Here is a 129,998-nt window from a genome sequence, read left to right on the forward strand (position 1 = left end):
AGTTATTTCCGGGTTCTTTTCGGAATGTGAAGTTACCTCTTAAGGATACCATTCGCTAATGAAATTTCTATACAAAGTTTGTTATTGACTTGGCAGAATGGCTGAGAGCCGCGCCTACTCAACTTGAATAATTACCTGTTAGAATGTTGCTAGGTACGGTCGAGGCTGTCGCGTGTGAAATGCAGTGAAGTGTACTGTTGTGGAGGAAATATCTGGCTCGCAAGAGCTGTAGGGCACAATACCGTAAGCTGTGATGACTGCTGGCTGCGTGCTATCTTGATTGACCTTCGCCAATGAAGCTCTCCCTACACCTTGATGAGGTCAAGGACTCCTATTCACCCCTATTCTAACTATAGGCGTGGTACACCGGTCAGATAACCAGTCCTCCTTGATGCCACTCAAAAATTCGCTCGCAGGCGTTTAACTATAACTCTGTCCGTTCACACCATACAATAAGTGTGGTGGGCAGCACTGTCAATACCACTTAATCACAAGGACTCAGTATATAGTCGCACTCCGATTCGCTCTCAACAGAGGTGCTCTCCCAGTGAAGTACTGATGAGAGACTTGTTCCTGACTCTTTCAGTACACGTACAAGCGCACATGCTCTCGTTACATATCCTTGCTCCGAGAGCGACAACGGAATGGCTCCTCTCCATACCAGACGTGAAGGGGTATATCTTTTGGTCTCTTCCATTACTCCTTCAGCTCAAGGCGCCAGGAATATCGTCTGCCAATCAGCATTGCTCTTCTAAAACGGGAGAATGACGTTTCGTTTAAGGTGACCAATCCGGAAATCTGTAGCATCGGCGTTTGGCGTTTCCTGTCTCCCTGTGAAAAGCTCTGAAACTGCAAGCTATGTTTGTAAAGAATGTGTAGGCTGGGCGTTCCCACACAGTGTAGCGGAATTTGCTTTTAAGTGGAACACAGGGTCGTTCTCCCTTTCACTTGGGCAAGTGCTGTCTGCTCTACGGGCGGTCGCCGGCCGACATAGATAGGTTGACTCGTCCTGTGAAGGGACCGGCCTCCTGGCATGCGGTTTGCCTCTTTTGTGACCGTCGTGTCTTGAATGTGTGTGTGTGTACGCCAGCCTCGAGTATTGCAACCTCGGTGCGCACTTGGGATTTACTTGTTATTTACATATCGTTTACATGAATTCATACAACATTGACTTTATCTTATCGAGTTTTGGTTCGCATGAAGCGTCTTGATGTGCGGAATATGATTGTGAGGGAGGAATATGTAAGCAATGAAGGTCAGGATACCATGATGTCTTACAAGTGTAGCACGGTTGTGGCTTTGAGACACGGCCAATAATCCTACTGGAAGGTATCTTCGGTGGGGAAGATTGATGAAGGGGTGCAGGTGGTTCGCAGCTGTGGGCGTGTCTTCTGTTGCTACCACAGGTCCCATGTGGGCGCAGCTGAATGTCTCCCACAGCGTAACACTGCTCCCACCTACTTGCTTCCTTGGCGCGGTGCACATATCGAAACGCCGGTCGCGATGATGACGCCATTTGGGGAGACGACCGTCGACCTGGTGATCCATTCGACGAGACGACACGTTTCCATTGATACACGGTCCAATTTCGACGATCCGGTGTCCACTATTATAGTGCTTTAAGATGTCGTTGTGCCAACAGGTGATCACGTAAAAGTCGGCTGCTGGGTAGCCCCATTTTCGACAGCGTACAAGAACGGTGTGCTCCGAATCACTTGTGCATGCACCAGCATTGTGCTCTGTCGGCAGAGATGCCACACGTCACCAGCTGTCCTGCTTTACAGAGCAGGCAAGCCTTCAAACTGCACGTTCTTTGAAAAGTGGACCTCCAACCACTTTTCGCCTACTGGTAATTTCACTGTCGTTCTAGCACTTTCTGTAGATTCTCACTACACCAGCGCGCCAACATTCGATTCGCTAAGCCGTTTTAGAGATACCCTTTCACAGGTTCTGAGTGATGATAATATCCCCTTTGTCAAAGTCGCTTATGTCAGTAGATTTCCGCATTTGCGGCCTGTGCCGTCGCTAGAATGATTTCCCATACTTCTTTGATCCATTTATATACCTTCCTTACCGCTAAACGATCCCGCAACGGCACCCGACGACATCCAACGTGACAGCGGGCTCCGGCCGTAATATTTTGGCTTATAAATGTATAAGTTCCATGGTAGCATTGTAACAGAAACTCTTTTTGGGTTGATTTTTGCGACAAATAATTACACCGACAATTATAGCACATAGCCATGATAATGGATCTTCAGTCAGAACCAAATTCGATTCTGTAAAAATAAAAAAAGCCTGCTAATGTGAGCCTACAAGAGTCTGGAACTGTTGTGAACATTTACAACAATTGTCAACAGCTGTAGGTTTGTCAAACTCACAATAGTTGCAAGTTTGCCAAACTTACAATGCTTCCAGAATGAGATTTTCACTCTGCGCTGATTAAAACTGTGTGCCCGACCGAGACTCGAACTCGTGACCTTTGCCTTTCGCAGGGAAGTGGTCTACCAACTGAACTACCCAAGCACGACTCATGCCCGGTACTCACAGCTTTACTTCTGCCAGTATCTCGCCTCCTACCTTCCAAACTTTACAGAAGCTCTCCTGCGAACCCTGCAGAACTAGCACTCCTGAAAGAAAGGATATTGCGGAGACATGGCTTAGCCACGGCCTGGGGGATGTTTCCAGAATGAGATTTTCACTCTGCAGCGGAGTGTGCGCTGATATGAAGCATCCCACAGGCTGTGGCTAAGCCATGTGTCCGCAATTATGTTCTGCAAGGTTCGCAGCAGAGCTTCTGTAAAGTTTCGAAGGTAGGAGACGAGTTACTGGCAGAAGTAAATGTTGTGAGGACGGGCCGTGAGTCGTGCTAGGGTAGCTCAGTTGATAGAGCACTTGCCCGCGAAAGGCAATGGTCCCGAGTTCGAGTCTCGGTCCGGCACACAGTTTTAATCTGCCAGGAAGTTTTACAATGGTTGTTACGTTGGAATTGGCCTTCACTGTGAAGGACCGTTAAAGATATCGCAGTTGGCAGAGCGGGACTGGAACATCCGCGCCTGTTACTCCTTGATGATTCGTGCCGGCTCGCAGCCTACAAAGTCGACGAACCACGCAAAGCTTGACGCACTTATCTGTGTTACCGAACCGTCAGCACACCACCAGGTATTAATTGCAGGTCGCCTGTAGAACGGTTTACAGATGCAACCAAAATTTGAGTTTTAATATTTAGCGGGCTATTTAAAAATTTAAACTGTCGTCGTAACCCCCTCATTAAGAAGTATAATCCCATGTTGAGGTTTATACAATAACACACATATTACAATAACAAACTATATTTTTGTCGAGGCAGCGTAACAAATGGCGCGCAAATACCCGGACTATGTTTATCCAGTATTTGAAAATGAAAGCACTTAGCGACTTAAAACAAACTTTAGTTGTAATTTCAAACATTTACGAAAATTCTTCCCAACGACGCCCCATACAAATTAATAAAAGGGTAAAGTTTTCTGCTTACTACATTGTTTCTGTTCATGCAGGTATACTTCATCAGATATGACGTTTTAATTTATTACTCCGTTACTACTAATTCAACTCGCAGCACACTTTGTAGACAGTATCCACCTTCATCACTGCCGGCCGGGGTGACTGAGTGGTTCTAGGCGCTGCAGTCTGGAACCGCGCGACCACTACGGTCGCAGGTTCGAATCCTGCCTCGGGCATGGACGTATGTGCTGTCGTTAGATTAGTTAGGTATAAGTAGTGTGGTGTCACCGCCAGACACCACACTTGCTAGGTGGTAGCCTTTAAATCGGCCGCGGTCCGTTAGTATAAGTCGGACCCGCGTGTCGCCACTATCAGTGATTGCAGACCGAGCACCGCCACACGGCAGGTCTAGTCTAGAGAGACTCCCTAGCACTCGCCCCAGTTTGCACAGCTGACTTTGTTAGTGATGGTTCACTGACTACACACGCTCTCATTTGCAGAGACGCTAGTTTAGCGTAGCCTTCAGCTACGTCATTTGCTACGACCTAGCAAGGCGCCATATTCAGTTTCTATGTCTTCTGAACACATAATATTGTGACTCATGTACCGTCAAGAGCGACTTTCATCATTAATGGATTAAAGATAAGTATCAAACTAATTACGTCCGCTTTCTGAATTCTAATTCCTTGTCATGTTCCAGACCTCACTTCAGTATAGGCCTTCCCTCCTCACGCCAGCCTGCGTGAGCTAAAACGCGTGCATTTCGGCCTCCATTCATAACACGGTGTTGGCTCTTCTGCCAACAAAACAAGTACTTCTAAGTTCTACGGGAGTAATGACCTCAGAAGTTAACTCCCATAGTGCTGAGAACCATTTGAACCAATCTTCATCACTGTTGTTGTTGTTCTTCTTCTTCTTGTCTTCATTCCAGCGACTGGTTTGATGCAGCTCTCCATGCTACTCTATCCTGTGCAAGACTCTTCATCTCCGAATAACTACTGCAACCTACTTCCTTCTGAATCTGCTTAGTGCTTTCATCTCTTGTTCTCCCCCTACGATTTTTACCCTCCACCCTTCCCTCCAGTACTAAAATGGTGATCCCTTGATGCCTCAGAACATGTCCTACCAACCGATCCCTTCTTCTAGTCAAGTTGTGCCACAAACTCCTCTTCTCTCCAATTCCGTACAATACCTCCTCATTAGTTACGTCATCTACCCATCTGATCTTCAGCATTCTTCTGTAGCACCATATTTCGAAAGCTTCTATTCACTTCTTGTCTACACTGTTTATCGTTCACATTTCACTTCCACGCCTACACACATACAAATACCTCCAGAAGAGACTTTCTGTCTCTTAAATCTATACTCAATGTTAATAAATCTCTCTTCTTCAGAAACGCTTTCCTTGCCATTGCCGGTCAACATTTTATATCCTCCCTACTTCGACCATCATCAATTATTTTGCTCCCCAAATAGCAAAACTCCTTTACTACTTTGTCTTATTTCCTAATCTAATTCCCTCAGCATCACCCGACTTAATTCGACTACATTCCATTATCCTCTTTTTGCTTTTGTTGATGTTCATCTTATACCCTCCTTTCAAGACACAGTCCATTCCGTTCAACTGCTCTTCCATGTCCTTTGCTGTCTCTGACAGAATTAAAATGTCATCGGGTAACCTCAGAGTTTTTCTTCTCCATGGATTTTAATACCTACTCCGAACTTTGCTTTTCTTTCCTTTACTGTTTGCTCAATATACAGATTGAACAGCATCGGGGAGAGGCTATAATCCTGTTAACTTTTGTTAAAAAAAAAGAAAAAAAAGAAACTGTGCTGAAACCGCGATTTATGACGGCCCCCTTGGGTATTATGAACCACAGGACATGCTTCATAGTTGTGTCTGTGATCACCATGGACGGTAATGAACGTTTTTCAATGTGCTTCCGTCCGACCCGATAGCTGAGTGGTCAGTGCGACGCCCTTTCATGCCAAGGGGCCCCGGTTCGATTCCCGGCTGGATCGAAGATTTTCCCCGCTCAGGGACTGGGTGTTGTGTTGTCATCATCATCTCACCGCCATCGACGCGCAAGTCGCCGAAGTGGCGTCAACTCGAAAGACCTGCACCAGGGGACCGGTCTAGCCGACGGGTGGCACTAGCCACAGAGCATTTCCATTGTGCTTCGATGCTGAGCACACGGCTGGTAATGAGTGCTCGTGGTAGGGAGTTCCATTTCTCCACCAGCAAGGGTGACAAATGGTGGACGGTCGTTGGCGCATGTGGATGTCCTCAAATACCTCCCCCCAACGCATCCCACAAGTGCGCGATTGCAAGTTGGGGCAGTCCATTCGCTGAATATCCTCTCGTTCGACGAGCGCCCGCTCCTGGGCATAATGTGGTTGCCTATTCTCATCCATAAAAATGAAATCAGGTCCGTATGCACACCTGAACACACACACCTGGTTGAAACCGATAATACTGGCTAACGGGCAAAAATACTAACAATCAAGGAAGGAAGGAGCCACTAGGATCGGGCGAGGAAGCAGGGCCAAGTGCTGGTAGAAGTAACACAACACCTTACGTCTAATGCATTTATTAAAACTAGCTAAAATACATTATACAATCTGCCAAGATAATTAATATAGGGATAATCAAACCTTAAGAAACTAGTACATCAACAATTTAACACTGTACCACGCGACATACTACTGCGTATGCCTTAAGGGCTGCAATCGCAAAGACAGCCTGAAGGGCCAAATTAAAAACATAAGAAAATCTTAAAAATATCAACTGGAAAATAACAAGTGCTTATTAACAGCTCGACCTTAAGGGCCAGGTAATAAATGAAGTTAGTCAAATTCTGCAATAAGTAAGTAATGGCCAGGAATTTATCAGTAAGCCGGTGTTAAGGGCCCCAGTACACTAACAAAGGAGGTTAAGTATTGAAACTGGATTTCAAAGCCTTAAGGGCTGTAGAGCTTCCAAAAGGGGGGCCTGAAGGGCCAATTTATCAAGGTACTTAATAAACAGCTCAGCCTGAAGGGTTGGCCGATGGTTAAGGTCAGGCAAGTTCTCAAAAACAGAAGGCAAATAAACAAATTTATCAGTAATCGAGCCTTAAGGGCCACATTACATTTAGAATCCACATTAGTGAAGCAATTCCCTAAAACTTAGCAACCTTAAATAAATCAGTTGATACTATCCAGCTTAAAATCTAGGGACAACAATACATGCATATACTTCCGAAAGGTAAACTGGCTTAAAATAAAAATTTAAAATGCAAACAATCGCACACCAACATGGCTAGCAAATTTACAAAAGTTAAACCACAGTTGCTGAGTATAAAATACAAGCAGCTGCAAGGCCACTAATCAGTCATCGGGCCCCAATATCATGGTTTACAATCTTCAGGTAGTTCCAAACAGGAAAAATACAAGGCGAGCCCCAAAGAGGAATTAAATGATGCCCTTCAATTACAAATCATTAAACCGCCGCGCAAAGCTGCCACATTTCACAAAATGGCGTAAAAGCCAGCAGAGCAATCGACACTGTTCATATAAGTAAACATACAAATAAAATTCTCTAACCCTGTAAAATTTTCAGTCTAAAAGGGGGCAGATAATAACATACGGTACTAAAACAATCCTTAAGATAAACACATGCACCAACAACCTTGAAGGTGTGCACAGCCACGTACTTTACAAATTTCTTTCCTTTCTCTCACATACATAGAACACGTAGGCTTGGAACAGACTATCAAATTGGTCACAAGAATCAATAGATACCCACCAATACATCAGTACCTAATTAGACAGTCGCCTAGTGTAACATGACAGAGCAGAAGTTCATATTCACAGCCTTTGATTCAACATGTTCTACTATCCTCGTTTTACAGCATCGACCATGACCGGAGTGCCTGCTGCAAATTTTAACCGAGCAATTCACGCTCACGTCGACGCCTAACCGAGGAACCAGCCCAGCAGTACAAGAACAACCTACACACTCGAAGTCAAATTCCGCAAACGCAGTGCAGAACTAACATTCAACCTTTTCCTTCATAGGTTCAGAATCGGCGAGCTAAACCGGGGGACGGAAAACAGAATGTCGGCGGCAGCAACATAAAGGACGTCGCAAACACCACCCTAATACAAGGCAATAGCAAGTCACAAGCACAACGGCAAAAGCGAAATGTACTCAACTTCAGTCCCGGAGGAAAACCTGCCGCCCTCAGTGCTCACAACATTCCCGGAGCAACCGTCCTCGGCGACTCCCACTGCTCCCCGGAACAACGACATCACAGCTCCTTATTTCAATTCTCTTCCGACAATAACAAGCATAATCGGAGCTAACTGCTTCTCCAAGTCAGACACGCTATGCCGTGGAACCTCACGGCGCAATGAGCCGGCCGACACCACACAAACTACCGCAAGTAAGACAAACAAGCATTTCCGGATTCGATGGCGCACTGCCACGCTTCACGGCTCAGTCACTCCACGCGGAAAAGCGCCGACGGGAAGCCAAGGCATAACTAGGGCGCGGGCTTAAACGAGACGGACAGAAGAACGTCTCACTGGTGACAGAGCACAGTTTCACAATAACGTTGACCGGCCGAGTTCAAAGGCTTAGAGCTCAATACGCCCATGCAACTTTATGCCTCCTCACACCACACCCTACTTAGCACTCATATACAACCGCTCGCTCACCGTTAGATCTGTACCTACAGATAGCAAAATTGCGCAGGTCGCACCAGTGTTTAAGAAGGGTGGTAGGAGTAATCCATCCAACTACAGACCTATATCATTGACGTCGGTTTGCAGTAGGGTTTTGGAGCATATACTGTATTCAAACATTATGAATCACCTCGAAGGGAACGATCTATTGATATGTAATCAGCATGGCTTCAGAAAACATCGCTCTTGTGCAACGCAGCTAGCTCTTTATTCGCACGAAGTAATGGCCGCTATCGACAGGGGATATCAAGCTGATTCCGTATTTCTAGATTTCCAGAAAGCTTTTGACACCGTTCCTCACAAGCAACTTCTAATCAAGCTGCGGGCCTATGGGGTATCGTCTCAGTTGTGCTACTGGATTCGTGATTTCCTGTCAGGAAGGTCGCAGTTCGTAGTAATAAACGGCAAATAATCCAGTAAAACAGAAGTGATATCAGGTGTTCCTCAGGGAAGCGTCCTGGGACCTCTGCTGTTCCTGAACTATATAAATGACTTGGGTGACAATCTGAGCAGTTCTCTTAAGTTGCTCGCAAATGATGCTGCAATTTACCGTCTAGCAAGGTCATCCAAAGACCAGCATCACTTGCAAAGCGATTTAGAAAAGATTGCTGTATGGTGTGGCAGGCGGCAGTTGACCCTAAATAACGAAAAGTGAGGTGATCCACATGAGTTCCAAAAGAAATCCGTTGGAATTCGATTACTCGATAAATAGTACAATTGTCAAGGCTGTCAATTCAACTAAGTACCTGGGTGTTAAAATTTACGAACAACTTCAGTTGGAAAGACCACATAGATAATATTGTGGGGAAGGCGAGCCAAAGGTTGCGTTTCATTGACAGGACACTTAGAAGATGCAACAAGTCCACTAAAGAGACAGCTTACACTACACTCGTTCGTCCTCTGTCAGAATATTGCTGCGCGGTGTGGGGTCTTTACCAGGTGGAATTGACGGAGCACATCGAAAGGGTGCAAAAAAGGGCAGCTCGTTTTGTATTATCACGTAATAGGGGAGAGAGTGTGGCAGATATGATACGCGAGTTGGGATGGAAGTCATTACAGCAAAGACGTTTTTCGTCGCGGCGAGATCTTTTTGAAATTTCAGTCATCAACTTTCTCTTCCGAATGCGAAAAATATTTTGTTGAGCCCAACCTACATAGGTAGGAATGATCATCAAAATAAAATAAGAGAAATCAGAGCTCGAACAGAAAGGTTTAGATGTTCGTTTTTCCTGTGCGCTGTTAGGGAGTGGAATAGTAGAGAGATAGTATGATTGTGGTTCGATGAACCCTCTGCCAAGCACTTAAATGTGAATTGCAGAGTAGTCATGTAGATGTAGATGACCATAACACGTTGAATGCCAAAATGATGACATTCGACAATACTGGACATATTCTCATGTGGAGAGAAATGGGAGCATTTAAGCCCGCCGAGAAACATGTCGAATTTGATCATTTTCGCATTGCAGGTGTTACGGTGGGGAGGCGTAATGTTGCCCGGGCCTACTGATCTCCAAAACATTGAATACGGTACAATCACCGGTCAATGTTATTATGATAATGTTCTCGTTCTCCGTGTGCGTCTTTTCAATGGTGGTTTCCAGCTTGATTTCATTTTTGTGGAGGACGATGCGAGATCGAATCGAACGGTGCAGATAGAAAGTCTGCTGAAACGGGAAGACATTCGGTGAATGTTGAAGCCTGCCCGTTCCGCAGACATCACAGTTTCGATTACAGAAAGGCTGCTCGACTGCGAATGCTGTTTACACATTCACTCATCAAACTGTACAAGCTTCAAAAAATAAATATCACCAGTTGGTATTTTTTGGGATACTCTCTAAGAAAAGTCAAGTTTCATTTTCTATTTTATTATTTATTTATTTATTTATTTATTTATTGTTCCGTGGGACCAAATTAAGGAGAAGTCTCCATGATCATGGAACGAGTCAATACATGAAATTATAACACGATATTAGAAACAGATAAAATTAAATACAAGAAACGTATTCAGGCGACAATTCGTAAGTTTAAATAAAGAAATTCAACAATGTAACACTGGAATTTGCTTCATTTTTTAGATCTTCAAGGAGCTCCTAGACAGAATAGAAGGAGTGATCCATGAGGAAACTCTGCAGTTTAGACTTAAAAGCGTTTGGGCTACTGCTAAGATTTTTGAGTTCTTGTGGTAGCTTATTGAAAATGGATGTAGCAGAATAGTGCATTCCTTTCTGCACAAGAGTCAAGTAAGTGCTTTCCACATGCAGATTTGATTTCTGCCTAAATATTAACTGAGCGAAAGCTGCTAACTCTTGGGAATAAGCTAACATTGCTCTCAACAAACGACATTAAAGAAAATATGTACTGTGAGGGCAATGTCAGAATTTCCAGACTATTCAATAGAGCTCGACAAGAGCTTCTCGAACTTACACCACATATAGCTCGACCAGCCCGTTTTTGAGCCAAAAATACCCTTTTTGAATCAGAAGAATTACCCCAAAAAATAATACCAAATGACATAAACGTATAAAAATATGCGAAGTAGACTACTTTTCGTGTTGAAATGCCACTTATTTCAGATATTGCTCTAATGATAAATTAAGCAGGATTTAGTTTCTGAACAAGATCCTGAACATAGGCTTTCCACAACAGCTTACTATCTATCCGAACGCCTAGGAACTTGAACTGTTCCGTCTCGCTTATAATATGCCCATCCTGTCGGATCAAAATATCAGTTCTTGTTGAATTGTGTTGTTAGAAACTGTAAAAACTGAGTCTTACTGTGATTTAGCATCAAATTATTTTCCATGCGCCACAAACTTATTTCATGAACTACATTATTTGATAATGTTTCAATATTACACACAAGATCCTTCACTACCAAGCTGGTGTCATCAGCAAGCAGAAATATTTTTTAATCACCTGTAGTACTAGAAGGCATATCATTTATATAAATAAGAAACAGCAGTGGCCCCAGCACCGATCCCTGGGGAACACCCCACTTAACAGTACCCCATTTGGTCTGAACATGACTACCACTCTCAATATTGCGGAAAATTACCTTCTGCTTTCCGTTCTTAAAGTAAGAGGCGAACCAATTGTAAGCTACTCCCCTTACTCCATAATGGTCCAACTTCTACAGTAATTTTTTTGTGGCCAACACAGTCAAAAACCTTCGTTAAATTAAAGAAAACACCTAGTGTTCGCAACCTTTCATTTAATCCATCCAAAATTCATGGAACTGATGGCTTTATACATACCTGGTTTGAATCATTCCTGACAAACAGAATGCAAGATATTGTGCTGAATAACTCAGACAATGTCAGAAAGGTAGAAAATTTTAGTGACTAGGGTAAAATCATAAATCCAATCCTACAAGTTTCAATTTCGGGTCTACTCCTATTCGTTATATATGTGACTTAAGTTCCACTTCACATTCAACAAGCAAAAGTGGTACTTATAGCCGATTTTTCTGTGTTGTAATAAATCCCATCACAGAGAAAGAAACAGAAGAGATAGCATATGATATCTTCGAAAGAATTATGTTGTGATTCTCGGAATATAGATCTCCTTAAATTCTGTAAGAAACACTCTGCATTCAGTCCTGTACAACAAATACAGTAACAGCAACAACTAATGTAGCACATGAGCATGAGTCGGTAAATGCGGTAGAATGATCTAGAATTTTTGGTGTACGTATATTGATAAAAATTGAATTGAAAGAATTTCTCAACTTCTCAAACATTTAAATTCGGGTACTTCCTCTCTTCGTATAATGCTAGTCTTTGAAACAAACGTATCAACTCCGGACATGTTTTACGTATTTCCACTCAGTAATGTTGTACGGAACAATTTTCTGGGGTAACTCACCACTTTCAAAGGAAGTATTCATTTCAGAACAGCGAGCATTAAGAATAGTATGTGGTATTCACCAGTGGTTGTCATGTAGTTATCTCCTGAAGGAACTAGGCATTTTAACTGTGCATTCACAATACATATTGTCGATAGTGAAATTCTTCATGACTAATCCATGACAGTTTGAGAAGAACAGTAATGTCCATACCTACAACACTCGAGGGGGAAAATGATCTTTGTCACCCATCGTTAAAGCTGTCACTGGCTCAGAATGGAGTGCAATATGTAGCAACAAATACCATATTTTCGATCATTGCCCAATAACACAAAATGTTCCACAGGTAGTGAAGCAAGTTTTAAATCTAATTTAAAATCATTTATCCTGGACAACTCCTTCTGTTCCACTGACGAAATTCTAATTAAAAAGTGGTAGCCAGAGAAAAGCTGGTTTTTAAGTGTAGTTTCATGAGTAGGAAAAAAATGAAATTGTTTTCGTTAATATTAACAGTAATCGTATATACATGTCCTTTACACTGACTCTTTCTACAGCATTTCCATAAAAGTATCCTTAGAGTCATCTACGGTACGTGTAACTAATTTTTGTTCGCCTCATTGTGTATTTCTTTCAGTTACATTTTGTGCTATACTGTTGTAGGTTTTTGCAAGTATGTTCCAAGTTTCGTCGAGCTGTGTTGCTCGTTAATGACACATCATTCGTAAGCAACTTCTCTCCTTACGTCTGTCATACCAGTGTGCTTCGATGACCACTTCACGTCACTGTGACGCCACCATTCGGCGTTCAGTGTTGCGGTAAGCCCTGGTCACGATGCGACGTGACATCAACGTACTTTTCTAACGAGCCTAACGCGTCATGCTTATTTACACTTCCCTTTAATGCTGGCATTACGTTTCTGCAATTTCACTGTGATAAGGCGCAAATTTACCAGTGACTCATACCACGTCAAACGCCAACAACACTTTCTGTAAATAAAGATAACGGCCTGTACGTGTCGCGTAGGTCGGAACCAATGATTCATTGGTCAGTTTGATAACCCGTCTTATAGTATTCCGATCATTATCTGGGCAGTGTAACATGTGTGTTATAGAGGAAACAAAGTCTTTGACTAAGATAAAAACGAAAGCCTGTCCAACGGAGAAAGTTCGATTTTTTTAAGGAATTACAGTGCAGAGAAAGAATGGGCACAATGTTATGACAATCCAAATAGTTTCCGATAACCATGCTGATGTTTTGTCACCAACCGTAAGATTGGTTTGACGACATTATCTATCATTTATCGTCGATAGTTATTTATTGTCTTTATTTGAGCATAGCTGTTATACCCCACATTATCGAAGACGTCCCTTATGTGCTCATAGCTTTCAGGCGAGCGCTATCGCACTCTTCTTTCATTCCTTCAACTATAATACGTAGACCCCCCCCCCCCACTTTAACTGGGATGCGATGTACACGACCGTGATTATATATACCTAAAACGTCGGAGAAGCGACGATTCTGAATTACATTGTTCGTAACTATGTGAAAAATTGTGCAACTAATCACTACAATCGTAATTCAACACTTTGTCTTAAATAAGACTGAATGCAAGGAAATGTAATTACAATTATCAGCTTAGATTGGTTAGTCCAATTTATCGTTATCTCCAATTTGTATTTCAATGAAATACTAATCATGCAGTGAGACAATTCGTTCGGCAGTCCCAAAGCTAGCTTATTATAATTAGACATAAGTTCTTGTAACTATGCCGGTCTTTGTGGCCGAGCGGTTCTAGGCGCTTCAGTCTGGAACGGCGCGACCGCTACGGTCGCAGGTTCGAATCCTGCCTCGGGCATGGATGTGTGTGATGTCCTTAGGTTAGTTAGGTTTAAGTAGTTCTAAGTTCTTTGGGGACTGATGACCACAGATGTTAAGTCCCATAGCGCTCAGAGCCATTTGAACCATTTTTTTTCTTGTAACTATTAATAACATGTTTGTTGATAGGGTCAAAATATTTAGTTAAGTCGAAGTTCATACTCAAAACTTCAGAATTCTTTAAAATAATGATCAACCGAATGACGACTTAATGGATCAGGGCATTGCGCTACATGATAATACTGAAGGAACATAAACTCACTATAATACTTTCCATGGCGAATTTTGATGGGCGAACTACTACGAATAGTCAAAATCACTCTTAATTTTACTTTATTCCAACGTTGCCAGTGAAGTATTAAAAAAAACATCACGGGAGATAGGGATTAAATTCTGTAATAATGAGTTAGATCACCAACAAGTTTAATCTCATAATAATGCACCAGTGGCATTTCCTGCCCGGTGGCCGTTAACGCCCCAGTTACCTGCCCTGGTCGTTAGCGTAGTTTTCTGTCAGTGTGCCTTTCCTCGTCGTGTTGATGCTGTCCGGCACGGCGTGTAGCTCGAAAGCCTTTTAAGTTGTTTGGTTCATATTTTCTTAGAGTGGTTATTATTCCCTTGACTGTTTTTACACCCCAATTTCTGAAGACGTAGAGCTGTTCGTATCCTCGTCCTAGGCCAATACTTCCCATCGTTGTGCCGTAGATCGGACGGAAGGAATTTCGTTAAATTGTTGGTCGGTCCTTGGGCAGTCCATAGTTTGGGTTGCCATCCGATTATTTAACTTCAACTCTTGGCTACCTGTCTCACCTCACCTAGTGTTCGAGCTTCCTTCTCAGGCCGACCCTTGGAACAAATGGTTCAAATGGCTCTGAGCACTATGGGACTCTACTGCTGTGGTCATCAGTCCCCTAGAACTTAGAACTACTTAAACCTAACTAACCTAAGGACATAACACTCATCCATGCCCGAGGCAGGATTCGAACCTGCGACCGTAGCAGTCGCACGGTTCCGGACTGCGCGCCTAGAACCGCGAGACCACCGCGACCGGCCCCTTGGAACACTCTGAGCACCACTTGTTCTGTTTGTTTTAGATTGTGATGTTCATTTTAGTTTGAAGTATTGTGCGAGGCCTTCGGCCGTGTATTAGTACAGTTCTTTTTAAATTTTACATATCGGCTTTCAGCCGTGTTAAATGAAAATTTTGAAGATTGGTTTTTATAAAAAAAAAATTCCTTAAAATTGGTTCTATCTGAAATAGTTTCTAATCTAGGCCGTAAACCGTTAGTTATTTGATGTGTTATGTGTGACCTTCAGCCAAGGATTTACGTGAACCCATTTTAATAAGGCCTTTTGCCGTGTGTGTTCTTTAAAGAATTTTTTTTTTTTGGTAAGAAGTAAGGAGTTTATTTTAAATTGTTTGTCTGACTTGTTGTTCAGGCTTTCAGTTCAAATGGTTCAAATGGCTCCGCGCACTATGGGACTTAACATTTGAGGTCATCAGTCCCCAAAGAACTTAGAACTACTTAAACCTAACTAACCTAAGGACATCACACACATCCATGCCCGAGGCAGGATTCGAACCTGCGACCGTAGCGATCGCGCAGTTCCAGAGTGAAGCGCCTAGAACCGCTCGGCCATACCGGCCGGCCCTTCAGACGTTGTTTGAAATTTGTTTGTGTCCTTCAGCAGTGCAATAAGTTAATATTTCGTTAGTTAGGATTTCGGCCGTTCTGTCGTAAATTTAAAAAGAAATTTCTTGGTTGAAAAAATTGTTTATTAATGTGTTTTAATTACAGTTGTCTTTCAGACGTGAAGTGTAGGCCTTCAGCCACTAATTGTTTTCAATTGCATGTTTTTCTTATAAAAGAAAAAAAAATTACCTTCGATTATTAATTGCTTTTGATTCTAAGCCAGGCCTTCAGCCGTTGTTTTTGGTGTGGCTTTGTGCCTTCAGCCCAGAAAGGATCTCAAGAACTTTAACTAGGCCTTCAGCCGTGTTGTTTAGTTGTGATGTTTTAAAAGAATGTGTAAATTAGTAGTTCTTAGGAGAATAATGTTGTGTGTTTGATTGTGCAACTAGCAGTAACTGTGTACGGCCCCATCCACAAACATCTTTATCCTGTGCGCTCTCTGAGTACCTACGAACCTGGTTTCATATAGATAATCCTGCAAGAAATTACTCAATACACGTATGAAATTAAGGTGGGTCTTCAACATTAATTTTTGACTTACGAAGAACCACTATCATTTGAGTGGCCGCTCCGCTTAAGACTGGGGTTGCAAATGATTTGGTTGCGTGGAAGAATCTGTGATTTCTACACGATTGTAATATTGCTCTTGTTATCAATGGACAATTTAACAAACTCCGAAATTTACAAAATGGCTCTGAGCACTATGGGACTCAACTTATGAGGTCATCAGTCCCCTAGAACTCAAAACTACTTAAACCTAACTAACCTAAGGACATCACACACATCCATTGGCGAGGCAGGATTCGAACCTGAGATCATAGAGGTCCTGCGGTTCCAGACTGTAGCGCCTAGAACCTCACGGTCACTCCGGCCGGCTCAGAAATTTACAGGGTAATTTTTCCCGCCGTGTACAAACTCTATGGACTGATCAGTAGGAAGATACAAGAACAGAAAGGTCAAATGAACTTATGTCGGGAAATGCATAATGCTAGCGACTATTTGTCGAATCATACCTTGTTACTGGAGTCTAACACACGCTGTACCATGCAGCCATAGTTACAGTATGCGTGGTTTTCTCCTGGAGAGTGGTGCTGTTCCTCATACGTCATGCTCTAGCGACGTTTCCTGCGATTGTAATTGGTAATGTTGTGCCCGATTCACTTCTCTTGCTCACTCGCCTTGTAGTGGATGTGATACAGCGTTGTACACAATGGTTCCGTATTCGACTCGAGAGCTTGGCGACCGGTGTGTACTTAGGTCAAGGCAAATGGCAGTGGGCAGCGGGCAGCAAGGTTATATCAGGAGACCTATCCCCTTCGACAAAACAACCACAGCATTCGATGTTTGCAATAATGTTTCGCCGTTTGTCTGAGTCAGCGTCGTCTCAGAAAGTAGCATATAATGAAGGTCGCAACCCAAATGCTCGGACACCAGACTTGGAGGAAAATGTGACTAACACTGCGGAAGGCGAAAACCGTGTCAGAACGAGGCAGTTGGTCCGCCAGTACAAGGTAAGCCAGATTACCGTGTGGAACATTTTCCTTGACAGTTGTTACTACACTTATCACTTAACTGCGTGTGCAGAGTTTGCTAGCGATAGACTTTCCATATCGGGAGAGGCTTTCTCACTGGTTTCTTCACAAGGCAACCATGATTCCGCGATTTGCGTCATCCATAATATTCTCAGCTGAGGTCACCTTTATGCGGAGTGGTATCTTTAACTTTCATAACAGTCATCTGTGGCATACTACGCAGAACCGCCATGTTATGGTGACAACATCGGTGCAGCCGATATGTGTGGGTCGGGATAACAGGCGGCCGTATTTTGGGACCAGTCTTCCTTCCATGTCGCCTAGCAGGGTGGAACTATCTGCGTTTCTTGTAGGTGACTTTGCCTTCCCTGCTGGAATATGTGCCAATGATCCGAACGGTTATGTGGCTGCCAGATGATGGTGCTCCAGCCCATTTCGCCGTTAACGTCCGGACGCATCTCAATCGTCGATGGATCGGACGAGGGGGGACCAGTTGCATGACCTGCTGGTCCACCGGATCTCAGCCCGTGCTATTTCTGGCTCTGGAGCCATCTCAAAAGCCTCGTGTATGCAGAGCCCATTTCAGATGTAGAGACACTGTATCAACGTATTCATGCTGCCTTTAAAACACTGTTCGGACGCAGCCTGGCCGATGTCGACGTGTGATACACAACATGCTAGGGTGCGTACAAGCATACGTTAAGGCACACTGGAAACCATTCTCGAGCTTCTAAGTCAATGCTATTGACAAGTACGAAGTTCTATATCAATTATTGTGATAATCGAAATCTCACTCATCGAACATTGTTGGTTCCTTTCAAATGACCTAGAACCGTAATATTTGGCAAGAGACTAGATTTAGCAGCATTATTAATCGAGAAAACGCCAAAAGTGCTGATTTGTAATAAAATATTCCGTAAAAGTTTATTTTTTCCCATTTGTTTTCCGACTATCACAATGTCCGACCATGACATAGCGCACCTTTCTCAGAGCTAGGGGTACAGACACCGAGTAGAAGTTTATGTCACGTACTAATATCTTCGGTCCCTTCGTTGTGTACAAAAAAGATGCCTCTAAGTAAACTCAGTTGACAAGAACAGCGATTTGTCAGACATTTTGGTAATTGAAAACTCATTCGTGGAACATTGTAGGTTCCTTTCAGTTGACCTAGGACCGTAATTTTTGGTAAGAGACGAGGTTTAGCAGCAATATTACTCGAGAAAAGTATTAATTTGTAATAAAATATGTGTCGCCCTAACCGCCGTGTGCTTCACGTCTGCTGTGCAGCCAGCTACCTTAATTTAAGTATTAACTGTATTTTTCTTACTTGTCACTTCTTCTTCGGTGTGTTTTTGCTTTTAGGAAGCTTTAATTGTCGAGTGCTAGTAATAGTGGTCCATAGATTTCGTGTTTGTTTTGAATACAGTCAGAGAGAGTCCCTTTAGTCAGCCATAGTGCCAGTAGTGCTAGTGTTTGTTTTCAATACAGTCCAGAGACAGGTAGCGCTATTTTCATTGTTTTCTACAAGAAGTGGTTAGCAATCACAGTTTAGTCAATAATCAGCCGCCTTTAGTGAATTAGCAGTCTAGTTAAAAGTTGATTAAGTCTCTTCAGTAAATTGATTCCTTAGGATGGATAGGATGTGTGGCTGCTGTGTACGGACGCAGGAGGAGCTGGCCACTCTTCGCGAACAGCTGAGCGTGTTGATGGCCGCGGTCAGCCGTCTTCAGGCTGCTGCCTCGGAGTGTAGCGGCAGTGGGGAGTCTGGTGGGTCGCAAGGTACACCCCAGGTGTTACATGCTTCACCCACTGTCCCTGCTGTCGAGACATCTTCGCGGGTACCGGGCGCGGTTGGGCCACCCTCTCCCCAAGGGGAGTGGCGGGTTCAGCGGCGTTCGCGGCGCACGAGGCGGAGGGTCAATGTGGAGGCTGGCCGTGTGGCATCGCCCGCTCTGCCTGTGAGTGGACATGTGGCTGCTCCTTCAGCAAGGTCCGAGCAGGCACACGGGGGGAGGGGTTTATTAGTTATTGGGAGCTCCAACGTTAGGCGGGTGATGGAGCCCCTTAGGGAAATAGCGGAAAGGTCGGGGAAGAAGCGGAAAGGTCGGGGAAGAAGGCCAGTGTTCACTCTGTCTGCTTGCCGGGGGGTCTCATCCGAGATGTGGAGGAGGCCCTACCGGCGGCGATAGAGAGCACTGGGTGCACCCGACTGCAAATTGTTGCTCATGTCGGCAACAATGACTCTTGCCGTCTGGGTTCAGAGGTCATCCTCAGTTCGTACAAGCGGTTGGCGGAATTGGTGAAGGTGAAAAGCCTCGCTCGCGGGGTGGAATCAGAGCTAACTATTTGTAGTATCGTTCCCATAACCGATCGCGGTCCTCTGGTTTGGAGCCGAGTGGAAGGCTTAAACCAGACGATTCTGCAGAGAGCTGGGGTGCAAATTTCTCGACCTCCGCTATCGGGTGGAGAAATGTAGGGTCCCCCTGAATAGGTCAGGCGTGCACTACACGCCGGAAGCGGCTACGAGGGTAGCGGAGTACGTGTGGAGTGCACATGGGTTTTTTTTAGGTTAGAGAATTCCCTCCCTAGGCCCGACAAGACGCCTCCTGAGACGCGGCAAGGCAGGAGTAGGCAAAATGCAACAGGGAATAACAATATTAATGTGCTAATAGTAAACTGCAGGAGCGTCTATAGAAAGGTCCCAGAACTGCTCTCATTAATAAACGGTCACAACGCCCATATAGTACTATGGACAGAAAGTTGGCTGAAACCACATGTAAACAGTAATGAAATCCTAAACTCAGATTGGAAAGTATACCGCAGAGACAGGCTGGACAGTGAAGGGGGAGGCGTGTTTATAGCGATAAGTAGTGCAATAGTATCGAAGGAAATTGACGGAGATTCGAATTCTGAAATGATATGGGAGAAGATCACGGTTAAAGCAGGCTCAGACATGGTAATTGGATGTCTCTATAGGCCCCCGGGCTCAGCAGCTGTTGTGGGTGAGCACCTGAAGAATAATTTGGAAAATATTACGGGTAGATTTCCCCACCATTTTATAGTTCTGGGTGGAGATTTTAATTTGCCGGATATAGACTGGGAGACTCAAACGTTCATAACGGATGGCAGGGAAAAAGAATCCAGTGAAATCTTTTTAAGTGCTTTATCTGAAAACTACCTTGAGCAGTTAAACAGGAACCGACTCGTGGCGATAACATATTAGACCTTCTGGTGACAAACAGACCCGAACTATTTGAATCAGTTAATGCAGAACAGGGAATCAGCGATCATAAAGCGGTTACTGCATCGATGATTTCAGCCGTAAATAGAAATATTAAAAAAGGTAGGAAGATTTTTCTGTTTAGCAATAGTGACAAAAAACAGATTTCAGAGTACCTGATGGCTCAACACAAAAGTTTTCTCTCAAGTACAGATAGTGTTGAGGATCAGTGGACAAAGTTCAAAACAATCGTACAATATGCGTTAGATGAGTATGTGCCAAGCAAGATCGCAAGAGATGGAAAAGAGCCACCGCGGTACAACAACCGAGTTAGAAAACTGCTGCGGAAGCAAAGGGAACTTCACAGCAAACATAAACGTAGCCAAAGACTTGCAGACAAACAAAAATTACGCGAAGCGAAATGTAGTGTGAGGAGGGCTATGCGAGAGGCTTTCAATGAATTCGAAAGTAAAGTTCTATTTACTGACTTGGCAGAAAATCCTAAGAAATTTTGGTCCTATGTCAAAGCGGTAGGTGGATCATAACAAAATGTCCAGACTTTCTGTGACCAAAATGGTACTGAAACAGAGGATGACAGACTAAAGGCCGAAATACTAAATGTCTTCTTCCAAAGATGTTTCACAGAGGAAGACTGCACTGTGCTTCCTTCTCTAGATTGTCGCACAGTTGACAAAATGGTAGATATCGAAATAGACGACAGAGGGATAGAGAAACAATTAAAATCGCTCAAAAGAGGAAAGGCCGCTGGTCCTGATGGGATACCAGTTCGATTTTACACAGAGTACGCGAAGGAACTTGCCCCCCTTCTTGCAGCGGTGTACCGTAGGTCTCTAGAAGAGCGTAGCGTTCCAAAGGATTGGAAAAGGGCACAGGTCATCCCCGTTTTCAAGAAGGGACGTCGAACAGATGTGCAGAACTATATACCTATATCTCTAACGTCGATCAGTTGTAGAATTTTGGAACACGTATTATGTTCGAGTATAATGTCTTTTCTGGAGACTAGAAATCTACTCTGTAGGAATCAGCATGGGTTTCGAAAAAGACGGTCGTATGAAACCCAGCTCGCGCTATTCGTCCACAAGACTCAGAGGGCCTTAGACACGCGTTCACAGGTAGATGCCGTGTTTCTTGACATCCGCGAGGCGTTTGACACAGTTCCCCACAGTCGTTTAATGAACAAAGTAAGAGCATACGGACTATCAGACCAATTGTGTGATTGGATTGAGGAGTTCCTAGATAACAGAACGCAGCATGTCATTCTCAATGGAGAGAAGTCTTCCGAAGTAAGAGTGATTTCAGGTGTGCCGCAGGGGAGTGTCATAGGACCGTTGCTATTCACAATATACATAAATGACTTTGTGAATGACATCGGAAGTTCACTGAGGCTTTTTGCAGATGATGCTGTGGTATATCGAGAGGTTGCAACAATGGAAAATTGTACAGAAATACAGGAGGATCTGCAGCGAATTGACGCATGGTGCACGGAGTGGCAGTTGAATCTCAATGTAGACAAGTGTAATGTGATGCGGATACATAGAAAGATAGGTCCCTTATCATTTAGCTACAAAATAGCAGGTCAGCAACTGGAAGCAGTTAATTCCATAAATTATCTGGGAGTACGCATTAGGAGTGATTTAAAATGGAATGATCATATAAAGTTGAATGTCGGTAAAGCAGATGCCAGACTGAGATTCATTGGAAGAATCCTAAGGAAATGCAATCCGACAACAAAGGAAGTAGGTTACAGTACGCTTGTTCGCCCACTCCTTGAATACTGCTCAGCAGTGTGGGATCCGCACCAGGTAGGGTTGATAGAAGAGATAGAGGAGATCCAACGGAGAGCAGCGCGCTTCGTTACAGGATCATTTAGCAATCGCGAAAGCGTTACGGAGATTATAGATAAACTCCAGTGGAAGACTCTGCAGGAGCGACGCTCAGTAGCTCGGTACGGGCTTTTGTTGAAGTTTCGAGAACATACCTTCACCGAAGAGTCAAGCAGTATATTGCTCCCTCCTACGTATATCTCGCGAAGAGACCATGAGGATAAAATCAGAGAGATTAGAGCCCACACAGAAGCATACCGACAATCCTTTCTTTCTACGTACAATACGAGACTGGAATAGAAGGGAGACCCGATAGAGGTACTCAGGGTACCCTCCGCCACACACCGTCAGGTGGCTTGCGGAGTATGGATGTAGATGTAGATGTAGAAATGGTGGATCTCGGGTATAAGTTCATTAGAACTTTTTTGTTCCGTACCCTCTCTCATAGATCAGTCGCTAGCGTTTGTACACGGTGGAAGAAATCACATTATGTGACAATTGACCACTGCACCCTCGTGAGAGTGTGATCTAACTGTATGGCGTAGAAAGGGAGCGAAGCAGCTTCCTCATACCATCGAAAGAGATAACTGAGCATTATCAAGTTAGTTCAAACTGTGTGTGTGTACGTGTGTGTGTGTGTGTGTGTGTGTGTGTGTGTGTGTGTGTGTGTTTGTGTGGTGTGAGTGGTCACAAGTTAAAGCTATATTGACGGATGATGCAGTTAGGTCATTCTTACGCTTCCAATTAGATATCGATAATTACACCTTTATAACAGTTCGGAATTTTTTTTCTTGGACGTCTATTGCAAATACTAGTGAGTCATGGTAATGATTGCTGTCACTTAAAAGTCACGTTCATACTCAAGAGCTACACTACTGGCCGTTAAAATTGCTACACCACGAAGATGACGTGCTACAGACGCGAAATTTAACCGACAGCAAGAAGATAATGTGATATGCAATTGATTAGCTTTTCGGAGTATTCACACACGGCTGAGGCAAGTGGCGACACATACAACGTGCTGACATGAGGAAAGTTTGTAACCGATTTCTCATACAAATACAGCAGTTGGCCGGTGTTGCCTGGTGAAACTTTGTTGTGATGCCTCGTGTAAGGAGGAGAAATGCGTACCATCGCGTTTCCGACTTTGATAAAGGTCGGATTGCAGACTATCGCGATTGCGGTTTATCGTATCGCTACACTGCTGCTCGCGTTGGTCGAGATCCAATGCCTGTTAGCAGAATATGGAATCGGCGGGTTCAGGAGAGTGATACGGAACGCCGTGCTGGATCCCAACAGCCTCGTATCACTAGCAGTCGAGATGACAGGCATCTTTTCCGCATGGCTGAACGGATCGTGCAGCCACGTCTCGATCCCTAAGTCAAGGGATGGGGACATTTGCAAGACAACAACCATCTGCACGAACAGTTCGACGACGTTTGCAGCAGTATGGACTATCAGCTCGGAGATCACGGCTGCAGTTACCCTTGACGCTGCATCACCGACAGGAGCGCCTGCGATGGTGTACTCAACGAAGAAACTGGTTGCGCGAATGGCAAAACGTCATTTTTTCGGATGAATCCAGGTTATGTTTACAGCATCATGGTGGTCGCATCCGTGTTTGGCGACATCGCGGTGAACGTACATTGGAAGCGTGTATTCGTCATCGCCATACTGACGTATCACCCAGCGTGATGGTATGGGGTGCCATTGGTTACACGTCTCGGTCACCTCTTGTTCACTTTGAACAGTGGACGTTACATTTCAGATGTGTTACGACCCGTGGCTCTACCCTTCATTCGAGCCCTGCGAAACCATACATTTCAGCAGGATAATGCACGACCGCTAGTTGCTGTTCCTTTATGGGCCTTTCTGGATACAGAAAATGTTCAACTGCTGCCCTGGCCAACGTATTCTCCAGATCTCTCACCAATTGAAAACGTTGGGTCAATGGTGGCCGAGCAACTGGCTCTTCACAATACGCCAGTCACTACCCTTGATGAACTGTGGTATCGTGTTGAAGCTGCATGGGCAGTTGTACCTGTACACGCCATCCAAGCTCTGTTTGACTCATTGCGCAGGCGTATCAGGGCCGGTATTACGGCCAGAAGTGGTTGTTTTGGGTACTGATTTCTCAGGACCTATGCACCCAAATTGCGTGAAAATGTAATCACTACCAGTTAGTTAACTATTGATTCAAGAGTTGAAATATCCTGCTGCTTCGAACTTTATCTGTTTCTCAGCATTAAATGTTATTATCTGTGTGAGTATGTTCTGTGTAGTCCGAACTCATGAGACTATATCACTTGCTATCCAAACCACTGACCTTAAGCATCACGTGTACGTTGTTGTAGATACATGGGCATCGCCGAACTGTTTGGGAAGACGTATCTCAAGTGGCAGCCAGGGGGGGGGGGGGGGGGGGGAATAGCAGTAAATGGGTTTTAAGTGACAGGAGTATACCCATTAATCCCTCACAGTCAAGGCGAACAATCTGCACGAGCTGTGACTGTTTATTTGTTAGTTATTTCTCAACTGAACTTTAGAGACATACAGTTCATTTGCCAAATGAGTAACAACTAAACAGACACTTACACTGGTTTCCAAAATTAAAGTAACAAACGGAAATTTTCTTAAGGTTGCGTTTATTTTGCCACAAAACAGTGTAAACAGTTGATAGTAAAGTAAAAACAATGCAAAGAATACAGGACGTAAACAAAAGCAACATGGAAAATGATAGACAAAAACATTGTCCGTTTTTTTTTTTCACCTTAACAGATTTGCACACATATTCCGACAACTGGTTGATTTGCTCGGTATGAGATGGGACCACCTCTGGCAGCAGTACAGGCTGGGACATAACGTCATCAATCTCGTGTTGAGGCAGCACCACCTAGACTACAGGCCTGCGCGCACACTTGTGACGTCACATACTGATGGCCGGCTCTGTATAGGGACGCTCCTGTTAAGCACTCTGCAGCTATACGAACTTTACGAGTTTTAGAGCTGAGATCGCATAGGGATACTCGTGCTTTCCTCTCCTACATGTCCTTGTAATGAAAGTATGGACATTTATATCATTGCGTAAAGTAACTAAACAAAACTGCCCTATGTCATTTCAAGACGTAAAATTATTTTGACGATATGCCTTAAATACGCTTTTCTAGACTTGAATACAAATTGTAATTTTAAATTCTGTCTTTTACTTCACTAGCTGTGCTTTGTTGCAGTAAAAAATCGCCAATATTCAACAACAAGCAGACATTTTCGTTTTTAAATAAAGCAGCTGCACCTCCTACGGAATTTAAGAATTTGTTTCCCTGTTTATTTTCCTAAATTTTCCTCTCCACTTCAAAATTTGCTTATCTCACAAGAAACACAAATCATTCGACGAAATTGAGCACCTCCTGACACAATGTTTAATAAATCAAAAAACCGGAAAAAATATTTTATTTTCCTGTTTCTCCAGAGCTTTAGAACCTTAAACATGAAAAGATAGTTTCTCCTATATCCTTGATTGGAATTCGTGTTACAGAGTGCTGTTAATTTAATCATAATGCACTTACCTCAAAATTTTGCTTTCTATACTGCTTAATCTGTCGAACACTGAATTCATTAAAGCAATTTTCTACGGTAGTTTACTCAAATTGAAATTATTTCCGAATAGCTGTATATGTAAATCTGAACAAAATCATTCTGTAGCTCTTCCAAATAAAAGTACTGGATACTCAATAATCTGGTAGGAATGATAAGGAATACTAAATATTTGCGAGTCACACTAATTGATGTAACTATTCTGTGTGACAATAGTTGCAAATATGAGAGACATTTCACTGCCAGCTTCGTATTAACCTCGCAGCAATGGTCCAGAATTAAGAAACAAATGATACTGGTACATGATACGTAACTGCTTTTAAAAACAATTGGCAGATGTGGTGCAATGGAAACAAATAACACACTACAAATTTTTTGTCATTTACTTACTCTTGAATGATGTGTAGATACAAATTACTGTCTCGTAATAGCTGCAATCCAGCGATTTCTCATCTTCACACATTTGGGAAATCGAAACATGTGCACTTTCATGCCTTTTTGGGATTTATAATTTCCCTGGCAAAAGGGGGCGCAGTACTTGTATCCCATACTTCGAAGAACTGTAGGCTAATACTGAATGAAATGTATGTCACTCTCACGTTCACACACTTTCAACACAGCGTACACGCCAGCAGAACTGCCGACTGAAGATAAGATGGCCAACAGTTTGTGACGTCACTTGCCAATATGGCGGCTGCGCGTAGGCCTTGTATGTAGCAGGCTTTGGTTGAGGCAGCTGCCCTCATTCTTCCCGCCAAGCTGCTTGCAAGGGCTGGAGATTGACTAGTGGATGGTGACGTGACGCAATTTGTCTACGTGGTGCATTCCAGGCTTGATTTATGGTATTCAAATGGGGAGAGTGACCAGGCCACGATATGAGTGTCGTATCTTCGGTTTCCCAGAAAACATCAAACAGCCGTGCTCTATGAGGTAGAGAATTATCGCTCATCAATAGGAAGTCTGGGGCGACAGCGCCGCACGTGCGGTGTCAAGAACTGAAAGCAATTAAACCTTGCCAACACACCCGTACAGTTTCATACAGGGGTATTCAAGTGGTCAACATAATCACTGCCCACGTTATTGGGGATCCTCATCGATACCAATCTCTTTGCACAATGTTTGAGTCCAGAAATCATGATCCACATTACCTCCAGATGGGATTCGTCACTCTCTAGACGAAATCGGGGCTCTTCTGATTAGATTAGATTTGTACTTGTTCCATAGATCACGAACACGACACTTCGTAATGATGTGGAACGTGTCAGGTTAATAAAAGGTGTCTATACAAGATATTACATTACACAAAATATTACATGACACTCAATATTTTTAATTATTTTTTGTGGGGGATGGGAAATTACCCACTTACTATATCCAGAAATTCATCTAATGAGTAGAAGGAGTTGCCATTAATTTCCTTTTAAATGCTATATGGCTATCGGTCAGACATTTGATGCTATTAGGTAAGTGACCAAAGAATTTTGTGGCAGCGTAATGTACCCCCTTCTGAGCCAAAGTAAGATTTAACCTTGAGTAGTGAAGATCAACCTTTCTCCTAGTGTTGTAGACATGTTCACTGTTATTACTTTTGAATTCGTTCGGATTGTTAATAACAAATTTCATAAGTGAATATATATATTGTGAGGCTGCAGTGAATATTTCTAACATTTTAAATAAGTGTCTGCAGGATGATCTTGGATGAGCTCCAGCAATTATTCTAATTACACGCTTTTGTGCAATGAACGCTCTTTTACTCAATGATGACTTACCCCAGAATATTATGCCACACGAAAGCAGAGAATGAAAATAGGCGTTGTAAGATAATTTACTCAGATGTATATCGCCAAAATTTGCAATGACCCTAATAGCAGAACCTGAGTGTGTTTTTTCCAGTTCAACCCCTCATCAATACATAAACCTAGAAATCTTGAATATTCTGCCTTAGCTACCGAATTCTGATTGAAGTCTATATTTATTAATGGTGTCATTCCATTCACTGTGTGGAACTGAATATACTGTGTTTTGTCAAAGTTTAATGAGAGCCCATTTGCACAGAACCACTTTCTGCAAAACATCGTTTACAAATTCTCCAGTTAATTGTTGTCTGTCGGGTGTGATAGCTATACCTGTATCATCGGCAAAAAGTACCAGCTTTGCATCTTCGTGAATATAGAATGGCAAGTCATAAATATATATTAAGAACAGCAGAGGACCCAAGACCGAACCTTGCGGCACCCCATTCTTGATTGTTTCCCAGTTTGAGAAATCACCAGTTTTTTTGCATATTATGTGAACTGAACATTGCATATTATGTGAAACGGACATTGCCCCACTATTCGACCGTCCAGGTGGTATATTGACGACCCATCACTAGACGTTCCCTTCTGCGAAGAGGCAGACCTCTGGTAATAAAGGCCAGACTGCCGAAGCCTTGTGTACACAGTGTGCCACGATACATCGTATCCAATGGATGCTGCGAGGTCATATGGCAGTTGCCGTGCAATATTGAAGTGTACCGTCGTGCTCGTACATTCAAGTAGCGGCCTTTCCCTGGTCTTCGGTACACAGTTTCGGTCTCTATAACCCGTCGCCACATCCAAGAAACATCAGAATGGTTTACATTAAGCCTTCCAGCCATATCAGTTTGCGACTGTGCTGCTTCCATTTCTTCCACGACCCTTCAAAGCAGAGAGTCTGGTAGCCGTCTTCTTTGTGCCATACTGCACCCTCTGTGACGGTTTTTGTATGCCCATCCTTTTAGGACGTGGTCTCTGGGACGACGGCCGTTTACTATCGCGACAGAAAATAAAAGCAACTTCAGCCGTCCTTATGATTTTATTTTATTTTGTCGCTGCCAGTTTAATAAGTCACAGCTGCAAAATGCTAACGCGAATTCTTTACAGACGAATGGAAAAACTGGTAGAAGCCGATCTCAGGGAAGATCAGTTTGGATTCCGTAGAAATGTTGGAACTTGTGACGCAATACTGACCCTACGACTTATCTCAGAAAATAGATTAAGGAAAGGCAAACCTACGTTTCCAGCATTTGTAGACTTAGAGAAAGCTTTTGACAATGTTGACTGGAGTACTCTTTTTCAAATTCTGAGGGTGGCAGCGGTAAAATACAGGACCGAAACGCTATTTACAATTTGTACAGAAACCAGATGGCAGTTATAAGAGTCGAGGGACATGAAAGGGATGCAGTGGTTGGGAAGGGAGTGAGACAGTGTTGTAGCCTCTCCCCGATGCTATTCAATCTGTATATAGGGCAAGCAGTAAAGGAAACAAAAGAAAAATTCGGAGTAGGTATTAAAATCCATGGAGAAGAAATAAAAACTTTGAGGTTCGCCTATGACATTGTAATTCTGTCAGAGACAGCAATGGACTTGGAAGAGCAGTTGAAAGGAATGGATGGTGTCTTGAAAGGAGGATATAAGATGAACATGAACAAAAGCAAAACGAGGATAAGGGAATGTAGTCGAATGAAGTCGGGTGATGCTGAAGGAATTAGATTAGGAATTGAGACACTTAAAGTAGTAAAGGAGTTTTGCTATTTGGGGAGCAAAATAACTGATGATGGTCGAAGTAGAGAGGATATAAAATGTAGACTGGCAATGGCAAGGAAAGCGTTTCTGGAGAACAGAAATTTGTTAACATCGAGTATAGATTTAAATGTCAGGAAGTCGTTTCTGAAAGTATTTGTATGGAGTGTAGCCATGTATGGAAGTGAAACATGGACGATAAATAGTTTAGACAAGAAGAGAATAGAAGCTTTCGAAATTTGGTGCTACAGAAGAATGATGAAGATCAGATGGGTAGATCACATAACTAATGAGGAGGTATTGAATAGAACTGCAGAGGAGTTTGTGGCACAATTTGACTAGAAGAAGGGATCGGTTGGTAGGACCTGTTCTGAGGCATCAAGGGATCACCAATTTAGTATTGGAGGGCAGCGTGGAGGGTAAAAATCGTAGAGGGAGAGCAAGAGATGAATACACTAAGCAGATTCAGAAGGATGTAGGCTGCAGTAGGTACTGGGAGATGAAGAAGCTTTGCACAGGATAGAGTAGCATGGAGAGCTGCATCAAACCAGTCTCAGGACTGAGGACCACAAGAACAACACCAGTTTCAACGCTTCATTGTGTCATCTTCAGGCTGTTTTTGATGCGCTACAGGTTTATTTCATCCCCATCATTTGCCAGCACTACTGGATACGCAGATAATGTGCCAGCACTGCAACCATCAACTGCCATCTGTGACTGTGCACACAGCGATTGTGGATGTGGAACTATCCGGCAAACACAACCTCGTTTGATAGATTCCCTGGCATCAATGTTGGCGTGGTTGTCCGTTGACAGGACTGCCATATTGCTTTCAGAATACGATCGTACGAACATCTGTTGACAGGTATGATTATGTCGTGAATTAGACACAAGACGGGGAAATGGTTTTGTTGCTTTAATTTTAGTGACCAGTGAACATCCATACGTATTTCGGTAAAGAGAGAGATGATGTATCTAGCCATTGCGAAGTCAGCGCTCTATTCTAAGCATTGCAGGGGTCCACTATTTTGTGGCAAACCCGAGATACTAATCACCGTTTCCGTGCCCTATGGTAATAAGAAAACCAAGGGACATCCGATAAACTTTCAGTTCCACTTACAGCAATCCGACAACTGGGAAACAAATGCATGACCATAAGCTTTCCTGGCGAGCCAACCGCTCGTATTGCCCACGTGTGGGGACGCGTGCAGCCGTTTGCGAAATACGACATTTCGACAGGCCAGTAAGGTTTCAACTTCCTCACCATATTCGTTTCTCTATGAAATTTAGCACAACTTTACATCCCACTCTACAAAAATCTACGTGTTACAAAACTAAGTCCCACATAGACTCGTATGATGCTAACCTTTGACTAAACATAACATAACTTGAACTGAACTGCAACTTATCTGAATGTAACTTGTCTTTACATTAAATACGCAACGGAAGTACTGCAATTATCTAGCCTGAATCAAAATTTTCACTTACCTCGCGTCTTGACAAAATCGTTACAGATTTCTTGAAGGCAAAACTGCAAGCAGGCAGCGGCTATTTTTATATAAAATTTCCTAACAGTATTCAAACTTTTGCATACCATATGATGCAATGTAGTAACTGGTAATGACAAACCTTCTTTGAACAGCGGGATGGGGAGAGTAACTATTTCTAAGAAATAATTATTCCAAGACAACGATTTTGGAATGAAATATGTGTTCAGAAAGATAGAGTAAGAATTAGCGTAATCTTCACTCATAACATTGGTCTGAACAATTCTACCCTTAACAAACAAAGCGAACGATGATTTAAAGATGGTACAATGTTAACAGAGAATTTTTATAAAAATCAAAAAGTTTAATCAGTTAATGTGTTGGTGAATGACTGAGAGAAGTGTGGTGGTCTTTCTCTCAGCTCTGAGCTATTCCTTTTGCTGTTCAATATACATCATACTCATCCTTGCTGTCCTATACAATACATCTTTTTTTTTTAGATTATAGATACAATTCAACACAGCACTACTAAATACGTCCATCACCTACCACACTTCAACTCAGAATCTATCAGACGGCGCAAGGACTGTGCCACTACAAGACAAAGACTGTTTAACAGTAACGTAGCTTGCTCTCTCTCCTCACGTGCACATCGATAACATACAAAAACCAAAATGACGTGACCGCCTTACAAGGCAAGCCGCTGAAATATAGTGTTATGTAAACGACTGCAAGCGGCTGGCCACGCAAGAGAAATACAAACACTTGGAAAACAAATGTCCAAGTGGTCTACAACAATTTCAAAGCTGGGAAACGGAATTGTGTGCAAAATTACGCAAGGGCAGACAGGAAACGTACCAGAGCGGAATTCAAATTTAAAAATCAAATAAGGAGAAGCAATGTGCTTACAGTACGTAATCCAGTGACGACATGAATAAATGTACGACGTAGTGCAACATTTCTTTTCTAGAAACAAGTTGGTTTTACTCAGGGTTCCCACTCTTTCGGCTGCAAAACACTATACAAAGTGATTTTTTTCCTCCGTGTACGAACTCCAGGGACTAATCGATGAGAGGATACCGAACAAAAGAGCCTACGGAATATCAGACCAGCTGTGTGGCTGGATTGACGAGCTTTTAGCAAACAGAGCACAGCATGTTGTTCTCAATGGAGAGACCTCTACAGACGTTAAAGTAACCTCTGGCGTCCCACACGGTAGTGTTATGGAACCATTGCTTTTCACAACATATATAAATGACCTAGTAGATAGTGTCGCAAGTTCCATGAGGCTCTTCGCGGATGATGCTGTAGTATACAGAGAAGTTGCAGCATTAGAAAATTGTAGCGAAATGCAGGAAGATCTGCAGCGGATAGGCACTTGGTGCAGGGAGTGGCAACTGACCCTTAACATAGACAAATGTAATGTATTGCAAATACATAGAAAGAAGGATCCTTTATTGTATGATTTATGATAGCGGAACAAACACTGGTAGCAGTTACTTCTGTAAAATATCTGGGAGTATGCGTGCGAAACGATTTGAAGTGGAATGATCATATAAAATTAATTGTTGGTTGAGATTCTTTGGGAGATTCCTTAGAAAATGTAGTCCATCAACAAAGGAGATGGCTTACAAAACACTCGTTCGACCTATACTTGAGTATTGCTCATCAGTGTGGGATCCGTACCAGGTCGGGTTGATGGAGGAGATAGAGAAGATCCAAAGAAGAGAGGCGCGTTTCGTAACAGGGTTATTTGGTAAGCGTGGTGGCGTTACGGAGATGTTTAGCAAACTCAAGTGGCAGACTCTGAAAGAGGGGCGCTCTGTATCGCGGTGTTGCTTTCTGTCCAGGTTTCAAGAGGGTGCCTTTCTGGATGAGGTATCGAATATATTGCTTCCCCCTACTTATACCTCTCGAGGAGATCACGAATGTAAAATTAGAGAGATTCGAACGCGCACGGAGGCTTTCCGGCAGTCGTTCTTCCCGCGAACCATACGCGACTAGAACACAAAAGGGAGGTAGTGACAGTGCCACGTAAAGTGCCCTCCGCCACACACCGATGGTTGGCTTGCGGAGTATAAATGTAGATGTTTTCCATGCTAGACACCATTCATTCAGTCATACACTCTAAAAGTGTCTACTCGTGCTCGCCAGAGACTTGTCTGACTTGGGCTCGTGCTGCTTCGATCTTCCCCCAACTACTCCAGTTGCTTGGCAGGCTTTGGCTCGTGAGAATCTACACCGTACTCGCAGTTCTGACCAGTGCCACTTTCCTAATTTAAAAAAATGGACGAAGCGGTTATAGTAAGTGCCAGGTTAGTTGTGATGTGCCTTTAGCTGTGGAAGAAGATAGAAGAAGACGCTACAAAGACCCGAGAAAACGCAGCTGGTGGATGATGTTTGCTGATGTCGGCTGCCAAGGTCAAATTTCAGACGGTGGTGTTTTTCGAAATACATCTTTTTTAAGATAAGAGTAATGATATCGTTTTTTCTGGATGATCGTACCCTCCCAGGTTGACAGAAAAAAGTACTCTATATTACTGTCGCAGACGACGCCTTTCCCCTAAACAGTCATATCATGAAATAGGGCAACAACCTCAGAGGGCAATGAAAAGAATTTTTAACTAGATAACTTCAAGACCACTGCGGATTGTGGAAAATGCGTTCGGAACACTTTCTTTCATATTCTGGATACTAAGAAACCTTGTATTACTACAGGCTGAGAAAATCCAAAGTGTTATTATGACTTGTACATTTTCTTGCGAAAAAGTTCTGCTTCCAGACAAATTTATACGCCTGTACGAGAAGTGGATCATGAAGAGAACGGGCATTTAAAGCCAAGAACTTGGAGAAATGAGATCACTCCTTGTGCAACGTTTACACGATTAACGATCATTCCACGACGTTCAACGCAGACTGACCAAGACAATGGAGATGAATTCGCTGCTTATTTCGTTTCCGAAGAGGGAAAATTGCCATGGCAAGATGATCGGCAAGATGATTACCAATCACATATTAAAGAATTTTTTCAGCTACTAGCTACTAGCTATGTACTTGTGATTGCCTGACTTTAGATATTTCAACTACATATATATATGAAGATTTACCTTCACTAATTCCTATCTTATTACTTTTGTTTCCTCAAATTATATAATATACAAATAAAATATACATAAATGTACATGTGCTTAAATATATTGTGTTACAAAAGTAAATGTCATTCATTACTATTTATTTATTAGTACCCAGCGTTGCCCCAGTATGTATTGCAGTCCTGTTAGTCCATTTCCTCCTTTCTCCTCTGTGACGTTCAGAACCCATTTTGCCATAAGCCCTATAATTTTATCACAATTAGACTTTTTCTTCATTTTTAAATTTCAAAACTATAAGCAGTTGTTAGGTATATTCCTAAATGAAATGGTTGTTGTTGTGGTTTGATGCAGCTCTCCGTGGTACTCTATCCTGTGCAAGCTTATTCATCTCCCAGTACTTCCTGCAACCTAAATCCTTCTGAATCTGCTTAGCGTATTCATCTCTTGGTCTCCCTCTACGATTTTTACCCTCCACGCTGCCCTCCAGTACTAAGATGGTGATCCCTTGATGCCTAAGAACATGTTCTACCAACCGGTCCCTTCTTCTGGTCAAGTTGTGCCACAAACTACTCTTCTCCCATATTCTATTGAATACCTCCTCATTAGTTGTTCCTTGCCATTGCCAGTCTACATTTTATATCTTCTCTGCTTCGACCATAGTCAGTTATTTTGCTCCCCAAATATTAAAACTCCTTTACTACTTTAAGTTTCTCATTTCCTAATCTACACTCCTGGAAATTGAAATAAGCACATCGTGGATTCATTGTCCCAGGAAGGGTAAACTTTATTCACACATTCCTGGGGTCAGATACCTCACATGATCACACTGACAGAACCACAGGCACATAGACACAGGCAACAGAGCATACACAATGTCGGCACTAGTACAGTGTATATCCACCTTTCGCAGCAATGCAGGCTGCTATTCTCCCATGGAGACGATCGTAGAGATGCTGGATGTAGTCCTGTGGAACGGCTTGCCATGCCATTTCCACCTGGCGCCTCAGTTGGACCAACGTTAGTGCTGGACGTGCAGACCGCGTGAGACGACGCTTCATCCAGTCCCAAACATGCTCAATGGGGACAGATCCGGAGATCTTGCTGGCCACGGTAGTTGACTTACACCTTCTAGAGCACGTTGGGTGGCACGGGATACATGCGGACGTGCATTGTCCTGTTGGAACAGCAAGTTCCCTTGCCGGTCTAGGAATGGTAGAACGATGGGTTCGATGACGGTTTGGATGTACCGTGCACTATTCAGTGTCCCCTCGACGATCACCAGAGGTGTACGGCCAGTGTAGGAGATCGCTCCCCACACCATGATGCCGGGTGTTGGCCCTGTGTGCCTCAGTTGTATGGAGTCCTGATTGTGGCGCTCACCTGCACGGCGCCAAACACGCATACGACCATCATTGGCACCAAGGCAGAAGCGACTCTCATCTCTGAAGACGACACGTCTCCATTCGTCCCTCCATTCACGCCTGTCGCGACACCACTGGAGGCGGGCTGCACGATGTTGGGGCGTGAGCGGACGACGGCCTAACGGTGTGCGGGACCGTAGCCCAGCTTCATGGAGACGGTTGCGAATGGTCCTCGCCGATACCCCAGGAGCAACAGTGTCCCTAATTTGCTGGGAAGTGGCGGTGCGGTCCCCTACGGCACTGCGTAGGATCCTACGGTCTTGGCGTGCATCCGTGCGTCGCTGCGGTCCGGTCCCAGGTCGACGGGCACGTGCACCTTCCGCCGACCACTGGCGACAACATCGATGTACTGTGGAGACCTCACGCCCCACGTGTTGAGCAATTCGGCGGTACGTCCACCCGGCCTCCCGCATGCCCACTATACGCCCTCGCTCAAAGTCCGTCAACTGCACATACGGTTCACGTCCACGCTGTCGCGGCATGCTACCAGTGTTAAAGACTGCGATGGAGCTCCGTATGCCACGGCAAACTGGCTGACACTGACGGCGGCGCAGCTAACGCCATTCGACGGCCAACACCGCGGTTCCTGGTGTATCCGCTGTGCCGTGCGTGTGATCATTGCTTGTACTGCCCTCTCGCAGTGTCCGGAGCAAGTATGGTGGGTCTGACACACCGGTGTCAATGTGTTCTTTTTTCCATTTCCAGGAGTGTAATTCCCTCAGCATCAACCGACTTAATTCGACCACATTCCATTATCCTCGTTTTGCTTTTGGTGATGTTCATCTTATACCCTCCTTGAAGACACTGTCCATTCCGTTCAACTGCTCTTGCAAGCCCTTTGCTGTCTCTGACAGAATTACAACGTCATCGGCGAACCTCAAAGTTTTTATTTCTTCTCCATGGGTTTTAATACCTACTCCGAATTGTTCTTTTGTTTCCTTTACTGCTTGGTCAATATACAGATTGAATAACATCGGTGAGTGGCTACAACCTTGTCTCACTCACTTACCAACCACTGCTTCCCTTTCATCCCCCTCGACTCTTATAACTGCCATCAGGTTTCTGTACAAATTGTAAATAGCCTTTGGGTCCCTGTATTTTACCCTTGGCACCTTCAGAATTTGAAAAATAGTATTCCAGTCAACATTGTCAAGAGCTTTCTCTAAGTCTACAAATGATAGAAACGTAGGTTTGCCTTTCCTTAATCTAAGATAAGTCGTAAGGTCAGTATTGCCTCACGTGTTCCAATATTTCTACGGAATCCAAAGTGATCTTCCCCGAGGTCGACTTCTACCAGTTTTTGCATTGTACTAAGCTAAAATAAATACGAAAAAATATCTCTAGATGTGAGATGATTAATAGTATATGAGGGAATAACATAAAAAATATAAAAATAACAAATGAGCAGGGACCGAAGTGTAAGCTGAGAAAGACAAAAAGTTAAGTAGCTGTGGAGAAAGATCCCAAAAGGGACTGAACCCCATTAAGTTGTTCAAAAAGTTTTGGGGGCTTGCAGCCGGTCGTCGTAAACTTCACTCCACGATATTTTGGCTGGACAACTGCCAGCCATCTTAAGCCATCTTCACCTGAAGATGTCTGGCAGTTGTGCAGCCGAAACATCGTGCAAGGAAGTTTACGACGACCAGCTGCAAGCCCGAAATATTTTTGAACAGTTGCTTCGCCGGGAAGATTTCAAAATTTACCCCATTAAGTCTGTTAAAAAGTTTTTATACATTTCCAAAAATAAATATTTTTTTAGTTATGTCTGTGTTGATTGTCTTCCTCAGCAGATATTTGCAGTGCAGAAATTCAAGCGTGTTGAAAGCGAGCCTGTCGGGAGCGTTCACTTCCTCAACCCACGCAACAGACTTCCCAGGCTCATTTTTGCTCTGGAGAACTTTCCGGTAAGTGGCTAATAAGCTTTTTATTTTATTTTTTTTATTTTTTAATTCGGCCACGTCCACCCGAAGTTCTGCGGCGATGGAATCCCACGCTTCACTTTTTTTCAATTTTATTTTATATCTCAAAGCACAGGAGTTTGTTCATAAATATTTACGAATATAATGCCAAAATCGTCGGCCCACTCTGTTTTAAAAGAAAAAGCGATGTCTACAACACAGAAAAAGAATAACGCCAAGCTGCACGAGTGCAGCGAACCAACTGGCAAGTGCTTTGTTGCCGTCCACACGACTCGCGCAGCTCGCCGCGCATCCCTCTGATGTGCCGACAACGGCTGGAGCCAGACAAGCGATAAACTCGTGTGGCTCGGAAGCCTGCTTCGCGGTGAGCCCTCGGAGCCTGCCTCCGTCCACATTACTCGTAAGGGTCGCGAGTCTCACCAGTACACGAACCACACGAGTAGTGTGGCCGCACCGTAACACGCGCTGTACCAGTAGCCAGGGTAAGAGTGTACTGGAAAAGGTTTCCACGTGCTTCAGCATACGCGTGTACGTGCCGTAGAATGTTCTGCCTCACACTTTCACATCGACCAGGCCGCATCCGAACAGTTTCAAAGGCAGCATGAATTCACTGCTCCAGTGGCTCAAATCTGGAATGGGCTCTGCATACACGGTACTTTTGACGTGACACCATAACCAGAAACCGAACGTGTCCAGATCCGGTGAACAAGCAGGCCATGCAACTGGAACTTCTCGTCCGAGCCATCGATCAGGGAAAACACGAGTAAAATGCGTCCGGACGCAGCACAGTGGGCTGGAGCATCATCACGTAGCAGCCACGTAACCCTTACAAGGGAACCTCCCCATCGCACCCCCCTCAGATTTAGTTAAGTTGGCACAGTGGATAGGCCTTGAAAAACTGAACACAGATCAATCGAGAAAACAGGAAGAAGTTGTGTGGAACTATGAAAAAAATAAGCAAAATATGCAAACTGAGTAGTCCATGTGCAAGATAGGCAGCATCAAGGAGAACGTGAGATCAGGAGTGCCGTGGTCCCGTGGTTAGCGTGAGCAGCTGCCTAACGAAAGGTCCTTAGTTAAAGACTTCCCACGAGTGAAAAGTTTACATTCTTTATTTTCGCAAAGTTTTGATCTGTCCCTTCGTTCATTGACGTCTCTGTTCACTGTAATAAGTTTAGTGTCTGTGTTTGGCGACCGCACCGCAAAACCGTGCGATTAGTAGACGAAAGGACGTGCCTCTCCAATGGGAACCGAAAACATTTGATCGCAACGTTATAGGTCAACCGATTCCTCCACAGGAGAACACGTCTGATATATTCTATACGGCATGTGCGTCACATGACAGGAATATGTTGTCGACCCACCTAACTTCTACACTTGGCGAATGGGTAAAAAGATTGAACCTTGCCCGATTTAGGTTTTCTTGTAGATGTGATAAACACTCCCAAAAAAGTGATGAAGACATAAGAGTTTGTCACATAAATTGCAACAAATGAATTATCTGAAAATAAAAAAAATTAAAAGTTTTACTGGAGGGAAGACTTGAGCCAAGAACCTCCCGCTTCACAGCTCCTCATGCTAACCACGAGACCACGGCGCTCCTGAGCTCACGTTCCCCTTGATGCTGCCTATCTTCCACATGCACTACTCAGTTTGTATATTTTGCTCATTTTTTTTCACAGTTCCACAAAACTTCTCGATTTATCTGTGTTCAGTTTTTCACGACCTATCCACTGTGCCACTTATAACTAAATCTGAGGGTGGTACGATGGGGAGGTTCCCTTGTTAGAATCATCAATGCACTTCTTCCAGCAGGGGAGGCAGAGCCACCCGCATGAAAGGTGATAGTTCCTCCCTGTTAGGCGACAAGGATGGAAGACTGGTCCCAAAGTACGGTCTCCTGTTATTCCAACCAGCACTTTCCGGCTCTAAAGATGCTCATGATTAGCTCTCACCATACCATGGGGATTCTGCGTACTATGCCACAGATGACTGTCACGAAAGTTGAAGATACCACTCAGCTTAAAGGTGGCCTCATCTCTGAATAGGAAGGGTTACACAAATCCTGGAATCGTGGTTGCCTGCTGAAGAAACCAGTAGCAAAATTACTCCCAGTGTGGAATGTCTATATCGCCAAGCCCTGTACACGCAGTAAGAGATATGGGTAGTAACAGTCGTCATGGAGAATGTTCCAGACGATCGTCTGGCTTTCCTGTGCTGGCCGCCCAACTGCCTCGTACTGACACGGTTTTCGCCTTCCGCAGTGTTAGTCACATTTTCCTCCAAGTCTGGTGTCCGAGCATTTGGGTTACGACCTTCATTATATGCTACTTTCTGAGACGACGCTGACTCAGACAAACGGCGAAACATTATTGCAAACATCGAATGCTGTGGTTGTTTTGTCGAAGGGGATAGGTCTCCTGATATAACCTTGCTGCCCGCTGCCCACTGCCATTTGCCTTGACGTAAGTACACACCAGTCGCCAAGCTCTCGAGTCGAAAACGGAACCATTGTGTACAACGCTGAATCACATCCACTACAAGGCGAGTGAGCAAGAGAAGTGAATCGGTCACAACATTAGCAATTACAATCGCAGGAAACGTCGCTAGAGCATGACGTATGGGGAACAGCACCACTCTCCAGGAGAAAACCACGCATACTGTAACTATGGCTGCGTGGTACAGCGTGTGTTAGACTGCACTAACAAGGTATGATTGGACAAATAGTCGCTAGCATCATGCATTTCCCGACATAAGTTCATTTGACCTTTCTGTTCTTGTATCTTCCTACTGATCAATCCATAGAGTTTGTACACGGTGGAAAAAATTACCCTGTAAATTTCGGAGCCGGCCGGAGTGACCGTGAGGTTCTAGGCGCTACAGTCTGGAACCGCAGGACCGGTGCGGTCGCAGATTCGATTCCTGCCTCGGGCATGGATGTGTGTGATGTTCTTAGGTTAGTCAGGTATAAGTAGTTCTAAGTTCTAGGGGACTGATGACTTCAGATGTTAAGTCCCATAGTGCGCAGAGCCATTTGAATCATTTGAACTCTCCGTTGGATCCTCTGTACCTCCTCTATCAGTCCTAGCTGATAGGGATCCCAGATGGATGAACAATACTCAAGAATCGGGCGAACAAGCGCCTTATTAAGCCACTTCTTTCGTGGATGAGTTACATTTCCTTAAGATTTGCCCGATGAATCTGAGTGTGGTATCTGTTTTTCCCATCATCTGTTTTATGTGGTAATTCCACATAAGGTCGCTCTGAATAGTTATGCCTAGATATTTAACGGCAGACGCTGTCTGCAGCTGTTTGTCATCAAAAGTGAGCTGTACAGTAGCGGATTTCTTTTCCTACGTATGCGCAATACGTTACATTTATTTACGTTCAGGGTCAACTACTGGAGCCTGCATCATTCACCAATTCTCTGCAGGTCGTTCTGCAAACTCTCACTATCTTCTGGCGTTATATATATATATATATATATATTGTCGGCGGGGTCAGGGATTTTCTCTGCCTCGTTATGACTGGGTGTTGTGTGATGTCCTTAGGTTAGTTAGGTTTCAGTAGTTCTAAGTTCTAGGGGACTGATGACCATAGATGTTAAGTCACATGGTGCTCAGAGCCATTTGATTTGAACTGTTGTGAGAAATTGTTGATGTCGTCGTTGTGCGGATGCGGCATCTGTTCGAAGTCTCTGGTGCTCGTGTTGAACAATACGATATTGCAGTGCCTATGTTCAAGAAAAGAACGAGGCAATGCATGTCCGAAGCGAAAAGCACTGTGGCGACTACAGCCGTTATGATGAACATTAAAGGTACTCACATTTGCGGATATGAACAACTACCATATGTACAAGGGAACAACGATAGTGAAAATGAGTCGTCTTTCCCTCATACAACTGATGGTTGCATATATTCACAAGTGTGAATACGTTTCATTCATACTGAACAAATAGTGTAACCGAGGGTTTACAGTCAAATCAACATTATGACTTTCTCACTTCTTTGACATTTTCTCCATACGTTCTGTTTCCGATCTCTTACATATGAGAATATTTCTATACGTATTTTTTATACTCGCCATTGCTACACCAAGAAGAAATACAATGGTTCAAATCGCTCTGAACACTATGGGACTTAACTTCTGAGGTCATCAGTCCCCTAGAACGTAGAACTACTTAAACCTAACTAACCTAAGGACATCATACACACCCATGCCCGAGGCAAGATTCGAACCTGCGACCGTAGCCTTTGCGCGGTTCCACACTGTAGCGCCTAGAACCGCTCGGCCACACCGGCCGGCGAAGAAATACAGATGATAAACGGGTATTCATTGCACAAATATATTGTAGTAGAACTGACATGTGATTACATTTTCACGCAATTTGGGTGAGTAGATCCTGAGAAATCAGTACCCAGAAGAACCACCTATGGCCGTAATAACGGCCTTGATACGCTTGGGCATCGAGTCTAACAGAGCTTGGATGGCGTGTACAGGTACAGCTGCCCATGCAGCCGCGACACGATACCACAGTTCATCAAGAGTAGTGACTGGCGTATTGCGACGAACCAGTTTGCTCGGCCGCCATTGTGCAGACGTTTTCAGTTGGTGAGAGGTCTGCAGAATGTGCTGGTCAGGGCAGCAGTCGGACATTTTCTGCAGCCAGAAAGGCCCGTACAGGACCTGCAACATGCATTATTCTGCTGAAATGTAGGGTTTCACAGGGATCGAATGAAGGGTAGAGACACGGGTCGTAACAAATCTGAAATGTACCGTCCACTGTTCAAAGTGACATCAATGCGAACAAGAGGTGACCGATACGTGGAACCAACAGCATCACATACCATCATGCCGGGTGATACGCTAGTATGGCGATGACGAATACACGCTTCCAATGTGCATTCAACGCGATGTCGCCAAACATTGATGCGACCATCGTGATACTGTAAACAGAACCTGGATTCATCCGAAAAAATGACGTTTTGCCATTCGTGCACCCACGTTCGTCGTTGACTACACCATCGTAGACCCTCATGACTGTGATGCAGCGCCAAGGGTAACCGCAGCCACGGTCTCCGAGCTGATAGTCCATACTGCTGCAAACGTCGTCGCACTGTTCGTGCAGATGGTTGTTGTCTTCCAAACGTCCCCATCTGTTGACTCAGGGTTCGAGACGTGACTGCACGATCCGTTCAGCCATGCGGAAAAGATGCCTGTCATCTAGACTGCTAGTGATACGAGGCCGTTGGGATCCAGCACGGCGTTCCGTATTACCCTCCTGAACCCGCCGATTCCATATTCTGCTAACAGTCATTGGATCTCGACCAACGCGAGCAGCAATGTTGCGATTCGATAAACCGCAATCGCGATAGGTTACAAACCGACCCTTATCAAAGTCGGAAACATAATGGTACGCATTTCTCCTCCTTTCACGAGGCATTAGAACAACGTTTAACCAGGCAACGCTGGTCAACTGCCGTTTTTGTATGAGAAATCGGTTGGAAACTTTCCTCATGTCAGCACGTTGAAGGTGTCGCCCCCGGCGCCAATCTTGAGTGAATGTTCTGAAAACCTTATCATTTACATATCATAGAATCTTCTTCCTGTCGGTTAAATTTCGCGTCTGTAGCACGTTATCTTCGTGGTGTAGCATTTTTAATGGCCAATGGTGTACATTGACAGCACCAGTTCTGCATCTATTGGCCAAAATGGGAACTAACTTTTTCCCAGCACAAATCTGTTCCACAGTAACACATTAGTGTATCTACCGATTTTGACTGCCACATGATAATTATAACCACTTGGTATGTTTCCTTACGTTTTACATTTCCGATGCTCATCTCTTTTGAAATTAATTTATGGTTTTAAACTGGTCTATTGTCTTTATTGTTAACGAAATAATATTTTTTGTTTGTCAGCATAGGTTCACAGTGCACCCTGTAGCTTGGTTGGTATAACGAACTGTGTGTTGTAACCTGGCTCATTACTGAAGAGGGTGTGTTTCCTTTTTCTTGCCTATTTTTAAGATGTCTTAAAATGGTTATTTGTTTACATTTTCCGCTTATTTATGTAGTGGCAAGATATACAATCAGCCTGCAATGTAGGTAGACGTAGTCTCTAGAAGAATGGGTATTTTATTACCAACTTACGTTAATTACTTCGAAATAAGTTTAACTTAAGGTTTCTGTTTCTTGTTACTTTTACGGATCGGAGTTTGACCATTTAGGAACTGAAACTAATAATAGGTTGTAGACTAATGTATTTTTACTATCTAGACAATTAAAAAATATTACCACTTTTTTTAAAAGGGTTTAAGAAATTCATTAGGTCGTTTATCTCCCTTGACTCACTAATGAAAATGAAATTAAGGTTAGCAATATATTATCTATTAGGGCCACATAGAAAGAGGAAGTCATAAGGATTTGATTGTACCTCTAAAAATAAAATTTTGTAACTTATTTTTAGTTCATTTGCCACTGCACTGCTGTCCTGTCACACGCTGCAATCACCACGCCACAGCAGATTTCATGCAGAGTACCAGGGTCAGGAGACGCATATTCAGGAGGGCAAGTGCCACAAGAGGTGGTGGGGGTCGTGGGCAGGTGCGTGTGTGCGCTGTAGAGGAAATGCTGAGTGCTGGAGGGGAAGTGTCATTCTAAACTGGACATTTCATGCAGATATGAAGTGGAGCCCCTCCACAGCCTCACTTGCATGGTGGCCATCCAAAAAGGTCTCCTGTTGCCTTTGCTTTGGTTAGTATCTGAAAAAAATTCCGCTGAAAATGCAACAACAGCTCCGATTTCTTTTCGCCTGACGTGTTAACCATTTGCAACTTTCTGAAAAGCGTTAAGATTGGCGAGTTTGAGTGAAACCTATGATTCTCTTGTTGGCATGTTAAAATTTGATTGTTTTGTGAAAGCAGTGGTGTCCAGGCGCAATTCAGAGAGAATTCTGAAACAATGGCCTATTGAGAAACTTCCTGGCAGATTAAAACTGTGTGCCGGGCCGAGACTCGAACTCGGAACCTTTGCCTTTCGCGGACAAGTGCTCTACCAACTGAGCTACCCAATCACGGCTCACGCCGCGTCCTAACAGCTGTACTTCTACCAGTACCTCGTCTCCTACCTTCCAAACTTTACGGAAGCTCTCCTACAAAGGTCCTGAGTTCGAGTCTCGGCCCGGCACACAGTCTTAATCTGCCAGGAAGTTTCATATCAGCGCAAACTCCGCTGCACAGTGAAAATCTCATTCTGAATGGCCTATTAAGTTTATTAAGTGAGGAACGGAGGGCAAATAAGGTCAATAGCTTATGGAAAAGCACACCCTCAGCACAAGAATTGACGCATAATTGTCTTAACTTATGTTGTTTCAAAAACCACAGTGTTTCTCGTTGCGCCAGCATTATTTCATCAAAGAAGTCTGTAGTTAGTGGAATAACAGAATAAAAAATTTTAGTTTTGCGTAATAACCATATGGCAAAATACATCCTGGCATACAGTAGTACTGTACCACAATAGAATCACCTGGAAGTATATACCACTACGGGCGGTTTCGTCGGGCGGCTTGTGGGAATGCAAGAAAGGCTTCATCAATCTCGATGAGGGTGCGTGGTCGCTCTCAGATCAACGAAGAGAGTCTAAACACAGGAACAGAAGTCACAATAAACTCAGGGCCCTTCACTCAAGGAGGGGGTGATACAGCAGTGACACCAGCTCACTTCCCAAATGGCAAACTACTAATTATTCCGTGGGGGCCAGAACCAACAACTAGAGGGGATCTTGCTGAAGAATTCCGACTAAGACAAAAGGTCACCTAGCGGTTCTAGGCGCTACAGTCTGGAACCGCGCGACCGCTACGGTCGCTAGTTCGAATCCTGCCTCGGGCACGGATGTGTGTGATGTCCTTAGGTTAGTTAGGTTTAAGTAGTTCTGAGTTCTAGTGGACTGAAGACCTAAGAAGTTAAGTCCCATAGTGCTCAGAGCCATTTCAACCATTTTTGAACAAAGGGTCAATGAAGACCTTTGTCATATTGTCTCGAATGAAAAACAGCCCACAGTTGCACTAAACTATGTTTATTTTAAACCTTGACCATGGTTTCTGCTATAATACGAGGATAATCTCAAAAGTACGGTATCCTATTTTTTTTTATAAGTACGCAGACCTGTTTATTTCTGCAGTGGTTTACATGAGTTTACAGTTTGAACATTTAGCTATATTTCGGCGTAATCATCATTTCTGTCGATGCATTTATGTAGACGCAGTGGCAGTTTTTTTTTATGCCCATGTCATACCAGCTCGCCGCCCTGCTGTTTAGAAAGTTATGAACTTCTTCTTTCACCTCGTCGTTGGAGCTGAATCGCTTTCCAGTCAAATGTTCTTTTAACCTAGGGAACAAGTGATAGTCACTGGACTATACGGTGGGTAGGTGATGATGTTCCTCTGAAACTGTTGCACGAGAGCAACGGTTTGCCGAGCAATGTGTGGGCGGGCGTGGTCACGGAGACTGTATACGCCCTTGCTCAACATTCCTCTTCTCAAGGTTCTGAATTGCCCGTTTGAGTTTTTTCATAGTCTCACAGTACCTGTCAGCGTTAATTGTGGTCCCAGCGATTCAGCTGGCACATTATCTGCATATCCAGTAATGCTGGCTACTGATGGGTTATGCAGGGGGATCATATCAACCTGTACCATATCAAAAAGAGCCTGAAGATGACGCAATGACGCAACGAAGCATTGAAGCTGGTAGCGACAAAATAAAATAAAATCGTTACGACGGCTGTAGGTGTTTTTATTTTTTGTCAAGTCCAGAAATCGCGCTGCGCAGTGAAGGTGCTACACGCCTGCACTCTACAAGACAGCGGTCACCAGGTCTACGTCATAATCTGCGTTCATCGCTGAAAACCACGACGCCATTCCACCTTCCGAGTGATCCTCTGACGCCGCCAGTCCAGCCGTGCACGTCGATGCTGTGGCATGACGCTCTAGAGATGTGCGTGACCGTAGTCTCACTGCCAAAAACCAGTTCCCAAGGGTATGTACTGATACGTCTGGGCTCAGAAGCCCTCCTAACTGCACGTTGGAAGCTGTGCGATCTGGCACTGCTGCCCTTACAAGACGACGGTCCTGTGGGATGTCTGCTGCGTATACATCCAGAACCTCGTCTGCAGGTGTCTTCACACTCACATGGCCACTGACACCAGCATCGATGCACAACTGACGGAGTACGTCCAACTTATAATTCTTTGAAACGGCAAATCCCACCTCTCGGAAGCCGACAATTTGATCCCTTTCAAACTCAGTGGCTGCAGGAAGCACAAGTCCACCTCCGTGGCATAGTTTCCTGCTTGCTTCACATTTTTGAACCACACTGAACCTTCTGGCTGTGAGCATTCCCTGTTAGAGAGTAGATCTACACTGAACAGCCAGAGAAACTGGTACACCTGCCCAATATCTCGTATGGCCCGCACGAGCATGACATCGGAAGTTCACTGAGGCTTTTTGCAGATGATGCTGTGGTGTATCGAGAGGTTGCAACAATGGAAAATTGTACTGAAATGCAGGAGGATCTGCAGCGAATTGACGCATGGTGCACGGAATGGCAATTGAATCTCAATGTAGACAAGTGTAATGTGATGCGAATACATAGAAAGATAGGTCCCTTATCATTTAGCTACAAAATAGCAGGTCAGCAACTGGAAGCAGTTAATTCCATAAATTATCTGGGAGTACCATTAGGAGTGATTTAAAATGGAATGATCATATAAAGTTGATCGTCGGTAAAGCAGATGCCAGACTGAGATTCATTGGAAGAATCCTAAGGAAATGCAATCCGACAACAAAGGAAGTAGGTTACATTACGCTTGTTCGCCCAATGCTTGAATACTGCTCAGCAGTGTGGGATCCGCACCAGGTAGGGTTGATAGAAGAGATAGAGAAGATCCAACGGAGAGCAGCGCGCTTCGTTACAGGATCATTTAGTAATTGCGAAAGCGTTACGGAGATGATAGATAAACTCCAGTGGAAGACTCTGCAGGAGAGACGCTCAGTAGCTCGGTACGGGCTTTTGTTAAAGTTTCGAGAACATACCTTCACCGAAGAGTCAAGCAGCATATTGCTCCCTCCTACGTATATCTCGCGAAGAGACCATGAGGATAAAATCAGAGAGATTAGAGCCCACACAGAAGCATACCGACAATCCTTCTTTCCACGTACAATACGAGACTGGAATAGAAGGGAGAACCGATAGAGGTACTCAGGGTACCCTCCGCCACACACCGTCAGGTGGCTTGCGGAGTATGGATGTAGATGTAGATGTAGAAGTGCCGCAACATGACGTGGCATTGACTCGAGTAATGTGTCAAGTAGTGCTGGAGGGAATTGACACCATGAATTCTGCAGGGCTCTCCATAAATCCGTAAGTGTACAAGATGGTGGAGATCTCCTCTGAATAGGACGGTGCAAGGCATACCAGATATGCTCAATAATGCTGAGGAATTTGGCGGCCAGCGGAAGTGTTTCACTCAGAAGAGTGTTCCTGGAGCCACCCTGTAGCAATTCTGGACTTGTGGGGTGTCGCATTGCCCTGCCAGAATTTTTCAAGTCCGTCAGAATGCACAGTGGGCATGAATGGATACAGGTGATCAGACAGGATGCATACTATCACGCATTTAGACGTATGAGGGGTCCCATATCACTACAATTGCACCCGCTCCATACGATTACAAAGCCTCCACCAGCTTGAACAGTCCCCTTATCACATCCATGGATTCATGAGGTTGTCTCCATATCCGTAAACGTCTGTCCTCTCGATACAATTTGCGAGACTCGAACCTCCGATGGGGGGGGGGGGGGGGAGGGGGGGGCGCCGCGCGAACCGTGACAAGACACCTTAGACCACCAGCTTGAACATTCCCCTGTTGACATATAGAGTCCATGGATTCATGAGGTTGTCTCCATGTCCGAAGACCTCCACCCGCTCGATACAATTTGAAGCGAGACTCGTCCGACCAGGCAACATGTTTCCAGTCATGAACAGTCCAATGTCGGTGTTGACGGGCCCAGGTAAGGCGTAAAGCTTTCTGTCGTGCAGGCATCATGGATACACGAGTGGGCTTTTGGCTTCGAAACCCCATATCGATGATGTTTCATTGAATGGTTCACACACTGAGACTTGAGAGCACGGCTTTGAAATCTCGAGCAATTTGCCGAAGGGTTGCACTTGTGTCACAGTGAACGATTCTCTTTAAGTAGTCGTTGGTCTCTTTCTTGCAGTATCTTTTTCCGGCCGCAGCGGTGTCGATTTGATGTTTTACTGGATTCCTGATATTCACGGTGCACTCGTGAAGTGGTCGTACGGGAAAATCCCCTCTTCATCGTTGCAACAGAGATGTGTGTCCCATCGTTTGTGCGCCGACTATGACACCACGTTCAAACTCACTTAAATCTCGATAACCTGCCAGTGTATCAGCAGTAACCGGTCTAACAACTGTGGTAGACATTTATCTTGTATAGGCAGACCGCAGCGCCGTATTCTGGAGCGGCTCCTTCCACGGGAGCGTCAAGTCCTCCCTCGGGCACGGTTGGGTGTGTTTTGTTCTTAGCATAAGTTAGTTTGAGTAGTGCCTAAGTGTAGGGACCGATGGCCTAAGCAGTTTGGTCCCTTAGGAATTCACACACATTTGATCATTTTGAGCCATATTCTGCCTATTTACATATATCTATGTTTGAATACGCATGCTTATACCAGCTTCTTGGGCGCTTCAGTGTAGATAGTGCTTTGGTAACTATGCCACTACCCTGTCTGTTGGTGGGTGACGCAGAAACCATCATCAGTACATTTACAATCCTACAGGCGGAATATGCCGTCACCGGATGAAAATCAACGTCCTCTTCCCAGGTGTACTATTTTTTTTCCAACAGTTTATACTAACACATTAAGTAATTTGCATCATCCATTCAATTACATTTTTGCGTATTTTGAACTCTCATTTCGCATTATTTTTATTGTGTGGAGTGTTTTGGACTTCGCAAAAATATATTTCGTCCTATCCCATCAACATCAAATGTACCAGAAAGGAACCTGCAAGGCACCAGGTACATTCTGGTACATTTGATGTTGATCGGATAGGACGAAATAGGTTTGCATTTGTGAAATACTGAATTAGTATCTTTGTCATTTCATGTCTGAAGATGGTTCTGGGGGAACTGAAACCGGTCATGTGAATAAACATTTTTGCAATCAAGACGGATTATAAGTAACACTGTTACGAACTTCTCTGTGACTTTTCGTTTAACAAAATATTGCCAGATTGCTTGTTGCCGCTCTGTCTTGACTACCTCAATACAGATGGTGGTCGCCGGCCGGAGTGGCCTCGTGGTTCTAGGCGCTACAGTCTGGAACCGCGGGACCGCTGCGGTCGCAGGTTCGAATCCTGCCTCGGGCATGGATGTGTGTGATGTCCTTAGGTTAGTTAGGTTAAGTAGGGGGAGTGATGACCACAGCAGTTAAGTCTCGTCGTGCTCAGAGCCATTTGAACCATATGAAGATGGTGTTCCACAGTCGCCATAGCCTGCACATTATCCAGATCTCTCAGTCCTTGAACGCACTGGGTCACAGACAGCCAAGAGACTGGCACGCCATCACTGACCAGCAACTGTGATTAAACGGACTCTACCACAGAGTTGAAGCAACGTGGAATGATGTAACCCACTCAATCCTGATTTGGGTTAGAGCCGTTATGTATTCCTCAGGAGGAAGATTTGTACACTAAATTTTACGCCCGGTGCACCCCCCCCCCCCCCCCACACACACACACAAAAATCACCCAAAAACTTAATAATGTGTTCTTCCTGTTGCACTTTATACAAACTATTTTATATCATTCCCGGAGTTGCAGTTTCAATTGTTAACTGTGTAGATGTACAGCAGGGTCGGCCATGGGATGCCACACTTCATAGTGGCCGGCGCGAGTAGCTCGGCCTATCTCGGCTTTCTTCGGTTCTTCTCGGAAGTACCCAAAGGCGGCGGCGTTCAATATACGGGGGTTGTCCAGAAAGTAATGCGCCGCATGTTTTTTCTCAGCCGGAAATTATGCTGAGAATGCGAAGCGTTACGTATATACACTACTGGCGACTAAAATTGCTACACCACGAAGATGACGTGCTACAGATGCGAAATTTAACCGACAGGAAGATGTTGTGATATGTAAACGATTAGCTTTTCAGAGCATTCACACAAGGTTGGCGCCGGTGGCGACACCTACAACGTGCTGACATGAGGAAACTTTCCAACCGATTTCTCATACACAAACAGCAGTTGACCGGCGTTGCCTGGTGAAACGTTGCTGTGATGCCTCGTCTAAGGAGGAGAAGTGCGTACCATCACGTTTCCGACTTTTATAAATGTCGAATTGTAGCCTATCGCGATTTCGGCTTATCGTATCGCGACATTGCTGCGTGCGTTGGTCGAGATCCAATCACTGTTTGCAGCATATGGAATCGGTGGTTCAGGAGGGTAATACGAAACGCCGTGCTGGATCCCAACGGCCTCGTATTACTAGCAATCGAGATGACAGGCATCTTATCCGCACAGCTGTAACGGGTCCTGCAGCCACGTCTCGATCCCTGAGTCATCAGATAGGGACGTTTGCAAGATAACAACCATCTGAATGAACAGTTCGACGACACTTGCAGCAGCGTGGACTATCAGCTCGGAGACTATGGCTGCGGTTACCCTTGACGCTGCATCACAGACAGGAGCGCCTCCGAAGGTGTAATCAACAACGAATCTGGGTGCACGAATGGCAAAACGTCATTTTTTTCGTATGAATCCAGATTCTGTTTATAGCATCATGATGGTCGCATCCGTGTTTGGCGACATAGTGGTGAATGCACATTTGAAGCGTGTGTTCGTCATCGCCATACTGGGGAATCACCCGGCGTTATGGTATGGGGTGCCATTGGTTACACGTCTCGGGCACCTCTTGTTCGCATTGACAGCACTTTGAACAGTGGGCGTTACATTTCAAATGTGTTGCGACCCGTGGCTCTACCTTTCATTCGATCCCTGCGAAACCCTACATGTCAGCAGGATAATTCACGACCGCATGTTGTAGGTCCTGTACGGGTCTTTCTGGATACAGAAAATGTTGGACTGCTGCCCTGGCCAGCACATTCTCCAGATCTATCACCAATTGAAAACGTCTGGTCAATGGTGGCCGAGCAACTGGCTCGCCACAATAAGCCAGTCACTACTATTGATGAACTGTGGTATCGTCCTGAAGCTGCATGGGCAGCTGTACGTGTACACGCCATCCAAGCTGTTTGACTGAATGCCCTGGCGTATCAAGGCCGTTGTTACGGCCAGAGGTGGTTGATCTGGGTACTGATTTCTCAGGATCTACACACCCAAATTGCGTGAAAATTTAATCATAGTTCTAGTGTATTATATTTGTCCAATGAATACCAGTTCATCATCTGCATTTCTTCTTGTTGTAGCAGTTTTACTGGCCAGTAGTTTATTATTTGAAGTATCCGGAATGAGCGTGTCAACTTTCCGTCACTTTCGACAGATAGCGTATCTGAAGGACAGTTTCAAATTGCCGTCTGTAGGTAATGTACGTTACAAGCAACGTGTTGTTGTTGTTGTTGTCTTCAGTCCTGAGACTGGTTTGATGCAGCTCTCCATGCTACTCTATCCTGTGCAAGCTGCTTCATCTCCCAGTACCTACTGCAACCTACATCCTTCTGAATCTGCTTAGTGTACTCATCTCTCGGTCTCCCTCTACGATTTTTACCCTCCACGGTGCCCTCCAATGCTAAATTTGTGATCCCTTGATGCCTCAAAACATGTCCTACCAACCGATCCCTTCTTCTAGTCAAGTTGTGCCACAAACTTCTCTTCTCCCCAATCCTATTCAATACCTCCTCATTAGTTACGTGCTCTATCCACCTTATCTTCAGTATTCTTCTGTAGCACCACATTTCGAAAGCTTCTATTCTCTTCTTGTCCAAACTAGTTATCGTCCATGTTTTACTTCCATACATGGCTACACTCCAAACAAATACTTTCAGAAACGACTTCCTGATACATAAATCTATATTCGATGTTAACAAATTTCTCTTCTTCAGAAACGCTTTCCTTGCCATTGCCAGTCTACATTTTATATCCTCTCTACTTCGACCATCATCAGTTATTTTACTTCCTAAATAGCAAAACTCCTTTACTACTTTAAGTGTCTCATTTCCTAGTCTAATTCCCTCAGCATCACCCGATTTAATTTGACTACATTCCATTATCCTCGTTTTGCTTTTGTTAATGTTCATCTTATATCCTCCTTTCAAGACACTGTCCATTCCGTTCAACTGCTCTTCCAAGTCCTTTGCCGTCTCTGACAGAATTACAATGTCATCGGCGAACCTCAAAGTTTTTACTTCGTCTCCATGAATTTTAATACCTACTCCAAAATTTCCTTTTGTTTCCATTACTGCTTGCTCAATACACAGATTGAATAACATCGGGGAGAGGCTACAACCCTGTCTCACTCCTTTCCCAACCACTGCTTCCCTTTCATGCCCCTCGACTCTTATGACTGCCATCTGGTACAAATTATAAATAGCCTTTCGCTCCCTGTATTTTACCCCTGCCACCTTTAGAATTTGAAAAAGAGTATTCCAGTCAACACTGTCAAAAGCTTTCTCTAAGTCTACAAATGCTAGAAACGTAGGTTTGCCTTTTCTTAATCTTTCTTCTAAGATAAGTCGTAAGGTCAGTATTGCCTCACGTGTTCCAACATTTCGACGGAATCCAAACTGATCCTCCCCGAGGCCTGCATCTACCAGTTTTTCCATTCGTCTGTAAAGAATTCGCGTTAGTATTTTGCAGCCGTGTCTTATTAAACTGATAGTTCGGTAATTTTCACATCTGTCAGCAACTGCTTTCTTTGGGATTGGAATTATTATATTCTTCTTGAAGTCTGAGGGTATTTCGCCTGTCTCATACATCTTGCTCACCAGCTGGTAGAGTTTTGTCAGGACTGGTTGTCCCAAGGTCGTCAGTAGTTCTAATGGAATGTTGTCTACTCCAGGGGCCTTCTTTCGACTCAGGTCTTTCAGTGCTCTGTCAAACTCTTCACGCAGTATCGTATCTCCCATTTCGTCTTCATCTACATCCTCTTCCATTTCCATAATATTGTCCTCAAGTACATCGCCCTTGTATAAACCTTCTATATACTCCTTCCACCTTTCTGCCTTCCCTTCTTTGCTTAGAACTGGGCTGCCATCTGAGCTCTTTATATTCATACACGTGGTTCTCCTTTCTCCAAAGGTCTCTTTTTCCTGTAGGCAGTATCTATCTTACCCCTAGTGAGATAAGCTTCTACATCCTTACATTTGTCCTCTAGCCATCCCTGTTTAGGCATTTTGCACTTCCTGTCGATCTCATTTTTGAGACGTTTGTATTCCTTTTTGCCTGTGCCTTCATTGAATTTCTCACTGTTGGGAATATTCACAGAAGCTTGTGCAATGTCTATGGCGCATGTGATGTCTACAGAGGTACAGTTGGTCGCGGTCAACAGGGGGTATCATGAAATGTCGTGTGACGAGGGCCTCCTGTCGGGTAGACCATTCGCCTGGTGCAAGTCTTTCGATTTGACTCCACTTCGGCGACTTGCGCGTCGATGGGGATGAAATTATGATGATTAGAACAACACAACACCCAGTCCCTGAGTGGAGAAAATTTCCGACCCAGCCGGGAATCGAACCCGGGCCCTTTGGATTGTCAGTCTGTCGTGCTGACCACTCAGCTACCGGGGCGGAGTAACACGGGGTGAGGTTATCAGAAGGCGCTTCGGCGCAGTTCAAGAATTGCAGCGGTCGGGGAGACCATCCACAGCTGTCTCACCTGACACACACGACCTAGCCTCCTCTGACTTCCTGTTGTTTGGGCCATTAAAGGATGCCATTGGTGGAAGTCATTTTGAGGACGATTAGGAGGTGATTCACACAGTGACGCACTGGTATTGGTACCAATAGGACATACATGCCCTAGTTTCACGCTGGAGGAATGCCATAGAATGGGATGCAGATTACGTGGAAAAATAGGGTGTGTAGATACAACACCATTGTTTCGTTTGTGGAATTTTCATTATGTTCAATAAACAATTGTGGAAGCAAAAAAATGCAGTGCATTACTTTCTCGGCAACCCGCGTATTACTTTGATGTAGCATTTTTTGGTCGGCACAACTCTCTGCAGCTCACCAGATCCGTGTTGCCACTGCTGTCTGTCTTTCGCTATTTGTTAGTGGCATAGAGGACGTTCAGAGGTCCTGTGGATGGTCCCACAAAAAGAGACAGTCGGGCGATCTATCGTCACAAGCCCTTAAAAATTGGAATGACAGAAGTGATGGATGGGAATTCTCAATATATATTTCGCAGTCGCATAAGCGACGGCTACTGCATCTTTGATACGAAATAATATTTTAATACTGTGCAGAAAGAATTTAAAGATTTAGTTGATAATGGAAGAGCACGAAATTGCAATTATTGACTGACGGGATTCATTGTTGCCCATCAAGATGCACTTTGTGCTAAATTTGTAGGCATGCAGCACGCGAAGGAAACGGTGCTACGAATAGTAAAGTTTCTCATGTTGCACACTGTCCACTGTCATTTGTAACAGTTTCGATTGAACTGAACGAAGCGTAAAGAGGCATTCTACAGGGTGTTACAAAAAGGTACGGCCAAACTTTCAGGAAACATTCCTCACACACAAAGAAAGAAAATATGTAATGTGGACATGTGTCCGGAAACGCTTACTTTCCGTGTTAGAGCTCATTTTATTACTTCTCTTCAAATCACATTAATCATGGAATTGAAACACACAACAACAGCACATTTGCACTGAAATGAGGATTGACACATTGTTGGATGAACCATTCGCAGAAGTGTACCCGTGGAGGCCAATCAGCTGCTGATAGTGCCTGCACACGCTGTACATGGTACGGAAACAACTGGTTCTCTCGTATCACTCTCCATACAGTGACGTGATCAATGTTACCTTGTACAGCAGCAACGTCTCTGACGCTAACATTAGGGTTATCGTCAACTGCACGAAGAATTGCATCGTCCATTACAGTTGTCCTCGTCGTTCTAGGTCTTCCCCAGTATCGTGTCTTAGGCTGGAATGTTCCGTGCTCCTTAAGACGCCGATCAATTGCTTCGAACGTCTTCCTGTCGGGACACCTTCGTTCTGGAAATCTGTCTCGATACAAACGTACCGCGCCACGGCTATTGCTCCGTGCTAATCCATACATCAAATGGGCATCTACCAACTCCGCATTTGTAAATATTGCACTGACTGCAAAACCACGTCCGTGATGAACACTAACCCGTTGATGCTATGTACTGATGTGCTCGATGCTAGTACTGTACAGCAAGGAGTCGCATGTCAACACAAGCACCGAAGTCAACATTACCTTCCTTCAATTGGGCCAACTGGTGATGAATCGAGGAAGTGCAGCACACACTGACGAAACTAAAATGAGCTCGGACATGGAAATTAAGCGTTTCCGGACACATGTCCATATAGCATCTTTTCTTTATTTGTGTGTGAGGAATGTTTCCTGAAAGTTTGGCCGTACCTTTATGCAACACCCTGTATATTACGGTAAAGTACGTTGGTTAATTTGAGGAACATACCTGGAACGATTTTTTGATTTCAAGCTCGCTGTTGTTGAACTGATGAAGGAAAGAGAGTGTAGGAACTAAAATTACAACATCCGGAATGGATTTGGACACCTCGCATTTTAAGTGGACTTGACTGCACACTGCCCACGGTAGGACACTGCAAGGTGAGAAACAGCTTCTTTCTGATTTGATGGGGACCCATTTGAAGAGTAAATCGCATTATAGAAGGAACACATTCTGACACAGTCCAGTTCCCTAAAGAATACGCGAGGTTTGAAGAATTCATTGTGGCCATAAAAGGACCGCAAGAATGTTTTCCGAAACGTTTTGAAAACACTACCGGTATTACATCTGTTTCCGAGCTCTTTTGTAGACCGTTTGCCGTTTCAGTTGAAAGCTCCTCTGTGCATGTACAAATGGAACTGATCTGCAAGGTCATTCCTGTTTTAATGAAAAAACCTTTTACGTTAAAACTGTCCAGGACGGCAACGTCCCTTTCCGCCGTAGAGTTTTCACATCCCGATAATGAGGTTGCAAAAGTGCTACAATATTTCAATCGACATACTTGGGAGACATTTTTCCGATTATGAAACTAAAAAAGTCATGATTACGTGTCGACCAGAGTGCGAAAATCCGAGAAATTGTCTGCTTCTGTTCGTATGCCGGCACTTCGTACCACGTTAAAATTATATTATGTCTTCAGCGCTCCAAAAATAATACTGAAAATCTGATCACGTGATCTGTGTCGTTGCGAAATATGAAACATAAAACCAGGTCATATGCAGTGCGACTGCACAACCGTTTAAATGTTGCACATCCCCCCCCCCACCCCCCTTCTCCCTTCTCATGCTCGGGCAGCGTGTCGTGGTGGTGGGGGAAGTTCTATGACACTTACGATAGAACTGGGATCGCAACACAAATTCTTGGCTGCCCATGAAATAGAAATCATGCCCGGTTGCTTTTCGATTATTTTAAGTGAGCTGGGGAGGGGGGAGGACTTGAGGATAAAACTCCCTTGATTCTGGCACTAAAAGAATAAATAACTGCCCAATAAGCCATGTTTTTTTTCTTAAATGATTCCAGGTACATCACAACACTCCACCGTAAACATGTGAGGACATGATTATTCGGTTCCTCCTCAGTTTTATTCATCAGATCTCGGATTTCGTATGTTGCCTCTGCGACGTTTACGGGATCATGAATTTTACATTCCAGAAGAACTTAATAAGTTCCTTCCATTACATTAATTGCACTTCGGTTCACTAGATTCAAATTTCAAATAAATTACAGCAATATCAAATGAATATGGTTTCCTTATTCGTGTTGTATTCTAAACATTATTGCAAATGTGAGACCCATTTTTCAAAAGAGATGACATTTGTTGCATTTTTCATTTCATTTACACACAAGCAACACAGATTCACGTTTCAGCCAAATTATTGGAGCTCGAAAAAAAGAAAAAAATTGTTGCTTTATCTTAAATCAATTGAGAGATTCAGCTCAGAATTTTCTCTACGTTGTGGTTTTCCAGTTCTTAATTTTTTTTGATCAACAATTGAAACTGATTCGTGTTCTTCAATAAAATGTTATGCGCTAAGTTTGAAATTTTGATAATTACTAATTTGAGGCTATATTATTGTAATGTTTTGTAATTGAACTGTTCATGCAGTTTCTGCTTTGCTATCATATACAGGAGCTGTATGCCAGAAAAGAGTCTTGTATTAGTTCCTTGTATTTTTTTTTATTTATATTCGGGTTAATACAGATGGTAAATGAATTAGTGGACTATGGAACGAGTAAACGTTTTCATTAAAATCAGTACAAAGACTTAAACTTTCAGAACTCATACGTTCCAGTTTGGTAATATTTCCACTCTCTCTTGATGTCATCAATCAATTCCTGAATCTCTTCATACTCCTCAAAAGCATCCCTCGCCACCGTCAAAGACTCGACAATCATCTTCAGACTTTGCCCAAAGTTACCCTTTTCGTTATTCAAGAAAAGGGTCAACTCTTGCATCAATCTGTTGATTTGTCCCCCAGTAAGACTCATCCTGCCAACTGCACCTCTGAGTTTGCAGAGCAGTTTGCACATCTTCGCCTGCTTAGGGTCCATCCTTTCGAACACACTTTCTGCCATTTGGTTCATCATCTCGTTCAAGAGCAGCCGTCCAACAATCTTCCAGAATCCAGCCATCGTTCAGGTCGGGTGCTTCAGCCTGAAAATAGAAGAGAACAGCCATTACTAACAGTTCAGCAGCAAATGGTGCTAGTAAGGATATCCAGCGGCGCCCAGTAATCCAATGTTCCCACTTTAAGGTTTTGCGGCCATCTTTAGTAGCGCAAGAAGAGAGTCCGAAGTTTTGGTGAAGCAGCTTTGGAGTTTAGAAACACCAAAAGTCGCTAAAATTAAACGAGGCTCCTCGATCCAATAGAATTTATGTCAGACTTTATACAGAACTTACAGCTGGGATAGCTCACTTTTTAACCATAATATGCTGTCGATGTCTCGAATAAAAAGCTGTGTCAAGAGATTAGAAAATATCACAGGTTACCGTCGTCTAGAAGAAAGGCGGCAGAAGTGGTCCATAAGACTACCGTCTAACTCAGTGATGTCATCCGTTCTAAAATCCTGGAATATTTCTGGACTCAAACGTAACAAAGGATCTCGAAAGGAATGAACTTCTTCATACCAAACCAAGATGGATACCGAAAATATCGACCATGCAAAATTCAACTTGGAGATTTCTCGAAGTAGACTTTCCAGAATTCGCATCGAGAACAACTGCAAACATGAGTAACCTAAGTATATATCCTCGGCGTAGCCACGCAGCTCAAACCACTTAATATAGGCAAGGCCTCTGGTCAAGATTCTGTACCTGTTAGGTTCCTTGCAGAGTACGCTGATACAACAGCTCCTTACTTAGCAAATTCGTTCAAATGGCTCTGAGCACTATGGGACTTAACATCTGAGGTCATCAGTCGCCTAGAACTTAGAAGTACTTAAACCTAACTATAACCTAAGGACATAACACACATCCATGCCCGAGGCAGGATTCGAACCTGCGACCCATACTTAGCACGCACGTCACAAGATCCATGCCTAAAATGAAAGTTTCGCAAGTCACAGCACACCCAAGAAAGGAAATAGGATTAATCAGCTGAATTATAGGCCCAAATCGCTAACGTCGTTTTGAAGTAGGATTCTGGACATACACTGTGGCCCAACCTAATGTATTACCGCGAAGCAAATGATTTCTTGACAAAAAGCCAACACGGAATCAGAAAATGTTCTTGTAAAATACAAGCTCTTTATTCTCACGAAGTAGTGAGTGCTATTGACAGGGGCTGTCAAATTCATTCCATATTTTTGGATTTCCAGAAGGCTTTGCACGTCATTCCTCATAAGCAACTTCTGACCAAATTACGTACCTATGGAGTATTGTGTCAGTTGTGTGACTGGATTCGTTGTTTCCAGTCAGAAAGGACACGGTTAGTAATAATTGACGGGAAGTCATTGAGTAAAACAGATGTAACATCTGGCGTTCCCGAACGATATGTTATAGTCCCTCTGCTGTTGTTGATCTGATGGAATACCAGTTCGATTTTACACAGAGTACGCGAAGGAACTTGCCCCCCTTCTTGCAGCGGTGTACCGTAGGTCTCTAGAAGAGCGGAGCGTTCCAAAGGATTGGAAAAGGGCACAGGTCATCCCCGTTTTCAAGAAGGGACGTCGAACAGATGCGCAGAACTATAGACCTATATCTCTAACGTCGATCAGTTGTAGAATTTTGGAACACGTATTATGTTCGAGTATAATGTCTTTTCTGGAGACTAGAAATCTACTCTGTAGGAATCAGCATGGGTTTCGAAAAAGACGGTCGTGTGAAACCCAGCTCTCGCTATTCGTCCACGAGACTCAGAGGGCCTTAGACACGGGTTCACAGGTAAATGCCGTGTTTCTTGACTTCCGCAAGGCGTTTGACACAGTTCCCCACAGTCGTTTAATCAACAAAGTAAGAGCATACGGACTATCAGATCAATTGTGTGATTGGATTGAGGAGTTCCTAGATAACAGAACGCAGCATGTCATTCTCAATGGAGAGAAGTCTTCCGAAGTAAGAGTGATTTCAGGTGTGCCGCAGGGGAGTGTCATAGGACCGTTGCTATTCCCAATATACATAAATGACCTGGTGGATGACATCGGAAGTTCACTGAGGCTTTTTGCAGATGATGCTGTGGTGTATCGAGAGGTTGCAACAATGGAAAATTGTACTGAAATGCAGGAGGATCTGCAGCGAATTGACGCATGGTGCACGGAATGGCAATTGAATCTCAATGTAGACAAGTGTATTGTGATGCGAATACATAGAAAGATAGGTCCCTTATCATTTAGCTACAAAATAGCAGGTCAGCAACTGGAAGCAGTTAATTCCATAAATTATCTGGGAGTACTCATTAGGAGTGATTTAAAATGGAATGATCATATAAAGTTGATCGTCGGTAAAGCAGATGCCAGACTGAGATTCATTGGAAGAATCTTAAGGAAATGCAATCCGACAACAAAGGAAGTAGGTTACAGTACGCTTGTTCGCCCAATGCTTGAATACTGCTCAGCAGTGTGGGATCCGCACCAGGTAGGGTTGATAGAAGAGATAGAGAAGATCCAACGGAGAGCAGCTCGCTTCGTTACAGGATCATTTAGTAATTGCGAAAGCGTTACGGAGATGATAGATAAACTCCAGTGGAAGACTCTGCAGGAGAGACGCTCAGTAGCTCGGTACGGGCTTTTGTTAAAGTTTCGAGAACATACCTTCACCGAAGAGTCAAGCAGTATATTGCTCCCTCCTACGTATATCTCGCGAAGAGACCATGAGGATAAAATCAGAGAGATTAGAGCCCACACAGAAGCATACCGACAATCCTTCTTTCCACGTACAATACGAGACTGGAATAGAAGGGAGAACCGATAGAGGTACTCAGGGTACCCTCCGCCACACACCGTCAGGTGGCTTGCGGAGTATGGATGTAGCCAACTCAGATTGTTTGTAGCTGATGCCGCCATTTACCGTCTTATAAAGGCATCGGATGATAAAAACCGATTGCAAAATGACTTAGACAAGACATACGCATGGAGCCAAAAGTGGCAATTGACTAAGTGTGAAGTCGGCAACATGAGTACTAAAAACAATCACCCTAATCTAAAAGCTGTCAACTAAACACTTATGGTTTACAGTAACGAATAAGTTAATCTGTGTAAGACGTATATACTTCTATTGTCTATTGTCAAACCATAATTTATGAAAGATGTTTATATTTTATTAATAGGATTAAGTAGTAATAATTAATATTTGTCATGTTGGAAATAATTGTGGTAGTAGGGAATGTCTGCACCAAAGTATTGTTGGCAAGAGAGACCGCAAATTGATAAAATTTTAAAAAGGGCGGGAGAGACCGCGTATGGATACATTTTATGAAAAGAGCGGGAAAGACCGCGCATTGATACATTTTGTAATGGTAGAAGGGATTCCTACTGCTTTCGTCTTTCTTCGATTTACCCTCAGTCTGTATTCCGTATTCTTTAGATTGTCCATTCCATTCAGAACTTCATGCAATTCCCCTTCACTTTCACTCAGGATAGCAATGTCATCAGCGAATCCTATCACTGATATTCTGTCAGTTTGAATTTGAAACATTCCCTTAGAAAAATTATTGAATTACTGTGCTGATAAACCTCTTACATTATTTGATTTTCAAACAGCTGAACAGAAATGAACGTACTCAGACATTTCGCTCTTTACCTATCCTGATCAACACTAAACTGACGCACAATATTTTTCGCGCAACGGAATCTAACTTTCAAAAATCCCTACAAAAGAATGGCCCTGACTAACATTAACCTATACCTCACAAAATCTTCGTTTCTCGAACTACTGCAATACAGCGAGCGCCACTACTGCCAGCTGAATAAAAGACTCAAACTACTGAAGGCACTAACTACTGGCGGGCACAGTTAGCAAATAAAAGATTTTGATAGCGAGCAAACAATGTATTTACCTTAATAGTGTTCAAAAGTCATAATATATATATCAGTTCATGACATCCAGTCTTACAAATTTACTGTCTCTGATGGACACACGTCCAGATCATCCGCTCTCAAAACTCCGCCATCTCACTCCCCACACCCACCACTGCTGGCGGCTCATCTCCAACTGCGCAACGCTACGAGCTGTTCACATCCAGCTGCCCAACACTACAATGGCAGACAACAATGCAAACTAGCCACAGGCTGCACACTGCACAGCCAGTGAGTTTCATACAGGACGCTACGTGGCATTACCAATAAGAAAACATAACAGCGTACAAGAGTGAACGATAAAGAACGAAGTGCTCGGATTAAATTGAGTGTAAGACAGGGATGTAGTCTTCCGCCCCTACTGTTCATTGTATACATTGAAGAAGCAATGATGTAAATAAAAGAAAGGTTGAGGAGTGGAACAAAATTCAGACTGACAGAATATCAGTGATTGGATTCGCTGATGACATTGTTATTCTGCAGCGAATCCTATCACTGATATTCTGTCAGTTTGAATTTTGTTCCACTCCTCAACCTTTCTTTTATTTACATCATTGCTTCTTTAATGTGTACTATGAGCTGTAGGGGTGGAAGACTACATCCCTGTCTTACACTCAATTTAATCCGAGCACTTTGTTCTTGATCGTTCACTCTTATTGTTCCCTCTTGGCCCTTGCACATGTTGTGTATTACCCGTCTCTCTCTATAACTTACCCCTATTTTTCTCGGAATTTCGAACATCTTGCACCATGTTACACTGTCAGACCGTTTTTCCAGGTCGACAAATCCTATGAACGTGTCTTGATTTTTCTTTAGTCTTGCTTCCATTGTCAACAGCAATGTCAGAAGCGCCTGTCAGCTGCCTTTACCTTTCCTAAAGCCAAAGTAATCGTCATATCACACATACTCGATTTTCTTTTCCATTCATCTGTATATTATTCTTGTCAGTAACTTGAGTGAATGAGTGATTAAGCTGATTGTGCGATAACTCTCGCATTATTCAGCTCTTAAAAAGTCTTCGGAATTGATATTTTTCCGGAAGTCAGATGATATGTCGACAGACTCCATACACTCCACACACCAACGTGACTAGTTGTTTTGTTCCAACATCTAGCAATAATTTCAGTCATTCTGATAGAATGTTATATATCCCTTCTGCCTTATTTGATCTTAAGTACTCCAAAGCTCTCTTAAATTCTGATCCTAATACTCGAGCCCCTATCTCTTCTAAATCGGCTCCTGTTCCTTCTTCCATTACTCCAGACATATCGACCTACTCATAGAGGCCTTCCTTGTACTCGTTCCACATGCCCACTCATCTGTCTGTATTTAACAGTGGGATTCGCGTTGCCTTCTTAATTTTACTGCCCTGGTCCGCCTCGATAGCTGAGTGGTCTGCGCGACGGACTGTTAAGTCAAGAGGACCGGGTTCGATACCCACCTGGCTTGGAGATTTTCTCCATTCACAGACTGGGTGTTATGTTGTCTCTTATCATCATCATCTCATCCCCCATCTACACGCAAGTCGCCGAAGAACTGCACCAGACGGCAGGTCTTTTTTTTTTACCACCCTTGCCTTTAACTTCAGCGAACGTTGTTTTGACTTTCCTGTATGGTATCAGTCCTTCCGACAATCATTTCTTTCCGATTTCTTCACACTTTTCATGCAGCCGGTTTAGCTTCCCTGCACATTCTGTTTATTTTATTCCTCAGTGACTGGTATTTCTGCATTCCTGAAATTCCCTGGAAGTTTTTGTGGTTCCTTATTTCATCTGTTAACGGAAGCATTTCCTCTGGTATCCCTGGTTTCTTCGCAATTGTCTTCTTTGTACCTACGTTTTGCTTTCCAACTTCTGTGCTTACCCTTTTTAGATATGTCCATTCGAACTATACTGCATATTGTGCTATTCCCAAATTGTGATCTGAGTCTATATCTGCTACTGGGTAAGCCTTACAATCCATTATTCGATTTTGGAAACTGTCTGACCATGATGTAATCTAACTGGGACCTTCCCCTGTCACCTAACCTTTTCCAAATATATCTCCTCCTCTTGTAGTTACTGAACAGAGTATCCGCTATTACTAACTGAAATTTAATAGAGAACTCAATTACTCTTTCTCCTCTCTCTTTCCTTGTCCTAAGCCAAAATTATCCTGTAACGATTTCTTCTACTTCTTCCTCTACAGCTGGATCCAGTCCCCAATAATGATTAGATTTGCACCTCTCTGTACGGTATGTCTTGGGCAACAGCTTTGCCACAGTGAATACAGCGGTTCCCATCAGGTCACCGAAGTTAAGCGCTGTCGGGCGTGGGTGGCCCTGGATGAGTTACCATCTGGGCTACCATGCGATGTTGCCGTTTTGCAGGGTGCACTCAGTGATACCAATTGAGGAGCTACTCGACCGAAAAGTAGCGGCTCCAGTCAAAGAAAACCATCAAAGCGACCGGGAGAGTGGTTTGCTGTCCATACGCCCCTCCTATCCACATAGCTGAGGATGAAACAATGGTCGGATGGTCCCGATGAACCACTTGTGCTTTTTTACGTACTGTATTATCCCTTCAGTATCTTACTTTTTCTGTCTCTTCATCTTCAGCTTGCGACGTTGGCATATATACCTGAACTATCGTTCTCCTACTCCCGTTATACCATTTTGTGCTACTGTTGATATTACCCAATACTCATATGAACAGAAATCCTTGTCTCCTTTTCATTTCACTAAGCTGCCCCATACTATATTTAAACTGAACCTTTGCATTTCCCTTTTCAGATTTTATAGCTTCCCTACCACGTTCAAGCTGCTGCCATTCCACGCCCCTACTCGCTCCTTTCGCTGGTTATCCGATCTTTTTCTTATAGTCACCCCCCCCCCCCCTCTCCCTTTGGCAATCACATCTCGGAAATCAGGAGCCTTTGCGATCATCATGACACTTTTTCAATTACAGGCTACATGTCCCGTGGTTACATTTTGAGTCTCATTAATTCAATGGTTTCCATTGCCTTCTGCATCCTCATGCCATTGATCATTAGTGATTCTTCACTTTTTAAGGGAATTTTTCCACCGCAAGGGCAAAAGACTGCCCTGAACCTTGACAAAGCCGTTGGCAGAATGAGGGTCACTTATTATGCAAGAAGTCACCAATACTGATTATTAACCAAAATTTTAGCTGTGGCTGGTTTCGAACCCAGGACGTTTTTATTACTAATAAAGGACGGTATACCTAGACGCTTACTGGATGCAGTTGAAAAGAAAGAAACGAATCTGGATTGGACGTATATTAAGAATAAAAGAGGGTGTTATAAAAACAGTCTTGAAGGGTGTGTGGAAGGAAAGAGGCGGCGAGGGAGGAAGAGATTTCAGATTATGGATGATGCAGCGGACGCCACGCATATGTCGTGTGATAAAAAAGTAACGGGAATTTTTTAGTTTCACGGGCTGTATACATCGGACTTTCAATTTCCTATTTATCTTGTTGGTACAAATGCTCCTGATTTATATGTGCATTTTTAGCTGTTTTGAATTTTAGTTTTCTGTTGAAGGGAGGAAAAGTTATATGCATTTTCGAGTGCTAGGCGAATTTTTACTCTCAAAAAAGTTGGATCGGAGAATTTGCATTCAATTTTGCTTTAAAAGCGGAATAAAGTATAGCCCCTGATTCGAAATGCTCACTGTGGCATTTGGCGAATCCGCTATGACTAATCCAAAGAGTTTACGCGTGGTATGAACGTTTCAAAGAAGGTGTAGAGGACGCTGAAGACGACGACCACACTGAATGTCCTAGCACATTAGTTACTGGAGACAGTGTCGAAGCAGCAAAGAAAATTGTTCTGGAAAATTGCCAGATCACCTTCAGGGAGGTTTATGATCATGTGGGCACATCCTTTGCCTCATGCCACCAATATTTTTGGATGTTTTAGGCATGAAACGTGTAGCAGCAACGTTTGTTCCGAAACTGTCGAATTTCGTCCAAAAACGATGTAGTGTAGACATTGCCCAGGAATTGCCGAATGAAGTCGACAACGACCCAGAACTTGTAGAGAAAGTTATAACAGGTGAGGAATGATGGGTATCTGGATTGTTGTGGTTGTGGTCTTCAGTCCTGAGACTGGTTTGATGCAGCTCTCCATGCTACCCTATCCTGCACAACCCTCTTCATCTCCCACTACCTACTGCAGCCTACATCCTTCTGAATCTGCTTTGTGTATTCATCTCTTGGTCTCCCTCTACGATTTTTACCCTCCACGCTGCCCTCCAGTACTAAATTGGTGATCCCTTGATGCCTCAGAACATGTCCTACCAACCGATCCCTTCTTCTAGTCAAGTTGTGCCACAAACTCCTCTTCTCCCCAACCTTATTCAATACCTCCACATTAGTTATGTGATCTACCCATCTAACTTACCATTCTTCTGTAGCACCACATTTCGAAAGCTTCTGTTCTCTTCTTGTCTAAACTATTTTTCGTCCATGTTTCACTTCCATATATGGCTACACTCCATACAAATACTTTCAGAAACGACTTCCTGACACTTAAATCTATACTCGATGTTAACACATTTCTCTTCTTCAGAAACGCTTTCCTTGCCATTGCCAGTCTACATTTTACATCCTCTCTACTTGGACCATCATCAGTTATTTTGCTCCCCAAATAGCAAAACTCCTTTACAACTTTAAGTGTCTCATTTCCTAATCTTATACCCTCACCGACTTAATTCGACTACATTCCATTATCCTCGTTTTGCTTTTGTTGATGTTCATCTTATATCCTCCCTCCAAGACACTGTCCATTCCGTTTAACTGCTCTTCCAAGTCCTTTACTGTCTCTGACACAATTACAGTGTCATCAGCGAACCTCAAAGTTTTTATTTCTTCGCCATGGATTTTAATTCCTACTCCGAATTTTTCTGTTGTTTCCTTCCCTGCTTGCTCAATATACAGATTGAATAACATCGGGGAGAGGTTACAACCCTGTCTCACTCCCTTCCCAACAACTGCTTCCCTTTCATGTCCCTCGACTTTTATAACTGCCATCTGGTTTCTGTACAAATTGTAAATAGCCTTTCGCTCCCTGTATTTTACCCCTGCCACCTTCAGAATTTGAAAGAGAGTATTCCAGTCAACATTGTCAAAAGCTTTCTCTAAGTCTACAAATGCTGGAAACGTAGTTTTGCTTTTCCTTAATCTAGCTTCCAAGATAAGTCGTAGGGTCAGTATGCCTCACGTGTTCCAACATTTCTACGGAATCCAAACTGGTCTTCCCCCGAGGTCGGCTTTCCATTCGTCTGTAAAGTATTCGCGTTAGCATTTTGCAGCTGTTACTTATTAAACTGATAGTTCGGTAATTTTCGCATCTGTCAACACGTGGTTTTTTTGGGATTGGAGTTATTACATTCTTCTCGAAGTCTGATGGTATTTCACCTGTCTCATGTATCTTGCTCACCAGATGGTAGAGTTTTGTCAGGACTGGCTCTTCCGAGGCTGTCAGTAGTTCTAATGGAATGTTGTCTACTCCCGGGGCCTTGTTTCGTCTCAGGTCTTCCAGTGCTCTGTCAAACTCTTCAGGCAGAATCGTGTCTCCCATTTCATCTTCATCTACATCCTCTTCCATTTCAATAATATCTGGGTATTTGGGTATGGCGTTGAAACCAAAGCTCAGTGTCCCAGTGGAAACTACCTGAAAGAACAAGACCGCAAAAAGTTCGATCACACGTGAAGATTTTTCTCACTGTTTTCTTTGATCGCAATGGGATATTTTATCATGCGTTACTTTCTTTGATCGTAATTGGATACTTTATCATGCGTTCCTTTCTTTGATCGCAATGGGATCCTCCCCTAGGATTGTACGGTCAATAAGGAATATCGCCTGGAAGTTATGAGCCGTTTGCATGAAGCAGCCCAAAGAAAGTGACCAGAATTATGGCAAAACTGCATCACGATAATACTCCGGCTCACACCTCAACGCTTTTTCGTGATTTTTTGGCAAAAAACAAAACCGGTAGTTGCCTCGGGCAACGTATTCGCCATACATGACTCCCTCCAACATCTTCTCATTCCCTAGGCTGAAGAGAACCGTGAATGGACGTCTTTTTGCCACCAATGAAGAGATAAAAACAGAACCGCTGGAGGAGCTGAAGACCACAACGAAAAGTGTTGTTCCAGAAGTGCTTCCAAGATTGTAAAAAGTGCTGGCACAAGTCGATTACACACCGATGAGCCATTTAATAGCATGTTCTTCCCCTTTTAATACGCACTATAGTAGATATTGGGGCTTGACATGGGTTCTACAAGCCCTTGACAGTATTCCACTATTATATTCGATGTCTATGCACCGGATGGTGGTTTAAAGGCACGTAGTTGGTGCCCAATATGTGTTCCAACAGGTACAGATCAGGCACATCTGATGGCCAGGACATCGATGCCATTCACTGTAATAACCCTCAAACCACTCTAGCGAAATTCTGGCCTTTCATTAGGGGTAGTTATGCTTCATCGCCATAGGTCAAGACTCCAAGGATGAAGCGATGCACCTGGTCTGCAAAAATGTTTATGTAGTTCACTGCAGTCACGATGCCTTGGATTACCACCACAGATCACATGGAACCCAACTCAGTGTGTCCCATAGCGTAACTGTGCCTTTGCCGGCCTGCATCTGCGGAGCAGTACGTGTTCCGTGCAGCCGTTCCCCTGGAGGAAGGACCCAACATCGACCTGGTGTAAAAGGAATGTGATTTATTCGACAGGCGACTTGTTTCTATTGATCCTTGGAGGAAACTCAGTGATGTTGTGTCCACTGCAATCATAATTGACGATGTCGTTGAGTCAGAACAGGAACATGCAAGGATCGTGTGATGAGGAGCTCCATGTTCAACAATGACCTCTCAACAGTCTGCTCTGGAACACTGCTGCCTGCACCAGCATTGTACACTATCGTCAGACTGCTGCCTATCCTGGACTGCACAGTGAGTGATCCTCTAACCTATACGTTTTGTGATGAGACGTGATCGTCCAATACCATACGACCTCCTCCTTATTTCAACCATCCTACAACCACTCACGACAGCAATACGCCAACAGGCGACCACCAGATTCTTGTTTCCAAATGGCTCTGAGCACTATGTGACTTCTGTCATCAATCCCCTAGAACTCAGGGGAGAAGAATCTTGCCCGTAAATGTTTCGCTACACATTGCTTCTCCTCTGTTGACTCTGCCTGGTTATCTTGTGTGCAGTTACATCAATGCGTTGGAGTTAGTGGTAATCTGGCATGTATGTGACGGTCCACAAATTACTGTCGTGTGTTTACAATAGTGTGTGTGTGTGTGTGTGTGTGTGTGTGTGTGTGTGTGTGTGTGTGTGTGTGTCTGTGTCTGTGTGTGTGTGTGTGTGTGTGTGTGAGCAAAACCTAGAGAGAGACAGACATGGATACACGCATACAAATGTGTGTTCATTGCGTAACTGTGTATCCATGTTTGTATCACCTGCTGCCTTGTTATATTCCTCAGTCCAAGACCACTTCAAAGCAACTCTGAATCTGCTTACTTTAGTCAACCCTTTGTATGCCTCTATAGTTTTCACCACCACAGTCCCCTTCTTCACTAAATTAGCTATTGTTTGATGCCCTGAGATGTAACCTACCAACTAAGTCCTTCTGTTAGTGTCAAGAAGCTCTTTTCCAATCGATTTCATTCACTATCTATTCATTAGTTACTCATTCTACCCCTCTAATCTTCAAAATTCCTCTGTGATGCCCGATTTTAAAAAAATGGTATTCCTCTTTAGTCTCTAGGGGAGAATGTTGTATCTAGTGTACCTAGCAACATATTATGTTTCCTGGTCCACGTTTTAATCAAGTGACCGGTTTTAGAATCACATCAGGGACTCCGCACAACAGACAGCCATAAGCATTTCCCAGAATTTTCTTTTCTGTTTTGAGAATGAAAATTGTGTTTTGTGTATAATTGCTAAATAATTTTAGTTCTACACATTTAAGGTCTGCAAACATAAATTACTTAGATTATTTTGAAGACACTGTTAATTTTTCGGTTGCAGGATTTCATGGTGAGTAAAATTATCCATACATTTTTAAAACTGGTTACATAGCGTGTGGGCAGCCAAGCCATACGTCTTCTTCTCTGCACCTTCTCGAACCTTGAAATGGAACAAGCCCTTCTACCTCGGAACGTATGACATTTCCAAAAGAACTGGGTTTCTTTAATGTATTAACAATTTTACTTGTCTTGAAGACAGAAATCTGTGTTAGTTTTGAATAAATTCTGTTTTAAAATGTGTTCAACTTGTAACTGATTTTTGGTAATACTTCCACTAGACCCAATGTCGCTTACTGGTTATTAGGCTGAAATAGAAAATAATATAACAGAGAGTATATTAAATACAGCGTCGACAAAACTTTCTTGACTGCGACACTTTTGAATTTCAATAGAGTAGTTGGTGCTAGAATTCTACACCCTTGCTGCAGAGATAACACTGGCTCCCATTTGATCACTGAAATTAACTGCTGCCGTGTTTGGCTGGCTCGGGTGACCACCCAGGTCTGCCGAGTGCTGTTGGAAAGTGGGTGCCTCAGAGCTTGTGAGGCAAATTGAGGAGCTATTTGACTGAGAGGTAATGGTTCCGGTCTTGTATACTGACAACGACCACGGTAGTGCAAAGATGACCTCATGTCCTTCCATATCTACATCCAAAGAAACCTATGCGCTACAGATGACACGGCGGTCGGTCGGTACTGTTCTCTCTTCAAGGTCTGTTTCTGACAGAGGTTTTACTCATTCCTAGGCATGTAACTCTGCGTTTGGAAAAAAATTATTTTTCTAGAGCAGTTATCATAGTTGCAGAACATGACTACAGCACATTAAAAGTGATGTCCATCATTTAAAAATGGAAGTATAAAATATATTAAAATTCTATTCCACAGCTGGGTAGTGATGACAGTCTGATAAGTGTTCCAGGGTGTAACACTCTCCCCCACTGTCATTCATACATTGCCACAAATGTGGGGGAGCAAAAGGAGGCCTGTAACAAATGGCTTATGAGACCGATTATAGAAGTAGTTATTAGAGACTGAGGGGAGCAGTAATTAGAGCAAAAACTGCTATGTGGAACTTTAAATATGAAGAAATTAATAACTGCATAGGAGTTCAAAGTCCAAATAAGCATGGAAGGTCATCTAACAACTAAGAATTAATGAAATTAGTAGTATAACTGTACAGCAGCTAAGCCTAGTGTTGTGTACATAGTTCCACGTAGCCAGCGCATACACAGCTTTCCCACTAGAGCGCGCCTCGCTAAGCACAACAGCGCAGGTGCTCGTCCGTCTCCACACTACGAGATGGCGCTGCCATAGAGATGGACCCAATTCTGCTTCCGCCGATCCGCGTATTAATATGTAACGCAGCCAATGAGATTGCTGTTAACATAGAAACTTTTCTCCTCATGGATCACACTCGTGCAGTGATACATGAATGTGCGAGGTATTATAACGAGTGTACAGACCGATTAGTCAGTCTGCATTTGTCTCCATTAGTCTGTACCAGTCTACATTAGTCTGTATGAGTCTATAGTCAAGTTTCAGTCTGCGCCTAATAAGATTACCATATTCCTGTACATAACCATGAACATAAATGTATAGACACTTTTGTCAAGTATCAGAGATATGTGTTAGAATAAGATTGACGTACCAATACCTTAGGAACTACAGATTGTCAATTGTAAATAGCATCCAGAACCAAGTTAAGCAATTTTTGTGCTTGTTATTATTTTAATAAATGTGTGTGAAAATTAATCAAGTTCTGTTTAAAGTTGGTCACCGTCAATCTGCTACTTCAGCGTGCAAGTGGCATTTCTATCGTCTGACCTAACGGCAGAAGATAAAGACGCCACGATAAGACCACGAGACATATTGCTTACACTCGCCTACTTCGTTAGAGCGACAAGTCAAATAATCTGATGGTGTGTGTACTGAAGGTCTTACAGTACGCACACCACACCTAGATAGATGGAAGGTACACTATGAAGAACAGTTTAAAGATGATCGATCCGAATTTCACGACTTTGCAGGCAGCGAACACGGCACATGCGATAACGTGGATGTACAGAATACAGCTAAGCAATTCAAAGGTGGCAGATTACCAGGACGGGGAGCTTTATATATGGAGTTGTTGAAGGCCAGAATAAACGTGCAATTCGAACATCCTGCAAAGCTATTTAACCTTTGTCTTAGTGGAGAGGAAATTCCTGAGTAGCTTAAAGTAGGGTTCAGCATAAACATATCTGAACAGAAGGCAAGGATGACTGGGCAAATTATCGAGGTATCACAGTCCGCAGTTCGTCATCGAGACTATACAGTAAATTGAGAAAGTAGAAGAACACATGGCTTTCGGACAGGAAGGTCTGTATCGATTATTTGCAGCATTAGACTGACAATAGACTGGCACATAACTTGGAGATACACATGGTTTCTGCATACTTACAGAAAGCCTATGACAGTGTACCACTTTCTAGGACGTGGGAAGCGATGAAAAACCAGAACAGTCACACATGTTATGTATAGACCGTTAGATCTCTGTATTCAGATAGTACTTGTCATATTAAAGTTGTGAAGCTATTACCACAAAAACTTAAGTTTAGCAAAGGACTAATACAAGGATACTGTTTAGTGCAGGTTGTCTTTAAAATATTTTTAAACGAAGCACTGAAGAATTGGAAAAGGAAGTGAAATAACATGGGAATTAAAGTAGATGACGAGGTTTTTTTCTCCCTGAAATTCTCTGACAATCAGGTCATCTTCGCCAAGGAAGGAGAGGATGTGTATTCTATATTAAGAAAGCTTAAAGAAGAAAATGAACAGTGGATCATGGAAATTAATTTTTCAGAGACTGAACACTTGGTTGTCAGAGGGATAGGAAAAGATATTGTGATGGATCTATAGTGAAGAGTAGACGTTCATATAAATATTTAGTGAAACTTATTTTGGATCAAGAAGGAAACGAGGAAACAAAGCAGAGGACAGGAAAGGAAATGGTGACAATTATTAGTTGCACTCCATTATTTGGAGTAAAACGATGTTAAAATAATTTGAATAGGAGGACATAAGAAACTATAGTTGAGAGCATTGCTCGGTATGGTGCTGAACTGTGGTATGTCTCCAGGGTCAATGAGAAGACATTAAAGGCAATTTTAATGGAGTTTTGGAGACAACGTTGTGAAGTAACAAGAATAAGAAATGAAGAGGTATGAGAACAGATGGGAGTTATAAATGATATTGTAGACACAACTGAAAGTAAAAGGTTAACATGGCGTGGATACCTAAGAAGAATGCCAAAGGAAAGTTAGTCCTCTAAACTGCGGCACTGGAGACCTCCACGACACAGAAAAAGAGGAAGACCCCATTTACTTTGGAACAGTGTAGTGAGGCTTGCGATGCAGGGCAGGGCCATGCAAGAAGGGGATTGGCAGGATAGAAGGAGACGGAAACTTGAATCCGAGAGACAGCGTATGATGTAAAAAAACTCGCAGAAAGAAGGAGAGTGATAATTTTACGTCTCTGGGAACGGTACAAGGTGCCAAGTGCACTGAAGGCTCAATGAATTTAACACGCAGTCTATGGAAGGTGGTTCTGTGAAGCATTGGAGACTTTTTTTGTACTATGACTTAGGTCCGCTCATTCAGGTTACCATAGCCATAAACCAGGGTTGTTTTTTTTTTTTCAAGATTTTCTTTTACATCTTCATGATGTGTTTGCTGTTCACACTCCTGCCTTCTACAACGACAGTACCCATATTCACTGGGAACACACATACATTTCTGGTCTGACGAACACTGATGCACCTCATCTAAACTTGACTAGCACACAAAAACACCTGATGGCAACCTCTACAAACGTCTGGGACTATTTGGTCCCTAAATGAACTGTAACTGTCAACATCCGTGCAGTTTCATAGTTATGCCAGGTCTGTTCATTAGTGGAATCTCTTCCACGCTAAACTGAGTCATTTATCATGCTTAAGAGGGTTTTACGGTAATGTCTCCTGGTTGTGACTAATTGTACTGAGGAAAAATTGACAACACTAAAAGATAGTTAATACAAATGAAATTTCAGAATGTATATTTCTAGGTAACACTGCAAGGTCACAGGCTAATGCAAGTGAGATATAAATCATTCCAAATGTGAAATGCTGATACATTAATATCTGGTGTGACTGTCAGAATGTTGAATGCAAAAGGGCACGCATTGTGTTCTATAGGTGCCGGATGTCAGATTTTGGGGTGGAGGAGGAGGAGGTTAGTGTTTAACGTCCCGTCGACAACGAGGTCATTGGAGACGGAGCGCAAGCTCGAGTTAGGAAGGATGGGGAAGGAAATCGGCCGTGCCCTTTCAAAGGAGCCATCCCGGCATTTGCCTGAAACGATTTAGGGAAATCACGGAAGACCTAAATCAGGATGGCTGGAGACGGGATTGAACCGTCGTCCTCCCGAACGCGAGTCCAGTGAGCTAACCACTGAGCCACCTCGCTCGTTTTTTGGGGCGGAGTTCCATGCCTGTTGCAGTTGGTCAGTCAACACAGAGATACTTGATGGTGTTTGTGGACGAAGCTGCGTTTGTGCGGTTATTGCCCGATGATGTCCCATTGAAACGTCCCCTCAGAAAAAATTAAAAATTACAGTGCTGGAAACATCTTACATTATTTGATTTTCAGACAGCTGAACAAAACTGAACGTACCCAGATATTCCCCTTTTTACTTATTCTGATTTTTAAAAAATGTTCAAATGGCTCTGAGCACTATGGGACTTAAACGTTTGAGGTCATCAGTTCCCTAGAACTTAGAACTACTTAAACCTAACTAACCTAAGGACATCACACACATCCATGCCCGAGGCAGGATTCGAACCTGCGACCTTAGCGGATTAACAATAACCTATACTTTTCATAAATCACTTACCCGTTTTCGCAGCGGAGCTCCACGCGATTCTGAACGCACTGGAGCAGATGAATCGTGTTCGGGGCGATCGATTTCTTCTCTGCTCCGATTCTCTTAGTGCCTTACAATCACTGCAGAACCTATACCCGACTGAGGCGATGGTCCAGCTGATACATAACCAATTGTACTTGCTCCAACGGCGGGGTACAGAAGTATCCTTCTGCTGGGTGCCTGGTCAAGTTGGCATCTGGGGCAATGAACAGGCTGATCCGGCTGCCAAGGAGGCCTGCAGAGAGCAGGATGTGGTCCAGTGTCCTATTCGCTTGCAGTCAGTCATCGCTGCACTCCACAGGAAGTGCATGGAGTTGTGGGAGGACGAATGGCTGGCAGTGACGGCCAATAAGCTGCAGTTGATGAAGTCAACCACTCGGCCGTGGCGTTCCTCCTGCCGGTTGCTCAGGCGGGAGGAGGTGGCCCTCACACGTCTTCGGATCGGGCACTGTCCTCTCACACATAGCTTTTTATTACGGCGGCAGGATCCTCCGTTTTGTGATGCTTGTGGTGTGCACATCTCTGTCCGGCACATTTTAACAGACTGCATTTTATACCGTGATGCACGGGCAGAAGCACAAGTTGCTGGGGATCTGCCTTCTGTTTTAGCTAATGATGAGACGTGCGCGTCTAGGGTTTTTAAGTTTTGTGATGTGTCTGGACTCTGGCCTAAAATTTTAGGCTGGAGGTTTTAGTGTATTGCAGAGTGGCTGACTACTCCCCTTTTTTCCTTGCGGTCAGCCAACCACTTCCATCTGCTACATTGTTTTAGCTTCCTCTATCATTTTCTTCCTGTGTTGTCCATGTTTTACTGCTGACGCTCTGCTTCATCCCACGATTTGGTGTGGGTGAGAACATGTTTTTCAACGATTGTTACCCATGTTTTCTGTTCCGTTTTATATTCCTGTTCTGGGATTTTTCTTGACACCCGTCTCACTATGTTACTGAACGGGCGCTGAAGACCTTGCTGTCGTGCGCCCAAAACCCCTCTACTACTACTACTACTACTACCTCACAAAAATCTTGGTTGCTCGAACTACTGCAATACAGCGAGCGCCACTACTGCCAGCTAAATAAAAGATTCAAACTACTGAAGGCACTAACTACTGATAGGCATAGTCAGCAAATGAAAGATTTTGATAGAGAACAAACAATGTATTTACCTTAATAGTGTTCAACAGTCATTATACACTCCTGGAAATTGAAATAAGAACACCGTGAATTCATTGTCCCAGGAAGGGGAAACTTTATTGACACTTTCTTGGGGTCAGTTACATCACATGATCACACTGACAGAACCACAGGCACATAGACACAGGCAACAGAGCATGCACAATGTCGGCACTAGTACAGTGTATATCCACCTTTCGCAGCAATGCAGGCTGCTATTCTCCCATGGAGACGATCGTAGAGATGTTGGATGTAGTCCTGTGGAACGGCTTGCCATGCCATTTCCACCTGGCGCCTCAGTTGGACCAGCGTTCGTGCTGGCCGTGCAAACCGCGTGTGACGACGCTTCATCCAGTCCCAAACATGCTCAATGGGGGACAGATCCGGAGATCTTGCTGGCCAGGGTAGTTGACTTACACCTTCTAGAGCACGTTGGGTGGCACGGGATACATGCGGACGTGCATTGTCCTGTTGGAACAGCAAGTTCCCTTGCCGGTCTAGGAATGGTAGAACGATGGGTTCGATGACGGTTTGGATGTACCGTGCACTATTCAGTGTCTCCTCGACGATCACCAGAGGTGTACGGCCAGTGTAGGAGATCGCTCCCCACACCATGATGTCGGGTGTTGGCCCTGTGTGCCTCGGTCGTATGCAGTCCTGATTGTGGCGCTCACCTGCAAGACGCCAAACACGCATACGACCATCATTGGCACCAAGGCAGAAGCGACTCTCATCGCTGAAGACGACACGTCTCCATTTGTCCCTCCATTCACGCCTGTCGCGACACCACTGGAGGCGGGCTGCACGATGTTGGGGCGTGACCGGAAGACGGCCTAACGGTGTGCGGGACCGTAGCCCAGCTTCATGGATACGGTTGCGAATGGTCCTCGCCGATACCCCAGGAGCAACAGTGTCCCTAATTTACTGGGAAGTGGCGGTGCGGTCCCCTACGGCACTGCGTAGGATCCTACGGTCTTGGCGTGCATCCGTGCGTCGCTGCGGTCCGGTCCCAGGTCTACGGGCACGTGCACCTTCCGCCGACCACTGGCGACAATATCGATGTACTGTGGAGACCTAACGCCCCACGTGTTGAGCAATTCGGCGGTACGTCCACCCGGCCTCCCGCATGCCCACTATACGCCCTCGCTCAAAGTCCGGTTCACGTCCACGCTGTCGCGGCATGCTACCAGTGTTAAAGACTGCGATGGAGCTCCGTATGCCACGGCAAACTGGCTGACACTGACGGCGGCGGTGCACAAATGCTGCGCAGCTAGCGCCATTCGACGGCCAACACCGCGGTTCCTGGTGTGTCCGCTGTGCCGTGCGTGTGATCATTGCTTGTACAGCCTTCTCGCAGTGTCCGGAGCAAGTATGGTGGGTCTGACACAACGGTGTCAATGTGTTCTTTTTCCCATTTCCAGGAGTATATATAATTCTGTGACATCCAATTAAACAAATTTCCTTTTTCTGACGGACACACGTCCAGACCATCCGCTCAAAACTATGGCATCTCTCTCCCCACATCCACCTCTGCTGGCGCCTCAACTCCAACTGCCCAATGATACGCGCTGTTCACATCAAATTTCCCAACACTACAGTAGCGAATATTGCAACAACGAGTCCAACCAGCCACAGACTGCACACAGCACAGTCAGCGATTTTCATTCAGAGCGCTACTTAACGGTACCAACATAAAAAATTACGCATCCTACTTAGACCATATACGCTCGACTGGATTAGAGATTACATTAGATTAGATTAGATTAGATTAGTACTTGTTCCATTGATCATGAATACGACACTTCGTAATGATGTGGAACGTGTCAGGTTAATACAAGGTGTCTATACAAGATACAAAATATTACATGACACTCAATATTTTTAATTTTTTTTTAGGGTGCGGAGGCGGTTTGGAAATTACCCACTTAGTATATCCAAAAATTCATCTAATGAGTAGAAGGAGTTACCATTAAGAAATTCTTTTAATTTCCTTTTAAATGCTATATGGCTATCTGTCAGACTTTTGATGCTATTAGGTAAGTGATCAAAGACTTTTGTGGCAGCATAATTTACCTCCTTCTGAGCCAGTTAGATTTAACCTTGAGTAGTGAAGATCATCCTTTCTCCTACTGTTGTAGCCGTGTACACTGCTATTAGTTTTGAAATCATTCGGATTGCTAATAACAAATTTCATAAGTGAATATATATATTGTGAGGATACAGTGAAGATTTCTAGCTCTTTAAATAAGTGTCTGCAGGATGACCTTGGATGAGTTCCAGCAATTATTCTGATTACACGCTTTTGTGCAATGAATACTCCTTTACTCAATGGTAAGTTACCGCAGAATATGATGCCATACGAAAGCAGAGAATGAAAACAGGCGTGGTAAGATAATTTACTCAGATGTATATCGCCAAACTTTGCAATAACCCTAATAGCACAAGCAGCTGAACTCAAACGTTTCAGCAGATCCTCAGTGCGTTTTTTTTTTTTCAGTTTAACCCCTCATCAATGCATACACCTAGAAATTTTGAATATTCTACCTTAGCTACCGATTTCTGATCGAAGTCTATATTTATTAATGGGGTCATTCCATTTACTGTGTGGAACTGTATATACTGTGTTTTGTCAAAGTTTAATGAGAGCCAATTTGCAGAGAACTACTTAATGATTTTCTGAAAAACATCGTTTACAATTGCACCAGTTAATTCTTGTCTGTCAGGTGTGATAGCTATCTCGTGTCATCGCTAAAAAGTACCAGCTTAGCATCTTCGTGAATATAGAATGGCAAGTCATTAATATATATATCAAGAACGGCAGAGGACCCAAACCAAGATCTGTGATCTAGCAGGCCTAGGCAAAATGTCGACGCTCTGTAGAGCATCTTGGATTACAAGATCAGTAAGTGGGCGAGCGTTACTGTGTTGGAAATCATCCCATGGAGTGTTGTTCATAGATAGCAGCACTAACTCGAATGACTGGATTGACGTACAAATTTGCAGGCATGGTGCGTTGGATAGAGTTCTCCTGCTGTCATACGAAATCGCAACCACACCATAACTCCAGGTGTAGGTCCAGTGTCTAACACGCAGATAGGGTGGTAGCAAGCCTCCACCTGGCGTCCTTGTAGCCAACATACAGCCATCACTGGCACCGAGGCAGAACCAGCATTCGCCATAAAACACAATCCACCCTGCTCTCCAATGAGCTCATATTTTAACACCACTGGAAGCCGTAAATTGTAGCCACCCTCCGTCGATCTGCTGTCATCGACTTCTCTGACATACGTTATTGATGTGGTTACCTACTGTACATGCCAGACTGTTTTTTATATCTACAGGGTGAATAGTATTTAAACCGGCAAACTCTGTTAGGTTGTAGGGGACATCAAAACAAATATTTTTTCCCTAATGTCATTTTTTCCTATGAGGATTATTTAAACCGTTGGAGGCAATATTACTCTCTTCAGTCGTTAGAGGCCATATTACGATCTTCAGTTGTCAGAGGGTGCATTACACTGTCGTCTGTTGTAGGCAACTGCTGTCCACCAGTGTAGCAGTGCATTGTCTCTGTTTACTAATGGAACGATACACCTGGAGTGAGTACACTGGTATGGTTGGAGCGCATCACATGGGTGCGACCTTTGCTGCTGTGTACCTACCTCAGAGTGAGACCGGGTCATTGAGCAGATTACTTGGACAGGGATGCTGTCGCACGGCAAGAACGCTGCAATTTGAGGAAGCTGTCTTGCAGCTTGTGGAGCGGGATCCTTCAATCAGCACTCGTGCAATTGCACGTAACATGGAGACGAATGTAAGAACAGTCCTTCAAGAGCAATTGTTACGTCCGTTTCACTTAGAGCGTGTCCACAACATGGAACCAGTTGATTACCCCCCCCCCCCCCCCCAAGTGGTACCTGAAACAGTGTGAAATGCATCCATCCTACATTTCCATCCTCTGTGTTGCTTACCGATGAAGCAATGTTCGGGCGCGATGGAGTCTTCAGCATGCACAATTCATATGTTTGGAGTGAGGATAACCCACATGCCACAGTTACTAGCGCTCATCAAGTGCGGTTCTTCGTTAATGTGCGGGTGGGTGATGTTGGGGACTGCTTAATTGGGCCGTATCTGCTACCTAGGCCATTAAATGGCACCAGGCACTATTACAATTTTCTCGCCAGAGCATTGCCAGAATTGCTGGAAGACATTGTTGTGGTTGGCAGGAGAGCCAACACCGTGTTACTAGAGGAGGCCGAAAGGCGCGCGATTTAGCTCACGCAGGCTGGCGTGAGGTCTGGAACAGGACAAGGAAATTAGAATTTAGAAAAACGGACGTAGCTGGTGGAATACTTAACTTTAATCCATTAATGACGAACGTCGGTCTGGACGGTACATGATTCTCAATATCAATAGTAACTGATAATGGCGCCTTGCTAGGTGGTAGCAAATAACGTAGCTGAAGGATAGGCTAACTATCGTCTCGGCAAATGAGAGCGTATTTATTCAGTGAACCATCGCTAGCAAAGTCGGCTGTACAACTGGGGCGAGTGCTAGGAAGTCTCTCGAGACCTGCTTGTGACGGCGCTCGGTGTGCAATCACTGATAGTGGCGACACGCGGGTCCGACGTATACTACCGGACCGCGGCCGATTTAGAGGCTACCACCTAGCAAGTGCGGTGTCTGGCGGTGACACCACAGACGTCCCGCTCCCTACAAGACAACGCATGTGGTTCCAACATGGCGGGGCGCCGGCACATTTCAGTCGTCGTGTGCGTCGATTCCTGGACCGACGGTTCCCAGAAACGCGGATTGGCAGAGGTGGTCCTGTACCATGGCCTGCTCGATCGCCACGTATGTCCCCTCGAGACTTTTCTGTGTGGGGAGAGATGCGCAACCTTGTTTAGGCAACTCCTGTTGCATCAGAAGGGGATCTCCTTGCCCAGATAGTAGCAGCAGCAGGAAAAATTCAGGATACTCCTTGGGTTTTTGCCCGTGTCAGACAGAACATGATCCGCCGGTGTAACCTTTGTTTACGTGTTAATGGAGGCATTTTTGGAAATATGCTGTAATTCAAATTGGGTTGTGTTAACGTGTTGTCTCTTGGTCATAAAAAAATGGAAAAGTTTTTGTTTGTTTAATTAATTTGCTGCCAGAGAATTCTTCCTCTATCAATTTAAATACTCCTCATAGGAAAACAAATGACGACATGAGGGAAAAATATTTATTCTGATGTCCCCTACAACCTCCCAGAGTTAGTCGGTTTAAATACTTTTCACCCTGTATATTTCAGGTGGGGCAGCCACAAACATTTTCATTGTAACGGCGACTAAATTTCGGGTTTTCATTCTAATAATTAATGTTAAAATGTTAACTTTTTGCTCAGTCGATTACCCTTCATTTGTTGCTCCATCACCGAAGACGAGATAGTTAATAACGTTTTTGGATGTTAGTTCTTATTTACTAATACACATGTAATTATGGAAATAACTTTAGTTTTTTATTAATGACACTCAATAATAATTAAATGCTCATGAATGATTGCGTTTAGCATAGAGGCAAAAGGAGGGTTGATCCTACAATTACTCTCGCGCAATTACGGCAACTAAAATGTGCGTGATTTTCATAAATCGTCACTCAAAGATATCATAGCAGGGACTATGTCGATACAGTCTTTCAAACTTCATACGCGTTTACTTTCACACAGATAAGTGTCCGGTTCCGTTATTGTATTCAATTTAAGTCCTATTATCATTTATTCAGCATGTAACAGAATTTAATACCGAGTGCTACTTTTTCTCACCCACGCGTTTCCTCAGATATTCTTAGTCCGTGGCCTTATGGCAAAAGTCTGTCCCATAAAAATTAACTATAGTCAATTTTCTTGCAGTTTAACAAAATTGCCCTGACCCCTTCCGTACCATAACACACGAAAATGCCCGCTACTTCGCAAGCCGCAGCTACGTAGACTTATTCAGAGCGCAGATAACAAGACAACTGAACTAACAATACCAGCGCATGGTTTATACAGTAGAATTTGGGAAAAAAATTAGTCGCGTTAAACCCTCCTTGATTTCCCTGAAGCGCTACTTTCCTGCGGGCGTTATTATGATGAGAGATTATACATCGATAATTTTAATTAAAACTTTTTCAGTGCTATTAATTATTTTTGATATTATAGATCATTTCTCTCCTATATGAGAATAAGCCTGAATTGTTCTTAATTAAAAAAGCGGTTATAAAATGACTGGGTTTGGGGTCAATGGACTGCACGTTGTCCTTGAAGGAACCGATTTATAAGAGTCCTTTGTGTCACTGCGGTTTCGCCTGCTGCTCGAATCGCTGCACATGCAGTACGATGCGCCAGAACCATACGCCGAGAACACAATGGTCAACCCTCTTGGTAGTGCCATGTGGCCGTCGATGGCCATTCTCGTGAGCACCGATTCTAGTAATGATGTACATTGGCTACATTCCTGCCAAGTCTTTATGCGGGATAGAAGAAGGAACACCCAACTTCCTGTTGCCCATAACATGACCTCGTTCACTCCCAGTGAAATGTTAACAATGGTGTCTTTGTAGCCTTAAAAGTGTTCCTAATATCAATTTACCAAGTCCAGTCTCGAAGGTGACTAACGGTCAAGACCTTTTTTTCCTTTATTGTTATTTTGACACCTTATACAAAAATAGGCCGGCAGCGCAGCGGCAATACTACGCCGCTCTTCGGCCACAGATAATACATTTATTACAAGTGGAGACATAGAAAAACGAAACAACACGGTGGATAGACAACAGTAGACACACAAATTTAAAAATACATGAACTCGTTCACAAGTGCAGCGTCCAAAGAAAAACGTTCAGCACTCGGGAACTAACAGAGACGACAGAAACGGCACACGTAAACGAAGGAGCAAAAATGACAAAACACTGAATCACTAACACGATGGCACACACAAACACTGGCGACGATCTCCTGCGAGCGAATGTTCACTTGACATGTACATGTCTGGGGACCTGCCAAAAGGGGGAAAGGGGGGGAGGAGGGAGAGTGGAGGGTTTAGATGCCAGTGGCAGAGGAGATGGGAGGGGGAGGAAAGAAGGTAGGGGGTAGGGGAAGCCCAGAAGGGTGAGGGAGGGAGGGAGGGAGGAAGGGCGGAGGGAGAGAAGGGAGAGAGGGTGAGAAAACACAGGGTGCAGTAGAGGACGATCAAAGTTGGTAGGAGGGGTAGATGGAGGGGATAAGGGCATCATCAGGGAGCGAGAGTTGGTGGAAGCCACCTTGGGCGAGGGTATGGGAGAGATGGAGAGCAGGTGAGATGCGCAAATCCAGGCACAGCAGCGAACGGGGATGGGAGAAGATGGGAGAGACAAGCGGGTGAGGGGGATCAAGTGTAGAGGATCCGTATCTGTTACAGGAAAAGGAGGAGGTGCAGGAATGGGATGAGGTCATATAGGATCCGCCTGGGGGATGGGAGTCGGATGCGATAGCCGAGGCAGAGTGCATCGCATTCTCGGATTTGAAGGGATTTGTAAAAGATAGGAGGAGCAGAGATCGAGGCGGGATGAGCGTAGCAGAGGGATAGGACGGATAAGGGATTTATCGGTGTGGAGGATGGTGGAGGGGTCCAGACCCCATGTGCGGCCAAAAAGGAGGAGATGGAGTCGGGAGCGTGCCTTGGCTTGGATAGTCTGGAGATGGGCGGTCCAGGAGAGGCGACGGTCGAGGGTGACGCCAAGGTGCTTGAGAGTGGGAGTGGGGGGGATAGGACGACCATAAATGGTGATGTGGAAGCCGAAGAAACGGAAGGAAGGAAGGGGTGGTTTTCCCTACAATGATAGCCTGGGTCTTGGACGATCAAGACCGTTAAAGCGCGTATTTGAAGTATAGTTGACTTTCTACATCTACATTTATACTCCGCAAGCCACACAACGGTGTGTGGCGGAGGGCACTTTACGTGCCGCTGTCATTACCTCTCTTACCTGTTCCAGTCTTGTATGGTTCGCGGGAAGAAAGACTGTCTGAAAGCCTCCGTGCGCGCTCTAATCTCTCTAATTTTACACTCGTGATCTCCTCGGGAGGAATAAGTAGGAGGATGCAATATATTCGATACCTCATCCAGAAACGCATCCTTTCGAAACATGGCGAGCAAGCTACACCGCGATGCAGAGCGCCTCTCTTGCAGAGTTTGCCACTTGAGTTTGTTAAACATCTCCGTAACGCTATCACGGTTACCAAATAACCCTGTGACGAAACGCGCCGCTCTTCTTTGGATCTTCTCTATCTCTTCCGTCAACCCGATCTGGTACGGATCGCACACTGATGAGCAATACTCAAGTATAGGTCGAACGAGTGTTTTGTAAGCCACCTGCTTTGTTGATGGACTACATTTTCCAAGGACTCTCCCAATGAATCTCAACCTGGTACCCGCCTTACCAACAATTAATTTTATATGATCATTCCACTTCAAATCGTTCCGCACTCATACTTCTAGGTGTTTTATTACATTTGTCTATGTCAAGGATCAGTTGCCACTCCCTGCACCAAGTGGCTATTCGCTGCAGATATTCCTGCATTTCGCTACAATTTTGTAATGCTGCAACTTCTCTGTGTACTACAGCATCATCCGCAAAAAGCCGCATGGAACTTCCGACACTATCTACTAGGTCATTTATATATATTGTGAAAAGCAATGGTCCCATAACACTCCCCTGTGGCACGCCAGAGGTTACTTCAAGGTCTGTAGACGTCTCTCCATTGAGAACAACATGCTGTGTTCTGTTTGCTAAAAACTCTTCAATCCAGCCACACAGCTAGTCTGATATTCCGTAGGCTTTTACTTTGTTTATCAGGCGACAGTGCGGAACTGTATCAAACGCCTTCCGGAAGTCAAGAAAAATAGCATCTACCCGGGAGCCTGCATCTAGTACTTTCTGGGTCTCATGAACAAATAAAGTGAGTTGGGTCTCACACGACCGCTGTTTCCGGAATCCATGTTGATTCCTACAGAGTAGATTCTGGGTTTCCAAAAACGACATGATACTCGAGCAAAAGACATGTTCTAAAATTCTACAACAGATCGGCGTCGGAGATGTAGGTCTATAGTTTTGCGCATCTGCTCGACGACCCTTCTTGAAGACTGGGACTACCTGTGCTCTTTCCCAATCATTTGGAACCTTCCGTTCCTCTAGAGACTTGCGGTACACGGCTGTTAGAAGGGGGGGGGGGGCAAGTTCTTTCGCGTTCATCCTCACAGCAGTGCTTCTAGCGCCACTCTCATGCGACTGGCGTAACATTTGAACAGACGTCATTTTTCAGATGTAGAAACACATCTACAACATTCAGTTTATATCGTGCAACTCCTTTGTAGCGCTGCGATTTTTTCTCTGTCAGTGAATTTGTCCAGTGTGCTAAAACCAACTGACACTGACAAGGTGTGGTACTTACCTTTGGTCTCTGTCATTTAGGATGTTTTTACGGCGACTGTTACCACACACTGTTACATAGTTTCTAGTGGAACCATTCCATGTAGACGTGTTGGACATGCCGCACTGATACACCATGTAGTATGATGATGAGCGTGCCCAAATACAAGAGATCCTCTCTGGTTTTCTGTTACACTTCCACGTCGTCCTAACTTCCTGCATGGATTCCATAAATCTGACTGCCACTTACATACCCTTTTTGTGCAACGCCTTCAGCAGCACCGGACAATCACATGACCATCTGGTTCAGTTCACCACCACTGCAGTGCTCCACGGGGACCACTGTGCTGTTTCAAGGGGATGACTGATCTTCTTTCGTAAGTTTACCATGGATCTAACGAGACTGACAGAGATAACTTCTAGCCAGTGTAACCCTTCGCTCACACTCACCTTGCAGATGTTCCGGCGCTGCCTGTATTTGGTTCCTTGTTGGCACTGTTTGGTGGTTGTCACTGCAGAGCGGTTGAAGGGTGCTTCTCTTCAGAGAAGGTCTGACCCTGAGCTGGTTACTGCCGCAGTGCGTAGAGCTGAGCGAGCTCCCTCAGTCAGAACAGATGCCAACTGATAGAAGACACCCTTTCTCTATCGGCTGTTTAGCTTATAGGCACAACCTGGGCCAGACCAAGTCCCTCTGAAAACGAGAAAAAAGTTAGAAATCACGTGCCACGAGAATGTCCTCTTTCAAGGAATATCAAACATCCATCAAAATCATGTCCTATTTGGCACGATTTTTTTCACATAAAAGTAGCTGTTCCCGGTCATGCAATACGGTCACTCAGTCTGGTTAACTGGAAATGAAAAGCACATTTTTCTAACATTTATGGCTACTGGTTATACATCCTCCCCCTGTCTCTGCCCATCTCTTCTTCCCCTCTCTGTCCATCCTCCTTCTCCTCTGTCTGTCCATCAACCCCTAACTCTCTCTCTCTCCATCTTCTCCTGTCTTCTCTCTCCATCTCTTCCTCGCTTTCTGCCTCCTCCACTTTGTGTCCATATCCTCCTTCCTGCTGTCTACGTCCACTTGGTCCCACTTAAATGTCTGTTTCCTCTTCCCCCTTCTGACTCTGTTTATTTTTTCTGTAAGTTCAGGTCCTGTATTGGTATTCCTATTATAAGCCGATAAGCCATAAAAACAACGATCCTGTATTTTAACAGTGTATCACTATACATATACAGGGTGTTACAAAAAGGTACAGCCAAACTTTCAGGAAACATTCCTCGCACACAAATAAAGAAAAGATGTTATGTGGACATGTGTCCAGAGACTCTTAATTTCCATGTTAGAGTTCATTTTAGTTTCGTCAGTATGTACTCTACTTCCTCGATTCACCGCCATGATTTCATACTGCATACTCTACCTGTGCTGCTAGAACATGTGCCTTTACAAGTACGACACATGTGGTTCATGCACGATGGAGCTCCTGCACATTTCAGTCGAAGTGTTCGTATGCTTCTCAACAACAGATTCGGTGACCGATGGATTCGTAGAGGCGGACCAATTCCATGGCCTCCACGCTCTCCTGACCTCAACCCTCTTGACTTTCATTTATGGGGGCATTTGCACTTGTCTACGCAACCCCGGTACCAAATGTAGAGACTCTTCGTGCTCGTATTGTGGACGGCTGTGATACAATACTCCATTCTCCAGGGCTGCATCAGCGCATCAGGGATTCCATGCGACGGAGGGTGGATGCATGTATCCTCGCTAACGGAGGATATTTTGAACATTTCCTGTAACAAAGTGTTTGAAGTCACGCTGGCACGTTCTGTTGCTGTGTGTTTCCATTCCATGATTAATGTGATTTGAAGAGAAGTAATAAAGTGAGCTCTAACATGGAAAGGAAGCGTTTCCGGACACATATCCACATAACATATTTTCTTTCTTTGTGTGTGAGGAATGTTTCCTGAAAGTTTGGCCGTACCTTTTTGTAATGCCCTGAATATATATCCAAAAGTTTATTATTGTGCAAAAATTTGAAGGGAAACGGTCAAAAAGTTTTCCCCTATGTAGATTTCTGGATGCATAGGGTGTCGTATTGTCCTGCTGGAGTTGGCCAAGTCTGCCGGAATGCAGCAGGTCATCAGACAGGATGCTTACATAGATGTCACCTGTCAGAGTCGTATGTAGACGCTTGGTCCCATATCACTCCAACAGCACATGTCCCACTCCATTACAATCAGAATTACGAGCAGAACACTTATGATTAAGCCCACTAATTAAGTAACATACTGCATACCAAATGGCGGTGGGGGATGATTATGCGCGAGAAACAATTTTTTACTGGAATTATAATTATGGAGTGAACACCACTAATTCAAAACATAGCATTTAACAGAGAAGCTCAAGATGATGAAAGAATGTATTGGTACAAGTTTAAATGAAGAAGCCCAAGTTGATGAATGAATGTATTGGTACGAGTTTAAATATGCCTAGAGTCTCATCCGCTTATCTCTCACATTAGTAGCCCATAAACTGAAAACTTACAATTAAGGTCAGGCCGATACCAATCAGAGCTCCATTAACACCAAACATGCATATCTGGTAAGAACATCGTAGTATTCCCTATAAGCTGTATGGAGAAGTAAAGGAGAACGCTGCCAAATCCCACTCACGAAATGCAGTTAAGAAGCGAGCAGGGGACTGTGTAAGTTTGGGTCTAAAAATGTAACAGACTAAAATATGGTATGCTGACGAATAGATAATGCTAAATCACACTCTAAGGAACCAATAAAAACTTCACCATCCTAAGTATAATTTCAGTGTACGAGCTAAAAAATGTATATACGCACATTTTATTCTGATGTGCTGGGTGTACACAGAAATTTGTCTTAACGCTGCTGGTTTCATTTTGTAGTTTTAAGTGCTTATATTATTATGAGTCACTTTCTGTAAAGCTTACTCTGTAGTACTCCTTGAGATACACTGTAAGTGTATTATTATGCATGTGCCTGAAGATCGTATAATGGAATGCCGAAACTGGTGGTAAAAATAAAATAAAATAACATCTCAACTGCACGGCTGTTGGCGAATTTCATTGTTAAATATTTGAACAGCCGCTGTTGCATGTCCACAATGGATCAACAGAGAATGAAATCATAAAGCTGAGTGAAAAAAAAACTTTAAAATAGTGAGATTAATTTTCAGGGTGAATGGACATCAGTGATAAGATTCTAGGATGACACAGCTGTCCACAGTCAAAGTGAGGAAGAACTGCATGACCTGTTACATGGAATGAAGAATCTAACTCATTTAGTGTAACTATTTATACGTTACTGTTGCAGTGTCTGTAGTTCTTACCAAATAGGCGAGTAGATTGCATTTTGATTGTCAGTGTGGCGGCACCACCATTTGAGATAAAAAAGATTCAGTGCAATATTTCTGAGTGCACAAGTTACAGCCTGGTGCAGCCCTGTTGGCAGTAAGGTACGTTGACCAGCGGTTGCAAAGTAGAATGAAGGCCACACAGCCATCAAACCGCTGAGAAGAGTAAACACAGCGGTTTGCATGGCACGAGTTGCAGGCACAAGAGGCCCACTGGTGCAACCTAGGTGTTATGAGTACGTGACTTGGAGCAGCACATTAGCAAAACAGAGGCACACAGCCGCATATAAATAGATGCCGGTATGCTAACGAGGCGATTCAAGTGTGGCAGCACTCCTGGACGGTGGGCAATGTTACACCACTGGCTACACATAGCAGCAGATGGGGGATGGGGCGCCAGCGGTGCAGTCTACGTCGGGTCACTGGTTCGACCCTCTGAGGCCAACCCAGGTCCATATCACCCAGTGGCAGGCCACTCGACGGCTCGCTACTGCGGGCAATCTGGTTGGCTCCCAACACATGCCAGAGGCACCCCGAGGCGAAGGCCGCTGAATCAGCTGCCGGCGCAGCCTGATGTCAAAAAACTTCAGCTGTACATGCAGAATGTTGCACTGGTCACTGAGATAGCCCTTCCGCGCCAAGCTGTGAAGTGACGCCCTCAGCATCGTGGGACCCTCTGAAGCAGACAGGGGGGGACGCTGCACTGGGAATAATAAAATACTTGAAAATCACAGCCAAGTTTTAATATGGCGCATCCTGACAGTTTACATCCATGTCGAACACTCCTCCACCGAACGCCAACATCTATATTTGGCAGTGATGGCTGGATTTGGTGTCAGAATAGTTGGTGACGTCTGTTCCACCGCCTGCGTTACCAAATGTGGTGAGCGTTGACCAATTGTGGGTTTTTTTTTTTTTTTTTTTTTTTTTTTTTTTTTTTTTTTTAGTGATGGACGTCTTCTTTCCCACTCAGAGATGCTCAGGTTAGACAGAATACTGACCAATTTAAATACGCCCGTAAACACAGTTGCCACTCTCAGGCTTGTCACTGCACCGACTTTTAGCCAGCGAAAACTTGTAATAAGATGGCTTAACTTGGTGACAGAATTAAAGCTAACCTCGTGCAAGGAAACATTACACCACACAGTCCTGAATGAGCGACCACATGATCAACCAACAAGAAGCATGAATTTACTCATAACACACGACAGAATAGCGAAACAATTAAACTGCCAAAACTACACTTACCATCGGACAGTAACGAGAGGAGGAGGAAAGATCACTGCCTTCAATTATACCGGTGCCAGGGACAGGAAGCCCGGTCGCCGGAGGCCACAAGGCAGAAGAGACGCTGGTTACACAAAATTATTACTTAATGATGAAACCTTCCACGAACTTAACTTGCAATTATGCCCGAACAGGCAGTACACGACCTCCGATGGCAAGGATCCACACATCCGACCGCGCACGCGTCGCCAGCGTACCCAACACGCCACGGTCACGCGACAACACGCTCTGTCACCGGAGTTCACGTCTTCTCTGCAACGTTGACGGGTAGTGACCGCTCCTTCATGTTAGGTGTCCCCTTTTAAAGTCCAGTGTTGAAACGAGGATCTAAAGAAGCTTGTTAACGTCCCACCAAGGCGATATGAACAGCAACTACTCGTGGGGCGATTCTGTACACAACCAACCCGCGGGGAGCTCTTCCGTCAACTCGACCCGCTCGTTGCACACAACCGACATACATCACGTGGCGACTCGGTACAACCGACCACGCCTGCTTCGCGCTGGAGAGCCACACTGCCCTCCCGTGTCCACCACACTCTCTCTGCGCGCAACGCCCCTACTTCCGCGCCACCACACGAGGTTACAACCGGTCAAAGATCTCACCTCCTCCATAGCAGTTTCCCTGAAGCAAAAAACGCAGATATCTATAGATGAGGGAAAAGACAAGCAAACAGCCGCTTAATGACGGATAACATATCAAGCAAACATGTCAGAGGAAGAAAAGGAAACCATTGCAATCTAAACACAAGGTGTAGCACGAATCGATACACGGCTCACATACAGAAGAATGGAAAACAAAACTGAGGAGCTGGTTGGATAACGATCAGATCGGCAATTCCTACTTTGGGCTTGATAATCGAAAAATAAAGACACGCTCATAGGATTTGCCGACCTGGAATAAGCAATCGACAATATAAAATGGTGCAAAATGTTACAAATTCTGAGAAAATAGGGGAAATCTATAGGAAACGATGGGTTATATGTAATATGTATAAGAAGCAAGTGGAAACAATAAGAATGGGAGACCAAGAACAAAGTGCTCGGATTCAAAAAGGTGTAAGAGAGGGACGCAGTCTTTTGTCCCTACTTTTCAATATATGCATCGAAGAAGCAATGGCAGAAATAAAAGGAAGGTTCCAGAGTGGTATTAAAACTCAAGATCAAAGCATATCAATGATAAGATTCGCTGATGACATTGCTATCCTCAGTGAAGGTGAAGCAAAGTTACAGGGTCTGTTGAATGGAATGCATGAGTACAGAATATTAATTAAGAGTAAATCGAAGAAAGACAGAAGTAATAACAAACAGCAGAAATGAGAACGTCGAGAAACATGACGTCAGAATTAGGGATCACAAAGTAGGTGGAGGCAAGGAATTCTGCTATCTGAGAAGCAAAATAGGCCACAGTGGATGGAGCAAGGATGGCATTAAAAGCAGACTAGCACTAGAAAAGAGGGCGCTCCCGGGCAAGAGAAGTCTACTAGAACCAAACATAGGCCTTAATTTCAGGAAGAAATTAGTGAGAATGTACGTTTGGAGCACAGCATTGTATGGTAGTGAAACATGGACTGTGGGGAAACTGGAACAGAAGAGAATCGAAGAGTTGGAGATGTCATTTTACAGAAGAATGTTGAAAATTACGTGGAGTGATAACGTAAGGAATGAGGTTCTCCGCAGGATCGATGAGTAGAGGAATGTATTGTAGACACTGACAAGAAGAAGGGACAGGATGATGGGACATCTGTCACGACGGCAGGAAACAACTTCCATTCTACTAGAGGAAGATGCTGAGGGTGAAAACTGTAGAGGAAGATAGAGATTGAACTACATCCAGCAAAGGCTCTGTCTAGGTAAAGTAGTGGTCAGCGAAGTGAAATGGACAAAAGCGTAGGATTTCTGGTAAGATGAGCACAGGGTAGTATGAACAGCAGCGGAAAATAGTGTAACGGGAGTAGGATTCATTATGAATATGAACGTAGGGCAGAGAGTGTGTTACTGCGAACAGTTCAGTGATAGGGTTGTTCTTATCAGAATCGACAGCAAAGCAACACCTACAACCATAGTACAGGTATACATGCCGACGTCACTGTCGTACGAAATCGCTCCAGGTGGAGGAGGAGCGTGTCTACCACGCAAATACGCTACTGGCCATTAAAATTGCTACACCACGAAGATGACGTGCTACAGACGCAAATTTAACCGACAGGAAGAAGATTCTGTGATATGCAAATTATTAGGTTTTCAGAGCATTCACAAAAGGTTCGCGCCGGTGGCGACACCTACAACGTGCTGACATGAGGAAAGTTTCCAACCGATTTCTCATACACAGATAGCAGTTGATCGGCGTTGCCTGGTGAAACGTTGTTGTGATGTCTCTTGAGGAGAAATGCGTACCATTACCTTTCCGACTTTGATAAAGGTCGAATTGTAACCTATCGCGATTGTGGTTTATCGTATCGTGACATTGCTGCTCGCGTTGGTCGAGATCCGATGACTGTTAGCAGAATATGGAATCGGTGGGTTCAGAAGGGTAATACGTAACGCCGTGTTGGATCCCAACGGCCTCGTATCACTAGCAGTCGAGATGGCAGGCATCCGTATGGCTGTAACGGATTGTGCAGCCACGTCTCGATCCCTGAGTCAACAGATGGGGACGTTTGCAAGACAACAACCACCTGCACCAACAGTTCGACGACGTTTGCAGCAGCATGGACTATCAGCTCGGAGATCACGGCTGCGGTTACCCTTGACGCTGCATCACAGACAGGAGCACCTGCAACGGTGTTCTCGACGACGAACGTGGGTGCACGAATGGCAAAACGTCATTTTTTCGGATGAATCCAAGCTATGTTTACAGCATCATGATGGTCGCATCCGTGTTTGGCGACATCGCGGTGAACGAACATTGGAAGCGTGTATTAGTCATCACCATACTGACGTATCACCCGGCGTGATGGTATGGGGTGCCATTGGTTACATGTCTCGGTCACCTCTTGTTCGCATTGACGGCAGTTTGAACAGTGGACGTTACATTTCAAATGTGTTGCGACCCGTGGCTCTACCCGTCATTCAAGCCCTGCAAAGCCCTACATTTCAGCAGGATAATGCACGAGCGCATGTTGTAGGTCCTGTATGGGCCTTTCTGGATACGGAAAATGATCGAATACTGTCCTGGCCAGCACATTCTCCAGATCTCTCACCAACTGAAAACGTGTGGTCAATGTTGGCCGAGCAACTGGCTCGTCACAATACGCTAGTCACTACTCTTGATGAACTGTGGTGTCGTGTTGAAGCTGCATGGGCAGCTGTACCTGCACACGCAATCCTAGCTCTCTTTGATTCAATGCCCAGGCGTAACAAGGCCGTTATTACAGCCAGAGGTGCTTGTTCTGGGTACTGATTTCTCAGGATGGATGCACCCAAATTGCGCGAAAATTAAAATCACATGTCAGTTCTAGTATAGTATTTTTGTCCAATGAATACCTGTTTATCATCTGCATTTCTTTTTGGTTTAGCAATTTTAATGGCCAGTAGTGTAGGTTGGTTGCATGTTCTCAACAGCCCTCCGCCGGCCACTGTGGCCGAGCGGTTCTAGGCGGTACAGTCTGGAACCGCGGGACGGCTACGGTCGCAGGTTCGAATCCTGCCTCGGGCATGGATGTGTGTGATGTCCTTAGGTTAGTTAGGTTTAAGTAATTCCAAGTCTAAGGGACTGATGAGCTCAGATGTTAAGTCCCATAGTGTTTAGAGCCATTCGAACCATTTTTGAACATCCCTCCTTCTAACCAAAATACGGGCATCACTGGGACTGAGGCATAACCAGTTGTCATCAGAAAACACAACAGACCTGTCCCCTGCTCCCCAATGAGTTTTAGCTTGACGTAACTGAAGTCGCAAATGGTGGTTCAAAAAATGGCTCTGAGCACTATGGGACTTAACTTCTGAGGTCATCAGTCCCCTAGAACTTAGAACTACTTAAACCTAAACTAACCTAAGGACATCACACACATCCATGCCCGAGGCAGGATTCGAACCTGCGACAGTAGCGGTCGCGCGGTTCCAGACTGTAGCACTTAGAGCCGCTCGGCCACTCCAGCCGGCCAAATGGTGGTGGTTTGGGGTCAGTAGAATGCACATTACATTGCATCTAGCTCACTGCTGCCCTTGAACAATCGTTTTGTAACAGTTCGTTGTGTCACTGCGGTGCCAACTGCTGTTCAAATTGCTGCTGCAGAAGCCAGAGCCACACGCTGAATATGAGAGTCTTTCCTGTCAGTAATACCACGTGTCCGTCCGTAGTCCGGTCTTCTTGCGACCGTACATTCTCATAACCACCGCTGCAAGCAGTTCTGTACAGCTTTACTGCCAAATCTTTCTGCAGTATCACAGACGGCACACTCAGCTTCTCGTAGCCCTATTACAGATCTCGTTTAAATTCAGTGAGGTGTTGATAATGGCGTCAATGTCGCTTAAAGGCATTCCCTACTGACTAACATGAACTCATCTACATCTACATCCATATTCTGAAAGCCACCTGACGGTGTGTGGCGGTGGGTACATTGTTCGTGGAAAGCAGAATTGTCGGTATGCCTCTGTGTGGGCTCTAATCTCTCTGATTTTATCCTCATGGTCTCTTCGCGAGATATACTTAGGAGGGAGCAATATACTGCTTGACTCCTCGGTGAAAGTATGTTCTCGAAACTCCAACAAAAGCCCGTACTGAGATACTGAGCGTCTCTCCTGCAGAGTCTTCCACTGGAGTTTGTCTGTCATCTCCGTAACGCTTTCGCGATTATTAAGTGATCCTGTAGCAAAACAATGGTTCAAACGGCTCTGAGCACTATGGGACTTAACTGCTGTGGTCATCAGTCCCCTAGAACTTAGAACTACTTGAACCTAACTAACCTAAGGACATCACACACATCCATGCTCGAGGCAGGATTCGAACCTGCGACCGTAGCGGTCGCGCGGTTACAGACTGTAGCGCCTAGAACCGCTCGGCCACTTCGACCGGCGATCCTGTAACGAAGCACGCTTGTCTCCATTGGATATTCTCTCTCTCTTCTGTCAACCCCATCTGGTACGGATCCCACACTGCTGAGCAGTATTCAAGCAGTGGGCGAACAAGCGTACTGTAACCTACTTCCTTTGTTTTCGGATTACATTTCCTTAGGATTCTTCCAATGAATCTCAGTCTGGCATCTGCTTTACCGACGATCAACTTTATATGATCGTTCCATTTTAAATCACTCCTGATGCGTACTCCCAGATAATTTATGGAATTAACTGCTTCCAATTGCTGACCTACTATACTGTACCTAAATGATAAAGGAATTTCTTTCTGTGTATTCGCAGCACATGACAATTGTCTACATTGAGATTCAATTGCCATTCTCTGCACCATGCGTCAATTCGCTGCAGATCCTCCTGCATTTCAGTACAATTTTCCATTGTTACAACCTCTCGATACACCACAGCATCATCCGCGAAAAGTCTCAGTGAACTTACGATGTCATCCATAACGTCATTTATGTATATTGTGAATAGCAACGGTCCTACGACACTCCCCTGCGACACACCTGAAATCACTCTTACTTCGGGAGACTTCTCTCCAATGAGAATGACAAGATGCGTTCTGTCATCTAGGAACTCTTCAATCCAATCACAAAATTGGTCTGATCGTCCATATGCTCTTACTTTGTTCAACAAACTGCTGTGGGGCACTGTATCGAACGCCTTGCGGCAGTCAAGAAACACGGCATCTACCTGGGAACCCGTGTTTATGGCCCTCTGAGTCTCGTGGACGAATAGCGCGAGCTGGGCTTCACACGATCGTCTTTTTCGAAACCCATGCCCATTCCTACAGAGCAGATTTCTAGTCTCAAAAGTAACTTCGGCTCACGACCGTTACAGCGCGTATTTCAAGCAAACCTGATTTGCATCCTCACAGTCACGGTACTAGCGCCACTTTTGTGTGCGACTGGCGAGGAATTTGAAGAGAGATCGTGTTTGAGATGTTCCGCCCCCAGGTAGCTGAGTGGCCAGCGCGACAAAATGTCCATCCTAAGTGCCCGGGTTCGATTCCCGGCTTGGTCGGTGATTTTCTCCACTCAGGACTGGGTGTTGTGTTTTCATAATCATCATCATCATGTCATCCCCATCGACGCGCAAGTCGCCGAAGTGGCGTCAGATCGAAAGACTTGCAGCTGGCGAACGGTCTACCCGACGGGAGGCCCTAGTCACACGGTATTTATTTTATCTTTCAGATGTAGAAACAGTCTTATGAACTTTCGTTTGCGTCGTACACTTCCTTCTTGGTGTAACTTTTTTTGCCTTCAGTATATATGTACATCTGGCAAAAGTTGGCTAAAGTATGACCTGTCATTTCAAAAGTTGGCCTAAATGTGTCCTATTGACTGACGTGGCTGTGTAAATGCCCGGGACATTTATAAATCAGCATTTGCCTGGGACTTTGTTCAGAGCAGTTTTAAATGCCCAAAATTTATCAATTCATAAAAAAAATTTCTCCTAAAATCTGTAATTTACCGGTTAAAATAAGGGACGGGACAGTACTCTCAATGTTAAAAGTTAGTAAATGTTCTCACTTAATCATAAATTAAGACAACTTTGTCTGCTGGGACGCAGCGATCTGGTGTTATACATACTTTGGTTAAAACAAGTCAAGATCGCAATAAGATTTGTTTTAAGATCGGTTTCGGCTTCTCAGATTTTTCGGGCCCCCCATGGCGGGTGCTGGCGGCTCCTCTGTTTTTCACGTGATACCACAATCGTACACATTTGTTTTAGCCAATGTTTCCACTTAAACCTACGTATAGTCATTGCCTTTATTACTAAGAACGAAAGGAAAGAAGAGAGAAGCATGCTTTTTTTACTACCCCCCCCCCCCCCCCACCCCCCAAGTACACGAACCAAGGAAGGGAGCGTGTTGCTGACTACTACCCTCCTTACTTTTGCAACAGGTAGACGAAAAAGTAAACACTACGATACAGCTTGTGGCTGGGGGCGTTGACCTTTCTAACAATCGAGTAACGGATACGCTGAAAACAGAAGTCGCACAACTGAGCCATAAGTCACGCGCAGAGCTGCCACAATGGCAGCGCGAAGGGACAGAGCGTATTGCCAACTGTCAAAACATTACAGAAAGTATCATGCCTACTCGTAAAGAGTATCGTAACGCACCGAGTATGGTTACCGATTATGGTCAATCACATGATAGTGGCCGGAACAGCCACAGTTCTAATAGTGTACCGACAATGCAACCTAGCATTCCGGGGGTGGCGGTACAGGCACCCAATCTCATAGCAGAAGAAAGCCTACTTAAAGATAGGCAGTCCCGAATTTTTAATAACGAAAAGAAATCGGTTCGCCCAGTCATTCTCATTAAATGTTTTAGGGATATCTTGCCCAGTATGTGGACAGGAAAGCAAACAGTTTATTATACCTCATACACAGAGATATGCTGGACTTTGGGCAAATGAGGCAATGGATAGGTGTCACAATACTGAGCAATCTGAAAAGGCTTTCTTAGGCTAGTATTGGTCACCGAGTATTCAGGAGAGATTAAGAAATTAAGTCTATTCTTTATAAATGCATAATCGCAGACACGGTAGTCTAAGGAAATATTTTGAGAAATACATTAGTAAGACCAGGTGCTGGGATGAGCCAATGCCTAGTAAAGATGTGATCCGGCTGCTAAAGATGCAGCTGCCCTGTCATATCAAAGATAAGTTAACCCTAGGACGCCTAAGGCGGGTGGGAGGGGGTTCATTGAACACACAATTTTTTTATGTCCCCTGCTTTTGCCCAAGTAACTTTCATACTATATATTCCGTTTGAGTTATTGCTTGTTGGCTATTTTATGAAACGTTAGTGTCAATATTTTTATAGAAGATTCCTGCTTTGAAAGAAAAAATAAATAAACTTATTATGGGTCCAACAAACCCCTCTTTAGGCTTCCACGCTATGCAAAATCTCCTTTAGTAGGATTTCGTATTTCTCATCTCTACAACAATGTAAGTTAGTTTCTTGTTGGTTGGTATCCTTGATATTCACAACAAACAGTTTACTTTCAGAGGAAGTGATTGTTGATGTCAGTCAGCTGTTATTTATCTTCTAAACTTGCAGTGAGTTAGTGCAGTTCCCTAATGTTCACACCCAGACTTAGAAATGACTAAAAGAATACGTGACTCGTCTTTAGAAAGAGTTCTGAATGAAATTTTAGATGAAGAATCTGACTCAGGGAGCGAAAGTGATTATGAGGATAGTGTTATGGAGTATGATTCAGACCAGGAAAGTTATGTGGATGTTAGAGAAGATGAAGATAGCGCAGCTTGAGGCAGTGACCATCAGGATGTTGTTGTGGCCAAGTCTGGAAGAAGGTACGTAACCACACAACCTAGAATTCCTCGGAGGTCTGTTGCTAATATAGTAAGAGAGCAGGCAGGAGTAACTCCAGCTGGTGTTTGCCATTCACCTGGAGAAGCCTTGAAGTTAATTCTTACGTCTGACATCATGGATGTTGTAGTAAAACATTCAAATGAAGAGGCAGTTAGGCGAAATGTTACTTTGACTAATGAGAAAGAATTTTATGCCTTTATAGGAATCCTGATACTTATGGGGGCAAATAAGGACAATTCTGTCAGTGTACACGATCTCTGGTAAGACCTAATGGGTCGGCCAGTTTACAAGGGTATTATGGCAAGAGAACGTTTCAGGGAACTTATTGCAATCATAAGGTTTGATGACAAAAGTACCCGCCAGCTAATAAAGGAAGCAGACAAGTTCACAGCAGTCCGTGATGTTTTCAATAAAGTGAATGATAGGTTTACACTACTGTATAAACCATGGGTCCACCTCTCTACTGATGATGAGATGCTCAGCTTGTTTAGAGGGCGCTGCCCCTTCAAAGTATTTTTGAAGGATAAACCAGGCAAATATGGCATCCTTATACGCATGATGTCCGATGCAGTTGAAGATACGTCTTGAATATGGAACCCTATGCAGGTAATGTTCAGAATTTGTCGAAAGAAGAATGGGGTTCAGCAGATGTCGTCAAACGTCTGGTAGCACCTGTGAAAAATACTGGTCGAAATATTACCACGGACCGATACTACACATCGGTGGATTTGGGCGGAAGAGTTATACCAAGACTAGAAAGTTACTACAGTAGGAACTCTCCAGTCAAACAGGAAGCATATTCAAGACATAATGAAGAACACGTCAAATCGAGAGCTATATTCGTCAATGTTCTTTTTCACAGACCCATCAACAGGTAGGCCTCCAGTAACTTTGGTGTCCTACATAGCAAAAACGAAACCAAGTAAAAACTTACTGATGTTGTCAACAATGCACCAAGATAAAGGCACCGTTGGAGGAGAGGAGAATAAAACCGAGATAAATGCATATTATAATTCCATTCAGGTGGAATACTGAGCAAATGGCGCGTATGTACACCTGCAAGAGGGGAACAAAGAGATGGCGTCTATCTGCATTTTACTCTCTCATCGACATTTCTGCTATCAATGCAACCACCATATTCATCCAGCAACATCCAAGATGGAATGAAAAGAAACACAACAAACGGAAACTTTATCTTCTGCAAGCTGGAATTGAACTAGTGAAATTGCAGGTAGAAGAAAGAAGTGCCAACGCAAGAGGGTCATCTAACCAAATTGTTCAATAAATGCAGACTATTCTACAAAAGAAAATCAAAGAAGTGACAACAGAAGCACGTCAGCCTCCTGCAGGGAAAGGTCGGTGCCATATTTGTGTAAGAGAAGCTAAAACAAAGAAGCAGAAGTACAACAATCTAAGTAAACCAAAACAGTATTGTGGACAGTGTCATAAACATGTGTGTAACACACATTCAGAAAATATTGTGAAGTGTGTCTCTTGCCTTGAAGATGAGGACATAGAGTAATCTATTGTATATGAACACATCTGTATTTTGTATTGTAATATGTCAATTTTTTATTCACTCAATCCAATATTTATAACAATTAACAACATTTATAAACCGATGCCTTAGTTAAAATATTTCTCGTCAGTAAACTTATTTAATACCTGTGGTCTCGCCGAACTGCACCCCTTAGGCATCCAAATTAGAAAAAAGGGCTTGGGCATCCTAGGGTTAATTAATGTTGACGAGGAGGATTTGCACAAATACCGATCAGTATTTGACAAGATTGATTTAGTATTACAGGAGACGAAGGCAGAAACAAGTGATACAAATCATACGTCTTCTCCTCCGAAAAATGGCAACAGAAATAACAAACAAGGCCACAATAATAACAATAGTAAAAGTTGTGGTCAACCAGCCCGTAATGGAAGGCAAGGGAAAGGCGATGGTTATCCGCAACCGAATAGAAAAAAGTGGCATGACAGACCCAACATCGGATACCAAAGCAATTCGAAGGGGCGAAATAGCAACAGCAACAACCGAAGCGAATGGCAGAGTAATTTCTCGCCACAGTGGAATCAAAACGCAGGTCCACCACCGGGACCGAACAGTGAACAAAGAAATGAACGTAAATCAGCAACATTGGTTAGCGCAGCAATCCAGTGTTAGCATAGTGCAGGTGTCAGAAGCCAATCGTCCAGGCCCCTCCCGGACAAAAAACTAGTTCCGACTACAATAAGCTCCCTATTGTTGGTCGGCGGGCAAAATGGGGTCACACCAAAGCAGACTCGAGGAGCCGTTGACCCGCTACGCCATAACGATGATATCGCAATGCAGGATGAATTATTAAACGAACCTACGTTTCTAGCATTTGTAGACTTAGAGAAAGCTTTTGACAATGTTAACTGGAATACTCTCTTTCAAATTCTGAAGGTGGCAGGGGTAAAATACAGGGAACGAAAGGGTATTTACAATTTGTACAGAAACCAGATGGCAGTCATAAGAGTCGAGAGGCTTGAAAGGGAAGCAGTGGTTGGGAAGGGAGTGAGAAAAGGTTGTAGTCTCTCCCCGACGTTATTCAATCTGTATATTGAGCAAGCAGTAAAGAAAACAAAAGAAAAATTTGGAGTAGGTATTAAAATCCATGGAGAAGAAATAAAAACTTTGAGGTTCGCCGATGACGTAATTCTGTCAAAGACAGCAAAGGACTTGGAAGAGCAGTTGAACGGAATGGACAGTGTCTTGAAAGGAGAGTATAAGATGAACATTAACAAAAACAAAACGAGGATAATGGAATGTGATCGAATTAAGTCGGGTGATGCTGAGGGAATTAGATTAGAAAATGAGACTCTTAAAGTAGTAAAGGAGTTTTGCTATTTGGGAAGCAAAATAACTGATGATGGTCAAAGTAGAGAGGATATAAAATGTAGACTGACAATGGCAAGGAAAGCCTTTCTGAAGAAGAGACATTTGTTAACATCGAGTATAGATTTAAGTGTCAGAAAGTCGTTTCTGAAAATATTTGTATGGAGTGTAGCCATGTATGCAAGTGCAACGTGGACGATAAATAGTTCAGACAAGAAGAGAATAGAAGCTTTCGAAATGTGGTGCTACAGAAGAATTCTGAAGATTAGATGGGTAGATCACATAACTAATGAGGAAGTATTGAATAGGATTGGGGCGCAGAGACGTTTGTGGCACAACTTGACTAGAAGAAGGGATCGGTTGGTAGGACATGTTCTGAGGCATCAAGGGATCACCAATGTAGTACTGGAGGGCAGCGTGGAGGGTAAAAATCGTAGAGGGAGATCAAAAGATGAATACACCAAGCAAATTCAGAAGGATGTAGGTTGCAGTAGGTACTGGGAGATGAAGAAGCTTGCATAGGATAGAATAGCATGGACAGCTGCAACAAACCAGTCTCAGGACTGAAGACCACAACAACAACAGTTAGTGCAAAAGCAACAATCTAGAACAAATGCAGGCTGTGATGAAAACGCAGATAGAAGAAATTACAGTCGACGCGTACATTGATACTGGGGCGACCAGTAGTGTGTATGACAAAAATAAAATACCGACTTATCCAGTACAGAACTGTCCGGTATCTGGAGCTATTGGGGCACAGGCATAAATAGTTAAATTCCAGGTACAGGTTGACCTGAAATTTAGGAGCTGTGCGATGAAATGCACTTTTCTAGTAGCAAAAGATTTATCACTGGTTCCCGGGTTCGATTCCCGGCGGGGTTTGGGATTTTCTCTGCCTCGTGATGGCTGGGTATTGTGTGATGTCCTTAGGTTAGTTAGATTTAAATAGTTGTAAGTTCTTGGGGACTGATGACCTAAGATGTTAAGTCCCATAGTGCTCAGAGCCACTTCTCACTAGCCTGTATCCTGGGTTGTGATTTCCTAAGCTGCAGAAAGGCGAATATTGACCTTTCCACTGGGGAAAATAGTTTCATGTAAGGTGGAAGGAGAATTGTACTGGATATGGGCAGAACGAAGGACGTACATGGCAAGTATTGCCAGAGTATTCACAGAGTATTCAAAACAAATGCCGCGGATTAAAGATTTTACAAGTTAAGTAGTATTTGAAAGGGAAGGAATACTATTATCCTGAAAAGGGAATAAAACTACGGAAATACAGGAAATGGTTAACAACAACGTTAAGGAATCGGATGGTTCAAATGGCTCTAAGCGCTATGGAACTTAACATCTGAGGTCATCAGTCCCCTAGAACTTAGAACTACTTATACCTAATTAACCTAAGGGCATCACACACATCCATGTCCGAGGCAGGATTCGAACCTGCGACCGTAGCAGCTGCGCGGTTCCGGACTGCGGCGCCTAGAACCGCTCGACCACAGCGGCCGGCGAATTATCTGAACAGGAGCCAGCAATTTGAGCTTACTCGTTTGATATTAAATCATTAAATGTCTTCTCGGAGAAACCTGAAGTAGTAAAGGGTTACGAATACAATATAGAGGTGTTCCCCCTGAAACCTTCAGCCACGCCACATTTTCTGTACCGTGCTCAAAGAAAGAAAAATATTCATAATAACCTGCCATATTCGGCGACTGGTTGTATACCAAATGAAATAATGTTTGATGAAATAGAAAAGAATGACTCGATAAATCCTTTACACATGTAGCAAAGGGCATCTGAACCTCGGGAGATGATAATTCCCGAGGTGGCAAACAACCTTACAAAAATGTGCGGAATGAAAAATATGACCAAAATATAAAAAAGAAGGCGCAATATAAAATTGGAGACTTGGCTTTAGTGAAAAATCGCCCTAAGTCATCACTATTGAAAAAGACAAACAAGAGATGCCAGATGTTATACGTTGGGCCATACAAGGTCATTGACATATCACATAATTGTAGCTTTCTCTTGTCTAACATAGAGAGAGACAAGATTACAGGATTATACCCTTATAAAGACAAACTGTACATGAAATGATTCATAATGACAATGTAGATATTATTTTCTTTCAGTTTTTGATTTATTTTTCATGTATATAATAGTATAGAAGTGTTTTCCATGGTATATTTTTCTGTATTTAGGACACAGAAAGTGTCATCCATGTGAGTGTACTTGACAAAAGAACAAAATTACTTGCTTTTCAAAGATGCATAGGAAAGACATTGGTTACTGAACAGTGTAACGAAGCATCATGAGTTCTTGAAACTGAAGTAGAATAATGAATATTGATATCTATTTTTAATGGGAACATTTGATTTAATTACATACTGTAGTGTAAAGTTAGGACTGTTATTTCATTGGAAGGTTCAGCTTGTGAAAGATTTAGTAGAGATGTAAATTTAATTTTATTAAATATATAATACTCATTTATTTGGTAATATTTCAACTACTAGAGTAAAAAGAAAGATGGCCATGAATAAAAACCCATGTTGAAGGGTAACACCATGGGTCATCAGCAAAGCAGATTTCGATAAAGCAATTTTAGAATCAATCGAGCAGGGATGTGTCATCCCATTTTACTGCATGACTTTGCTCGATTTTTGGATCCATGGTTAAACTTAGATGCAGCTTGAGAAACGTGTATTAGACACCGTGTAACACAGGAACATGTACAGCAGTCCTGATAAAATATAAAAATATAGGCAATTTGTTGAGTATGATATGGTAAAGCCATTATTATTGTAAAGGCAGACCACAGAGTCTGAGTACGGGTCGTGATGATCTATTGGTCAGACAAACGTGGCACAGTACGCAGGGACGTAAGGAACGAATTGTGTTCTTAACTGTGAGCTCCATCTGCAACAGCAACAGCAACAAGGGAAAAAGTCTCAACTAGAAACAACATCATCAGGAAACTAACCAGCGGATCCTGGGGTGCAAACCCAAAAGTCCTGAGAACTTCAGCCCTTGCGCTCAGTGTGTCAGTCGCGGAATACGCCGCTCCAATATGGTCTGCATCAACACACGCGAGAAAAGTTGATGTCGCGGTGAATGAATTGTTACCGGATGCTTGAGGCCAACCCCAGTACACAAGGTGTACTTAATCATGGGGATCGCACCGCACAACATACGACGTGACATCGCTGCCGAAGCCAAAAAAACCAAGCAAGAAGAGGACATGGGTCACCCTTAATATGGACACCAGTCAGCTGACCGACGGCTGTTCGAGGAAGGGTCCTGTCACGTACCCGAGCCCTGGAAGGGTCGGCTGCAGAGAATCGTTTGGAAAGGTGGGAAATCGATTTGAGGAATCCACATAAAGATGTTAAAGAAGAACTGGCGCTTGGTGGAGACCTACCATACACAGTCTGGAGAACCCTAAACCGTATGAGGGTAGAAGTGCCAAAGTGTAAGACAAATCTGCAGCAATGGGGTTTCCTAAAAGAGAATGGGAACACTCTCTGTCTGTGTGGTTCTGTCCAGGATCCTCAACACCTGCTTATCTGTCCACATTTAGACCAGCCCTGCACAATGAATGACTTATGGGAGGCAAATGACAAGGCCACATTGGCTGCTGATTTTTGGAAGTCTGAAGTCTAGTTCCGGACACGGATAGTAAGTATTCACAAATTGTAACACTTGCATCTAAAAGAAATGACAGATAATGTGACAGAATCTGTGATTAACTTGCTCTGTGGAGAAAATATGTGTACTCACAGACAATAAAAACCGTGACTTGAACTATATGGAAGTCTGTAGTTCGCAATCTGTAGTATGAGAAAGTGTTAAGTGGGCAATCGCCGTACTTTTGAACAGACTTAAGGCGGACGTCCTTGGCCGGCCGCTGTGACCGAGCTTTTCTAGGCGCTTCAGTCCAGAACCGCGCTGCTGCTACGGTCGCAGGTTCGAATCCTCCCTCGGGCATGGATTTGTGTGTGATGCCCTTAGGTTAGTTAGGTTTAAGTACACTCCTGGAAATTGAAATAAGAACACCGTGAATTCATTGTCCCAGGAAGGGGAATCTTTATTGACACATTCCTGGGGTCAGATACATCACATGATCACACTGACAGAACCACTGGCACATAGACACAGGCAACAGAGCATGCACAATGTCGGCACTAGTACAGTGTATATCCACTTTTCGCAGCAATGCAGGCTGCTATTTTCCCATGGAGACGATCGTAGAGATGCTGGATGTAGGCCTGTGGAACGGCTTGCCATGCCATTTCCACCTGGCGCCTCAGTTGGACCAGCGTTCGTGCTGGACGTGCAGACCGCGTGAGACGACGCTTCATCCAGTCCCAAACATGCTCAGTGGGGGACAGATCCGGAGATCTTGTTGGCCAGGGTAGTTGACTTACACCTTCTAGAGCACGTTGGGTGGCACGGGATACATGCGGACGTGCATTGTCCTGTTGGAACAGCAAGTTCCCTTGCCGGTCTAGGAATGGTAGAACGATGGGTTCGATGACGGTTTGGATGTACCGTGCACTATTCAGTGTCCCCTCGACGATCAACACAGGTGTACGGCCAGTGTTGGAGATCGCTCCCCACACCATGATGCCGGGTGTTGGCCCTGTGTGCCTCGGTCGTATGCAGTCCTGATTGTGGCGCTCACCTGCACGGCGCCAAACACGCATACGACCATCACTGGCACCAAGGCAGAAGCGACTCTCATCGCTGAAGACGACAAGTCTCCATTCGTCCCTCCATTCACGCCTGTCGCGACACCACTGGAGGCGGGCTGCACGATGTTGGGGCGTGACCGGAAGACGGCCTAACGGTGTGCGGGACCGTAGCCCAGCTTCATGGATACGGTTGCGAATGGTCCTCGCCGATACCCCAGGAGCAACAGTGTCCCTAATTTGCTGGGAAGTGGTGGTGCGGTCCCCTACGGCACTGCGTAGGATCCTACGGTCTTGGCGTGCATCCGTGCGTCGCTGCGGTCCGGTCCCAGGTCGACGGGCACGTGCACCTTCCGCCGACCACTGGCGGCAACATCGATGTACTGTGGAGACCTCACGCCCCACGTGTTGAGCAATTCGGCGGTACGTCCACCCGGCCTCCCGAATGCCCACTATACGCCCTCGCTCAAAGTCCGTCAACTGCACATACGGTTCACGTCCACGCTGTCGCGGCATGCTACCAGTGTTAAAGACTGCGATGGAGCTCCGTAAGCCACGGCAAACTGGCTGACACTGACAGCGACGGTGCACAAATGCTGCGCAGCTAGCGCCATTCGACGGCCAACACCGCGGTTCGTGGTGTGTCCGCTGTGCCGTGTGTGTGATCATTGCTTGTACAGACCTCTCGCAGTGTCCGGAGCAAGTATGGTGGGTCTGACACACCGGTGTCAATGTGTTCTTTTTTCCATTTCCAGGAGTGCAGTTCTAAGTGTACGGGACTGATGACCTCACATGTTGTCACATAGTGCTTAGGGCCATTTGCACCATTTTGAGCGGACGTCCTTAATGAACAGATGTTACGTGCACACAGTGCGACGATTATGGAAAAACTGTTTATTTCATCTCCTGTAAACTGTGCGCACGATGTATTTGGAATAGACAGCGTTTCACGCGCGACAACATTCAACGTTCCAATGCGAAGCGGACACTTGGTCAGCGAGAGACGTGCCGCGCTCGGAGTGTTGTCTTTAGAACAGGTTATAAACAGTGAATAGTCATGGCTCCAAGATACGGTAAAGTGTAGAGCGTATGACGAGTTAAGGACTCTTAAATAGCGCGAAACATTAAGAATATCATAAAAAGTGAAAAAAGCAACCATGTTCGAAGGACCATGTAAGTAAAAGAACGCAGTACGCTGTCCTCGATGGTGAATGTTCATCGGAGGTGAGGGTATCATCTGGAGTGCCTCAGGGAAGTGTGGTAGGTCCGCTGTTGTTTTCTATCTACATAAATGATCTTTTGGATAGGGTGGATAGCAATGTGCGGCTATTTGCTGATGATGCTGTGGTGTACGGGAAGATGTCGTCGTTGAGTGACTGTAGGAGGATACAAGATGACTTGGACAGGATTTGTGATTGGTGTAAGCAATGGCAGCTAACTCTAAATATAGATAATGTAAACTAATGCAGATGGATAGGAAAAAAGAATCCTGTAGTGTTTGAATACTCCATTAGTAGCGTAGCGCTTGACACAGTCACGTCGATTAAATATTTGGGCGTAACATTGCAGATAATGTCCATGAACCATGGACCTTGCCGTTGGTGGAGAGGCTTGCGTGCCTCAGCGATACAGATGGCCGTACCGTAGGTGCATCCACAAGGGAGGGGTATCTGTTGAGAGGCCAGACAAACGTGTGGTTCCTGTAGAGGGGCAGCAGCCTTTTCAGTAGTTGCAGGGGCAACAGTCTGGATGATTGACTGATCTGGCCTTGTACCACTAACCAAAACGGACTTGCTGTGCTGGTACTGCGAACGGCTGAAAGCAAGGGGAAACTACGGCCGTAATTTTTTCCGAGGGCATGCAGCTTTACTGTATGGTTTAATGATGATGGCGTCCTCTTGGGTAAAATATTCCGGAGGTCAAATAGTCCCCCATTCGGACTACTGAAGAGGACGTCGTTATCAGGAGAAAGAAAGCTGGAGTTCTACGGATCGGAGCGTGGAATGTCAGATCACTTAATAGAGCAGGTAGGTTAGAAAATTTAAAAGCTGAAATGGATAGATTAAAGTTCGATATAGTGGGACCTAGTGACTCACTGCACGAAGAATTGCCTCGTCCATTGCAGGTGTCCTCGTCGTTCTAGGTCTTCCCCATCGCGAGTCGTAGGCTGGAATATTCCGTGCTCCCTAAGACGCCGATCAATTGCTTCGAACGTCATCCTGTCGGGACACCTTCGTTCTGGAAATCTGTCTCGATACAAACGTACCGCGCCACGGCTATTGCCCCTTCCTAATCCATACATCAAAAGGGCATCTGCCAACTCAGCATTTGCACTGACTGCAAAACCACGTTCGTGATGAACACTAACCTGTTGATGCTACGTACTGATGTGCTTGATGCTAGTACTGAAGAGCAATGAGTCGCATGTCAACACAAGCACCGAAGTCAACATTACCTTCTTTCAATTGGGCCAACTGGCGGTGAATCGAGGAAGTACAGTACATACTGGCGAAACTAAAATGAGCTCTAACATGGAAATTAAGCGTTTCCGGACACCTGTCCACATAACATCTTTTCTTTATTTGTGTGTGAGAAATGTTTCCTGAAAGTTTGGCCATACACCCTGTATACCGCGATGTAGGTTAAGGTCCCAAGTTTCACACAGTGCAGCTATTCACCCTCGTCGGCCCTCGTTTGTAACAAAAATGAGTAGTTCTCTATTTTGATCCTCTTCAGCTTTAAAACGGGCTCTTGCAGAGGCTATCCGTACAGCGGTAATTTTTAAGGTACTGGTCTCACGTTCAAGAGTGGCTTCGAGTCTTCTTCTCTGGTGTTATAAGAATTTTTATTTTTAAATCATCGAAATGACTGATCATTACTTTTATTCGATTAAATATATTTTTTAAAATTTGATGATGCTTTGTCACGTCATTTTAATTAACTTTTTTCAGATTGCTCTCATTTTTTCCTCCTGACATTCTCTTTCTACTTGGAATCCTTGTGCATATGTGTTTAATTATTTTCATGTATTAACTTCGATTTAATTTCTTCCGTTTTATCATAATATATTTTTGCACATGTTATTCCAGTCTATCTCTGTTCCACGTGTTGTTTGAATTTCGTTTTATTTATACTTCTTTCCTTCATTTCAATCTTCATCTGTGTTACTTAGTGCATAGCGGAATCAGAAGTAATGTTTTTAATATTTTTATGACATTAACCATCCCAAAAAAAGAACATTGCAACGAAAAATTCATTTTTGAAACAAATGCACGATTAATATAAATAGTTTAATCGTCTTTTTTTTTTAAAGAGATATATCGGCAGTTGAAAAAGTTTAAGTATTTTGACAGACAAATAAAAAAGTAATTAAATCGATATGTACAGAAATCCCACGTGGAATAAGTAGTCTAGGAAGACAAATGAGAGCAATTGTAAAAATTAATACGGTGATAAAATGATGTGACACAGCATTAGAAATTAAAAAAACTACATTAAACCCGTTTAATCAAATAGTTCAAATGGCTCTGAGCACTATGGGACTGAATATCTATGGTCATCAGTCCCCTAGAACTTAGAACTACTTAAAGCTAACTAATCTAAGGACATCACACAACACCCAGTCATCACGAGGCAGAGAAAATCCCTGACCCCGCCGGGAGTCGAAACCCGTTTAATCGAAAAAAAATGATTATCACAGTCACTTCCATAAAAATTTAAAAATGATAGATTTGAAAACACCAGGCGGAATTCAAATCCATACCGTTTTGCATGTCAAGCCTGTACTTTAACCGTTACACTGAGCAAACAGTCTGTGTTAATATCCCTTTTCTAAAGCTTAAGAGCATTACGCTAATTGATGAATCCTTCTCGGGTTATCAGCCGAGTGGTGGCGTTGTCTTTTCGCAACGTTTCAATGAGTTTCATACCCATCATCTTCTGGCAAAGACGACGCCACCACGCGGCTGATAACCCGAGAAGAATTCGTCAGTGGAATACGCCAAGAAAGACTGCAATCGCATAGTACGCTAATTTTTTCTTCGGTTACTCGCAAACGAAAGTTTGAAACCTGGGACGTCGATCTCACCTCTGTGAATCTCTCCTTGTCAGTATTCTACGGTAACATCAGTTATGTGAATGTTTCTTTTTTTTTCACTCAGTCTTTCTTTTTCCGTGCCGGAATTGGCGCCACTGCAGTCAGCCTCCTGTTGCAGCCAGGAATGCAGTCGTAGCCAGGAGGTAACCTCACCGCCGGCTCAACTTTGGTGCCTGCGGTCTGCATTAACACGCTGCATGCACGCCACCTCCTCGCAACAGCTGTTTTCCTGGCCGCAGCAGGGGAATCGCGTGGATTGCGCGCACGCATGCGCAGTCAGTCGCTGTCCTTTCTTCTACTTGTTTGTATCCCTAATGCTCGGTTTACACTAGCAAGTTATTGCAGCAATTTACTTGCGCGCAGGAACTTACGCGCGATTTGCGAGTGTAAACATGTCGCCAAGTCGACTTGCGACAGTAGCAATTCATTGCGGAACTGACTTGCTGCACGTTTTCCGCTTCCAGTGTGAATACCGTACAAGAAATATCTGCAAATAACTTGCAGCTTTTAGGATTTATTTCTATTTCCTGCAAGTAGGAAGCGCAAGTTATAGTAAGTATGTCGTCTGCATAACACTCATATTTAACATTTTACTTAATGTGGTGACTTAATTTTATGCAACCATCTTACGTATTATATGCAAACAAATTTCAGAAATTGAGGAGGAACGGGAATGGATGAAGCAGGATACAGAACATTTTATTGAAGCCGTGGAGAGCTGCCCCGAAATACGGAACGTGCATAACCGAGACCTTAAGGATAGAGTGAAGATGAGCGCATTAAATGAAATCTCGTCGTTATTCGACACATCTATAAAAGAAGTACATAGAAAGTAGCATAACTTGAAGACACAAACCCTTTGCCACCTGCATCCACTCGCTTGTTGTTTTAGGGGTCTAGCAAAAGACGACGTGTAATTATTACATGTTCTATTTTACTTAGCTTGTCACTTTCCATTTTATGGGCATTAGAAAGGAAAAAAAAAAAACATTTTTATAAGCATATCATTCTGTAAAATGCCCTTTATTTCAATAAAAATTTAATTTCATTGTTGTGTTTTCACATACCTGCAAATAATTTTCCATTTTCAAGACGTTAAAAATGGCTCTACATACATCAGCTCAGAGAAATCGTGCTGACGGGAATATGAAACAAGTGCATTAGGGGCTAGTATGAGTCTCCTGCAAAGAAAAGATTTCAAAATTTAAACGTTTTTTGTTGTATGTTTCACATAAATAAATGAAATGCCTATTTTATTCGTAGCTTACCGGTACCAATAAATCATAGAGTAACTAGCAAACGTTCCTTTGCTGAAATAGCAGTACCGAAGATTGTGTCTCGTTTTGGTATGACGACCGCTATTAACATCAACAAGTACTCCAGATCATTTGAGGACATTCTGCAAAAGTTTTCAGAAGAATCCACGCTCTCGATACTAAGTTCTTGCAAAAGGTTATTACAGGCATTATTTTGCGATCTTCTCATTATCTACTCTCTAACACAAATACTTCTCTTTTTCTTTTTCACGTTTTGAATTACAATTACAAGAGCTGCACCATATCCCACCCGCCTACTTGTCATTTTACACTTAGGCTGACACTCGTAGTGGTACTGAAAGCATAAGTAAACAGTATCAACGAGTTGTTGACGCAAGTTTCTTGCCAAAGAACTTGCGGAAGAATCTTGCTTAGTTCTTGCACTACTGTGTAAACACAGCTGTAAGCAGCTAGCAATAACTGGCAGCAATAACTTCTGCAAGCGACTTGCTAGAGTAAACCCAGCTTAAGGAAGGGGAACTAACATGTTCAATTTTGTATCCTCGACGATACATCATCTTAATTACTTACATGTTGGCTGCACTTAGAACAACTTATCACGGCAATGGAATAGTCAGATTTAGACGGTGAAAATAAGAATTTATCTATTCAGTACGTGAGCGAATAAATACGCATAATGCTTATTTCCACACCGCTACACGTGGTTTGGCGCGAAATTAAAGACAAAGCGTGAAATCTTCTGCAGTGTTCGCGACGTCTCTTTCCCGAATGGCAGTCAGACGAAGAAATATCTCTGTGGGAAACCTGTCTTCTCGTGGTGCTTGGAATTTGTAAATTTCGAATGTTTCTATGATCGGTATCATCGAAGGGAATGCCACAAATTTTCCTGTTGAATAAATGTAAGAATCAAAAGTAAGAATTAATACACTGAAGAGCCAAAGAAACTAGTACGCCTGCCTAACATCGTGTAGGACCCCTGCAAGCACGCAGAAGTGCCTGCATGGGCTCGACTAATGTCTGAAGTAGTGCTGAAGCGAATTGACACCGTGAATACTGCACCGCGGCCCATAAATCAGTAAAAGTACGAGAGAGTGAAGATCTCTTCTGAACAGTACGTTGCAAGGCATCCCTGATATGCGCAACGATGTTCATGTCTGGGGAGTTTGATGGACAGCGAAAGTGTTTAAACTCAGAAGAGCGTTCTTGGAGCCACTCTGTAGCAATTATGGACGTGTGGGTTGTCGCATTGTCCTGCTGGAATTGCCCAAGTCCGTCGGAATACACAATGGACATTAATGGATATAGATGTTTAGACAGGATGCTTACATACGTATCACCTATTAGTCCCATTTGACTCCAACTGTACCATTACATAGCCTCCACCGGTTTGAAATTTGTGGTAAGATGTTATGGGACGAAACTGCTGAAGTCATCGGTCCCTAAACTTACACCCGACTTAATCTAACTTGAACTAACTTACGATAAAGTCAACAAAAACACCCATGTCAGAGGGAGGACTCGAACCTCCGATGGGGGAGCCGCGCAAACGGTGACAAGAAGCTTCAGACCATCAGCTTTTAACAGTCCCCTTCTGACATGCAGCGTCCGTGGATTCATGAGGTTGTCTCCATACCCGAACACATACACCCACTCGATACAATTTGAAACGAGACTCATCCGACATGTTTCCAGTCCAATGTCGATATTGATGGACCCACGCGAGGCGTAAACTGTTATGTCGTGCAGTCATCAAGGGTACATCTGTGGGCCTTCGGCTCCGCAAGCCTGTATCGATGATGTTTCGTTGAACGGTTAACACACTGAAACTTGTTGATGGCCCAGCACTGAAATCTGCAGCAATTTATGGAAGAGAGTCACTTTTATCACGTTGAACGATTCTCTGAACGTCGGTCCCATTCCTGAAGGAAATTTTTCCGGCCGCAGCGATTTGATGTTTTACCGGATTCCTGATATTCACGACACAATCATGAAAAGGTCGTACGTGAAAGTTCCCTCTTTATCGCTACCTGCGCCGACTATAACACGACGTTCAAACTTACATAAATCTTGATAACCTGCCATTGTAGCACCAGTAACCTTCGACCATAGATACTAGTAGACTAGCCTTTCTGTGCAGAAGCTATAGGGCTGGTGTGGCTCCAACATAAACCACGTGACTGTTGGCAGAACGTGGCGGGATTTCAAATCAGCGTTCTGCCATCCTATGTCTGTATCGTATTTTCCCCACATTTCTCAATTGACTGCCAAACGCTTCCAACAAAAATTGCTTTTTTATTTGCGAAAAATTATGTCAGAACTACATTTGACCTGGATTTGTTCACAGTACCATTTATTAAATCTAACAATTACATCGAACGCCCCTCTGGTGGGCAGCGGGACGAAATTACTATAAACTATCAATTAAAGTAAAATGTAAGAATGGTCTCGTGTCACAACTTTAAATATTGGATTCGCCGCGATTTGAGCTCTAGTCACTTATAAAAGAAAATGGGATATGGGAATTATGTCAACTATAGGTGCCAAAATTGTTGACATTAGGAGCAGGTTCATTTTAGAGTTTCAATTTTAGGTGCACTTCAAAGGTTCAGTTCTTACTATTTTTATAAAAGTTAAAACTAACAGTTAAAAAAAAAGATATTTTAGACGAAAGGTGAGACTGAAGTTTCAGAAAATAATTTTGGAGCCTACAGTTATTTAATAGTATTAGAAGGTAGAAAAAATGCTCTTCATGTGTCGACTATAGGTGCTCTTACCTTATTATAATCTCACTTGTATATACAAAAAGGCGCGTATGTGCAGATGGCTTAAAGTTTTTCCTTTTCAGGGCTTGTATCCAAAGCTGCCTTCGGTTTTCATCCTTAGGGAACCTACGAGGAGGAACGAGAAACAGTTATACTTACTTCTGTAACCGAATTATCACTGATACTTTCCGAAATGTAATATGAGTCTGACTTTACAGGCATCGCTTTCAACACTTTAATTTACGTGATACTCTATTTCAAGTGTAAAAAACATATAAAAGTCACTTCAGCAGATTTCAATAAACGCATCTGCACTTTCATAGAAACACACGTGAAATGTCCATGTTTTGCCAACATTCACGTGACTGTAGCTCAGAACCACGAAAATGACGTCAGGGCCAGTCTATTATATTTATGGTCGAAGGCAGTAACCGACCTAACAACTGCGATACACACCTTTTGTGTTATATGGGGGTTGCCGACAGCAGCGCCTTATTCTGCCTGTTCACATACTTCGGTATTTGAATACGCATGCCTATACTAGTTCTTTGGTGCTTTAGTGTATAAGAATTGCTGTTGTTGTTGTTGTTGTCTTCAGTCCTGAGACTGGTTTGATGCAGCTCTCCATGCTACTCTATCTTGTGCAAGCTGCTTCATCTCCCAGTACCTACTGCAACCTACATCCTTCTGAATCTGCTTAGTGTACTCATCTCTCGGTCTCCCTCTACGATTTTTACCCTCCACGCTGCCCTCCAATGCTAAATTTGTGATCCCTTGATGCCTCAAAACATGTCCTACCAACCGATCCCTTCTTCTAGTCAAGTTGTGCCACAAACTTCTCTTCTCCCCAATCCTATTCAATACCTCCTCATTAGTTACGTGATCTATCCACCTTATCTTCAGTATTCTTCTGTAGCACCACATTTCGAAAGCTTCTATTCTCTTCTTGTCCAAACTAGTTATCGTCCATGTTTCACTTCCATACATGGCTACACTCCAAACAAATACTTTCAGAAACGACTTCCTGATACATAAATCTATGTTCGATGTTAACAAATTTCTCTTCTTCAGAAACGCCTTCCTTGCCATTGCCAGTCTACATTTTACATCCTCTCTACTTCGACCATCATCAGTTATTTTACTTCCTAAATAGCAAAACTCCTTTACTACTTTAAGTGTCTCATTTCCTAATCTAATTCCCTCAGCATCACCCGATTTAATTTGACTACATTCCATTATCCTCGTTTTGCTTTTGTTAATGTTCATCTTATACCCTCCTTTCAAGACACTGTCCATTCCGTTCAACTGCTCTTCCAAGTCCTTTGCCGTCTCTGACAGAATTACAATGTCATCGGCGAACCTCAAAGTTTTTACTTCGTCTCCATGAATTTTAATACCTACTCCAAATTTTTCTTTTGTTTCCTTTACTGCTTGCTCAATATACAGATTGAATAACATCGGGGAGAGGCTACAACCCTGTCTAACTCCTTTCCCAACCACTGCTTCCCTTTCATGCCCCTCGACTCTTATTACTGCCATCTGGTTTCTGTACAAATTATAAATAGCCTTTCGCTCCCTGTATTTTACCCCTGCCACCTTTAGAATTTGAAAAAGAGTATTCCAGTCAACATTGTCAAAAGCTTTCTCTAAGTCTACAAATGCTAGAAACGTAGGTTTGCCTTTTCTTAATCTTTCTTCTAAGATAAGTCGTAACGTCAGTATTGCCTCACGTGTTCCAACATTTCGACGGAATCCAAACTGATCCTCCCCGAGGTCTGCATCTACCAGTTTTTCCATTCGTCTGTAAAGAATTCGCGTTAGTATTTTGCAGCCGTGGCTTATTAAACTGATAGTTCGGTAATTTTCACATCTGTCAGCACCTGCTTTCTTTGGGATTGGAATTATTATATTCTTCTTGAAGTCTGAGGGTACTTCGCCTGTCTCATACATCTTGCTCACCAGCTGGTAGAGTTTTGTCATGACTGGCTCTCCCAAGGCCGTCAGTAGTTCTAATGGAATGTTGTCTACTCCGGGGGCCTTGTTTCGACTCAGGTCTTTCAGTGCTCTGTCAAACTCTTCACGCAGTATCGTATCTCCCATTTCGTCTTCATCTACATCCTCTTCTATTTCCATAATATTGTCCTCAAGTACATCGCCCTTGTATAAACCTTCTATATACTCCTTCCACCTTTCTGCCTTCCCTTCTTTGCTTAGAACTGGGCTGCCATCTGAGCTCTTGATATTCATACATGTGGTTCTCTTCTCTCCAAAGGTCTCTTTAATTTTCCTGTAGGCAGTATCTATCTTACCCCTAGTGAGATAAGCTTCTACATCCTTACATTTGTCCTCTAGCCATCCCTGTTTAGCCATTTTGCACTTCCTGTCGGTCTCATTTTTGAGACGTTTGTATTCCTTTTTGCCTGCTTCATTTACTGCATTTTTATATTTTCTCCTTTCATCAATTAAATTCAATATTTCTTCTGTTACCCAAGGATTTCTAGCACCCCTCGTCTTTGTACCTACTTTATCCTCTGCTGCCTTCACTACTACATCCCTCAGAGCTACCCATTTTTCTTCTACTGTATTTCTTTCCCCTATTCCTGTCAATTGTTCCCTTATGCTCTCTCTGAAACTCTGTACAACCTCTGGTTCTTTCAGTTTATCCAGGTCCCATCTCCTTAATTTCCTACATTTTTGCAGTTTCTTCAGTTTTAATCTACAGGTCATAACCAATAGATTGTGGTCAGAGTCCACATCTACCCCTGGAAATGTCTTACAACTTAAAACCTGGTTCCTAAATCTCTGTCTTACCATTATATAATCTATCTGATACCTATAGAATTGCTATAAGAATGAAATAATAAGAATTTAAAAAGAGTGTAACCCCGAAAATACCATACACTCATATCTTACATAATACAGCTACGATACCTATTGTGAAACCCAGCTGTAATTTTACTAACAATATAATTCCCTTGTGCCCCTAACTTGATAAGGAATAATCCATATCTATGGATATGGCAAGATTAATCGAAAAATAAGATAAAGTAAATAAAAACAATAATCGGGTATCGAAACGAGGCGCAAAAATTGACAGACCGCTACACCATTTCCCCTCAGAGGGTCTGTGGAGAAATCTAACCTAAGTCGAAACTTTCCACGTCGTTTTCTAAGAAACGGTCGAGTATCGTCGGAGAAACCGAGACACGTGCTCGCTTATTTTAAGTCATCTTCCTCTGAGCGAAGCTTCAGGGTAATTGGGTTACGGCACTTATCCTGTCCACCAGTTGAGGAGTACTCGTACTGCCCTCTAAAATCCCGCGCATACCAGAAAGATTCCAACAAAATTATGCGGGATTGTCAACGTAAGCACTACTACTACTCAGTCTAAAATATCTGTTTGCATTGTGTTCGATCATTATGAAGGACAATTAAGTTTAAATAGGTCTTTTCTAACATCGATTTTCTACCGTATGGCACAACCATCCCAAGAATCGTTCACTGCAAGGGGTTATAAACAGCAAAAAGTTTATGTAAGCTTCACACAGATGTGCACCTTGTGAACAGCCGTTTAAAGATGAACTCGTGGGTTCGAAACCCGTTATGGCGCTCCGGTTGCTGTCTTCTTCTTTGAAAGAACTAACCTCCACTAAGAAATGGTTACAGTTCAAAGAACGAATGAATACGTCGTTCAACAGACAGAACAAAACTACACACTGGTTTCACTTGAAACGACGGAATGAATAACTCACTTAGTATGCAAAACTACAACAGAATGTCACAACTATTTTCATTCGGTCACTGCCGCAGGATGGCTGCAGTCGAAAAAGTGAGTGAATGCATGAAAATAATGCAACAGATACGTAAAACTACAACCGACAGAAAAAATACATGAATCCTACAACTGCTACGAAAAACTAAAAGAACGAAAGGGTCGTTCATTTCCCATTAACAGACTCAACCGACCGCTTTCATTTGGTTGTTCCCATTACTTGGCCGAAGGTATCTACAAAGACCAGCGAATATTGTTAAATAACAGACAATACGATTCACAGACAATAAAGTGGCATTTTATTGAGAAAGTAAGCCAACAAGGGGGGACAGTCCTCTGGTGTGAAACTTCGGTTCTAACTAATCACAGAGGTCACAAATTAATATAATGCATCGAGAAGAACATCTTTTTCCATAACACAGTCTTCCACAAGAAAAAAACAAATATGCCAAGTTTCAAGTGAAACCAATTACGAAATAAAGATACCAAATAATGAAGAAATTGTATAGTATTATAGTTTAAGAGATGAATAAAAAACACTGATAGTTAAAATCATACGCTGAAAGTCACACCTAATAAGTACAAAGAAATTTAAGGTGTAGAGAAGCGAAAGTTTCCTTAGGAAGCGTTAAAGCTTCCAGAAGAGCAATATACGAGAAATCTGCTTACAAAATGTCTATAGAAAGAAGCCATTTATAGCTAGCATATCAGTTCTAATTAGCAAAATTCCTTAATTACTCACATTCAAAGGAAACAAGGAAGTCATGCTACAAAAAAAACCTTGAGAACTATCCATATATCTACCAATAACATAAAAGGAAAGCTTTGGGTCCAATAATAAATACGAAAGCATGTACGTGAATTTCGAAACAAATGTGAAACATCCCAGAATACTAAAAGTGTTACAAGAACAATAAAGTGCACATTGCTTATCGAATAAACAGAGTAGGTGACGATGGGCTAGTAAACTACATCTTAATCTCTGGAAAAAGGAACAACCAACAAACTGTATTAAAGAAATGGAAAATAAACGCTTCTAAATATGTAAGAATAAAAAAGAGAAAACAGAAAGAACTTTCTAAACGGCAATGCGTTGAGAACTGAAGCGTTTTTACACAAAAGTACACAAAAGTATTACAAGAGGGCAGTAACGAACTGTATGGAGAGAGAAGAAAATGACACAGATAAATGTCAATAGAATTTGAAAGGAAAAGAAAATGAAACAAAATTATATTATAAAAAGGTACATAGTCCTTAAACAACTGAAACAAAAAACTAACATTACAAAAAATGTAAAAACCAGTAAGGTGAAAATTTACACGCTTTACTTTGTGCATAACACAGTATTACAGATTAGAGATAATTCAAGAAAGCAAAAAAAGAAAGAAAAGTCACTACAGAAATGATAGAAACGGTACAGAGAATACATATCTGTAAAATTTACACGATAAGACAATACCTAAATATTTCAACAGCTGTAAAACGGATAACAAATTCTGCTGGAAAATAGATAGCGAAGGCGAAATCTTAATTTAGAAACCACACTGTGAATTAAACGGTAACCACACGAGGAAAATAAAGAACAGTTCCACCTCAATAGGCAAAGAAACGAAGCGTTTTCGGATCGCCAGCGAAATTAATTCTAAAGGATGTGATATTTAAGACCAAGGACGATTTACTCGCCGTATATACAGTGAGGACAGAACCTAGTGTGCTATCTTCAAGAGAAAAGTAGTAGTTACCTCCACCGACGCGCAGCATCCAACCGATCGACTCAAAGTGTGCCCGTGCTGTCCTGCAGCCGGTTATAAGACGTTGTAGGCTTTACTACAGAGAGCAGGGACTCCCTCTGCAGCTGGGAAACTGCAGAAGGTTCTAGGGGCAGCAACGGGGATTCCCCGGTCGGTTCTGCGCCACATACCGCGGCGTGCGTCTGAGCGGCCGAGAGGCAGCTAGGTGATTCCCGGACAGATTCGGCAGTGGCTGACTGGCTGCTTGCTTGCAAATAAGGGACTCATTCGCACACCTTTTGCGCTGCACGTACTGCTGAAAACTGTTCGCTGTAGTTGTAAGGTCGCACAATAGATTCGTTCTGCCCGCGCCAATACAGTCTAGAGCGATCGTGTAAATGCATCTACTTATTCATTGTATTTTATAGAAACACTAGAACCAAAATCACATTCGCTGTGTCTGTCAGAATTCATTTAATCGTTTTTCTGTGACGGTTTTTGGCAGATGTTCTTTTAATGCCAAGCGGTCGAGCAAATCGTAAGAGGCAGTAGTTTCATCCAGGTCCACAAGTCGCGCTGTTGTCGACTTTGCTATTAACGTTGGCTACTAGATGGCCCTAGCGTCTCTGCCGTCCTGCGGCATCGATTCATCCACGCGCTCTCTTTTTCATGTCCAGCGTGACGCAGGCATAAATTTGAGGAGACTGTGCCATTACGACACTTTCTTGCTTATTTTTTCTACGTCTAGATCGTTACAGCATATGAGGAGCTACTTTTCAAAACGCATTATGTCCCAAAAAGTAAATTTTTCAGTAGAAGCGAAAAATGTATACCGCAAAAAATATTCGATTCATTTTTACAAATTTCACTCCATACACTCATGTAGGGCTGTTGATCAAAATGTGTTTAATACACGGAAATTGCTTTTTATACTTTCAAGCTATGAGCACTTTAGTGACTTACAAAATGCGTTTTGTTGGATTCTGTCAGATAATCTGCTTTTTGATGCTATTTTTGACATGCGTTTTGATTAGTTTTCAGTGACACAGAATTGGTAAAAATACTTTTTATTGTTTCAAAATGTAATATGAGTCTGACTGTACAGGCATCGCTTTCAACAATTTAATTTACGTGATACTCTATTTCAAGTGTAAAAACCATATAAAAGTCACTTCAGCAGATTTCAATAAACGCATCTGCACTTTCATAGAAACACACGTGAAATGTCCACGTTTTGCCAACATTCACGTGACTGTAGCTCAGAACCACGAAAATGACGTCAGGGCCAGTCTATTATATTTATGGTCGAAGGCAGTAAACGACCTAACAACTGCGGTACACATCTTTCGTCTTATATGGGCGTTACCGACAGCAGCGCCTTATTCTGCCTGTTCACATACTTCGGTATTTGAATACGCATGCCTATACCAGTTCTTTGGTGCTTTAGTGTATAAGAATTGCTGTTGTCGATGTTGTGGTCTTCAGTCCTGAAACTGGTTTGATGCAGCTCTCCGTGCTACTCTATCCTGTGCAAGCTTCTTCATCTCCCAGTACTTGCTGCAACCTACATCCTTTTGAATCTGCTTAGTGTATTCATCTCTTGGTCTCCCTCTACGATTTTTACCCTCCACGCTGCTCTCCAATGCTAAATTTGTGATCCCTTGATGCCTCAGAACATGTCCTACAAACCGATCCCTTCTTCTTGTCAAGTTGTGCCACAAACTTCTCTTCTCCCCAATCCTATTCAATACTTCCTCATTAGTTATGTGATCTACCTATCTAATCTTCAGCATTCTTCTGTAGCACCACATTTCGAAAGCTTCTATTCTTTTCTTGTCCAAACTATTTATCGTCCATGTTTCACTTCCATATATGGCTCCACTCCACACAAATACTTTTAGAAAAGACTTCCTGACACTTATATCTATACTCGATGTTAACAAATTTCTCTTCTTCAGTAACGCTTTCCTTGCCATTGCCAGTCTACATTTTATATCCTCTCTACTTCTACCATCATTAGTTATTTTGCTTCCCAAATAGCAGAACTCCTTTACTACTTTAAGTGTCTCATTTCCTAATCTAATTCCCTGAATTGCTATAAGAATGAAATAATAAGAATTTAAAAAGAGTGTAAACCCGAAAATACCATACACTCATATCTTACATAATAAAGCTACGATACCTATTGTGAAACCCAGCTGTAATTTTAATAACAATATAATTCCCTTTTTTATGATCCAGTAAATCATTTTAACACCAGAAGTAGGAACAAAAACGAAATTGTGCTATATTTAAATAACAAAGTTTACAATTTTTTTTTTACAGTAAGATTCTAAAATCTTGGAAGAGCTGTACGTCTGCAGATTATATTTACATGCCAGCTGTGGGTTAGTTCGCCATTGCAAGCAGCACTTCTGTCTTGGAGTGTTATTTCTTTTATAAATGTGTTTGTGGCCTTCGATTTATCTATGTGCAAAATCTGTTTTCGGATCCAACATTTGTGTTTCGTCTTCCATATGTTTAACTCTTGTGGCAGGTCTAATGCCAGAGCCTGCGCTATACCATTAATATTGGCCCATATGATTTCGGTTGCAGCTATATTGAAAGCTGTGCTACAATATAGAATTTGTGGTGTGAACGGTAGCTCACGTTGCAACTGCAGAAAATCACAAGCTGAAGAGCCACATTAGTTCCATGTGTGAACCCGTCGTAACATTGTTGATTAGAGTTATGAAATGGATGGTCCATCACATAAAGGTCAGATGCCAAGTTCGTCACCTGCTTTATCTTTTCCATTCAATCTGTTTCTGTTTCACCCGACATGTCAGTTTACAAAACACTGTCGTCATCGTGTGCTGCATATTCATCTCCACTCTTGTGACCAGTCTTGTTTATTATACAAAATTATGTTATAAACTGCAATATTAATTTTCTTTATTGATGGCTAGTTTCAAGCGCAAAGCTCATTTTTGTATCATCCACTAAGTTGTGCAATACCATCAATTACGACAGTCATACGATTGTCGGTATTTTCAAAGATACATAAAAAATACAGTATATGGGAGCAGTGCATTGTTAGAGCTGTCATTTGTACCCATGTGCTTTACATGGAAAGTTTCCAGCGTTATTATGGCCGCATGACGGAGAGGAACAGACTCTGAATGCAGAATGGTAGACGGAGCTAGATGCACGGGACGTCCCATCATTCCATTTAGAAAATCATTATGGAATTCGATATTTTGAGAGCCACGGTGTCAAGAGTGTGCCGAGAATACCACATTTCAGGCATTACCTCTCACCACAGACAACGCCGAGAATACCACATTTCAGGCATTACCTCTCACCACAGGCAACGCAGTGACAAACGGCTTTCACATACCGACCAAGAGCAGCACGTTGGTAGAGTTGTTAAGTGCTAACAAACAAACAACACTGCATAAAATAACCACAGAAATCAATATGGGGGATTCTGATACACTTAGGTGTATGAGGTTCTGTTCTGCACTATTTTGCATGTGTTTAACTAAACTGAACAAGCAATTACTGACCTGCCTTACAGCGTATCACATCCTGTCACACAGATGATACTACACTGTTTACCTGTGATCAGAACATCTTTGAACTCAATCTCATAATAAAAGGAACTCTTGACATAGCTTTGGACTGGTTTACTGCTAATAAACTCTTATGTAATCCCAATAGAACACAACAGCTCATACTAAGCACGACAAAGAATATAGAAACTAAATTAGTAAAACTTCTAGGTATTCACATTGACTCCAAACTTAATTTACAAGAACATATCAGTCACGTCTGCAAAGAGATATCTCAGGTATCGTACCTCTTTTTGAAACTAAGGGGCATGGTAAGCATGGATTACATTCGCATGACATACTTTGGACTTTTCCAGTCGCGTATATCATATGGCCTTATTTTATTGGGGACATTCTCCCTACATCGATAACATTTTAAAAATACAAAAGAAAGTTTTGTGCTTAATTTGTAAGACAGATCATTTGGAATATTGCCCTCCACTCTTCACCAGGCTCACAATACTTACTGTTATATACTGCAGGACTTCACATTAAAAGTAATGTGACAGAACTTGTTGTCAGGGGGGGGGGGGGGGGAGTTCATAAGTTCATGACCACAATATTAAGGTTAAGTTAAAGTTAGATATATCTAGGCACAGGTTAGCATTGACTGGAAATTCGCACAAAGTAAACCCACTCAGAATTTTCAATAAGTTACTACTCTTTGCTCAGACTATGGATATAATTAGTTTTAAACATAAGTGGTACAACTCGTTAAAGGTTCACCCTTTTCATAATATTAAAGAATACTTTGATTTACCAGATTATTATATTAATTTTAAAAACTGTTACTTTTAATTGTATTATTATGTACTGCATAAACTTTGTAGAACAAATATTTAATGCTACACGTCGTACTACTGTGCATTGTATGTACTTTATCTTGTATCAAATTGACAAAACCCATATCATTATGAAATGATTCATGGTGAATAAAGATTCTTGATCATAATGGATGGTATTGCATAGCTTAGCAGATGATTTTAAGAGCTTTGGACTCAAAACTAGTCATCAATAAAGAAAATTAATATAAAAGTTTCGACCTTTTCTTTTTGCAATTTATTTCATAATTTTGTAAACCATACAGCTGCTGACGTCATGCCTTCAAGAATCCTGGAAATCAGTAAACTGTGTATTACGTCCTCTTTTGCTTCTTCCATTAACACATCTCTGCACCAATATTCATTTTCAGTTCCTTTTAAATATTTGCAAGCTTATAACCAGCCATGTTGGGTAACCATACATAAAGACTCTTTGATTATTTGTTTTAGGGCAGTTAATTTTATGGAAGAAACACTTTTTATACGATTCAAATCTCAGTAGCTGCAGAACAATCTACCCCTTACACTTTAAACCTGAATCTGCCTTAAAAACAGGTCTTGGCTAACAACGCACAGGTTTCAAAAGCTTGTTCCTTATTAACTTTGGTTTAAACAGATTTTTCACTGAACGAGTCAATCAGTTATTCTGGTAATATGCCACTCAAGAAAAATTATGATTGTGAGCATTTAACCTTTCAGTTAAAATTTAAAGCTCTCAGGTAGTTCCAAGCAATGTATGCCCATATGTTTATTTATACTTACAAACTACATTCATATGTATTTTGAGAACTATCAACAGCTCAGCAGATATTGCTTTTGGTATTAAAAATCCGTTTTCATTATATGCTGCTTCATCAGTAAACAACACTAATGAGGAAAATTTAGGACTGTGTTGACATACCTCATTGTAGCAGTGGTCAAACACAACATGTAATGGGTAATCAAGCTGGTTGTGTTTTGGACGTTTATCTTATGGAATGTTGGTATCTGTTTGCATTCCAAACTTTCCACACTACTTCATGTGAGATATCAAGCTGACTGATGACCCAACAGTACTATGGTTTTCTTTAACCCACTGCAATAAATTTTATTCGACTGTTTCAGACATAGTGGTACACCACACATTCATGACAACATCAAAATAATTTCATTAAAATTATTTTAATTTATGATTTCAGAAGCAGTGTTTCAAAGAGAACCCATATCTCAAGTCTATGATCAAGAGTAGAAAAAAAATACATGGTTAGGTAAAAAGCCGTTGGGAAAACCACTATTCACATAAACATCTGACTGACAGGTACATTTGAATGTACACACATACATGTGTTTGCTGGTCCAATCACTGAATGTAAACTGATTCATTACGATTTCACACTTTTTTGACTCACAATCACTCTCACTGTCACAGCCACTGAAAACCAAACAAAGATGAACTCAAAGGAAGCAACACTCAGCTAAGGCTTCTGGAGCATGATAGCGTTCTAAAGTAGCATGCTCACCACAATAGCCACTAATACTCTCATTGTGTGGCTATCAGGAGAGCATTTTCCAGAACATGCTGTGTCTTTCGCTATTTGCAGTGCAAAACACAGAACGCGATATTGCATCATTGTGCAGGTGCACAATGTGAAACAATTTTAGGCTGTTTTGTGGCCTGATAGATTACATGTGTCCTGTATCAAATTGTTCATCTTGACTTTCTGTAGATCACTGTGGTGCTTGAAAACAGTTATCGTTTACATCTTAAGCAGAGATAGCTGTGAGAAGTGCCTGGTCACAGCTGTTGGTATTTATACAGAGTGATTTGTGATTATGTAACAAACTTTCAGCGATAGTGGAAAAAGGTAAATATATTATGGGAACGAGATGTGTATAGAGGTATACTGAACAAACTGCCCCACAAATATCTGCACATAAGTATATATATATTTATTGTATTTGGACACATATACACGGCATGAGATACAAATGCAGACCAAGTGAATTAACATGGTGGCTCAGATGAGCAATCTAAAGTCAAAGATTAAGTTGTTCATAGTCGATATGACCTATCAATGCCACAGTATCATTTTAGGTGGGGACCTTGCTCTGGAAATGACTCAGTTAAAAGTTATAAGTGAAAATAATTCTGATATCACTAACTGTGGACCAATTCCATGGCACAAGCTTTGCTTTCCACATGTTGAGAGGAGGTAGTATAGATTAAATCAAGGGGAAAAAAACTGTTTATTAAACAGGGGCTCTAAAATGCATGGCTTAAGAGCTATGAGCATTTGTTCAATAGAAGAGATGTATTTCATAGCAGAAAAGATAACGTGCTCATTGATCTTAAGTATGCACTTCAGAGCACACATTACTGGACTTTTTTTCTTGTCTTTCTCCATATGACCATCTCTCAAAATATGGAAAACAAAGAGCTTGCAGTAGAAGAGATCAACTGTTAGAGGTATCAGAATGATTTTTGCTTTTAACTTTTGTATATGTCATTTCCAGACTGGTGTCTCTAACATCAGATTGATATATTTATCCTTTTCCATAAACCCTGAAAATTTGTAACATCACCCTGCATATCGTTCACTGTACAATCTAGGGTGTTCTACAGGCTCCATAATGGATAAGCTTTAATCTTCCCTTCCCTACTATTATTTTCATGTGACTATCCATTTTCAATCACATTGTATGTAAACTGTTCAGAAATATTGTAATCAAACAATCACTGCACAACATTTGTATTGAGGATCAATTGACAAGCCTTTCACCAAGAGTAAGTTCTCTGCTGGTCTTCCTGCACTCCAGTGCAGTTTTCTGGCATTACAGTTTTCCTATGAATAACAGAACCAGCCACAAACAGTCTAATGGAGCTTCTGAAATTATCCATTAGCTCTTACTACATTATTACTTATTAACATTAAACAAATGCATCATACACAACACAGTGGTAATTTCACATTTCCTTTCTATATGTTACCACAATTCTTTGACCAGTATCACTACTCTTGCTTTCTGTTCCACTCACACAAATGGTAAATAGGAAGAGTGACAGCACTGAAAACAAACAATTCTGGAGTTTTCCTCAGTCCAAGATGTTAATAACAGATAGTTATAAAGTTTTTATTATCAGCTTGAAAAAAAAGCCACATAATTATAGATAAATGTCTGCCATTGTGGCACACATTGAAATCATCACACCACAGCACCATAGCATGCCAGCAAAGGACCCAAAACAAAATCACGCAGTCGACAGACAGTTTTCTACATTTGAGGAGTACCAGTGAAGAACAATCTGCTCTGAATTGGTAGAAGTGAATGACAACAACACATGGTCATATGCCTTAGTGATTACGTGCCGCACACTCCTACAATGTGGTCAAATAAGTTTGAAAGATGATGATCAAAATGTCACACCACATCTGCCTACTAAATATAGGGGCCGGGGGGGGGGGGGGGGGGGGGGGGGGGGGTGTGGATGCTCTGGAGCTAAAAAACAAGCATATGACAATCTAGGCGATAGTACATAAAGTAAAAGACCACATAGCATATTTGACTAGTAATCAAAATGTCTGGGATCATGGGTTTGAACCTAGCCACTGCTTACATTTTGAAAGAAATCATCAGAAGTGGTGGATGAAAGACTTCCAGCATAAGAAGATACCCACATTCTAGTAGTCCTGTCAAGGAGGGCAGAGAAGTGGTAGCAGGGCAAAGAGTGGAAGTAAGGGTTATGGGAGAATATGGACTTGGTACTAGGAATGAGAGCAAAGAAAGACTAATTGAGTTCTGCCGTAATTTCAGTTAGTACAAGGGAGGTTTAAAAAGTTCTCAGAATCATCACAAGAGGCCAGTGCTAGCGCAACAAGTTGTTCACATGATATTCTTTGGACTGTTATCTGTAAACACGTGCCATGCCAGTGCCCTTGAAAGGGAGCTGTGGCAGTGACGTGGCTCTGTTGTTGCTCCCATGTCGTGATTTTCGAAGATGGAAAAAATCGAGCTTCGAGCAGTGATTAAGTACTTTGTAGAGAAAGGTATGAAAGCAAAGGACATTTATGCTGAGTTGCAGAATACACTGGGGGCTCTGATCCTTCATATTGAACTGTTGCCAAGTGGTCAAATGAATTTAAATTTTGGTGGGAGAACTTAGATGATGATCCACACAGTGGTCAGCCAAGATCTGTCTCCAAACATCATTGAAAAAGTTCGCAAAATGGTCATGGAGGATCGCCAACTGAAAGTGTGTGAAATTGCTCACACTTGCCAGATGTCATCTGAAAGGGTATATCACATTTTTACTGAAGAATTAGAAATGAAAAAATTATCTGCAATATGGGTGCCACGACTTTTGAGACTGGATCAAAAATGCATGAGAATGGACATATTGGAACAATGTTTGGCCTGTTTTATGAGAAATGACAAGATTTTTGCACCAGTTTGTGACCACAGATGAAATGTGTGTGCACTACTATACCCGAGAGACAAAACAACAGTCAAAGAAGTGGATGTTGATTCTCTGCCACCAAAGAAAACAAAGACAATTCCTTCGGCAGGAAAGGTCATGGCATCAGTATTCTGGGATGCAAAGGGACTCTGTATATTATTTTGCCCCTGATCAAACAATTACTAGAGAATACTGTGCTAATCTCCTGGACAAATTGCAACATAAGATACGCGAAAAAAGGCCAGATTTATCAAGGAAGAAAGTCATCTTCCATCAAGCCAATGCATGCCCACACACGTTTGCCATCATTCAGCTGATGTGGCTCCGTCAGACTTCCATCTCTTCCCATATCTGAACATTTTTCTTTATGGACAAAGATTCACTTCACATGAAGAATTGATAACTGGAGTTGACAACTATTTTGCAGACCTGGAGGAAACTCATTTTAGAGACGGGCTCAAGGTACTGGAACATCTTTGGACCAAGTGCATTAATCTTTAAGGAGAAGACATTGAACAATAAAAAAAATTTCAGTGATGTAGGTACTTTTTTCTACTTCGTTCTGAGAACTTTTTGAACCACCTTTGTAACAGTGAGTACTCTGTTCGAGTATCACAAGGGGAGGAGGCGTACTTGGAAAAGGCCAGGAAATAATGAAGTAGATTACATCATGATGAGACAGAGCTTTTGAAATGAGATATTTGATTGTAAGGCATATCCAGGAGCAAACTCAGATCACAATTTAGTAATAATGAAGAGTAGGTTGAAATTTAAGAGACTAGTTAGGAAGAATCAATCCGCAAACAAGAGGGATACACAAGTGCTCAGGAATGAGCAGATACACTTGTTATCTGAAGCTGTAGATATTGTGATAATGAATAGCTCAGTAGGCAGTTCAGTTGAAGAGACATGTCTAAAAAGGGCAATCACAGAAGTTAGGAAACAAATGTAGGTACAAGGGAGGTAGCTTTGAAAAAACCATGGCTAACAGAAGAAATAATTCAGTTGATTGACCAAAGGCGGAAGTACAAAAATCTTCAGGCAAACTCAGGAATACAAGTCAGTTATGAAAAAAGTAAATAGGAAGTGCAGCGAAACTAAGGCCAAATCGAAAAATAAATTATTGTCAGAAGGACTCACTCAGCATACAGAAAAGTCAACACAACCTTCAGTGCAATTAAAAGCAGGAGCAGTAACATTAAGAATGCAGTGGGAATTCCACTTTTAAATGGAAAGAAGCTATTGAATAGATGGAAAG

General features: G+C 43.2%; 1 long non-coding RNA gene across 4 annotated transcripts; it reads right to left on the minus strand.

The window, feature by feature from the left end:
• Positions 1-57,688: 57,688 nt before the first annotated feature.
• Positions 57,689-120,005, minus strand: LOC126291806 (uncharacterized). Of its 4 annotated transcripts, XR_007551879.1 has the most exons (5): positions 119,904-119,999; positions 114,402-114,515; positions 111,418-111,531; positions 86,067-86,307; positions 57,689-58,181 (listed from the first exon to the last, which is right to left on the minus strand). It is a non-coding gene; the product is annotated as an uncharacterized LOC126291806 (long non-coding RNA). The 4 variants fall into 4 exon arrangements; XR_007551878.1 differs by lacking the exon at positions 114,402-114,515; XR_007551881.1 differs by lacking the exon at positions 111,418-111,531 and having other exon boundaries at positions 119,904-119,998.
• Positions 120,006-129,998: the final 9,993 nt, after the last annotated feature.

Source organism: Schistocerca gregaria, chromosome 9, assembly GCF_023897955.1.
Source record: "Schistocerca gregaria isolate iqSchGreg1 chromosome 9, iqSchGreg1.2, whole genome shotgun sequence".
Classification (NCBI taxonomy): Eukaryota; Metazoa; Arthropoda; class Insecta; order Orthoptera; family Acrididae; genus Schistocerca; species Schistocerca gregaria.